We start from the raw sequence: 144179 nt of genomic DNA on the forward strand, positions 1-144179 counted from the left end.
TACGGTGTAGTGTAGCTGGGCTCGTGTCTGGGAAGTCGCAATAGATGGCATGTGAGGGTGCGTTCCGCTGTGTAGTATGCCCCATGGTCAAGAATTCTCTGCAATGTGCGAACCAAAACAGAAACGTAAATGGAAACAAAACCAAAAACAACAACATTGTCTGAGCAAATTTCCCAACAACCCCTGTCTCCCCGGGCCCTCCCCCCTTCCCACTCCCTCCCCTTCAACCCCCCTCCCTGCCCCCCTGCCCGCGGACTTGAAACTATCCACTCCCCAACTAGGCAGAGTGCCTGTCGCCCTCCCAAACATGAACGAGGTGCGTAGAGAGCCGTGGGTGCCCCCGTCGTCCATCGATAGGATAGTATCGGCTAGTGCGGTTAGAAACAACTTACGTCATTAATAGCATGCAGTGTGTGCATTGTTATTCATGGGTGAATTGCTTCCGTCACATATAGTTTGTTCACACCTGCCCAATATTCAGCTATTGTGTGGGTCAGGGGCCATGCTGTCTTCAGAAAGTTTGCTATCTTGTTCTGCGCTGCCTCGGTGGTAGAGGGGGGTCCTGAGGGTGGTGGTGGGTGTTGTGGCGTTCTTGGGTGTTGGAGCTGCTTGATCAGTAGGTCTATGACATGCGTTGGTCTTCAGATGGGGCTCTGGGCTGGGCTTCCTTTCATACTGTATGTAGTTGTTTAATATTTTAAAAACAAGAAGACATAGTTTAAATAATAAATGTAAAAAATTACAAAAACTATTTTTAGGATATTAAAGTTACAAAATATAATTTTTTTTCAAAATTACTGAGAAAAACATAGGTTTTTTAACTTTATAATTAGAAATTAGTATTTAAATAACCTTTGAAATTCACAGAAAAAAATAGGTCTCAGAAACATTAAAGTTAGAAATTTGTATTTTTAAAAAAAATCAAATTTACTGAAAAAACGATTGTCACATTTTCCAACATTAGTCTATTCTATGGCTGAGGGACCCTGCTGTTTTTGGAGCGTTTGCTGTCCTGTTCTGCACTGGTGGTAGTAGGGAGAGGGGTGGTACGATGGGGAGGTCCTGAGTGTTGTGGCAGTGGGTATTGTGTCCTTCTTGGTTATTGGAAAAAACTATATGTTGAATGAACATTAAAATTAGAAGTTAGCATTAAAAAAAACATTGAAATTCACCAAAAAACCATAGGTTTCAGGCACGTATAGATAGAAATTAGCATTTAAAAAACCTTTGAAATTCACTGAAAAATCCCTAGGTTTCAGGCACGTTATAGTTAGAAATTAGCATCTAGAAAATCTTTGAAATTCACTGAAAAAACCATAGGTTTCAGACATGTTATAGTTATACTAAACTACATTGTTTTAAAGTGTTTATTTTTAGATATGTTATTTTTTAAATTACCTTAAATTTTTTTAATATAAATTGAAAAAAAATGTTTTTAAAAATATTGAAATTGGAATATTTTTTTTATTTAATATTTTTTTATTTATATATATTTTATAAAGCAGGCAATGATATCCTATGGAAGGAAATTCAAGTTACTGGTAAGTACAGTTAAATTTACTTTTCAGGAATAGTAGTGTGCTGAAAGATGCAGCACTGTGGTATCTCCTGATACCAGGTGAGTAAATTGGAATTCGTAGTTCGACTGATTTTTGAGGAATTTTTGTTAGGTTCCAAAACTCCACACTTAGAAGAATTTCCAAGTGAAATCAGTCAATGTTAGCCTATAGAAGGAAATTCAAGTTACTGTAACTACAATTAGAATTACTTTTCAGGATCAGTAGTGGGCTGTAGGATGCAGCACTGATGTCTCTCCTGATAACAGGTGAGTAAATCGGAATTCGTAGTTCGGCTGATTTTTGAGGAATTTTTTAAAGTTCCAAAACTCCACACTTTGAAAAATTTCCAAGTGAAACCAGTCAATGTTAGCCTATAAAAGGAAATTCAAGTTACTGTAACTATGATTAGATTTACTTTTCAGGGTCCGTACTGGGCTCAAAGATGCAGCACTGGGGTCTCTTGTGATAACAGGTGAGTACATCGGAATTCGTAGTTCCGCTGATTTTAGAGGAATATTGTGCTCAATAGGGAAGGAAGGGGGTGGGGCCTGAGGTGACATGTGTGCAAACACGCCCTGTGGCGTGTTTTAGATTGGGGAGTTAATTCCTCTTCAATCCTGAGGTCCCCTGTGAGCCAACTAGCCCACCAGGTACGTCCAGTATGCGCAAGGGAGCTGTGTTGCAGAGAGGTGTTCAGAGGGCACGCCCCCTTTTTACAACACGCTGCAACGCAGCTCTGTGGCGCTTAATGGAGGTACCTGTTGGACTAGTTGGCCCCTAGGGAACCTCCGGATTGAAGAGAAATTAATTCCCCAACTTAAAACGCACCACAGGGCATGTTTGCACACATATCACCTCAAGCTCTGCCCCCTACCTTCACCACTGTGCAAACGCGCCCCGTAGTGTGTTCTAAGTTGGGGGATTAAGTCTCCTTGCATACTGGGGGTTCCTGGAGGCCAAGTAGCCCACCAAGAACCTCCAGTATGTGCCAGGGGGCTGCGTTGCAGAGAGGTGTAAAAAGGGGCATGGCCTCATTACACCTCTCTGCAACACAGCCCCCTGGCACGTTTGCAGAGGGAGAACTAATTCCCCTTGCATACTGGCGGTCCCTGGGGGCCAACTAGCCCACCAGGAACCTCCAGTATGCGCCAGGGGGCTGTGTTACACAAAGGTGTAATGAGGCCCGCCCCTTTTTACACCTCTCTGCAACGGAGCCCCCTGGCACGTTTACAGAGGGGGAACTAATTCTCCTTGCATATTGGGGGTCCCTGGGGGCCAACTACCCACCAGGAGCCTCCAGTATGCGCCAGGGTGCTGCGTTGCAGAAAGGTGTAAAGAGGGGCGTGGCCTCTTTACACGTCTCTGCAAGGCAGCCCCTTAGTGCATACTGGAGGTTCCTGGTGGGCTACTTGGCCCCCAGGGACCCCCACTATTGAAGGGGAATTATTTCCCCCTCTGCAAACGTGCCAGGGGGCGCATTTGCAGAGTGGTGCAGGGAGATGGCAGGGCTTGAGGTGACGGATTGCACCACTCTGCAAACGCGCCCCCTGGCGGGTGTGCAGAGGGGGAACTAATTCCGCTTGAATACTGGGGGTCCCTGGAGGCCAACTAGCCCACCAGGAACCTCCAGTATGCGCCAGGGGGCTGCGTTGCAGAGAGTGTAAAAAGGGGTGTGGCCTCTTTACACGTCTCTGCAAGGCAGCCCCCTAGCGCATACTGGAGGTTCCTGGTGGGCTACTTGGCCCCCAGGGAAACCCCAGTATTCAAGGGGAATCATTTTCCCTCTGCAAACGTGCCAGGGGGTGCATTTGCCGAGTGGTGCCTTTATGCTTTTTTGGGGATCGGCAGGGTACCCCGCGATTTAAAAAAAACAATGGGGGCCTTGGGGGTCCTTGTGGGACCCCCTGAGCCGGCCTAGGGGGTCAGGGTGTTTCTACCCTGCCCCCTTTTCTTTATTTTTACCTTTGTTTCCCTGTTTTCCTGTGACACGGTTCTACCGAGGCACAAGATGACTGCCAGCACTTCCTGGTTTCGAGTGTTGACAGACAGTTGACAGTCAATCAGCATGCAGCTCGTGCTCGGGAAGGTACGCGTACTGTACTCCGTCTCTAGATATCGCTATGATTTTACTTTTGATTTTCTCAGGAACTATTGAACGGATTTACACCATTCAACAAAAAGCACAATCTGCGAAACGAAATCTACCTCTCTGCCAAATTTGGTGTAATTCCGTTCAGCCGTTCGAGCTGTAGCCCTGGCTAAAGGTCCCTATGGAAAATTGCATGGGGAAAACACGTTTTGGGACCCCCTTTTTTCTCGGCCCCCACTTGACGAATCACCCCCAAACTTTCAGGGAAGGAGCAGAGCGGAGCAGGCCATTTTCTTGGAGAAATTTGTGAAGATTCGTCCACCGGCGCCAAAGTTATTCCAAATAGAATGTTGCAGATTTCCTATGGAAACTAGGTTTTAACTATATATATATATATATTTATATATATTTATGTATATATATATATATATATATATATATATATACATTGTAAGCGGGCCTATGGGTGCAAGGTTTTCCACACCCACCCCATTTTTCGATGGGAGCCTGTGTTGTCTCTTGGAACACAGGCTCCCGTTGAACTCAATGGGAGCCAGACCGAACGGTGTTCGGAATCATCGTAATAGATCGGTCGGACTCCCTGAACCCGAGTTGGTCGGAAAGCATTCCGAAACCGAGTCAGACGGAATGCTTTCCGACCAACATCGTAATGGGGCCCTAAGTACAAAAATACGAGTTTAAACATGTTTTTAAAGAAACATGTATATAGTCATATATGTAGCGCATTGTTTAGAATGGATTTTTTTTGTTAATATTTTTTGGATTTGCTGGTAGCCGTTGAATGTCTGATATTGTTTTGCGATTTCACGAGGTATTTGTGACCATTGTGACCTCATTGCGAATTCCTAAAAACTGAAAAAAAAGGTGCTTTGTAAAGATAGTTTTAATATTTAGTGTAGTACCCCAGATCACTGCACGACCACCCCTGCTACAAAGCCCCCAACCCACATTATCCCTCTAGGGCAGCTTGACCTCCCTGCTGACATTACTGTCCTCACAGCCTTGCTGGCCCCTAACATACTGTTTCCCAGACAACAAATAGCCCCCACCACCAGTTAGAGAACACAGGACCTCCGCCCGGCACCCGCATCCCCCCCCCAATAAATCCACACCCCCCCGACAGTTGGTCGATTTCCCTGATGGTCCAAACTAGCAGACCTCATTCAAGAAATTTGAATTCCACTGAACAGCACTCTCTGCCGGAGAGCCCTTGCCTATAACTACAACCCCCTGCATTGCAACTTTACACCCCCCCTCTCATTCGAGAGTCCCCCCTCTTCCCTCAACCATACCAAGATGCCTCCAGCCATACATTCCGACGATTACCCATGCTTAACCACGATCTACCTAATTCCCCACGGTCAAAACACTTTCGCCATTTCTTACCCACATAGACTATCCATCAAAGCAAAAAAACTCCTTAAACTGAAAATTATTAAACAATTCCCAGAAACACTTATCGTAGACACGTACCAATGCCCATCTAGAGGTCAGCTTAAAATGGACTTCATCTTCTACACGGTCAGACCGGACCACTGGATCAACAGCCTTAATGCCCACCTCCTAGTCGCCAAAACCACCATCACAGCACTTAATCGTAAACTCACCATCTCCCTGCAAAAACACCAGTCCCTCGTCGGCTTCATTTCCACAACCATTTTCGATAATGGCACCATCCTGATTCAGGCAAAAAATGAGAACCTCGAGTTCTTTGACTCCATGTTCCTCACGTTAAAGAAGAACTCCACTCCTACCCCGCCTCATGCTCGAAACGCTTGTCTGGCTAATATCCAACCCCCAGCAAGACACAGGACCCAGCTCAAATACCCCCTCCAGGCCACCCCCCCGCCTACGATTGCCAACCTGCACCAACTGTCCACCGTCATGAAAGTGCCAACCGCCGCCCTACTCTACCCACCCTCCACTCAGACTCAACACACAACAACAATGCCCCACTCCCTTCTCCTCCCACAAAGGCCCCAAAACCCGCCCACATTTACTCCGACAGCGCAACCTGCCACCCCCCTTGAGACAACCCCTAACACCGTCCAATCCCACCCCATCACTAATCATAATCATCACTCCAGAGTAGAGTCCTACTCACATCCACAACTTAAGAGTCCTCCCACTACCGCTACAACAGACACCCCCAACAATGATATCCAGATCACCAGAGAAGAGCCCCACTCACATTCCCACCCCCAGAGGCTCCCTGGCCCTCTCACCCAACCCCCCCATAGTGCAGCCTACCTCCAAACAAGAAAGAGCGCCTCCTCCCACCTCTATCCCCCCCTAGAATTATCTTCACCCGTGGCTCACCCTCCCATATCCCTCAAGTGGAGTCGACACCTATTCACCCACGCCCGCCGTTCCTCAACAGCAACACCGCTCCATGGGCACTCACACCCCCAATACAGAACACCATCCTCCTCCCCCTTCTACTCACACAAATAATATATCGCACCGTCTCACCCTTCTGGAAGCTCAGCTAGAAACGCTGGTTCGAGGCTTGAATGATACCCTCTCTTCCCTAGCCAAAATTGAAGTGCCCACCCATCAGCCCGACCACCCCCCCACCCCCGCCCTCCCTAGACTGCACAATTCACCTCCTCCCATCCCGACCCTCGCCTCCATCAGATCGCTCCCACATGTTACCATACCAGTGGTAGAGAAGCGAAGAGACGGACCGAATAGAATGAAACCCTCCCTCTCCCCTCAGGAAGTGACCACACTCACCTCTTCCTATGTCCATCCCGCGGCCCCTGACCAGAACACCTCTCAGCATTCACAGAGAGAGACCCCTCCTACCCTTACACTGGTCCCCAAGCTGATCTCCTCACCCAAGTCCTCTATTCAAGTGATTACAGGAGTGGGTAGGGAACATCCCCCCTTTAGACTCCCCAGACCCCGACACACCTAACCTCTCTAACTAGAGCCCAACTCAGCAAGTCATTGCAAGATGAAGAACCCCGCATCAGATGCATGCTCATCAACAGCAGATCTGCCTCCAAACACGCAACAGAACTGGCAGAAGCTATCCTCGCACATGATATTGATGTAGCCTTTATCACAGAAACCTGGCTCAACTCCCTGTCAGCCCCCATCCTGGACATGCTGGTTTTCAATCACTCACAAAGACCGCCATAAGCAGAGAGGTGGAGGTGTAGCTATCATTCATAAGACTAACCTCGCTATCACGGAAAGCTCACCATACCTTTACAGCTCCTTCGAATGCCTTTCTATCAACATCAAATCCTGCACAAAGAGTTCAATACTTTGCCATCTCCTCTACCACCCACCAGGCAATTCTAAGGAATTCGGAATGCAACTATCTGACCTAATCACCCAATGCGCGCTCAACAACGCCAATAACATAATACTGGGCGATCTCAACATTAGATGGAATGAAACAATTAACCCGCTCATCCAATCCCTCAACAACCTTCTGCTAGAAAACGATCTGAAACAACACTGCTCTGAAGAAACACACTACAGAGGAGCGATACTCGCCGCAATTATTGCGGACAATTTCACAATCACCATTGACTATATCATTCCAGTAGATTGGTCAGATCACCACTTAATTCTCTTCCACATCAACCAACCAACGCAAACCCGACACATAAAACAAGCCCCGTCCAAATGGATAAGGAATATTGCCCAAGTCCCACAGATCATCCTGGAAGAAGAATTAAACACTCTTCTTCCGAGCACGACGGAGCACCTCTCAACCACAGATCTCACCTCTCTCTACCACTCTAACATGACGGCCACCCTTGACCGCCTGGCGCCCTTGAAACTGAAAAAATCCAGATATATCCCATCGAGATCGTGGTTCACCACGGACATCTATGACGAAAGAAGACTTCTTAGATCCCTTGAAAGAATCTGGAGGAGCAATCCCTCCACCCATCACCGCGAACAACTCAAGACAGCACGCAGAAACTACTACAAACACATCAAAGAAAAAAAATCTTCTTTCTTCTGTTCCGCTCTAGATAATGCAAAAAATCGCCCCAAAGAGCTCTTCAGCATCATCAGAAGGCAAACCTCCAAACCCATCACATCCGATTCAGTGTCCTCCAAAAAACAATGCGACAATATTGCCAGCTTTTTTAACAAAAAACAACATCAAGATCGACCTCTCTCTTAGCACAAACCCATCTTTTCTCAGGGAGACCAAGACTCCACCACTGGCTGACCACACCTTATTGACCACACCCACTCAATGGTCCGTCTTCACACCGATTCAAGAAGCAGGGATCATCACCCTGATCGCCAATGCCAAACCAGCATCCCACTCCCTGGATCAGCTGCCTATAAACCTGGCCAAAGTCCTGAAAAAACACCCTAGCCCCAATCTGGTGCAAAATCATCAACAGTTTGCTGAGCTCGGGAATTATCCCAGACTGCCTCAAGGTCGGCCAAGTCACGCCGTTACTAAAAAAAAACAGGGCTGGACACGGAAGATATGAATAACTTTAGACCCGTGTCAAACCTTCCTCTCTTATCCAAAACACTGGAAAAATGTGTTCTCCCACAGTTAACCCAACACTTAGAGAACATCAAGCTCCTTGACCCCCACCAATCGGGTTTCAGAAAGGGATGCAGCACTGAAACTGCCATTCTTAACGTCATAGACGATCTACATAAATCACTTGACTCAGACCAATGCTGCCTTCTCATTCTCCTTGACCTATCGGCCGCATTTGATACTGTCGATCACACACATCTCCTAATAGTCCTTCAAGAAAGAGCAGGCCTTGAACTGACGGTACTGAACTGGTTCTCCTCCTTCCTACACAATCGCTCGCAAAGAGTAAAAATCAAAAACTTTGAATCTGACCCCCTCCCCGTCACCAGAGGAGTCCCACAAGGGTCAGTACTCTCCCCCCAACTCTTCAATATCTACATGGAACCCCTCACCACAATACTCAGGAATTCCAACATCCCTTCCACCTCTACGCTGATGACACGCAGCTCTATCTGGAAACCACCTCTATGGATGACATTCTGAAACTCAATGACATGCTCAAAGACGTTCAACATTGGCTCTCACAAAACCACTTGTAGCTTAATCTAGAAAAACCCGAAGTTCTACTCATCTCCAACAGAGACGAAAACCCCCAAATTGAAGAATGGCTCAAAGCCATCAACGCCCTCAATGGCACCCTCAAACCGAAAGATTCAGTCAAGTCCCTTGGTATCACCTTAGACCCCAAATTAGACATAAAAAGCACATGGCGAACTCCGCCAAAAGCGCTTTCCTCAATCTGAAACTTCTCTACAAAATAAAACCCTTCCTGCCTCCAAAGGACCTTCAACAGGCCACTCAAGCACTGGTGCTTTCCAGAATTGACTATGGAATTGCAGCCCTGACCGGCTCAGCCAAATCACACCTAGGCCCCTTGAAAACCACCCTCAATGCCGCGGCTAGAATGGTCACAGGAACCAAGAAATTCGACCACATTTCCCCCGCGCTCAAGGATCTGAAATGGCTCCCTATTGAATAACGAGCCAACATTCGAACAGCATGTCTTACACACAAAGCCCTCCACACAGGCAAACCAGAAAACCTGGCCGCGAAACTGAAAAGGGCTGGCCAATCCAGGAATCTCAGAAGCTCCAACACGCTTCTTCTCAATCCTTTGAAATCGCGGAAACGCAAAAATATAAGTAAATCCTTTGCGGGCAATGCACCCAAGATATGGAACGCCATCTCCCCTCACATCAGAATGACCTCCCATTTCCCGAAATTCAAGACTTTACTCAAAGCCCTCTTCCTTGAGGCTACCTGAACTCTATGGCGATGATCTTAATACCCTTCACCCTTGTAGACCTTATGATATGTATGACTATGCTATTTGCAATGCCCCCAAGTTCTCAAGTTATCAACCTTCCATCGCCGTTAAGGCACATTGTTGTACCTGCTGTGAAGCACTCTGATACACTTGGGTCCAGCTAGGGCTATACAAAACTTTTAATAACTAAATAAATAAATAAATAAATAAATGAATATTTTGGGTCCTAGGGTGGCTCTGACAAGAGCCTTTGTGTTGATTTTGTGTATATGACAGCTACACATAAGACCGGATGCAGAGTTTCAGGTTACTTAGAAACAGGTTACTGTAAAGTGCACTCCATCAATTTTAAAAATTCCATACTTGTCAAAATGCAGAATATTGTTATAGATACAGCCCATGCAATGGTCTAGGAGGAATGCACTTAGGTACTAGTCATGCGCTCATCCAATTGTGCAGGAAGCACCATTGCAGTGAACCTATCACCCATCCAGTATTTATGCTCTTATCCAATTACTGAGGTAATACCCGTACACTAATTTAATCACCACAGCAGCACACTTGCTTATATCCAATCACTCAAGCTTCAACAATGGACTTATACAATTACTCAGACATTTGTCATGCACTCATGTAATCAGCCAGGCACTACTGATGCAGTCATTCAATTATCCAGGCAATACACATGTCGTTTTACAATCTCCCAGGTACTACCTGTTCAATTAAACAAAAACACATGGCATCAGTCAGGTACTCATTCAATCACTGAAACACTACTCATGCAATCTGTCAGGTGCTATTTATGCACTTAAACAACGACGTATGTACTATGCATGCTCTGAATAAATCATGTATATACTTCGCATGTTGTCCTGGTATCACCCAGGAACTAGAGTAGCACTCATTCAATCATCTAACCACTATCTATGCATGTATTGAGTCACTGAGGCAGTAGCTATGCACGTATCTAATCATTTAGGCAGTACTCATGCACCCATCCAAACACCCAGATAGTAGCATTATTGTCATGTGAATACTCAGGCACTAACTATGCAGATATGGAACCACAGATGTAGTTCCTACATACTCAGGGAATCATTCAGGCACTACCTATATTCTGAGGGAATAACCTAGACAGTATCTATGCACTCATCCTATCATCCAGAGAGTATTATTGTACTCAACCAACAACACATGTATTTACAAGTTTTAGGGAGGGACATGTACTTTTTTAGAATCATCTGGTGAAGTATATATGTAACCTGTTACACACTGTTAGCATGAACTCTGAAGAATTAGTGAGCTATATGCTTGATACAGGTTAATGGGTAGATATTTATATGCAGCACAGTGGTAGAAAGACACAGAAATAGCTCTTATGTTGTGTTTTCAGATTTACAGTATTGAGACACTGTATCTACTTTTGCACTTTGGTTGATGTTTATTTTAAAACATACTACAAAAGGGATAGCATGGTCTTTTAGCATGTATACGTGAGAACTGAGCTATGGTGCAGCTGCATTGTAGGATAGAGTGCTATAATAAAAATAAAAGGTAACTAATAAATTAAGTTTTGTGGTTTGATTTGGGTTTGGTACATTGAAATAAGTGCTTATAGTTATGTTGCTAGGTTCATCTGTGGATTTAAAACTGCAACAGAACATAATAACTGTTTTTATATTACGTATAAGCCAGTAGTAAAGTAGTGGTTAGAATACCATTTCAAATATACTTTTTTTTTTACAGAACAATATCTGCTTAACTACAGATGGAATGCCTACAATGGCTTGGAGAAAAACAGAACAGAGCAACTACAGTATCTATACAGAACCGAGGCACAACAAGGGCAAAATGAAGAAAAAATGGTAAAAGAGAAAATAGCTACTGGTAAGAGGACAAAGTCATGTCTTGAAAATATATGTGGACATTTCCATAGATTACAAAATAATGAAAATAAAAAACAAACTATGGGAAAGTATAACAGTAGCCACAATCTATATAACAAGAACAGGAAGGAATGTATTAAATATGGACATAACTCAACCAGGAGACAGAAGCAGTTAAAGGAAACCAGAGCCAGGATGTTTTGTAGTAGAGTAGGTATAAATCTACTGAGAACTATATAAAAGTATAGAAGAAGGAGAGAGGCACTAAAACAGAAAGAAGGAGTTGAGAGAGTAGTTGATAAGCCTTTGCTTTGAAGAGGAAGTTTTTCATTTTGATTATAAATAGAATGAAGACTCTTTGCAAAATAGTGTTGTGCATGACAAGTCAAAGCAGAGAAAAAGATTAGTGAATAGAAGTAACTTTTGTACAGTTTTTAGTAGAGAATGGATACATACTTCTAGTACAGAGCATTTCTTCTTTAATAAAGAAAGCAATCTCCAGGATAATTAATTAGCTCATGCTATTGATTACAGAAGACGAGGTTATGAAATTAAGAATGGCACTCCTATAGTGAAAGAGGTGATGGTGCCTAGAAATGAAATGTAGAAGAAGTTATTTGAGAATAGGTACAAGGAAGGTGGAGTCAGGTGCCTGTGTACAAATGGAATTTTAGTGGGGTTTGTAGCATTCAACAGCAATCCATTGACATATTAAGGAAATGTCTACGTATCTTTCCAAGGCGAAGTTTAAAACACAAAATAAGTACTTTACAAGGATTGGATCCTTGCAAGATTAGAAATCATACACATTTTAAGGAACAGTCACTAGCTTCTTTATCAGAAAGTGTCAAAGCACCTTTCATCATTTTAGGATGTTAGCTATACATCACTAAACAATTCAAACTTTAATTAGGAGGCTGTATTGTGTGAAAACTCTCGTTTTATGTTTAAGAGAAATTATTAGAGCACTTTTGCCTGGTACTGTGGCAGACAGAAAAGGTTTGTGATTATGTGCATTTGTGTTTCTTTAGTACTGATCAGGATACTAGGGAAAATGAAGAGTTGTTAAGGGGAGGAGTTGCAGAACAGGGCACAGATATTAAAGTTTGTAGTTTTGAAGAAGAGATTACAAAATGTAATACAGTGTTGTCTGAAAAACCAGAGTATGTTTGTATATGTTGTTGACGCACTCACTGCAAAATTCAAACATGGACTGTTGACTTGTATTGAAAAGGTTAAATAGGAAATAAAGATAACTGGCAAAAGTTAGCTGTGTATTTATTTGTAGAGGAACGCTTTTACTGGTCCATATGACAAGTTATATGTAAGTACAGTTACAATAAATTAGAAGATAATAAAATGCCTGCTAATGTAAAAAAATATATAAAGGGCCAAAAATTAAAAAAACATAAACATTTATGATTCTTCGCAGCATTGCGAAGGGCTGTTATGGACTGCTCTCCAGTACTCACTACAACTCCACAATCCATGCAGTATGATGCCATCCAGAAAACCTCTGGAGACAAATCTTGAAGCAGTGTTGTCCGGGGACCAAGCTGGGAGCAGCACCTCTGCACCAGGGGCCAACCCATGAGTGTCACAGAGGTAGCCAGTCTACTAATGAGCAGCGATGTTGAAATGTCATTATCGCAAAGTAGTACGCAATCAATGCAGGCGGAGACTCCGCAGATAAGTGTGCAGCAGCAGGCGCAGCCGCAAGAACAGCAGCAGCCGCAGGAACAGCAGCAGCCACAAGAACAGCAGCAGCCACAAGAATAGCAGTAGCAGCCGCAAGAACAGCAGCAGCCACAAGAAAAGCAGCAGGCGCAAGAACATCATCAGCCAGAACAACAGCAGCAGCCACAACAACAGCCAACAATAGTAGTTGTTCCTCCTGAAGTAGGGGTATTTCAGGAAATCGAGCTTCCTGCAGACAAAGTGGAGCAAGCCACAGTTTCAGAAGACCCATTGTCTTCCAGACCCCCAGCAAGGAAAAGGAGGGTTAGTCAATCATCTTCTTCTTTAAGCCCAGCTTCTAATGATCGAGATGCCACTTGGAAGCCGCCTGCTCAGTCTGAGAGTAATGCACGCCACAAGACAAGGCTAGTGAAAAGGAAGGTTCCAGAAAGCCTTAGAGTTATGGAGGTAGATGTACTAGAGAGAGATGATGATGATGACGAGCCAGTCATCACGAACATAACTCCCGGCCCAAAGGAGATGGAGACCAACATTATTACCCTATCCAAAATGACTGCGAGGGATGTAGCACGGATACCACCAACACAGGTAACACCAACACGACCTCCAGCTTCCATATTTGCATTTGCAAAGGCTCGGCAGGGACCTCCATCCAGTTCAACCACTACCTCAGTAGGTAGTGGTAGAAGTCACAGTGTAGCTGCACAGAGTCACATTCCAAGCACACCCTCCAGCTCATCTGGTATTGAACGTGGCACATCCATCAGCGCTAGAAAGTTCTCCTCCCCAGTTTAGGACTTCTTTTCGGTTAGCAGTAAGGAGGAGAACATTGCTATATGCTCAATTTGTCGACATGCTGGCGGGGTAAGCTCGGTACAAACTATGGTACAAGAGGCCAAACAAGTAATCTCAAAATACACCACTCTATTGTGTGGGAGGCTCACCTACTCTGCTTAGAACAAAGTAAAACTCAACCAATTATTGTTGGGCATGAAGAATCAGGGGACAATATTATGGCGGTGGAAGGTGAACAAGAGGGAGCCATGTCTAGCCCTGTCCCAAGCAGTGTAGTGGTACCGCCCATATCCTCAGCAACATCTCAGTGGCACAGCGGTAAGAGCCATACTCATAGTCAGGCTGAGACACCAAGGTGACCGAGTACTGAAATGAAACAAAGTGCGTCGTTGAGCCTAACTAGGTTCAAGAAAACAACTGCACCACAAAGGAAAATAATCCAGCCTACCATTGAGAGCATGCATAGGTTGGAAGGGCATTACCAACGCAACCACCCAATGGCACAGTTGTACAATGCAAAGCTGGTTAAAATGTTAGCGCTGGCTCCCTTTTTCATTTGTGGAAGGGGTGGGTTTCCTTGAATATAAGTCAGCCATCTGCCCTAAATGGAAGGTTCCCAGCCGGTCCTATTTCTTCAGAGTTGCTGTTCCAGCACTACATCATGATGTGCTGGAATTGGTTGGACAAGATTTACAGCAGAGTTCCGTTCACAATATCCACCTGACAACAGACATGTGGACCAGTTGCCAGGCCACTGATTACATGTGCATCACTGCACACTGGGTCTCTTTTGTGGGGGTTAGATATAAGCTATCTGAAGTAGGTGCTGTTGATACAGCTGAGATTTTTAAAGCTACTCAGAAACATGCAACTGTAGCCATGTTCGCCATGGAGAAATCTCATACTGCTGTAAACATATTGGAAGAGTTTCACAGCAAGGTTTTTGAATGGCTGCGCCCAAGAGGGCTTAGGATTGGTTTTATTTCCACAGATAATGGCTGTAATGTACCTAAGGCCACGGCGCTTGGTTCCTATTTCAGGGTCCCGTGTTTGGTGCACTGCATTAACATTATAGTTCAAGACTTACTGAAAAAAGAAGCTATAGTCAGCAACTTACTGACCACCTGCCAGAGAATATGCACTCATTTCAGCCATTCTTTTAAAGCTCAGAAGCAGCTGAGGATCATTCAATGTGACTATAGAACGCCAGTCAAAGCACTCATCCAGGAGATGGCAACACGTTGGAATTCAACTTATTACAAGCTTGACCGTCTGTTTGAGCAGTACAAGCCAATCAATGAATTTGTCATCCGAAGAGGGGATGCTACTGTGAAAGGCATGACCCTTCAGATGGACCAATGGTGCCTAGTTAAATGCCTGACTAAGATGTTTCTTCCTTTCGAGGTCTTCACATGTGAAGTCAGCAAGGAGAACTGTACAATGGGCCAAGCTATCCCATTGTTGCAAATGCTAGAGCATCAGCTCAAGGAGGTGTCTGAAGCATACAAAGGTGTAGAGGAAAATAAAGAAGCATATGAGTGGAGAGCTTAGCCTGTCACTTAGCTGACAAAACAAGGGTGCAAAATATGTTTTTGTCTCAAGAACATTACATTTGTGCCACAATTCTGGATCCACGGGCAAAATGGGCACTGAAAAGTAAGACATTAATTCCTTTTGCAGAAATGGATGTTGCCCGGTACAAAACTTGAATAGCTGAGTCAGTCAGTAAGTTGGAAAATGAACGGCTGCTAATTAAAAGTCCGCTAGATAAACCCACATCAAGTACTGCAGCAGGGCATCCGGCATCAGGTTCAACTTCGGAGCCTGAGGGCAGTGTGTTTGGCTCAGAACACTCACTAACACTATCGACAACAGCAAGAACTGGATCATTAGGCCCAGTAAAATCGTTAAATGATTGGTATTTACAGCAAGGCATTGGCAGGTCCAGTGCTGATCCAAAGACAAAGGTGAAAAAAGTGTAGCAGCCTGAACATTGAGTGGATGGTCCAGGCCTATCTGGACGACCCAACAGAGGTGTACATTGATCAAAACCCATTGCGGTATTGGTATGGGAAAAGGGGCCAATGGCCACTGCTCAGCAGGCTGGCAATAAACTATATGGCTTGCCCTGTCGCAAGTGTCTCTTCTGAACGTATTTTCAATGCTGCTGGTTCCATTGTAACAGTGAGAAGGACCAGTCTCTCGTAAAATAACGTGGTGAGGTTATCCATGATCAAAATGAATCAGCACTTTATACCACCGAATTACATAATACGTGAGTAAAGGGAGCAAGGGAGGAAGATGAGGACAGCGGCTCAGGTGACAGAAGTAGTGTGTTAGATGATGATTACCTACTTCTGGTTGAACCCCCAGAGTTTGAGGATGAGCTATACTTCCCTGACAATTAGCTTTGTACTTCTTACTGTCTTCCTCACTTATTTTCTTTTATTTGCGTGTCTGTCTTTCTGGTTAGAAACTTTGAATCACAACAAATCCATCACCACCGTCTTCTAGTCTTTTTATAGCCATATGTGAGTTGATGCTTTCTGCATTTCACAGTCCACTCCTCCAAATCCTGCTCCTCCAACCTCCTGAATCTCACTAAATCCATTGCCCTCAAGCCAGATGATGATTGGATGATGCAATATAGAAGAAAAATGAAACATTTTCCTAGTCCTTCCAAAAGAAGTGGAACATGATGATGACTATAGCTATCCTCCTTTATGAGCCGAGAGAGACTGGCCATTAACTGAAGATGAGAAGGAACAGGTAATGAATGATGCCATGCATTGGACGCTGACTGAGTGATTTTGTTGTTGTTTGTTTGTTGTGTACTAGATGTAATCTTCTACACACTAAAAGTAACTCAAGGCAATTTGTCCCTTCTTGTATTTTTAATACCAAGAAATGTGTACTTCTACTGCAGGCTGAACATTGCATTTTGAATATAGGAAGGAGACTCAATCTGTACACTGCATATTGAGTAGGACAGCACCATGATGATGATGGCAAGAGAGATGGCCCCTTCACTTAAGATGACAAGAAACAGGTAATCAATGGCATGCATTGGATACAGACTCTTGAGTTATTGGTGTTTGTGTTGTTGTTGTTTGTTGTGCATGAAGTGAAGTCAAAGTGTACTAGTATTTACTCTACACACTAACAGTGACTCAAGTCAATATTTCCACTCTTGTTGTTTAATACCAAAGTTGTACTTCTACTGCAGGCCGCTCCATTGCATTTTTGAATATGGAATTTGGACTCACTTGGTACACTGCAGACTGAGTTGAACAACCCCATCTTGATGACCACAGTGACATAGTATCTTCACAGTCACTCAGTACAAAGATCAGAGATGATTGATGGAATAAGTCTTGGCGTTTCATGAGTGGCATAAAAGGTAAACAAGTCAACAACAACCACAGCAGACCTAAATGTCTGTGTAGCGGTGGGGTCGAGTGTAGCAGTGGTATGACTGCGGTGCATTGATTTAGTCACTGAAATTGTAAAATGCTATGTTGCTGGATATGTGCTTTGTCCGACTCTTTCAAAAAATGAACGCTAACTGGAGGATGTGCAAAGGATGCCGTCACCGTGGGCCTGCTCCGTCCTGTTGTTGTTGTAGGTTAATGCTGGAAACAGACTAGAGTAGACATGATGCATTCATGCCACCTCTGAAAGTGTTCTTGTTACACTACACCATAACTTGGGCATTTTTTTTGACTTGGTTTCTCAATATCCCTTTTGTTTTTCCATCTACAATTACAGGCCGGGCCTTAACTGTGCTATACTTGGGAAAACAATGCACACTTACCTTACCAATGAATCTACATCTGCCAGGCAGGCAGTGGCGTCACCCAAGATTGATGGACGGAGCATCCATGGAAGGGAGGACCAAGAGGAATGCTGAGATGCAACTCCCCATTTTGACCAGGATAACACGGTAACAGTATCAACTTTCATCACCTTTTAAATAATTTGATTAATTTTTTGACTTCAATCATCACAACAGTGTGTTCTTATTATTATAATTATGTTTGCTCTCTGTTTATAATTCATCCCTATAGATATATTAAAATTTTCTTTGCTATCTTTAAAAGTAAGCCCGGTACAACTGAACACAAACTGTATGTAATCCAGGTCTCCTCATCATCATCATGCATGTATTTCCTTTTTCTCCCTTAAGAGATTGATTAGGATATGGGAGACTACAAAGATTGTGTCATTTGTTGTTTGTCCATGCATACTTTTTTTTTTGTCATACCTTTCCCCCTTTCCAACCATTCAACAAACCCTAACCCTCTTTCCCTGGGCTGTGTGACTTATTTAGGTGTGACTAAATTAAATGTACACCGATAATTTATCACACGCTTGCTGGGGCGGATGTGGCAAAAGCAACAGTAATTCAATTTCAAGTTAGGGCGAGGATCTTCTTCTGCTTGCCCACCCATGAGCAGCACATTTGTGAGGTAATATTTTTACCAAAGAAACCTAATACATCAGCATTAATTGCCTGCATAGATTGGATTTGTTGTCATCCTCCTACACAGCACTAATGTTTACGCTTGTGTCCAGTGTACTCTAGACCTAGCCGAGTGACTCGACACAAGTAGAGTTTGTAACTCTGTGTACTAAGCTATCCCCAGCACCATTATGTGTTGTTGTATTTTTGCGCATTATTGTTTGGCAGTAAGTTCTGTACTGTACTTCATTCTACTACTCCTCGAAGAGTCTCTCTCAGGTGACTGACTGTCTCATTTTCTTTTTTTGCAAATGCTACTGCCAGTGTCTACTGCTGCTACTACCACCACAACCATGGCATGTTAGGAAAGAAAACCATCATCACCTTGCAGCCTTCTCTGTGCCTAAGTTAAACATCAAACAAAGGTAAGAGAAGTTTGGGGGAGGCATAATTAATAATGGACATGTTTTCATTAATTCAATTTCACACACCCCTTTGAGTCCAGTTGCAGAATGCATAGACTAGGAGAGACTGACAGGCAGCCGCGGTGCGTCCATTGGGGCATAGGGGCGTAGCCCCACTAGCCCACATGGACCCGCGCCGCGGCTGAATTGGAAGGCAATTGTTTTATTTAAAAAGAAATCTCCACCAGCAGAAATTTATTAATGTGCCGCCGAGCTGCCTGGAATCCGGGCAGCGCAGGGGGGCGGGCACACACAGGGGGCGGGCACAGCTTGAGTCAGTGACACCAGCAGAGAGACAGTACCCCCCTAGCGCGCATGAGGAGCATGGGGCTGAAACTAGCCCAAGCATGCGCAGTCAGCTCCCCTCCCATAGTGAGTGACCAGGGGGGTGAAGGTTTAGACGGGCAGCAGCCCCCAGCGTTAGGAAGGGCGAGAGGGCGAGCAGAGAGTGTGCCCCCCCTAGCCAATGCGCCAGGATTGGCCGGTCACCGCACAGCAATCCATTATTGGATGCCGCGCGTGGGTGGTGCACTGCTGCTCAGCAGCACTGCATAATGGCCGATCACTGTGTTTGACTTGAATATAGTCATGCAGTGATTGACCATTTCGCAGCGCTGCTCAGGTTGGTGACGTCGGAGGATCCGGTTCCAGTCGCCTCGTCGTGGTCGTGGTCTCATCTCTGTTTGCCCTGTGGTGTGCGACAGCCAGCCTGACTGCCTGTGTCTGTGTGCTCCCTGTGCTGTGTGGCACTGGTTACCGTTTAAAACCAACGTGGTTTCATCAGAGACAGTGTCGCAGTCGACCCGTCGTCGTTGATGATAGCTGCTGTGAGTACTGTGAGAGGGAAAAGTAGCAGCGTTGGTAGAGCGGATGGGGGGGAAAGAAGCAGCGTGGGCGGGTGGGAGGCAAGGAAGCAGCACGGACAGGGCGGGTGGAAGGGAAAGAAGCAGCATGGACGAGGCCGTTGGGAGGGAAAAGTAGCAGCATTTACGGTGCTGGTGGGAGAGACAAGAAGCAGCATGGACGGGCAGTGGGAGGGAAAAGAAGCAGCATGGACAGGGTAGGCGGGAGCGAAAAGGAGCAGCATGAACCGTAGTGGGTTGGATGGAAAGGAAGCAGTATGGGCAGAGGGGCGGTTGGGTGGGAAAAGAAAGATTTTTAAAAAAAATACCTCAATCACAACAACAGAAGCAGAAGGACCTTAATAAATTTGAAGGAATCAGGACTTGGTCTGTGCTAGAGCAGAAAGAAAAGGAAGTGAAGACAGCTCACACTCCCCAATTAGCAGTGCGATCTTCAGAACAGGACTAGTCTACCTGTGCAACCACACTAGGTGCTGAGTTCAGGTGGCGCTGTGTTTAGAAATAACTTATGAATTTTAAAGCACCTGTCGGAGAGTTCCTTGTGTGTCCAGCAGTTTTCAGGCAACAGTAAAAATGTCAAAATAGCTCATCATACAGTAGTCCAGAGGGTTAATATGCCTGCTACAAGGAACATGTACTATGCAGATCACAAAACTGTACTTTATGTGGATAGCTCAGTGGGTTACTGCTTTTCTCACTTAAATCTTTTTGTTACTTGCAGTTCATAAGTTACAATCCCATATAGCATAGTAGCATCTGCATTGTCATAAAAGAGCTGCACGGAAACTGCAAGACATGGCTTTCTTCACAGTTTGGGCTTTCCACAGACAAAAGCCACAGTAGTCAATTGTTTTTTGATGGGTCTATGGACCTATAGATTTGTTCTGTGTTGTCCTTAGTGACTGTACCTGTTGGATTAAAGGACCATTACAGAATTGCAGTTGAGTTTCCACCGACTCTTTGCAGTTTATATTTTGGGTGGTTGAGGGTGTGAGTGAGATATATAACTTTTACATTTATGTCATTCACTGAGGTTGAGCAAATGTCTACTGTTCAGTCAGTTGTGTGTGGGATGCTGAATTCAGCACCAGAGCATAATAGGAAGGAATGTATGAAGCTCTGTGGTTATACTGAATAAGCAGCTACCTATGTTATGCCATCTATTAATGTAATAACTGCACTTTCACAATTGCTTTATTAACCTTCCTGCTTTCTCAAATTTGATGAAAATGTACGATTTTTCTTCTTTTTTTTCAAAAATTTCTTGGGGGGGTAACCCCCCCACAACTCCCCTTTTGGGGTTCGGACTCGCACGCTGGGCTTGCTCGCTACGGTGCTGTATGCAAATCACTTTGCGCCCCACCACTTTCAAATGTCACCCACCGCCCCTGCTGACAGTATTAGTAGGACAAGTCACTCAGTGAGGGGTGCCGCATCTGTCTGTTTTTGTCTTACAAAGTCAGCCAATTATTTAAATCAAACACTCGCTGTGGCCCTGGCCTGCCCCAACAAGGAAGCATTGTGATGTAAAACAGTACCCCCACCCACAAAACATCAACATCATATGTAAAGTATAAATATATAATTGAATCCCCTAACAAAAATAATCTATGTAAAAAAAAATCGCACAACAACACTTGACCCACCCCTCTCCCTAACCCCAACCTATGTCCTTAACGAAAAAGTCCAACCTAATATCCAATTGTCCAAAGAAACCCCAACTCCCGATTCCCACCCAACAAAAGAATAAATAAAAAGGGTGCAATGAACAGGGTCTTATGCTCGGTGGGCTCGACTCTCCTGGAGGACACGTACTTGCTCCTCTAGCCGGACAAACCGGCGCTTCAATGCGCGGCAGGTGCATCCACAGGGGGGGGGAAGCAGTGATGTTAAAGGAGGGGCGGTGGCGGGCGGCTGCCAGACGGTGTCGCTGTAACACTGGAGGGGGTAGCTGGGGCCATTAGGGCGTACAAATGTGAAATAAACTTAGCTCAAACTAACTACTATAAAGAAAAAAGTATGGCAGCTCGATCTAAGCCAAAAGAAATATACCAAGTAGTCAAAAGTCTGTCTAAAACCTCCCCTCCCATGGCTCCAACCGACAAACCTATAGCCCGATGCAACGAGTTGGCTGAATTTTTCTTTCAAAAAATCAATAAAATATACTTATCCTTCGCAGCCCCCATCTCAGAGACCGTCACCGCCATACCACCACCCCCAAGCGATACAGAACATCCTTCGCAAGTTTTCCTGAATACATTTTCACCATTAGATCTGGAATCACTCAAATCCCTTGCACATCAAATAAAATCAGGCTCCCCCCTCGACCCAGTGCCCCCTCAGATGATGAACATGGCTAGCCAAGTCATTTTCCCCACCCTCATGGACCTACTTAACAGCTCCATGCAAACAGGAGTGGTTTCTCCCTCCTGGAAACAGGCAATGGTGAGAGCACTGCTTAAAAAACCCAACCTCAACCCTATGGACAACTTCCGTCCAATCTCCTTGTTGCCTTGGGCAAGTAAAATTCTAGAGAAGCACATTAATCTCCACCTTACCAACTTCCTCGAGGAGAATTCTCTACTGGACTCCACCCAAACAGGATTCCGTCCAAAACACGGCACAGAAACTGCTCTTCTGGCCGTGATGGAGGAATCCAGGAGGATCTTGGATCAAGGGGGGTCAGTGGCAGTGATCCTCCTTGATCTAAGCGCCGCGTTTGATACGGTGTGCCACGAAACCCTGCTGTCTCGTCTAGTCAATCTGGGGGTCTCAGGAAACGCTCTTGACTGGTTGGGTTCCTTTTTGAGCGGAAAGACCTTCCAGGTATTTGATGGCGACTCCTGCTCCACTAGCAGACCTCTAAACTGCGGGGTACCCCAAGGCTCCTCCCTAAGCCCTACGCTGTTCAATGTGTACATGAGGCAGCTGGCTGAGGTCGTCCGACAATACGGTATCAAGATCATCTCGTATGCGGACAACACTTAGCTGGTGGTTTCTCTGGCACAGAAGAACAGCAGGCTTCCCCAAATCAACCTAGCAGCATGCATGGAGGACGTCAGGAGATGGATGACAGCATCCTCATTAAAACTCAATGGTGATAAGACCGAGATAATGCTCCTTGGCCCCCCTATTCTCACTCCCATGGATCAGCTATGGCCACCCAGTTTGGGTCCTCCTCCATCCCCGAAGGAGGACATTAAAAGTCTGGGAGTCTGGCTGGACAAAACCCTCACCTTCAATACGCAGGCAACTAAAACAGCAGCAACTTGTTTCGGGATTATCCGAATGCTGCGAAAAATCCTGCTTATTCTGCCCCATGAAGCTAAACAGGTTGTTATTCAGGGTCTCATCCAATCTCGGCTCGACTTCAACAATGCCCTTTACTTGGGAGCCCATGACTACGTGCTGCAGAAACTTCAGCGCACACAGAACTGTGCAGCTCGCACACTACTTCAAATCCCACGCAGAGAATCAGCTAAGCCAGGGATCAGGTCACTGCACTGGCTCCCGGTCAGGGATAGAATAAAATTTAAGACGCTGTGCATATCGCACCAAGCCTTCCACAGAGCCAGACCTGAGATTAACCACACACTTCTCACTCCCTACTGTCCCGGTAAGTCACTTCGCTCAGAGAACGCATTCCTCGCTGCAGTTCCCAGAGTCAAAACGTCCAGAGCAGGAGGCAGGTCCTTCACGCTCAACGCTGCTAAATTATGAAACTCCCTTCCCCTCTCACTTAGGTCCAACCCTATCCTTTCATCCTTCCGTAAAGAGCTAAAAAGACATCTTTTCAGAAATTAGCTCCCCACCTGGATCTCTCCCCTCTTTCCTCAGAGCCCTGTTACCTCTACTTAGCGCTTGGACGCCCTTGGGCAGCAGCCGCGCTTTACAAAACTCCTTCATTTCATTTCATTTCATTAATGTAGTCTGGGTAGATGGTAATCTTACTGTTTCCAAAAGGGGAGGCAGCCTCTCATGGGCCACTAGGAGGATGCAGTCACGATCCTGATATGTATGGCTTTTGGCGACTATGACCCTCAGAGGGGCCTCCGGCAGCAGTAGTGGCACTAGCACTCTGTGTGCCCGTTCCACCATGATGAAGTGAGAGAGGCCCGGCGGGTTGAGTTTTTTGTGAACCTGTCCTCCAGGAACTTTTGAGCGGCACCCCTTCGTTCACTCTGGAAATCCTAGGACACAGATGTGACTACGCCGGGAGCGTCCCTCGACGTCCTCGGATTGTCATTCCAGTTACCATCTCACCCTGCAGGTTCTCTATGTTACCCTCTGCTGTTGTGACTTTATCCGCAACTTTCCGCAGATCAGCCCACCACCACTGATTGACATCATTCGATACAGTTTTGATTTTGTATATGGTCTGGAGCCTTGGATCGCAGACAGTAAGTCAGTCCAGGAGGGTTCTGCTTCCCCCACATCATGTTGGCCTGTTTGGCAACTTATTTTTTGGGTGGGGTGCAGCGGTGGGTGATAGTGTTTGCCATATTTGAGCAAGCTGGCCTATCTTTCCCAAGTTGCTCCAAGGGTGCAATACACCAATCTCCCATTCACTGACACAGCAGGCACTGCCGATCACCAATACCACCAGGAGTGCATGGCTAAGAGCAACCCCCTGCAGGGTCACCAGCTCTGAGCAGCTAACAAATCACAGCCGTTGGGGCAGTCATTGTGAGCCTACTCTCCTCCTCTAGGGAGGTCCACCACTTCACCGTCCACCTCTATGGCAGCTTCACTCCTCACTGTTCAGGTGCCCACAATAGTGCCACCACTGCAGTCCAGGCAGTGTCGCACTGGGCAGGACGAGCAGAAGTAAGTGCACAGCAAAGTGCACCCCCAGAGGCCCTGATGTGTGCTTAAGGAGAGGGGGACACCTACACAATGTCCTGCAGCCACCTCCGTCCCGGTACAGAACTGTTGGCAAACCACAGTGCCCGGGCACTCAAGGGTGCCCCTCTGGCAGGCAGTCTGATGGCGCAATCAGGGACCATGACAAGCTTGCTCATACCAGATCATTAAAGCATCAACAATAAATAGCCCCCTCCAGTGAGCCAGCATCTCAGCAGTCAATGGAGTGGCAGTGGATCAATGTACAGTGTGCTCTACCTAGTCCAACAAAGTGATGTGACTGGAGCCCAGACAGGAGTCTGCAGTCAGAAGGTGCCATCTGGGCAGACTCCCTGACACCATCCAACCAAGGGAATGCACAAATGCCGCTGAGGTATCTCTGCAGTTGTTATCAAGTACCCCCCACCTCCGCATTTCAGCCAACTGAACCACCAGTTCAGGCCCCCTGCATGATCCCACTGGCCAAGATGAGCACAGTCATTGCAGTACAATCCCAGGAGTTTCTCTGGTAAGTATAAGGGCAAGCTGTCCCAGGGCCGCAGGCTCAGCTGCAGCGGGGGCGCCACACACAGTATGCTGCACTAGCACCACCCACAGCGTTCCGATCTCCAGGCTCATTATGTAGGTTGGGGCGCTCAGGTTTTCCCCACAGGTCACAGTCCTCTTGTGGCCCCCCACTCAATCTGGCTTCAGGCCCACCACTCAGGCTCCACAGGCAACTACACTGGCCCTTGCTAGCCACCAGCCGGCAACAGCGACTGGATAAGGCGGCAGTTCCGTCAAGGTCGCTCATCTAATGGTCTCTTACAGAGCTTCACAACCACTGAGGCCCAGCACCTCCCGGTGACTTCTGTGGCTGGGGTGACAGGCTCACTGCCCCCTCGGGAGGACACCAACTCTCTCCTGCCCCAGAGTCCACTGGCTAGATGGGCGCTCATGACGCCATGCTGCCATTGGGGTGGAGACCGGGCCGCACCTCCAAAACCGGGGCCCCCACGCATCTCCAGATAGTAGCTCCACCACCGCTGGACCCCATCACCTCTCTGTTTGGCACCAGTGAAGCCCTAGTATAGCTCAGAGGCAAGTAGGTCATCCTCTGGGCTACACACCAACGGGCTGATTCGGCGTAGTGAGCAGGCGTCTATTACTATATGAGGCCATCGCTTCCACTCTACCGCATGACACAGGTCTCATATGTATTGCCGGCGCGGTCCGCTCAATTCATGTAGGAATCACACATTATACTTGTTATATGAAATTCCCGAGATTACGCCATTGTGCCACTTTGAGTAACTATGCCCCATTTGTGGTAAAACTTTACCAGGAATGCAGCACTCACTGTAAAAATGTAACACAAATGTATGGGGACAACAAAACAGTTTTGCACTATTTTTATTTATTTGTTTGTGGCAAATGCATCCTTGTGGCAAATATAGATGCTATGATGCATTTCGTGCTAAAATATGGTGCAAGAAGACCAATTTGCATGTCATGTAATTACATGTCATTTCGAATTTCGTACAGCCTTACTGATTATTTACTCATGATCTTCATTACTCTGATTACCCTTCCTCGCCTAAGTACTTTCAGCCCACCTTCCCTTCGCATAACACCCATCTTGATCCCTAGTGCTGTGGGAATACAGAAGGATCTTGAGGTCTCCATCTGCTTTATAACCTTAGTGATCAGAGATGTTTTAAGGCATGAGCAAAGTGGGCAAGTGCCCAGGACCCCCACCTTCCAAGGGCCCCCCTAGGAAAGTGAAATTCCTCTTTAGCTTACATATTTGCATTTGGTAACCTTTAAATGATACTTCAATATTGTTAGCAAACTTATGGCTTGAATATGCAAAAAATGGGTAATAAAATTCAAAGTTGTTGCAAATAGGTGCCCCCGAAATACTTCGTGCCCGGGGCCCACAAAATCCATAAAATGGCACTGATTGTAATTGGAGGAGCCTTAGGGGAGGCAAGGGAATGTGGGGAGACATGTTTCAGAGTTTTTTGCTGGCCATGCTGTGCATAAGCACACCACAGTCAGTAAGTACTGGGATGAAGAAGGATAATAAAGATTGTCAGTAACTTATCAGCTCTTTTTTGCATTTTCTGTTCAGCCTCGCACACTGTGGAAGTTATATCTGGGAAGTTGCCACTGCCAGTCAACGGGGAACAAGGAAGGATGAAAGCAGTTCCAACCCTGAGTATAACTGACATCTGCTAATGTGCTAACTTTCTTAAATGCACGTTCCTACCAGAAATAATAAAGCAAAGTTTAAAACAAAATATCATTTTCAAAAAGATGATCACTCTGCTGCCTTTCCTGTCATCTATGATGGGCGTGTCAGATAAACTATTTCCCTTTGGTAGTAACACGTCAGGAGTCCTGAGAAATGCACTCAAAGGAATTTACGGAGAGCTTAAAACCTGTCAACACGAGACGGATGCGCTTGATGCTGAAGGCAAACCTTTGGGCAGGGACTTTTAAAGCAGCTCATCAAATAGTGCAAACCGACTTGTGCTTTCCCAGAATAGAGAACCTGTTACACAACACTGAAACGAGCACGGTTTCTTATCTATTTACATACCTTATATAGTGAACACTGCAAACGGAATTGCTTTTAGGCGCTAAAGAGAGCGAGAAGTGAAATGAACCACGGTGGATCATTATCATCCCACCTATTGCAAACAGGCCTTTCGCTCAACCGGACTTCCACCCGGTGGGCTAGGGCCCTTGGAGGCTGGTTTTGAAAGCCCAGGGTGGCTCCTGGTGCCTCGGTCCGTTTCCCCAGCTCCCTGATGTTTATTGCACCAGACAGGGAGCAGGGGCGGCTCTATGGCGGCCCTGGGCAGGGAGCGCAGGTAGGGGGCCCCGGAAGAGGGGGTCCGGGCGGGGCGGAGCACGGAGGCCAATGAAGAGGGGGGTCAGGGTGTTTGGAAGTGGAACAGAGCCGGAGGCCACCAAATCCCTGCCAGGGGCAGCAACGCAAATATGTATCCATCCTCAGAGGATTATTATATTAAGGACATATATTGGCGTGGTGGCCCCTGGGGTTCGGTGGCCCTGTGCAGGTGCACAGCTTGCACATGCCTAAGGCCGCCCCTGCAGGGAGAGGAGAAGCTTCGAGAGAGAAAGAAAAGGAGGGAAATAGAACGTGGAGAGAAAGTGATCAGAGAGGAGAACAGCGAAAGGAGAGAAGACGAGAGAGAAGGGATGGACATAAAGAAATCGATTACTCGAAGAAGGTGGGGCTGGTTTGTGTGTTTTTTGCCAGGGCTAATTTTGGTGCCCCAGTCTATCTCTGATCGTATAGGTGCTGGTAAGATACAGGTGAGTACCGCAGTCGTTACTGGACATTCTGCTCTCTTTCCACCTGGTCTACAATTGTAATTTTTTTTGCTCCTCAGCTGAGTGAGAGACAAACTATTTCGACACACAGGTGTGACTTAGTTCAGATTCCTGTCACACCCATTCTGATTACTCCATTCAAGCTGAGCATTATTCTACTTTCGTTTACTCCAGATTTAATTGGAAAGTTTCGATGTCTAAGGGCAGGACTTTTCTGCCTTCTTTTGGTGGCTGAGTAGTCTGCTTTCTGTATTTGTCCTTGACTTTTCTGCCCACCTGATCAAGACCAAAACGAGAGGGCACCTTTTCTCTTTTAATGAAAGGCAGTGCTTAGTTTGTGCTGGTGGTTGCAGGTGGTGAGCCCCACCACTAATTTCCAGGGACCTGCTCTTATTTTTTTTCATCATCAGGCTTGATACAGAACAAGAGCGAGAAGGGGAAAAAATGGAGGAGAAGAAGCTAAATATAGGTAAACAATGAAAAAGGGTTAGCACCGTGATGAAAAAGAAACTACATGCATGAGATAATGAGATAAAAGGTATATGTGGTTGAAGAAAAATGTATGAGGTGGAATCATTACTGGCGGGAATTAGGGCCTCATTTGCAAGCGGGCTGCGCTCCCATCGTGTCATAATTTTTGAGGCGGCGCAGGCCGTACGCTATGTTTACACGATGATGCATCTGGGCTAAGCCCGGGCACACAACTCTGCTCCGCCAGCGGAGTGTGCGGAGATTTCCCTACTCCGCATTCCACGTAAAATGTGGAGTATAGGGTAAATTCATACTCCAAAGCAGAGCGGAGTTGGCCAGCCTCCACCCCGCCTATTAAAAAAGTTAATAATACTTTAATAAAACCCCCCAAGATGAACACTTAACTCTACTGCCGGTGTCCCCGGGCTGCCCTCCTCCTCTTCCTCCCCGTTTTCTACTTGTGTCAATCAGCTTGCGAACACTGCGCATGCGCGCGTGCACGCATGCGCAGTTCTAGCAGAACTTCCATTCCACTTCCATTACCAATGTGTGCTACATTCTGTAGTAAACATACAGAGATGCCCGGGCCTCCAAGGCTGGCAGGGGCACAAGCCTGCATGTAATGTAGCCCCCTGAGCATCTGTGGTGCTAGTGTGCTGGTATCTCTGCTAGGCAGCATATTGTGTGTGAGCGTGGGCGGAAAGTTTCAAATGTGCTGTATGGCCTAATTACGTGCACCACTGCCCTTACTCAGTGATGTGTGCAGTGCAGAAAGGTGCCTTGTTGCCCTGCACAGTGCCACTCTCCAAAATATTAATGTCCATATGTCATGTGTACATAGTGGGAACAAAGCCAATCAACTGGTAGCAACGATGTGCCACATTGCCATGCACATATCAATCTGGCTCTGGCAGCAGCGACACGTCACTGACTTGCAATGTGTCAGTTCAAGCTGTGTGGATGGATGGAATCACAACAACTGTACTGGCAAACAAATTGGAACTCACAAAATATGGCATGACAGACAAGTCAATTATGAGTACAAAGGCAATTGTAAGGAAAAGTCGTCGGTGAGAGTCTCCTAAAAGGTGTACCAACTCTTCCTATCAGTCACAGGTCACCAAGCTCAGTGGGGTGAAAGGAAGTATTATGGAAATAAGCAAGTGTGGCACACATGGCAGTATACTTGTATTGTATACTTGTATGTTGACCATAGTTTCAGGAGAAACACAGGAAGAACTATGTGGAAATTAAATGGGTGGCATGCCATGTCAGTGTCAGGCCCTGATAAGGCTACATCTCAATCCTAGATAAAAATGTGATACCAACAGTACAAGACACAAATATGTCCTTGCAACACTGATGATCTGCACAACTAGCAGCCTTAATGTGTTGTGCAGGATTAAAGTGTATAACAAATAGCACTCAGTAACATTTTGAACACAAACCACCAAATACCAGTACTGTGAATATCTTCAAAGATGTGTCACCATGCAGATTGAATGCATTTTTCAGGAACTCATCCTGTTGCAGATAACATTATAGATAATGAGTGACAGTTGTCATGGACAAAGACCTTGTGTCATTCTAATATGTAAAAGCTGTCCCTTTTAAAGACTGCACACATCCATGTGTGGCTTCACACATAATACAGGTCATGTGGAGTATTTAAAAGTAGCGTGCACAGAGGCATTCCAGGTTAGAGTGGCGTACTCTGTCAGTAAATACACATCTTGAGTTAAGGTAAGCCATCTCTGTTGGCGAATGATGTGATGCATGGCAATGGTAAACATATTTCTACTTGGAAGTCATCACACTTGTTTGGCTTACTCAAGCTGGCCATGTGATGATCTTAATATAGGCAAATATGTTTTCCAAACACTTTTCTGCACGTGTTATGTGCATGTGCCACACATGTAGTGCCCGACATCAAGCCCAAACAGCAGATGTGTGAGCCCTGTCCTAACGTTCAATGGCCAAGGCAATGAGTCGATTATCGACTATATCTTGGTGTCATGTCTTCTGAGGGATAAAATAGGTCCTTTTAGTGTTGAACAGAGAGGATTTAGTGACCATAACCCACTCATGTTGACTATTAATATTAGGGCCCTTGAAAGTGAAATTGTCTCATCTAACATTTTAAATTCTAATATAGCCTCTAAATGTCAAGGCCATAGACTAAGGTGGGAGGTGATTACACCTATCGATTTCCTGGAAAACCTGTACAGGAGTAAAACTGAGGATCTGACCATATGCTTAGGTGAAAACTCAGACCCAAGGGATATCTTGGATGCTTTCAATCGTATTACAGAACAGGTAGCAGTAAATCTGACTAGGAAAAGTGAAATAAGGCCTAAGAAATTGAAAAATTGGTTTAATCAAGCCTGTAGTGACACCCACGCGGCACTTTTAGAAGTGCTAAAAGAGTCTGGTAAGGACGTGCAGGAGATAGCGGAGGTAAGAAGAGCCTATAAAAAGGCTATTAAACGGAGGAAAATTGAGCTCAAGGACATGGCTTGGGAGAAACTGACCAAAGTGAGTGTTCTGAAAAGTAGCACTCAATTTTGGAATGTGATTAACAGTCTTCTGTTTAATGAGACAGAAAATACAAATCAGTACTGTCTCATCCCACCAGAAAAGTGGGTGGAGCACTATGGTGGTCTTTATGCGGAAATAAATAATTCATCTCTTGTGACCCAAGGTGATTTTGCACAGGCAGGAAAGATCAATTTTACCAGAGAAGAAGTCTTGGAGGCTATTGTGACCACAGCACATGGGAAAGCCCCAGGTCCGAACGGGGTTCCGGCAGATCTGTATAGAGCAGATCCCCATTATTGGGCAAAGATTTTAACGTCTGTTTTTAATGAAGTTACTATAGCGGGTCCCCCAGTGTCCTGGGGCAAAGCAGTCATCGTCCCAATATTTAAGAAGGGTTCGAGAGAGGATCCGGCGTGTTATCGTCCGATCTCTCTCCTGGACTCGTCTGCTAAGATAATGGGAAAAGCCGTCTTGGTGCGGCTGACGAATTGGCTGGAAGAGAATGCAGTTATTTCAGACCTGCAGTACGGATTTAGGAAGGGAAGAGGTACTGCTGGCCAATGCCTCAATTTACATCTTGTTATAGGGAAGTATACGGTCGCTAAGCTTGGGGATATCCATCTAGCTTTTATGGATCTGTCCACTGCTTTCGACCTTGTAAACCGACAGAAATTGTGGACTTCCCTGTTTGACATGGGCCTGGACCCTGTACTGATATCCTTTCTAGCCGTTATCCATAATGACACTAGTGCAGCAGTCCGCTATAGTGAAAATGGGAGCCTGACGGATTCTTGGCCTGTAAAGCGAGGGGTCAGGCAAGGGTGTATCCTTGCACCTTCACTGTTTACACTCTATATAAATAAATTAGGTGATGCCCTAATTTCATCATATAAGGACATCCCGAGAGTTGGCCAAAAAAAGATTCCTGCATTACTATATGCAGACGATACTGTGCTAGTTGCTAGGAGGGCAAGAGGATTACAATTACTTTTAGACTGCTTTACTAATTTTATGGACTCTTTAGATTTGAAAACTAATTTTAAAAAATCACATGTTATGTCGCTAGGTGGTGGACGGGCGCAAAGGGTATCTTTTTTCTGCAAAGGGCAGGCGCTTATTAAAGTACCTACTTTCCCATACTTGGGTATTGTATTCGATGATAGAAGATCGTGGGTAATGCCATGCGCACTGAAAAAAAACACATTAGCGAGGGCCACAGGGACCCTGCTGGGCTTTGCAAAACGTCTAGGCTGTAAGCCACGACCGACCATTATGAAAATCTATAACGCCAAATGTTTGCCCATGGTGTTATATGGGAGTGAGGTGTGGGGCTATATAGATTCAAGTGAGATCCAAATGGCAGAAAATGTTTTCTTCAGAAAAGTATTGTCACTACCACAATCAACAGCAACTTTTAATGTGCACGAAGACCTGGGGGCTGGTTATATTTCTGATCAGATTGCTGTAGCACCGATACTAGGGTGGTTAAGAATTTGGGCACAGCAAGCCCCGAATTTAAATCAATTAATTATCTGTCTGACCCTAGATAAGGCCTTGGCTATACCATGGATCCGTTATATTAAAACTCAAATGGACATAATGGGTAGCCCAGATTTATTTACAAATCCTAGGGCCTTAAGTAAAATCGTAATAAAGACAGTAAAATCCCAATTTTTAAACAGGTTGAAGGCCCAAAGGGAAGAAGAGGAACTGGCAAAACCATCGGTTAGAAACTTTGTCATGTTAAGCACGGGGAGAGAGATTCAGCCGTACTTAACATTTATAAGCAAGCCTTTCCATCTGTTTGTTTTGCTAAGGTTTAAACATAATATGCTACCATGGTTGTTATCTTTCCCCAGGGGGTTTGTTAAAAGTGGGATTTTGGGCCCGTGCCCATGTGATAATAATTCGGAGCAAAACGTTCTTCATATAATCTTTTTCTGCAAGTTTTATGAACTGCAGCGAAAGAAATGTATCCTGCCACTGCTGAGAGGTTGTAATTTTGAGTAGGTGAGACCAGCCCTGGCCTACTTACAAATGCTTGGGTCTGCTGTGGTATGTTTTGGGGTGGCAAGCTACATTATAGAAGCTGTGAGATGTCGTATGAAAATACTGCTACCTTAATCACCTTCCTTTGCCCTTCTGTGTTTTAGTCCGCAGTACAGTAGAAAGTTTCTATTAGTGACGATTACTAGATGAATTTGGGAATTTTATAAAATTAACAAACTGGATGACAAACCTTTTATCTTGTATATGTGTTTGATAATTGTAAAGCACTTTTTTATATTGTAATATAATTAGTTGTGTTAATTGTGATATGGAAATTTGATTAACTGTGAAATGAAATACTGTATGTGCTTTGATGGTTTTAAAATTTTTAACCTAATAAAGCAAAATTTTGAATTTTTTAGATTTTTTTTTTTTGTGTGTGCACCACAACATGAGAAGATTGGTTGTTGGTTGTTTTTGTCTGCTAAATTATGGCATTTACATATGAACTGGAGACCTATAATCCGAGCAACAGACCTTTCATATCATGACAATGAATCTGTGAGCTGGATGCCACATACACTGTAGACTGGCTTAAGCAGGGAGTGTATGTCATACCCTGAGTGTGCGTTGCGTCCGTAATAAATCCTTTGTCAGGAATGCAGACAGATAATACCATCTTCGAGTATGGCCATAATCATGTATGACAATGTGTATATCATTTGCATAGGAGTGCAATATCTGTGAACAATGAATGCCTACTACACTGATACCTGTCAATGTTAGCATAACACAAACTTCAATGCATATTGATAACGTCAAGATATGCACGTGACAATATGTCTGTGTATTTCACAGCAAATAAATACCTGTTCTAGTGTTCGCACTATGAATGCATGTAGGTACACAAATTGTGCATTGTTAACATACACATGTAACACATCCCAAGTCTATATGCATGTCAGCAAAGATATTTGGGGCAAGAAATGTGATCCTTGGGACTGTTTTCCTGCATTGCACCAATCAACACACTGTGCCACACATAAAAACCTAATTGCATCAATGAAAACATATGCATTGGCCTATTGAGGGACGGATTGCACCCGGAGACTTGGGCGGAAGCCACACATCAATGCCAAAACGTCAAAAACAATGCATAGTGCATGGTCATGTGTTGAGTGTAACTCATGCCTTGGCTATTTCTCTAGTGATGCATCAGAAAAAAATTATACTTTGGTAGGAAAAGTGATGCTTTAGTAGAACACTTGATGCATCCACCCAGGAAATGAAGCAATGGCTCAGCCATACTGCAAACCAGGAAGTTTGAAGTTCCTTTCACTTTAACTTACAATCTTTTTGTCTGTGCTGGCAGGTGGAGGTGTTTGGTGCATACACTTGTGAAATATACTGTTTTTTGGTGTTGTGTGTTTCTCTGCTGTCCTGTTGTGTACTTAAACTATTATTTATGTCTTTTAATTGTATTTTGTGTTGTTTTGTCCAGTGTATTGTTGGGTGAAAGTCCCTTTAGGGGTATGTAGTTTTAGGGGCAGGGGGAAGGTTAAGTTTTGGTTGTGTTAGACTTTAGGGCGGGTAGTTTGGAAAGGGAGATGGCAGGTAGGGGCAGAGCTAAAATATATCCTAGGAGGAGTTTGGTGCCTGCTGTGGCTGGTGGTCCATTACCTATTTAACATTATCAGGAGTTAAGGTAGGGTGAGCCAAGGCTAGCCAACATGAGACGGGTGGAGCGTTGGGAGAAGTTGTGGTACCACATGAACCATGCGTTCAATGTACAGCACATTGTCCATCAACAGAAGCACCGAAAAGGCAGATGTGGGGAGCCAGGAGGGCAGATCTCCTTGGATTCAAGCAAGCCGGGCCGAAGAAGGCTGTGATGCCAGAAACCGGTCCCCGGAAGCTTGTTTCCTTCCCAGTATAAGAATTGGCTTGGTAGTTTGGTTTGCCCTGTTCCCATCATGCACTGGGACAGGAACAGACTAATTTGCATATAGCCAGGTTCTGAGCTGGGATGGTGCAGTGAGCTAAAAAACGGTGATGGATTAAAACCATGATCTATTGACTTGGTAAGAGTATTCTGCATCATTCAGAAACTCTGTCCATCACCACCCCCCTTTTCCAAAATCGGTTTTATCCACACTATGTGTGGGAGGGTATACTCAGACGTGAGTCCCTTGCTCATTGCACCATCAGGATTGAAGCAAGCCGGGCCGAAGAAGGCTGTGATGCCAGAAACCGGTCCCCGGAAGCTTGTTTCCTTCCCAGTATAAGAATTGGCTTGGTAGTTTGGTTTGCCCTGTTCCCATCATGCACTGGGACAGGAACAGACTAATTTGCATATAGCCAGGTTCTGAGCTGGGATGGTGCAGTGAGCTAAAAACCGGTGATGGATTAAAACCATGATCTATTGACTTGGTAAGAGTATTCTGCATCATTCAGAAACTCTGTCCATCACCACCCCCCTTTTCCAAAATCGGTTTTATCCACACTATGTGTGGGAGGATATACTCAGACGTGAGTCCCTTGCTCATTGCACCATCAGGATTGAAGCAAGCCGGGCCGAAGAAGGCTGTGATGCCAGAAACCGGTCCCCGGAAGCTTGTTTCCTTCCCAGTATAAGAATTGGCTTGGTAGTTTGGTTTGCCCTGTTCCCATCATGCACTGGGACAGGAACAGACTAATTTGCATATAGCCAGGTTCTGAGCTGGGATGGTGCAGTGAGCTAAAAAACGGTGATGGATTAAAACCATGATCTATTGACTTGGTAAGAGTATTCTGCATCATTCAGAAACTCTGTCCATCACCGCCCCCCTTTTCCAAAATCAGATCTCCTTGATCACCTGGTAATTGAAGTTGGTGGGCCTATCGGTAGGCCCCTATATTCCATGGGCTTGTAGCTGTGTGGCTTTAGCAAACACCTTTAACTGCTATTTCAACAGGAAGGGTCAGATATATATTTGGGGTAGTATGGCATGATACAGGGTAACTCAGTTAAATAAACAGAACATGCCACAGGGCCCTTTTTACAGCGTCATTACATTAGCCAAAAAAGACAATGTAGTGCAGGTAAGGCCCATAGGCGCTGTGGGGCCCAACCAGCACTGTGCAGGAAGTATTGTCACCTGGCATGCTAGGTCATTGCTGACTCCTAACTGTGGGGGCTACCCAACATGTATGTTGGACAGAGTTTTTGGTTTCTCCCCAAATGTTACACATACATGTCTTTTCAGAAAAATGGTCACTATTCCTTAATGAGTTTTTACAGGACTTGTTTGATCATTGCTCATTTACAGTGCACTAGTAACATGTGAGGAGTGAAGTGGATAAGCATTGGAGCTGTCAGATGTGTGTAGCATGGTTCAGGACACGTATTCACTTGAGAAAGCCCCAGCAATATCATACTATGCAGTGTGGTCTGTCCAATTGGTCTGTTCACATTGCCATCAAAGCCAGGCACCCTTACACCATGTAGCAAGGTAGGCTGGTTTTGTACTGCCTATGAACTATGTGCCTCAAAAACATCATGTGCTTGGCATTTTTATCAGAAAACACTGTGACATGTCATATATAAGTCCATCATTAGGGCATTTCTATTTTAGCATATTCTACCTGTCCAACATACAGACTATACCAGACATTTGTAAAGTCAATGTATCGTGTTTCATATGTACACAGTGTAAATGTGGAGCCTTTACAGAGCAATGTACCATGATTTTGTCTTGTAGGTGAACTAGACCCATTGAGCTGTGGCGAGGTGGAGAGCTTCAGAGATCCCAATGCTACCAGTAAGTGTCACTTAAATGTTTCTGTGCTCTGTATGGATTGTGTGTGTTTTCACATATTGTTTGCTTTGAGATGTGTAAGAGGTATCAGTCAGCGAAAACAAGTATTACCATGCATATAGATTCACAACAGAAGAAGGACAAAGTTGTATGTGCAATTGCTAGGAGATAATGTCATTGTGAATGAATTGGCAATGTATGCAGGCCCACATGATGGATGATCAGAATCTGCTGTGCAAATATTGGGCCAGCTATGTTGTGGATGGTAATGGCACATGTACCATCACCTACCCCGAAACCAACAGATGGTCATACTTTCGAATGTCTCTCAACCATACTATGGACAAAAAGTGACAACATGTTACCCAAATAATGTGACAGAAATGTTGCATGGGATAGGCTGAGATTTTTCTGACACTGCATGTTTGCCCAAGTCCAAATTTGAGCGGGACACAGGTATGGTTGGGGTGTAATACATATTTCAGACAATACTACCAATTATCAACAGTAAATTTGTATGTGAAAATTTTGAAAGTGAACACCTTTTCCAATTTAATTGTCCTATTGTGTGTTCACTTCATATCATGCCCATGCATGCAGAATACATCCCTCGTCGCTGCCAAAATTGGTACAGTGTAAATGATTGAAGGCATGTCGGACATTCATGCCATTCAAATGGCAAAATGTTTTGTGATCCATACATGTACCAGTTGCTCGGTGTCTAGCCAAAGTTCGAACACCAATGGACTTGTGTGACCAATTGAGCGGGCTCAGCATACGAAAACATAATTCCTTCCTAGTATAAATGATGCAAATGGATTCGTGAGGTGGCATAGTTAAAATGTATCATTCATTATAGAAATGCCAGTAGTGAAGTTACATATTTGCAAAGATGGCCTCTTTCTTCTCTAATGGCAATTTGGAAGTGACAAAGAACTGGTGTTCGTGCTTTGTCACCTCCGTGATCAAGATGTCATTCTCCTCCTCACTAAAGTTACACTTCCTCTTTCTCTTCCCCTGGGAGTGTGTCTGGACATCATGGTTGGTGCTGGGATTGTTGGAGTTATTACCTTGGCTGCTGTTCTCTGCTCCCTGCTACATGGCTGCCTTGTGTGAGGTGGAAAATCCCCCCCCCCCCATGAGTCATTTTTTATATGATTTCTGACGCTTGGCACACTCAAAAGTGATGCACAGGTGGTTAAAGTCACTTTAAATGCCGCAAACCACCCTACCATCACTATCACTTTTGCAGCTCATGCGTCAGTTCAGGTTACAACATCCCGCCCAGGAAAGCATCTTTATTTTTTACGCGCACCATGGTGCGCCGTATCATAAATACGACGCCTCCATGGCATTTAAAACTGACATAGTGCGGCTCAAGTTTTGTTTTAGGCATTGCTGCCTTGACACGGAGATGCATCTGTTTTTGAAAATTAGGTTTTTAATATTCAGCAGCATCAGCATTCAGCAGCGCCTGGGGGGCTCTGAGAAAAATGTAGGGACCCTATAGTATTCTTTTTTTTATTAAGCGCGTTCACCATCCTTAAATTCCCACCAAAAGACACAAATGCAATATAGATTAAAATAGGATTATTGAGTCTATATCCACCTGTCCCATTATTCTCTATTGCTACTTGTAACCTTCCGTACCATAACTATGCGTAGGAGAACCCTTTCACTGTACACACTTACAAGCCCTTACAAGCACACAAAGGCACACCGAGAGCAGCTAAAATGAATTTTATCTTAATAGTTAAACATACATCAATTTTTACTTCAAATGCAATAATTCCTGACTTGTTGATTTTCTTTTTGCAGTTTATTTTCCTGCATACCTGACTATCAGTTACATGCTTTTTTGACCAGTAAATATTGTAGCCAAAATATGTACAGTACTATAAAGTCCTATATTCAGTTGTGAAAAAAGCAGGGTACATAGTGCCATTGATAAGAGAGGCTGAAGCTGAGTTACTTTTCAGTGCAATTGTGTTTGGTAAATAGGAAGAATTGTCTCATGGCCCTTTTGCAGGAAAGGAAATGGGCCTCCTGGTTGATTTTGAATGATAAAATACATCAATACCCAGGGTTCGGCTGTCCCTTCTGGCCTCCGGCGCCACTGCACCTCCTGCACAAATGGAAGCTACATTCTTGTTTTCTACTAGATGGGGGGTAAGATGGACATTCCTGCCACAAAGATCTCTGAGATGTTATTTCATTATGATACTTCTACACAGATAACCTAAGCATAGTATAACAAAGCAGTCCTTATCCTGACATATTAGAACCCATTCATGAAGGTATTTTCGGTGAAACTACTTATTTATGCCTGCCAGGAAATCAAGGCGAGATTCCTGGCATTATTATTCTTTTTATTATAATAATTATTAGATATGCTGCAGATCCATGGGAAGCACTTTCAGTACATGGAAACATGTTTTCCGTATGGAGAAAAAAATGTGTGTGCTTGCAGAGTGTTACCACAGTGGAGTCCATTGCCAATGAGAGGAGGTCAACATCATGCAGAACGCTGCACAGTGGAAACAGGAGCCAGCAGGAATAGTCACTTGACATTCCTAATAGTGACCCTGGCTCAGCTTTCTAGGCATACAACTATGAATGTTAATGAAGCTCAAAAAGATAAAAGTACATTTAGGCAGAAACGTAAAGTTTGACCCATACTTTAACATTTTTGGGTGAATTGAGCCCAATGTTTCCACAATCGTCTCTAAGCAGTTGCTCAAAGTCACAGTAAAGGCAACTTGGGGTAGTTTACAAGAACTGGTGCTCTGCTGTTTTGTCACAGCAGAGCATAAAATGTGTTATTGTTGTGGTACAACAGATCCTAACGCCATGTTAGTGCCATATTTACGATATGGCTCTACATGGCATTAGGAAATGGTAGTGGTAAGAAAAACGGGCAATAATTTGTGCATTCAGTCGTTAAAAAAAAATCACGCTACGGTAGAAAAAGTGACTTTTTGCCAATTATTGGCTAGAAAATACACGCTAGCCACTCTTCTGCGTCTAGCAGGAAAAAAAACACAAAACCACTGCTACTTGCAATAGAAAAAAAGCAGCAATAGAGCAGCCACAGGCGAGCAAAGCACAGGACAACAACCCCAGCAACCCCACTACCAACCAGGATGACCAGCCAGAGTCCCAGGCAAAGAGGAACAGGAAGTGCAAGCTCAGCCAGGAGGAGAATGAGATCTTTATCAGGGAGGTAACAAAGCACCAACATCAGCTCTTCCAAATTGTCACTGGGGAGGAAAAAGACCATATGGCACGCCATAGTGAACAAGCATTTGCAATGCAATAGGTCTCGCATTAGGAAAGTTTGAGCCATTGGTATTGTAAATGACATTTTTTTTATTTATGTGTTGGTTGTGAAAATAGCTAAAGTAATAGCTTTGTCATTGACAATGCCAATAGTTTTAACTTTCACAAATGTGACACCTATAGCATTTGTAATGCAATATGTGTTGTATTTTCACGAAAATCCAAGAACAGAAGTGAAATGTTAACCTTTTTTTGTGACATTTATAAGACAGACGTCATTGTTGTTCGAGTACTTTACGCTGGCACACCTCTTAAAATTATGCAGAGTACGCATGATCTGTATTAGCCGCAGTAAGATTGTTTTTAATGAAAAGTGAAATCGAACTATTGTAAATAGCAGCTTTTGAAACTGAATAAAATTGTTAAATACATAATGGTTGGACAAGACCCTCTGCAGCGTTTCAAATCATATTTACTAACATAGAACTGGAAGATGCTGCCAGAAAGAGCATTTGAAACCAACACCTACAAATTATAATGTAACCTGAATGTATTGCCTTAAATCATTCAAGTAATGTGACTTGGAAGAGTAAGTGCAGATTCTGTTGTTCACAATAGAAGTTGTGAGGGCAATCTGCAGCAGAAAGGATGCATGTGAAAGCAGCAAGGCCATAAAATAGTGCTTAAGGCGCAATCCCCAAAAAGTTCTCAGAGAATGTGATATCATTAAAGCTGTGTTTTTGAGCCGTGATAAGTATTATAATGGGATGGGGAAATGAGCTACTGTGAATAAAATACTTCCGGGCTGTGTATGTGTGTGAGCGTGCGTGTGTGCGTGTGTCTTGGAGTCTGTGTGTATGCGTGTGTGACTGTGGGGGAGGAGGAGGAGGGGGTTGCCTGTCTGGGTGCCTGCGTGTCTGTGTAAGTGTAAGTGCGAGTGCGCGCGTGTGTGTGTGTGTGTGTCTGTCTGTGTGCATGCATGCATGCGCGTTAGGCTGGGAGTATGGGAGGGCGGCGCAGGACGGAACGTGCGTGTTCGCGCACACGAATCCAGCCTGAAAAAGCTCGTGCACCCTTTTGTCCTCCTTCCCCCGTAACAGATAACTATTGGTCTCCAGCTGGACAAATGCATCCTTGCGGATGCATTGCCAGCGAGACCTAATAAAGGGCTGATTGGGTGTGTCCAACGAGGGGCTAGAATAATGGGAGAAGTTGAGTCAGAGGAAGAGTGACGATGTCGAGCAGTTGGGATGGGTCTGTGATGGAATGGGCTGCCGGTTAGGAGTCGAGGTACACCCGTGATTGGACCATGAGTAGCTGCTGCAAGGATGCATGGTATAGATCTGCCCACATCATCTTCTGGTATGACGTAGAGAACAAGCTGAATACACGCTAATGTGAAAATAAAGCGAGTGGTGAGATGTAAGTTACTGGTGCAATGCACAGGGCGTATGTGAGTGCATGTAAACTATCGGGACAATGCATGGGACAGACATGATCACGGAAGCTGCTTTAAAAACTGGGTGTGTATGAGCACGCTGAGCTGCGGAGAATAATGCGATATGCACGTCACCTGCTAATAGATTACATACCAGCTGCTGCACTTTTATAGGGGCATACCAGCTTCTGAAACAATCGCTTCTTTACAGGCCGGCAGAATGGTGGCGATCGATACCGGAATCCGCCACAGATATGCAATAGATGGCTGTAGAATGCGTATTAGCTGTCAGTGCAGAGGGTTCCTTGTTTGTCCATCAGTTTCTGAGGGTTTTCACACCATCTGTGAGGAAGTAAAGGTGACCTGTTCGTGGTCACCAGCAATCAGAATAATGTACGGACAGATGTGCCCATATAGTGTGAAAGATAGCGTCCGACAGATGTGCTTCAGCTGCTGATGTAATGCAATTGCGAAATATGCCGACATCAGCTGCTAAGCGGATGCATTTGATATATTTGTATACATCAACTCTTGTTGCGAGAAAGCAGCATGCGGATGTGAGCACTGACTGAGAAAGGGAAATGTTGGTACCAGCTGTTTGTAGAATGCATGCGAAGTATACACGAGTCAGTTGCTAAGTAAGGAAGTGGGCTAGCTGTCTACCAAGCGAGTGTACACACGGGCGCTCACCACCTGCCAAAATATTGCCGGTGACCGGTGTCTGCATCAGCTGCCAGGGGAAGTGGCGGGCAGATGAGTCTATGTTTCCTACTTTGCTGAACAAATTCAGAATCCTATGTTTTGCCGGCAGTGTTTTGGAAGATGAATGTGTGCATATCACTCACCGGAAGAGTGTATTCGACAAACGTGTACATGCGCTGGTACAGTAGACTGTGCAGACATAACTGAACACTGGGAACGGATGATTGCACATAAACTGCTGGGGAAATATGTTTGCGCATTAGCTACTGGGAGAATGCTGCAGATGTGCAAACAGCACCTGGAAGATGTGTACGTAAAACTTCTGATACAGTACACGTGTACAAGCTGAATACACGCTAATGTGAAAATAAAGCGAGTGGTGAGATGTAAGTTACTGGTGCAATGCACAGGGCGTATGTGAGTGCATGTAAACTATCGGGACAATGCATGGGACAGACATGAGCACGGAAGCTGCTTTAAAAACTGGGTGTGTATGAGCACGCTGAGCTGCGGAGAATCATGCGATATGCACGTCACCTGCTAATAGATTACATACCAGCTGCTGCGCTTTTATAGGGGCAATCCAGCTTCTGAAACAATCGCTTCCGATACCGGCCGACTGAAGAGACATGATTACTCCTTGAATAAAACGAAGTACGGTGACACGAGGTCGCAGGGAAAAAACACACGTCACCAGCCACACCATATCCCAAATACATGAATACATGAATAAATAAATACCGCCTTCGGGTAAAGTCCGCCCTATATAAAAATGCATAAATACATAAATAAATAAATACCGCCTTCGGGTAAAGTCAGCGCTATATAAAAATGCATAAATAACTAAATAAATAAATACCGCAAATCACCGCCGTCACTTTGCCGGCCTGCGACCAGGAAGTCAGGCAGGCCGGCGCGACAACCGGAAACAGGAAGTAGGAGGGCGGGAGCCTACCCCGCCTCCCACGGAAGAGCCGGAAGAGCCGCGATTGGTTGCAGCACCGGAGCAGGCAGGAGCCTACCCTGCGCCCCGGTGCCGAAGAATGGAGGAAGAGTCCTGCTGCCGGTGAGTGGGGCTTCGCTTTGTGGCTGGCCTGCGAGGGCGGGAGGGGGGCATGTGTGGGCGCGCGCACGGCGGCCGGCTGTGTATGTGTGTGAGCGTGCGTGTGTCTTAGAGTCTGTGTATGCGTGTGTGACTGTGGGGGAGGAGGAGGAGGGGGTTGCCTGTCTGGGTGCCTGCGTGTCTGTGTAAGTGCGAGTGCGCGCGTGTGTGGGTGTGTGTGTGTCTGTGTCTGTCTGTGTGCATGCATGCATGCGCGTTAGGCTGGGAGTATGGGAGGGCGGCGCAGGACGGAACGTGCGCGTTCGCGCACACGAATCCAGCCTGAAAAAACTCGTGCACCTTCTCGTCCGTCCTCCCCTCAAGCCAGATAACTATAAGTCTCCAACCTGGACGCTTCCTTTGGAAGCTATTCCAGGCGAGACCTAAAAAAGGTGAAGTGCATTGCAGAAGTCAAGAGGAGAATGACTGACTGTAAGAAGCGCTAGAAATCTAAGGAGAAACTGGCAACCAATCTCAAGACAGCATTGCCGACCAGAGGTAGTAGTCCAGTGCCCCAGGAGGAGCTGGATCCCTTGGAGGATCAGGCGCCGCAGTCATCAGTCAGTGGTTGGAGTTGCAAGATAGAACAGTGACACCTATGACGAACTACATCAGTAACAGGGTAAGTACCAAAAAGGGTCAATGTGGGTAACCACGTAATGTCGTGCAGTCCATGCAGCTATGTCCCCACGATTTGAGGCACTGTTGCAGACCAAAGGATAGGTACCTGGCTCATCTATGGTTAGACATGACATCAATGGAAGGCTCATGGCCATTATGATAATATGTTGGCATAGAGCAGCATCACAAGAGTGCAAGTTGTGCTATCCTACGTCAAAAGAAAAGGGCAGCAATGTGCCGCTTCTACAAGATATGGTACAAAAGGGGGTGGTGATGGACGGAGCATCTGAATCAATCAAACACTCACACCCAGTCAAAAGATCTGGGTTTAATCCATCACCGTTCTTTAGCCCACTCTGCCACCCCAGTTCAGACATGGCTATATGCAAATCAGTCTGACCCTGTGCCTCATGGGAACAGTCCAGCCCGAACTACCAAGCCACGTCTTCCCTGGACCGGAAACAAGCTTCCGAGGGCCGGTTTCTGGCATTCCAGCCGTCTTCAGCCCGGCTTTCTTGAATCCAGTGGCAAAGTGAGCAAGGGACTCACGTCTGAGCATACCCTGCCACACTTATGGCGGCCAAAAGCGGTACAAAAGGGGGTGGTGATGGACGGAGCATCTGAATCAATCAAACACTCACACCCAGTCAAAAGATCTGGGTTTAATCCATCACCGTTCTTTAGCCCACTCTGCCACCCCAGTTCAGACATGGCTATATGCAAATCAGTCTGACCCTGTGCCTCATGGGAACAGTCCAGCCCGAACTGCCAAGCCATGTCTTCCCTGGACCGGAAACAAGCTTCCGAGGACCGGTTTCTGGCATTCCAGCCGTCTTCAGCCCGGCTTGCTTGAATCCAGTGGCAAAGTGAGCAAGGCACTCACATCTGAGCATACCCTGCCAAACTTATGGCGGCCAAAAGCGGTACAAAAGGGGGTGGTGATGGACGGAGCATCTGAATCAATCAAACACTCACACCCAGTCAAAAGTTCTGGGTTTAATCCATCACCGTTCTTTAGCCCACTCTACCACCCCAGTTCAGACATGGCTATATGCAAATCAGTCTGACCCTGTGCCTCATGGGAACAGTCCAGCCCGAACTGCCAAGCCATGTCTTCCCTGGACCGGAAACAAGTTTCCGAGGACCGGTTTCTGGCATGCCAGGGTCAGACTGATTTGCATACAGCCATGTCTGAACTGGGGTGGCAGAGTGGGCTAAAGAACGGTGATGGGTCAAACCCAGATCTTTTGACTGGGTGTGAGTGTTTGATTGGTTCAGATTCTCCGTCCATGACCACCCCCTTTTGTACCGCTTTTGGCCGCCATAAGTGTGGCAGGGTATGCTCAGACGTGAGTCCCTTGCTCACTTTGACACTGGATTCAAGCAAGCCGGGCTGAAGACGGCTGTAATGCCAGAAACCGGTCCTCGGAAGCTTGTTTCCGGTCCAGGGAAGGCATGGCTTGGCAGTTCGGGCTGGACTGTTCCCATGAGGCACAGGGTCAGACTGATTTGCATATAGCCATGTCTGAACTGGGGTGGCAGAGTGGGCTAAAGAACGGTGATGGGTCAAACCCAGATCTTTTGACTGGGTGTGAGTGTTTGATTGGTTCAGATGCTCCGTCCATCACCACCCCCTTTTGTACCGCTTCTACAAGATATGGCGCATTTCTGTCCTTTCTACCAGCACCGGAGCACAAACAGCAGACATCCTCCAAAGCAAGCACCCTTGCCACATGGTTAAAGGATACTTGCATTGGTGCTAGCCAGCTGAATGTGCACCAGCATAAAGGAAAGCACAGTGATCAATGTTATTGTTGTAAACACAGTGCATACCTGCACTTTCCTATTCACACAGCTTGGTACAGCACTAGGGTTTATTGCGCTGCGCTGCACCACATGTCTATGAAAAATGCCCCTCTGTCTCACCTAGGCCCATGCACATTAACATAGCCTCCAAATCCCTAGCATAGAGTTGGTTTCTCACAGGAGAAACAACACACATGAGGGGTGGGGGATATGTGGGCCATGGTTAGTACCTACACACAGGGACATTTCAAGAGTCACGTATATACTCATCTAGATTAAACTACATGGCATGCAGCTGTTTTGGAATGCAGGCTTACACCACACATGTGTCAGCTACCATGGTAGGGACCACCTGAACTCCTCTCATCTATTAAATATAACCGGGTGTGGAGGTGAATGTAAGTGATGTACACCAGAGGACCACAGGACATATTTTCAGTGAAATGGCGCAGTGTGTTGATGCTAAAATATCTGCTGCGCCAAGATGCATCATTGTAAAAATACATTGATGCTCTGTATTTACAAGAATATGCGCCATCCCTGTGCCCACCCCCAGCGCAAGGAAAAACACATGGGGTGAGCCATGTCCTTGTGAATACGGTGCCTTCCTGTGTTTGTGGAATGATACGAGGTAGCACTGCTGAAGTGCTTTCACCGCCATGTTGAGCCATTTCCATGTGAATATGCCCCTCGGTAGGTACATGCCACCATTCCCAGCACTACTACCATCTGGGGTGCTACCTGACACATGTCACTCTATAACAGCCTACCATGTCTTTCCATTGGATATGGCTATGCATAATGTAGGTGACATAGACATATGAGTGTCAATGTACAGTCAGGGTGTTATCACTGTGTGGCAGTAAGTCAGCTGCCATGACAAAATTCAGAACTGCCAGAGGAGGCATGTACACATAAAAGTGCATGGGTCAATGAAAATGATGTGTGACAACCTGCAGATAACCAACTCTGATCCTGATGATATGGCTTTAATGTTAGTGGTCGTAATCTGATTAGTATTACAAGGGACATTCACTCAGAGTAGACACACAGTGGTAGTGAGAACAAATCTGAGATCCTGTCAAGTGAAAGGGAAATATAGGGCTCTTTGCAATCCATACCCTTGCATAACAGCTTTCCGACACATCATTGAGGAACTGAAAGTGTAACCTATTACACCTTGATTGTCAACTGCATGACTCATGTCAACATGTAAGAGAGATCAGCAATAATCTTTCCCCTGCCTATTACAGAGAAAGAACCCTCACCTCCTGTCCAGAACGCTGTCCTGAACTTCAGCAATGATGGAGATGATGACAACATGCAAACCGTCGACCAGGACACCCTCCAAGGAGGGTCAACAGCTTTGTGGCCTCTCCACATATCCAGCCTAACAGCCAACTGACAACACCTGCAACCCTTCCTAGAGCCCTAGGCTCCAAGGACCCACAGATTACCTTCCAATGTACAGTGGTAGGAGTCCAGCTGGAATTGGGAGAGCAAGTGCAGACGGGGATGATCCTGGCAAACATCATAGAAGGAGTCCAAGGGTACCTAAGTCCCAATAGGAACAACACTGCTGCCATTGGAGGCACCTACTCTACAGTCAGCAGTCCCAGGCTGACATCGCTGGTGTCATAAGGCAGAGGCAAAAACTGCCCAGTGAAAGTGTCACCAGCTAGATGGCCAACCAGCCGGGGGCAATTAGAATCATCCATGAAGATGAAGCGGGATGCCCAGTTTGCTGCCATGGCTGCCAACAACAGCGACGTTGCTGCTTTGTTCCAACACCAGCAGATCCTCCCTGCTGCTGTGATGCCTTATGTGCTGGCACAGATGAATGCTGCTGCAGGTCCGGGGTTCAACATCTTCCGCCCCTGATGTGTGTGTGCCTCCTTTGGCTGCCACACCTACAACACACCAGTGGATGGTCCCTCTTTCAAATGAAGAAGTCTCCAGTAACATTCACCTGTGCCACTTACCCAGTTTCTCCTTAGCCCTGTACTCTGATGAACAATCCAGGGAACATCTGCTGTCACTGTCCTCATTTTGACTTCACCCTGCTCACCTTGACCAATTGTGGATTGTCAATCTGGCCTATCCTCCCTAATGACATTGTGGTCATCCTCCTCACTGAAGCACTCCTCTCCTCTACATGTCTCATGACATGGTGTCCACATGGACTCTGGATATCCACTGGAAATAAACATACTCACATTTGTTGCCAAACACTGCTATCAAAGACATGTGTTTGTACATAACATTAGCTGAGCACACACTCTAACTCCCACACAGTAAATTATGATGTAGACCTGTATGTTGCAAACAATGGCATTTAATGTCAACAGAATTAGTAAAAAGTCGAACAACCAAACCGAAACTACAATAAGCAAGTACCCTAATCTACCAACAACTACATACTAACTACACCTAACCTTAGCTTAGCCTGCCTAACACTACATATTTAGCACAATATAATAAACATCAATCCTCCACCCCTCTTAAAAGATGTATTCACACAAGGACAACATAAACTACACTTAATCATCAACTACGGATATAGTCCTAAATAATCATATTTTTTTGTATTTTTGAAAAAGTGTTTTCTTTTTTTTATATATATTTTTTTATACAAACATATGAACACATCCATCCCATCACCCCCAAAATAACAATAAACTCACCCCTAAAAAAACACTAAGATATCCTAACACTAAACTATCCCCGCTAATCCATACAAATCTAAAATCACATCAATGAGAACAATCGTAAAACTAGGTTCTGGGGAAAGGGTAGGTAGGCTCCTTGTGACGGAGAAATAACTAAGGCTTGGCCTGTGCCTACTTGATCTCCTGTAGCAGTGTGAGGTCCCTGTCCATTTTGTGCTCTAGCCTCACCACTTGTAATTTATGGTCCTAATTATGGCAAGTACATTTCTTGTGTCAGAATAAGGCATAACGTGTATGCCAATGACCCATAGCATGACACATTGCTAACTATACTGAACACATGGCATTCGTCACATGTAAAAGTGGATGCTAGATATGTAACACACATCACACAGACACACATGATACCTCTCCTATCAGGCCTGTTGTAGGTCCATGGTGGACCAGTCCAGAGATTACTACAAGCTCCACATGTCATGACATGTGCAACTGTCATGCATTATAAAAGTCACAAATCCATAGACATGTGCAGATGTGAATCATCAATCACAGATAATCATAAATCTTGCCAGTGTGGTCATGCCACCCCTGTCAGGCCTCTGTCACATGTTCCATCACAGATTGGCAATGTATCCTTATAGACATTTGAGAGAGGCTTATTAACATGCAAATGCAAAGACCCACTGAATGTCATCTACCACCAAAGAAATAAATGTGTCTTAGTGTAAGGCATAAACATCGTTGCAGCAAATTTGCACTGCATCAGACATCACACACACTGATTCCGCAAGACAATTAGCATAGACGAAGGCACTCATTGGTTACACTGGGTTCTTGAAGGAATCCACCTCAGCACGTGTAAATGACATGTAAAACAGTTCAGTCATCGTAGGACACATTCATTTTTAACATGCCAAATTAGCATTGTACATCATGCATATGTAACCCCTCAGGTTGCATTTATTCAGATGACACAGTTGACAAGCATGACCACTACACATTGGTAAGGCAAGCTGAAGTGTACATACTAATGATGTGTCAGTAATTGCATCTCTTGAGGAATTATTGGATCCAGTCCTAAATCCTTATTACTGACATATATCACCTTGACATCTGAATCTCAGGAGTGGCATGACCCACATAACTCACAGAACATTCTCTTCAACCGTGCCCAGATAAAAGTTGACACTAGGAAATGAGTCCCTTATAAATGGCACACATCATGTCTACCTGAGTCCTTTGTAAAGTGAGTTCTGTATATGTCAATGCTGCACTGTACCAGATGCAGTTCAGGCATGTACCAAGTTCACCTAAGCTGCACATTTTGACACTTCAGAATGACATATTGGTACACTCATTAGATGTGTCAGATTCTGCCTGTCAAACGAATATACAGTACCATGAATGTGTGCTGCTCTCTGATATACATAGGGCCTCCTATACACTTGACATGTGCAACTGGAGTTAGATATGTTAGGACAGCTCCTGTGGGTCAGCACTTAAGAACACCTCCAAGAGGCCATGCAGAGCCAATATGTGTAATTTGTGTAACAAGCAGAGGCATATAGGCAGACAAATCAACGGTAAGCACAGTGTACCCATTGTGAACATCAAAGAGCCATACCAGTCTAATTGGACTTACATTCACTGGTTACCAGAGCAGAGTAAACCATGGCAGACCTCAATAAATACTAACTACCCAGGGGAGGCAGTGCAAGGAGGGTCATTGCACATCATCATGTGTAATTGTAAAACGCAAGTGTGCAAAAGTTCAATGCACACTTTCACATGTGTTCCACTGTCTTGGAGTTTTTGTGTGCTGAGAACTGCCCCTTCCAGTAGCATACCATTCATGTCAGCAATGCACACACATGTGCAGCATAGGTCAAGTGTGCATGTGTATGTCTAAACAACAAGATGCAGAAGGACAAGTAGCTTGCATCACTGAGACCACACCATATAACAAGTGGGCTTGAATAAGACACCTTAATTGGTAAGGGGATCCCCTAATACTCATCTGCCCGCCTCCTACTCAATGTCTCCTGCAGATAACTGTGTTAATTACACCCTGCTGCCAGCACAGTGCAAATCCAAGTAGGGGTGCGCAACAACATCACTTGTGAATTTCACTCCCGCGGTCTTTCGCAGACCAGTGCTTGGCTTGCTTACAGGACTCTTGTGCCATCTGGGCATAACTTTTCCATATGCTTGGGTAGCGCTACGCCCTGCCCAACAATACAAAGCTGCACAAAGCCAATTAGAGTGGCTTAATACTGTCTTGTATGTATGAGCCTTTTTCACACATCCGTTTGCATGTAAAATGCATGCAATGTGTGTTGATTTGGCAGTTTCCATGCAACACCCATTTCATTCATTTTGACGCTGCCCCAGATTTACATGTATCTGGAAGTCTTAGTCAGCGCCAATCACATACACCAAGGGATAGCAGGCCGGGTTGCAGCAAGGATGTATACCTTAATTAACCTTTGTTGTTTGCACTTCCTTTCAAGGACCAGACCCAATCACCTCCGCTGCATACTCCTCAACACCCGCTCCGCACGCAACCACGCCGTCGAACTCTGGGACCTACTTGACAACACCACCCCGGACGTAGCCTTCCTGACTGAGACATGGTGGAACGACTCCTCGGCTCCAGACATCTCCATTGCTATCCCAGACGGCTACAAGATCACCCGCAGGGACTGCCCCAACAGCATCGGAGGAGGAATTGCCATCGTCCACAAATCCACCCTCAAGGTCACCAACCACGCAGACGACACCCTCAACACTGCCGAACACCTGCACTTCCAGATCCACACCAACCCCAACACCACCCTCAGAGGGACAATCGTCTACAGACCCCCGGACCCCGGGCCCAGTTCAGCGACTCCATCGCCGACCTCGCCAGCACCCACGCTCTCGCCTCCACGGACTACATCCTCCTCGGGGATCTGAACTTCCACCTCGAGAACAACAACGACGCCAACTCCGCCACACTGATCGACAACCTCGCCAACCTAGGCCTCAGACAACTCGTCACCACACCCACCCACGCCGCCGGCCACACACGTCTTCACCACAAGCACCCACGTCTCCTTCAACCACACCACCGAACCCCACTGGACAGACCACCGCTGCATTCACTTCACCTTCAAAAAACCTGCCACGCACCACCGCTTCCAACAGCTGCCTCGCCGCTGCTGGAGCAAAATCACCGATGACCAGATGACCACCACCCTCTCCCTGAACCAACCCACCAAGCCCACCAACCCGGATGCCGCAACCCACAACCTCAGACAGTGGATCGAAGACTGTGCCAACACCCTCGCCCCACTCAAGAAACCCCCCAACAACCACGCCCGCAAGAGAGCCTCCTGGTTCACTGACGAGCTCCTGGCCTCCAAGCACGTATGCCGGAAACTGGAGAAGAGATGGCTCCACTCCCGCACACCGGACAACCACGCAGCCCACAAGGACGCCACCCGCAGACACCACCACCTCCTCAGATCAGCCAAGAGGTCCTCCTTCAAAGACCGACTGGACAACAACGCACACGACAGCAAAGAGCTCTTCCGCATCGTAAAAGAACTCTCTAACTCCAGTGCAATGCCAACGACATCCCGTCCTCACAGGAACTGTGCAACTCCCTCGCCAACTTCTTCCACCGAAAGATCGCTGACATCCACGACAGTTTCAATGCCACGACCGACCCGACCGCACCAGATCCCACCCCTCCTGCGAACACCATCAGCACCAACCTCCTGACCTCCTAGTCCAACGTCTGCGATGACGAGACACGCAAGATCATGAACTCCATCCACTCAGGATCTCCGACGGACCCGTGCCCGCACCACATATTCAACAAGGCAGGCGCAGCCCTCGCACCCCAACTACGGAAGGTCATCAACATCTCCTTCGAAACCGTGACTTTCCCGGAAAGCTGGAAGCACGCCGAAATAACCGCCCTCCTCAAGAAGCCCAAGGCGGACCCCAAGGACCTCAAAAACTTCAGACTGATCTCCCTGCTCCCGTTACCGGCGAAGGTCATCGAGAAAATCGTCAATATGCAACTGACCCGCCACCTAGAAGACAACAACATCCTGGACCCATCTCAATCCGGATTCAGACAAAACCACAGCACCGAGACAGCCTCATCGCTGCCACAGACGACATCAGGCCCCAATTAGACAACGGCGAAACCTCAGCCCTCATCCTCCTGGACCTATCTGCCGCCTTTGACACGGTCTGCCATCGCACACCAAAGACTCGCCTCCATGAAGCCGGTATCCAAGAGAAGGCCCTCGACTGGACCATGTCCTTCCTCTCTGGCAGATCCCAGAGTGTCCGCCTCCCGCCTTTCCGTTCTGAAGCCACCGACATCATCTGCGTCATTCCCCGGGGCTCCTCCCTCAGCCCGACGCTGTTCAACATCTACATGGCCCCCCACGCACAAGTGGCCCGCCACCACAACCTCAACATAATCTCCTACGCCGACGATACTCAGTTGATCATCTCCCTCACAAAGGACCCACGCATCGCCAAAACCAACATCCACGACGGAATGAAGGCCATCGCCGACTGGATGAGGAGCAGCCGTCTGAAACTGAACTCGGACAAGACGGAGGTCCTCATCCTCGGGCCCAACCCCTCAGCCTGGGACGACTCCTGGTGGCCTACCACTCTGGGGACAGCACCGACAGCCACCGACCACGCACGCAACCTGGGATTCATCCTCGACTCCACCCTCTCCATGTACAAACAGGTCAACGCAGTCTCCTCCTCCTGCTACAACACCCTCCGCACCCTTCGCTGGATCCCGGCCGAAACAAGAAGAACGGTGACACAGGCCCTCGTCAGCAGCAAGCTGGACTATGGCAATGCACTCTACGCCGGAATCCCAGCCAAACACCTACGACGACTTCAGCGCATCCAAAATGCCTCCGCCCGACTGATCATCAATGCACCCCGCCGCTGCCACATCACCCTCCACCTGAGGAACCTACACTGGCTCCCCGTCGACAAGAGGATCACCTTCAAACTCCTCACCCACGCACACAAAGCACTCCACAACGCCGGACCAGCCTACCTGAATAGCCGACTCAACTTCCACACCCCCACCCACCAGCTCCGCTCCGCCAGCCTCGCCCTCGCCACCGTCCCCCGCATCCAACGAACTACCTCCGGCGGCAGATCCTACTACTACCTCGCCGCCAAGACCTGGAACACCCTTCCTACCCACCTACGTCAGACCGAAGACCTACTCGCCTTCAGAAAACTCCTCAAGACCTGGCTCTTCGAACAGTAGCGTTCGCCCCCCCCCCCCCAGCGCCTTGAGACCCTCATGGGTAAGTAGCGCGCTTTACAAATCCCCTGATTGATTGATTGATTGATTGTTGCTATCTGCAGCACGCATGATAGGAGCTACATGCCAGCAATAAATATTATTGGGAAGGTAGGTCTCCCTTCCTGCCCATGAACATTAATCAATGTACCGCAATTTGGTACTTCTATGTGTACTCCGGAATAGAGCACACATAGGAATGGTAAATCACCATAATTGATTATTTATGTGTAGGAAGGGACTCCTTCCTGCTCACAAAGTAATCATCCCTGCTACACAAGCACACTTGCAAAATTACTTAAGGGTGTATGCGTTTGAGCTATGCAGCTACAGTCTGTGCCACTGCAAGGGTACACACAGTGGTGTATCATATTATTGTGACACATCCATTCATGTTTGAGATGACGCAACACAGCAATATTACTGTAGTGCAGCACTCCGCCATTTCATAGTAAGTATACCCCTCCATGTTAACACTTATCTTTGTTATGTCGATGTGACACACAGGAAAAATGATAGTATTGTCTACATACTAACTTGTCTACCAACTTGGATGCCTATGTAGTCCAGCAGGTCTGACTCCCTGCCAACCACATCCACCAGCGATGCTTGAGTTGACGTTAAATATGCGCAGCATCTGTTGCTACACCGTCTCCCAGCAGTGCTTCCTCAGAGCCACTGGATAGCACCGGAAGACACGATCCCCACTGGCCACCAGGTGTCAGAGATAAAGGTTTACGAGCCACAGGAAGTCCCCAGAAGCAACTTCAGACATGCAACGCACCGTACCCTTCCCAGACATCATCCCAGATGGAAAGTTTTCACCAAAAACAATACGCCCCCCCTCCCCCGAAAACCAACATCTCCCCTAATACAAAAATACCTCTGTAGACAAACACCCAACAGGACGGCAGATGAAAAACAAAAATATACGACAAAAAAAGGACTTTGCAAACATGTCAGGGATGGTGGACATGACACAACAGCTCAATACACACCAAAAACTCTCCTGAAAAATCCACACGCAAACACTTAACAAAACAGGCAGAAAAACTGTGACTTAAAGTGAAAATGAAAGTAACTCACCAGTTCCTGGTGGCAGCATGCAGGATCCATTACATCACGTCCTTTTATCTATTACTTCTCTTCCTAGGCGGCTGCGTCACATTTTCAGCCGAAACTTTTTTTTACGCTACCAGCCATGCATCAATTTCACACAACGCTTAACAAGGCGCAATTAGTTTCTTAGTATGCTTCGGCTGGTAAGCATTATATTTGGCTGACGTGGCTGGTGGAACAAAATCACGCTTTAAGCTCATGCGTCAGATTTTTTTGACACAATGGTTAAAATGTTCGTTTTTGGATGTATAGGGATGTGAAATATAATTGTAATTCTGAAGCTTATAAAGCGCATGGTTACACTTACCAGTGTGTCCCCGCACTGAATAAACCGCTGAGGAACCCATCCTGGCCTGTTCCTGTGAGGCGCCAAACTCCTGGGCACCCCCCTGGTGAAGCCAGGCATCCTTAGCGATTAGGGCCGGTGTGGAGACTAAGCAAGCTATTGCCCAGAGTTGCAGCGTGGGACCCCATGATTAGAGTAGGCACCGTGCCGAGAATTATTGGGTCCGCAGAAATTTGAGCTCAAGACCCTGCCGCGACGGGAATTGAACCCTGGTCCCGGGCCAGACCTCTGCATCAGGGTCTGCCGCTCTAATTAGTGAGCCACACTCCTCCACGAAATGCATGTAAAAATGTACAGGGATTGCAGTTCTGGGTGTGTATAGTGGAGAGGACCTGTAGACCTGCTTACAGTCTTTGCATGTGTTTACTATATGTGTTGACACTGAACATATGTGTGAGTTCATGCTGTTTAGGGATCATACTACACATAGTGCCCAAACACTGGGGCATATGTAGAAGGGGATTGTGCCACCAGATCCCCACTTTTGTAGTGCAATGCCCTGCACCATGTTGACAAAGCGGTGTTAAGGCACTTTGCATGGCTTTACACCACTTTGTCAATATGGTACCCTTTCACACAGATATCTGCATGAAAAGGCCATTCAATGGGTGTTGCTGTGGGGGTTCCACAGCAACACCCATTGCTTTTTTACGCTGCCCCAGATTTACATTGATGTGTAAATCTGAGGCAGAGCAAAATAACTAACGGCATGTAAAAGCAGGCGTTAAATTGGCACAACAAGGAGAAATACATTATATCTCCCCGTTTTTGCTATTTATATGTGTGCTGCATTCTGCAGCACACATAGAAAGAGCAAGATGCCATTAATAATTATTTTTGTGCAGGAAGGGACACCTTCCTTCATATGAAAAATCTTCCTGCAACACAGCCACCCTTGCACTATGGCACAAGGGTGTATGTATTGGCACTAGGCAGGGATGTTTTGTATCTGCGCTAGATAAAACACAGAGGTGCATCGTATTCTTTTATAGATGATATATTTTTCATTTGGCAAGGCAGTGAAGGAGACTTGATAGAATTCATAACTTGGCTTATCCTAGGGGATGAAAATTTGAAATTCACCTCCTCATATAGTAATGAGGAATGTGACTTCCTGGATATTAAAATGAAAAATGTAGAGGGTTTCCTGGCGGTGGAGTTATTTACTAAACCGTCAGATCGCAATACTATGCTCCACTTCAAAAGCCATCATCCGGCTGCCCAAAAAAACAACATACCATTTGGCCAATTTTTAAGAGTGCGGCGTAACTGCACCACAAGAAAAGAATATGACAAACATGCAAATATTTTAATGACATTTTTTTTAGATAGAGGGTACCCAAAAACTATGGTTAAAAAGGCTTATAAACGGGCCAAGTACTACAACAAGGAGAGCCTTTTCGAACCTAAAACAAGACAGGAAAACCAAGCAAAACCAATTGTATTCGTGACCAATTTTTCATGCATATCAAACAAATTGAAAAATTGTATCAATAGTAATTGGAAATTAATTAATGAACCAGGTGAAGTGCCTATTCCTAAACCCATATTCGCCTTTAGAAGGAACAGAACAGTGAGAAACTGTTTGGTACAAACTTATCCAAACAAAAACAAAAGAAACCTGATCAGAACTATAGACGGTTCAACACCAACGGGCAATGTTGCCTGTGGAAACTGTAGGAACTGTCCTCTAATAATATCAGGCCCTAATATAACCTATGGAAATATAACACACACACACAAAGCCCTGTTCAACTGCAGGACTCAAAATGTCATTTACATGATAAAATGCCAACGTGAAAAGGCATACATAGGGGAAACACAGCGAGAAATAAGAGTTCGGATAAATGAGCACAGGTCAGCTATCCGCACGAAGAAGGCAACAGCACCCCTGGTGACACACTGGATGGAAAAGGGCCATCAAGTGGAAGATCTCAGATGGTGCGTTTTAGAAGTTGTAAGTCTAAACAGAAGAGGAGGAGATTTAACTAGAAAACGTAAACAAAGGGAGCAGTTTTACATGTCCAGGTTCAAAACTTATAAAACAGGACTGAATAATAAAGAAGAATGGGAGAAAATCCTGTAAAGTAAACACTAAGCTATAATGAGTGGAAAAGAAAATAGGATACAACTTGAGTATTGGTGAGAACCAATCCTTAGCTTAATACAAATATGAAACATACAACTCAATAGCAAGAATAGGATGCAGGATATTTTAGCAATTAGAAAAATGTTTCCATGAAAAGTAGACATAAGCTATTGGACTACCCAAAATCTAAAGTACATAGAACACGATAAGGAAGGGACGCAATTCAAGATTATTAGGACATCCACTTCACAAAATTTGAAATGTCAAAATACGTTTAATAAGGGATTGTAAAATATTAAGGAGTACATAAATAGATAGGTGCATAAAATGATTCCGGCTAAAAAGGAACCACAAATGAATAAGGGTGGTAAACTAGGGGGAATGCACTAATGCGATATTTTCCCATTCCAAAATGGCGGCCACGAAACAACAAACGATCGGGTAAAAGAAGATCGAGGGTTCGTTTAAACTTAGCAACAACCAACAAGGAAGAGGACATAAAGATCACGGTAATACGTGATGAAACAGGTACAACGACAAGATTTTGATCCTAAATTTTGATCCAGAGTAAAAGGTTCTCTCTCCCGATCCAAAATGGCGGCCGCGGAGACAGTCCGGTCGTGATCGATCGGTACTAGAAAATGAATAATGCAACTGATTTCCAGGAAATAAACAGATTAATACCTGCACCAAACAAATGTTAATAATTCAAACTACTGTAAACTAATGGCGTTATAATTTAGCGGTAAGACCAACAGTAAATAATATCGGCAGTATAGACTGCACAAACGATCGCGATTATACAAAAGAACCTTACTGTAATACCAATATCGAAATAAAACAAAAACATTAGAGGATACATGCCCACCAGATGGGGTTAAGGTGAGTCTATAGTACAACAGTGGGAATATATAACACACTACAAAATGGCGACTTGTTCGCGTACATCAAACTATGAAAACTCACCACTTGACAATGACAAAAGCATGGGTGTGAGTAATTAAGCAATTAAGGATAGTATTTAAACCAGGCAGAGGAAGAGAGTAAATCACTTCCAAACAACTCGGTAAGGAGGAGGACGCCGTGCAGTTCAGCTACCACTAACAAGTAAGCAAGAGAGGGGGGCTGTTACTAGAATCTATCCCTTGTTAGATAGGAGGTACATATAATGTTTCCAAGAGAAGTAAATATAGACCTTATCCTTTTTTTTAGAGTTGACAGCTAATTGTAAAAAAGCTCCAACAAAGAGATCCTTGATTGTAAACTAAAAGAAGATAAAGAAGGAATCAAGTATAAAGCAACTCCCTTTATTACAAAGGTAAGATCCTTGAAAAAAACTAAGGTGTCTAGTAAGCAAACTAAGATCAATATAGTCTAAAAACATAAATTGTTCTTTAGATAAAGTGGTGAATGGAATAAACGACAGGTAGCTCCCAGAGGCGTCCCCCCCAACCACCAAAGATAACACGAAAATAGGACCGGTAAGCCTTCTCAAAATCTTATGATATTTTTTTAAATAGTGATGAAGGGTTGCGAAGAGAATGGAGAATAACCTAAGAAATGATTCAAAAAGATATTCTCTTAGTGTAATGTTCTCAGCATGATGTGATTATGGTTGGCAAGCATGCCAATTGATCCACCGGTTTCCAATTTGGGTAGAGCAGAAACAAAATAAATTAGAGATTAATGAGTAAAAAGGGAAACTACCTACACAACAAATATGTTTCCTCTCAATAGGATTGAAGTTGGTCCATTTTCTACCAAACCGAGTGAAGGATCAACAGAATTTACATATAAGGTAAAAATATGCATTATTGTACATGAAATCAGAACAAATGCACAATAAATAGGTAATCCAAAAACAAGGTATATTCCCTTTTAGAACAAAAGGAAGGAAAGAAACATGAGCAGATGTAAACGTGCTCACATAGACTGACTAAACAGAACCAGGGAATAACCTACCTGGGTAAGACAAGGAATCCTTATGGGTGGGACTCAATAGAAAAGAATTAACTAAAACCTGTTGGTCCCTTATGTTAATTTTATCAACAGCCCAGCCGTGTCTAGAAAATACAATAAAGACACTATATATCAGTGAAGAATAATTAAGCTATTCACATATTCCCCCTTAGTAATACTAAGATGTGGGAAATTAGTAAATATATTACTAGGAAGATATAGATCCTGGATTGCAAAGTGTTGGGGGTTACCAAATATTAGGATACAAGTTAAAATGTGTTTAGAGATCAAAGTGCAATTGTTGTAATAAAATGAAGGGACCTAACGAAATGTATTGTGATATGTTTTTGTAGATATGATTAAGCTGTGAACAAGTCCTGAAGAAGGTGCAGGATAAAAAGAGGCACCGAAACGCCGCGTCGACAATTTGTTCCTATAACAATCTATTGATTAGTAAATATAATGTTTGTATGTTTGTGCAAATAATGCTAGAATAGCATTCTTTAAAAATATTGTAAGTTTTTTATATTGCCGAATTTCAGTAATAACGATTGTGTATACGGTTTTAATTGCAAAAATATGTTATCATCAATTTTTAAATTGTACGAATAAATGAAAAATATTTTTTTTAAAAGAATTCTTGTGTATAGTATGTTGTTCATGATAATATTGGGCCTGACATATACTGAGTTGTAAATTTGGTAACCCGTTGCAACATTGCAATCCCTCCTATTTATGCAAACGTCCCCTTAGGTATTTTAACACCACCCATGATTTACCGAACTCAGGAGAAGGAGCTCTGTTTTTTATAATACAATGCATCCCTGCATTTTGTACATGATGCAGTGCAGCGCTGCAAAATTTGTCGCAGCACTGCACAATTTCCTTATACATATGCCCCACTGTGGAAGCACAAGAACACAACTCACCCTAGGTGTCCTGTGTGCTAAATATGTCTTAGCACCCATTGGCATTGCATTAGATTCCCTCAGGGATGGGACAGACCACCACTGTCATGGGGTCAGTGCACCCACATGTACGACAGCTCAGTCTACTGCCAAACAGCGCCGTGAAAGACAGTGGAGGCATCAGCCTGTGGGGAAATTCGGATGTTTTTCAGCGTTTGGCTTCACCCACATGGAAGGGAATGTATGGAGGGTTTGGTATGGAGGGGTTCGTTAGATTTTTTTTAAGTATTTGCCATTCATATCTAAGGGCCATACCCCACAGGAACATTACAGTGTCATCATTAGTGGCCACCATGATCCTCAGTCAAGTAGATTGTGCTTTGGCCAATCACCATACATTCCTTGACTTGACCTCCTGTTGATGATAAGACATCAGAACTGCACTCTGCATCAAGGCAGTGTTGGTTGTCCATAGCAGTGGGTGTTCACATGCATAGCATTTGTATGTGTGACATGCGATCACCTAATGTATTTGACATGTGGATACAGGTATTGATGTAGCACATGTAGACTGTAGTTTTGGTACTGTGTTCCCATGCACACACTATGTGGAGCACTTCAAAGTCATCATACTATGAGTGCCCTTCTACTATCGTCCACAAGTATGAAGCCGTACAGGTGGCTAGCAGCAGGAGAGACACACACACAATCATTGCACTCTATCTACTTTACCACACCATGTGCAATGTGGCTGGCAATGGAGTACTATCTGCTTCAGTTAGTTTACATGCACATTATTTTATTTGTACCAGATGGTGTTCAATGCTGTGTGTTAAACATATCTACATACATTATCTGTGTGACAATTAGTAGCAGGACAAATTTGAATGTTTAGGTGTTCACTTTGAGTATGGAATCAAAATGTATACACATTGGTAGTGCCCATACATTTATTTACACATAGATAAAGAATGTTTGATCTTTCATCATTGTGCAATATCATGTAAATCAATCATGGTTCAAAGAAAAAAGTATTTAGGATGTTGTTCCTCCACCGTCTTGCAGTAACTGATGGTCCGGGTTGAGGAGGCTCCTCATCTTAGTCTGGCATTTCCGGCTCCCCATTTTCATTAGCCCATGGCACCTTTGTCCTGACACATATGTCGAGCAATATGCAGCACACCAATATAAATTTACACACCAAAGGTGGCGCGTATAGCAATATTCCCCAGGATATGTCAAGGCTCCAGAAGTGAGATTTTGAAACTCCAAATGTCCGCTCAGTGATGGACCTGGTGCTGCATAGGGCATGTTTGTAGGTCTGCTGGGCTATTCTTTGTGGGTTTATCAGAGGAGCCCCGACCCACCGCAGTAGAGTGTACCCTTGCTCCACTGCAAGGAAAGGGGGTGTAGAATTAGTTAAGAGTCATGACAAGGGATGGCCCAAAATTAATTTCCTATATGTTATGTGTCCTGATTGACTCATACACCTTGCTTACTGTAGAAGACATGCAATGACATTGTGTGGCATACATGTAAGTAGGGACTGGAAATGACAGACACCGTGCTACACATACAGGTGTGCTGTCCTACGTAATGCACTTACTATTTGTCATACTGGTGAGTGCCAATGTCATCGAGGTGATGATTTGTCACCAGTACGGAGAGTCAATTATCCATTGAGTAGAAATGAGATTCACATTCATCTTTTGTGTCTATTATTGGCTACTTTTGCCATTCCTGAACTGATACCTATCTGATTCGACAATATGTAACAGGAGCAGGTGATGTGACATACTTTAGTCACACATATATAGCATTGAGAGTTGGAGTCAATGTTGTTCAATATGTGCCGCCATGGGAAGTATAGTGAGTGGATATCAATGTGGGATATGATAGTGTGCACATGGCAGTGTACAGTGTCCACTACGGTGACAACACTAGGGATTAGAGATGTGTTAATCTTGTGCTGTTCAGTGCAACTGGTAGACTAAGTACACTAAAGTGCCATACTGCTTCCGGACAATATAGGCTAATTCTTCCACATGATTCAATGGGTTCCGTGGCTGCGCTGGCAAAACCTCTGCAACATTGCTCCAAGAAAGTCACACTATTTCCATGAGAACTGTATTGTTGGCTGTCATGGGAGTTGTAGATTGTGCATGAGGCTGCACCTTGTTGCACAGTCTGGGGCCTTGGATGGATGATGTCGTTGTTTGTGCCTGAAAAATGGTGTGCACATAGGGTGTGATGTGTGTATATATGAGTCTGGGGCCTTGGATGGATGATGTTGTTGTTTGTGCCCAACAAAGCGATGTGCAAATTGGATGTGATGTGTCTATATAATGAGTGATGTAATGTAACATGGTAGAGATGATCTTGTAGGTGGTTCGTATATGACAATATTTCTCTGTTCACAGGTCTGGGATACATCTCATACTTCACGATCATGGGATGTACATGTGGACACACAGACTAGAGACAGGGATTGCCTTGCTTAAACAGGGTGTTTGGACCCATCTGTTTAAGAAGTGTAGCCTTTATGAGGGTCTTTGACACTACTGAATGCACATACGGGGGCTCATTAAGCACTTGGTGCACTAGGCCTGCAATGGATGTAATATGGCTGCACAGACCTGCATCCAAAGTAAAGTGAGGGAATGTGCCTTTCAGCTGACATACAGCACATCCACGGTTTGTCCACATATGCACCATCACATGGTATTGACTAGTGTCAACACCCCCCGTTGAACCATGGTGCGTGCGTGTCAGCTTAGTGTCCTCACATGACATCATGCTTTAAGGGACACATTCCAGCAACAAAAACACACAATCAATGCAATTTCCTCCTTCTATGTGTAGTGCAGAATGCAGGACACATAGTAATTGGACATGACAAACAGACATGTAATTATTTATCCTCAATAAACCTTCCCTCAGGAGGCACACTATTTGCACACTTTCTCAGGGTCCCTGTACATAGGTTGTCTGGAAATGTGTGAGCTCTTCATTGGTGTTGGATGGGAAAGGCCACAGCAAGGCCCATGATAGACATCCTTAATGTAGGGTGAATGAATGCTGCAATTTGGTGTGGCTTGCTTTACTACATACCAATGAGGCCATGTAATGTAATGCAGACAGATTTTCATTGCCATATTGATATGATTTCGGGAGATGCTCCACCAGAGCATCATGAATAGGTATACTCCATCAGCACAGTTCACTTGTAGATGTGGCCCACAGTGGCATAGGCAGTCTCAACATGTGTTACTTGTAGGATTGTATTGTGTATATGCCATGTAGTATGGTGCAAGTTTGTAGGCCCACATCAACTATGTATGCACTGTCTCATTCAACCCAAAACTGATATGTCAACATATTCCTACATAATTGACTGACAGTGGTTTGTTATGTGCTTGAGGTATACTTACCAACCAGCAGGTCATTCTCATAGGTTCCATTCTGGAAGCGCTCATTGATACCGGAATGCCGGAAGATGAATGAATCATGAGCACTCTCCGGGTACTTCGTAATTACATTTATGAAGAGGCCCAGATTGTCCATGATTGCCTGCACGTTCATCGAATAGGTGTGCTTCCTGTTGCGGTAGAGGTGTGAATTTGCTGCTGGAGGCACAAGTTGCACATGGGTACAGTCAATTGCCCCAACACATGTGGGAATCCTGCAATGAGATTAAAAGCCTTGCTTGTTCTTCTGTTGTTGCTGCACTGTGAAGGGGAAGTAGAGGTACTGGGGCATGAGGCTAATAATAGTGATGGAATAGGTTTTTGTGGAAAAGAGCCTTGCTCGGATGCAATCCACTCGTTTAATTTACTACTGAAGTTATTAACAAGAGTCATAAATAACTAATACGCAACACATGAAAACGCGGGTTATTAAAGCTTGCTTAGGTGTGTACTAATACGGATAACAATGAAGACGGACTAATACTGCTTTAAACGGGGAGCGGTTGTGCCCATGCGTCAACTACATCTACGTAGTATGACGTATTAATGCTTGGAGGGAAATTCTGGAGCATGAGCAGAAGACAGTAAAATGGAGTGTTGAAGACTCGCATGCATGGCATCTGCTTCCTTGAAATTGTAGTATCCTGTGAGACACGTTCTAGTGTCCCGCAGGAAGTTGTCATGCCAGCCACTCCCTCGAGGGTGGGCACACTTGCACGCCGACATGCATCCATCACAAGCGTCACGTGTTGAAAATTAGTACGTTTTGGTGAACATTATCTGCGCCATCTTGCCTCTTCCCCTGATGCCACACTTTTTTCGTGCGCGCCCGCCATTTTTTTAAGATGCCCCGATCAGAGCGAACCCTTTTGCATGCTGCTGGCCCCTGACATAGCCCTTCGCCTTCACTAAGCCTGCACGCTGACCACCCCCTGCTTGCACCTGCCTTGAGTCATAAACCCCTCTTCGGCGCTGCTCTGCCCCAGGCCCTCATCCTGTTCCCAGCGCGACACCTCCCTGCTTCCCTTTCATGATCTCCGGCCCTTAGATGCAAACCCCCTTTTTCCCTGTGTGCCCGTTTTGTCTTCCCCGTTCCCAGACCGACACCCAGCTCTGCCGATACCATTCCTTGCCCCTCCCCGTACAATAGAAAGCTTCCCCCATCAAAGGATCCCCGGGTTGATCAAAGCCCCCACCCCATGAGATCCGATCAAAACCCCCCCACATTCCGTGAATCGGCGGAATATCCAGCTGCGTGATACTCATCACCTGTTGTGACTAGGGTGGGGACTTCAACTGTAAATATGTGTGGGAACGGGCCCAAAGGGGATTTCCGGGAATGTCTTTTCCATACATCAAAGCTTTAACATGAATGTGTAATTTACAATAAAGTCATAAACCAGGGTATAAGAGGCCAGGCCTCAGAAATGTATCTAGAGCACCTCAGAACGATACCTTCTGTCCGTTTCGTTGTGTTCTCCTCCGGAGAGAATAAAAACCTTGTTTCCTGCTTTCCAGTCTCCAGCGCCTGCCTCTTCATTGATTAAATAACTAGAGGGTCACAGAGGCAATACCGCCGGGCAAATATCGATTGCCCCCGACCCGCCTCAGGTTTTTACAATTGGCGTCCCAAGCGTGGGGCCCATCAGCGACTCGTGGATCCAGTGGGAGAGGTCCCGACGACAGAGTGAACGACTGCAACGATCGGGAGAGCTCTTGCCCAATAGACCCTCGTCTGGCAGCCGATCATCCGAACTTCACTAGTTCCGAACAGACCTCTCTCGAGTGATCTACGGTCCTGACTGGGGACCATCAGGAGTGCCGTGAGAAATACGAGAAAAAGAGGACGATCGGGCGCTGGATTCGGAAGACAAGAAACTGTCCACATGGTCCGGGTAAGGTCGTGTAATCACGACAAGTTGCGAAATGATTGCTTGATTGCTTGATTGTTCAAAAATACTAGTATTGCTCTTTTTATTTATTTGGAGATTCACTGTCTACAAACGGAGAAACAACGGGCTCTCTCTTTGCAAACAGTGGAGGATAGGTAGGGCAGCAGCCGTGCTTATTTTTTCTCCCCCACTCAATAATTACTTGAAACTGAACTGTTGTTCGCAAAACTATTGTTTCCTGGAGATTCCCTGTCTGCAAACAGGGAAGAGACCACCCTTTTTGCAGATAGTGAAAAGGGTAGGTAACGCAGATCTTTGCGGACCTACTCATTCTCCCCATTGTTATTTATTGGTCTTTTTTATTATTTTCGATCCATGAGGTATTCACTGCCTGCAAACAACGTTGAATAGAAATATTCTGTCCGGTCTTTGCACCTAGTGATAAGATAGGCAGTGCTGACTTTTTAGTCCCTCGTTACGAGCCGTCATGTCTGTCTTCTCCCCACTGATTAATAGCCTGTTTAGCCCGGACCGAGTATTAGAGGTGGACCATATAGCTCCACTAGAAGGCACCCCTAATAAGGACATGTTCATAAACTATGGATTAGTCACCATAGCCTATAATAAATTGTGGCACAGGTATACCGAAGATAGTCAAGACAAACAGTGGCCACTGGCAGGATCCTTCGACCTTGATAAAATAGAAACGTTAGAAATAGCCCTTCGAAATAATAAGACAACGCCAATTATGCTCGACAGTCTCGGTATGTGGCGCAGAGAGGCTATGCAACGACAGAGAAAAGACGAGGACAAACCAAATAGAGAAATATACCGACAGGACAACCCCAGGACATCGCTACCCACAACTTATCCCCCGACACTATGCAAAAGACGACCAGACTTAGGGCCAGCCCAATGCGCTTTTTTTAGGTATGTCGGACACTGGAAAGCCCAATGCCCGACTCTACTGAGCGTGAGTAAAGGCAAAGGGCCGACAGGAACGACAGACCGGCAGTACAAGAAGAAGCGCGAGACAAAGAAGAACCCGACTTACATAGACAGACCAGACAGAACCACCACGTTTGATTATGCCCGATGGCACAGATTTCGCCAGGACAATTTCAGCGGCATGCTCAAGTTCTCCTAGGTCGGGCAACGTCAAGACGGGAACCCAGCCTCGTTTCAAATTCACAGACGGAAAGAGATAATTAGGACCAATAACTGTTTTATATTCGTCTTGGGTCTTTGTATGTCGTACTTGTACTGTCCCCCCCCCGTCTGAGTTTTTGTGTATGTAATGTACAAATCTGCGTCATCCCTCTACACGTGTTTCCGTGTTACTCAACCTCTGTTAGCAGAAACTTAGCATAAAAACAACCTGAAAGGAAAGAAATGGTAAAACAAAATCCGTAGACCATTAATGAACTTGAACTTTTAATTTAACACAACAAACAAGGAATAATAACGGTAAACTGTAGAAAATGAAAGTCAAACAGAACATTCGCCCCCCCCCCCCCTCATTCTGGAACCTTCCAAAGTAGGGCAGGGTTACGGCTACGCCCAACCAACGGCAACCCATATAAGGCGGGCCCGGCCGCCAACTCTTGGTCAGGAAATCTTAACGTATGGGGGAGCCGGAGGAGAGGCAGGAGCCAGCAGCCGGGGCAGTTGTAGGTAGTCCCGCCACATGTCTCCTCAGCCAGCCGCAACGGGCCTGGATAGACTTAAGTAGTCCCGCCACATGTCCAGAGGAGAACGAGGCACCTTTTTTTTCCTTTTCTCTTCCGTAACAGCCGCAGCAGCTCTGGACGGCGGGATGTCCTGCACGTACCTCCACAACAATTTGTCCAAGTTGGGCTGGGAGGGAGAGGCGACGCGGACGAGCCTCTCCCACCTCCACCGATAGGAGGTCTCCCAGCCCCCGGCCCGACGCCGAACACCCCCAGTCAGGCGATGGTGCCAATACTTCCACAGCACCGAACACACCATGGTGGCACCCCAGTACTTGCGCAGCACCGAACGTGCAATGGTGACCATATTTTCGGAACACCGAACCTGCAATGACTGCACTGATACTCGTGCCGCGCCGAATGCGCGCCACAGGTGGCCATGCTCCCACAGCACTGAGCACAGGACTTGGGGAACGCCGGATGTGGAGAGACCTTCATGCGGGGCGATGAAAAGGAGCGGCATGGAGTGCACCGGGAGAAGGAGACGGCGCGAACGAGTCTCCCTCGCCCCCCCCAGGTGGGGGCATCACAGCTGCACCCCAGCTGAACGTCCCGCTTTCACACAACAGGGACCTCTTCCGTTCACTCCGAAGGATCTCTCCCACTCTTGCAAACTCGACGAGAGTGGCCCCTGTAGGGCCTCAAAATGGCGTCTGGGTCCGCTGGAAGGCGGGCCCCGGCCACTAGAGTAACTTTGACCAGCAATATAACTCGAACATTTGCCCCTTGGAGCACGAGCCCCCATCTCCGACAGCATCTCCGCAGCCTTGAAGATCCTACAAAGGTCCCCGGCAGAACCTCCGGCCTTTGCAGGCTTCCGGTAAGGGACGGCTGCCCTGATCGCCAACGAAACAAACATGACATTGCCACTCCTTCTGTTAGCATGAATTCTAGAACTGCCGAAAAGGACTCTGGTCCAAACTGCCAGTAATGGGAAACATTTCCCCCTGATGCTGCTTCCGGACTGAGCCGGCCCCGCCCAAAATGGCGCTGGTATCAATCGGAACTTACGAACACCTCGTGGTGTTCCTTCGCACTAATATAAACTTGATGTTCTAAGATTTTATATGATCCTTTGTACACTTGGCTAGAAAAGACAAGGAGAACTCTCTCGACGAACAGTATGAAAGGATCCCCGTTACAAATGTTGATTACAAATGTACAATGTATTATATTTTTATAACTGATGTAAACCTCATTTACGACGCTCACGTACGGTATGCATATAGGAAATCTGATTACCACTATTATGATTATGCTTCTAAATTATGAAAATAAATGCCCCCGAACCCCCAGCCAATTAATAGACGTTTTAGTCTCTTACAAATGAATGAGTAAAACTTTCCGATGTTTTTATTGCTGCAAACGACACCCCCCACTGTACGCACTTTAGCCATTGCCACGACCGGCCAAATACGACCACACCCTCATAATCCTCATGCTGAAATGATTTTTGCAAAATAAAGTTTTTGAAACTATGGACGGGTATTGCATGCTTTATTTTAAAAATGTGGGGTCGGTGGGAAAGTTCTTTTCTGTGCACCCTACTCTGCTCTCTCTTTAAGGTTAAAAGAAGATGGTTGCCCAGCCCTGGAGGACGGATCGGATTGACAACACGACACTCCGCCTTCAAAGTACGCGACTGACTCATGAACTCTCGCGTAGAGGAAGACCTTGACTTCCAAGGATGGGTAAAACGAACGGTGTAAATGAGGGAATGTAAAAGGAGGGTGAAATGAAATAATGTAAATGTGATAAAGTACAACGTTCCAAAGTATCAGGGAACGGAGCTGACCCAAGAACCGAAGAACCTTAGAACGCCACAGCGTTGAAAGAGGTTTAAGGATCCCGATAGTGGGATACATCCTTTGACTAGATACCTCGCACTAAGCACCTCCGGTTACCTTTTTACGTTTCCCCGCACACGACCTATATGGACACACTACCCCCCCCGACTCCAGAAACCATATCCCCGGGGACCCTGCCCCGAGGAGGAAAGACGAGTAAGAGGTAAGTAAAGGTCTTATGAATCCATGTGTTTGAATATGCGCGAATGCTGTCTCCCCCACCCCTTTTTCCTCCCTCTGCAGGTTACATCAGAGATTACAGCCAAGGTGTGGCGAAGATCTGAAGCCTTGCCATGTCTAATACACGAAGCGGACTAGCACCGCAAGGTGGTGTCTAAGCGCGCCTGCAAACTACTCGCGTATCGAACAAACCCGAAAAATTAGCACAACCTGATAAAAAGTGATCACCCTTAAACCAGACCGGACGAATGAACCCATGTCACGTATGATGCGAAACTGTGAGGGAATGTGTGTGTGTGACTGAGGCGTCGACCCAACTGGTCGAAGGACCGAGAATGCGAGAAGTGCGACAAAATGGTACCTCCTTTCTTCTTTCCTTTTGCTCAAAGGCACGTCCCCTCTACCCTGTCTAATGCTCAAACTGCATGATTACAAGATCCTAACGCAGACCCGTGAATGCCCTTTTACTGTGTAATGCACTAAATAGCCTTTCTTGAATACACCGCCACCCTCTCTGTCGCACGTATACTATTTAGCCTGCCGTTGCACTCTCTCTCTCTCTCTCTCTCTCTCTCTCTCTCTCTCTCTCTCTCTCTCTCTCCCTCTCTCCCTCTATTTTTGCACTCCCACTCTTCCGAGTGATTAGCCCCGAAATTGGCAGATTGCCACCCCTAGCACACCACCTAATTGGCTTCAAATACCGTCAGTATTTGCACAAAAACTTGTCTTTAATACAATCACCCTGAGGCCGTGTCATTACCTCTCCTTTTCCGCTAGAAGTCAATGAACCGAGGTTGGGCAGTAAGGGAAAGGACAGGTAAGACGACAGAGGTTCCCTAATCTGGCCCGAAATAAGGGAACTACATGTCGACGGCTCCTATGGTATAAAACAAGGACCTCAGAATACGCGACCCTCCCCTCCCCGAATTATCGCAATACCCAAACCAGAAAAATGATCACCCCTGTTACCCCCCTGTATCAGCCGCCCAAAAAACTGGAATTATGAAACTACCCCTCATTTCCGGTTGTGAGAGATGGGTCGATTTATGCCCTTACCACAAGTTTCCTATGTCCCTGGTTGTTCCCCATAAAACCCCTGTCCCTCCTAATTAAGTAATCGGGCTGTAAAAGGTTACGTAGGATCCAGAGTGATGTTTTACAAGGTTAACAGACTAGTCCAAGGTAAAGAAATCATCGAAATGAACCCCGTAGTAGTTGAAAGGCAGGATGCATCGATAGAAAGGAAATGTTTAGCCATGTTCGTCTCTCAGCAAAATACCTGTGTAGTACTATGTTGACGACTCACAGTACCCTTTGTAAATGTAAAACTCTAGAGAACGGCATATCTTTGCCAGGTTCGTCTCACGAAGGTGGGTCACTATCAGATGAACTGTCGTGACTGTAATAAATAATTGTGAAGGAAAGTCATAGTAAATCCAACAGGCCCGTCACCGGTCATTCATATGCCAGTTGTGAAAACTAATATAACGGGCATTTTTTATTCTTTGCCTGGAGCTGGGAGAGAAATAGACTTTTTGATTATCTTCATCTGCAAATTCTCTAAAGACTGTCTTTTCAAACTTGTTTAAGGGTACTGCTGTTGGAGGAGAGAAGGACCGGATGTGGGAGCACGAGGCCTGACTACAGACTAAGGAACACCTGCGACATTAGCCAAGGCGAGACCACGACAGAAAAGAGCTGCAGGACGAGGCACTGTTTTCGACAACATGAAAAGAAAGGGTCGACCTGATGCCCCTGCTCGATGTCCAGTGTCTGTCGACAAGTCCCCGCTCTCTGAATTCGGTCACACGCCCGCCTATTTGAAGTCTCTCGTTTCCCTAGTTTTGTTCCTAATTTGGCCTTGCTCCATCCCCCTTTTCCTCTGACCTACCCTATGGACTGTTTTGTACGCTCTTCTTCCATCTGAACTTTCTGACAATCACCTCAAAGGACACAGGGTGAAAAGGACCTTTCCGACCAGAAACGCGAGGAAAGGGTCGTGCCCTGCAACGCAGAACTTAGAACAGAGCTGGACTTGTAGCTCCACCGCCGGTGCTCAACAGCGCCAACGAAAGGCAACAAAGAATGATGAGAACTCGTTAAACTTCGAACATTTGACATCCCCAATCGCCGTTTCTGCTAGACCTCATTTCTCTCCCAGCCGCCATCGTATTGATCATGCTCCAATCCGAACCTGATATATATGTAATAACCTGCCAGTATGAAATATGCTTGCTGCTCTCGCTACAGAATCGTTTTTGTATTGCATTCCTATGACTTTCCTGCTAAACAAATTGATCAAAGTTTATCAAATAGGCCCACCTCCTAAAAACTAGAAATGTTAAAATGTATTGTTTACAACTCTTTTCCTCTAGGGTTCCTACCGTTTTCTTTCTCATGCCCACCACAATAGAACCGAGTAGAAAATGAACCAGCAAGATGTCTTGAATATGTTAAAGGGAGGACTGTTGAAAATTAGTACGTTTTGGTGAACATTATCTGCGCCATCTTGCCTCTTCCCCTGATGCCACACTTTTTTCGTGCGCGCCCGCCATTTTTTTAAGATGCCCCGATCAGAGCGAACCCTTTTGCATGCTGCTGGCCCCTGACATAGCCCTTCGCCTTCACTAAGCCTGCACGCTGACCACCCCCTGCTTGCACCTGCCTTGAGTCATAAACCCCTCTTCGGCGCTGCTCTGCCCCAGGCCCTCATCCTGTTCCCAGCGCGACACCTCCCTGCTTCCCTTTCATGATCTCCGGCCCTTAGATGCAAACCCCCTTTTTCCCTGTGTGCCCGTTTTGTCTTCCCCGTTCCCAGACCGACACCCAGCTCTGCCGATACCATTCCTTGCCCCTCCCCGTACAATAGAAAGCTTCCCCCATCAAAGGATCCCCGGGTTGATCAAAGCCCCCACCCCATGAGATCCGATCAAAACCCCCCCACATTCCGTGAATCGGCGGAATATCCAGCTGCGTGATACTCATCACCTGTTGTGACTAGGGTGGGGACTTCAACTGTAAATATGTGTGGGAACGGGCCCAAAGGGATTTCCGGGAATGTCTTTTCCATACATCAAAGCTTTAACATGAATGTGTAATTTACAATAAAGTCATAAACCAGGGTATAAGAGGCCAGGCCTCAGAAATGTATCTAGAGCACCTCAGAACGATACCTTCTGTCCGTTTCGTTGTGTTCTCCTCCGGAGAGAATAAAAACCTTGTTTCCTGCTTTCCAGTCTCCAGCGCCTGCCTCTTCATTGATTAAATAACTAGAGGGTCACAGAGGCAATACCGCCGGGCAAATATCGATTGCCCCCGACCCGCCTCAGGTTTTTACACACGCATGACGTGAGCCTGCCAATAAAAGGGCCCGAGTGCACGTGCTCATGGCCAGTTACTATAGCATACTCCTGGTGTCTGTTTCATTTACTCCTCACCATGTGGGCTTGAGGCCCAACATTACAATGGCGACGAGGGGGTACTAGCCCCCGTGCACGACAGCTTCGTCTGCTTTGTGGTAGGAAAAGGGATATACACTGAGGCACCGGCACCTGTCTGACCGCACAGCGAGACCCTGCAGCTGCCGGGCCGCACACTGTGGCCTGAGAGTGAGGAAAGGGTGCCAGGCTGCCACACCGCTGTGCACACCCCCGGCCACTGCCCACAGCCCTTGATGATGGTGAACGGCTGTTTGCCTCGGGAGCGGACGCAGCGCCACGAGGCGAGAACTGCCCACATCATTTCACGGTGAGGCGCTACAGAAAACCAAAGCCCGAGAGCTCCCTGGGAACCTCTCCATGTTGCCAACACTACGACCCCTAAGCATGGAGGTCGCTGCCGCAAGGAAAGTGTGCCTTCGCCCACCGCAATAGGCAGTGTGACGACCGGAGTCCAAGCGGCGCCGAAAGGAGGGTGGTGAGTGTCTCCGTGCCTCCTCCGTCTACGAGGCACCAGTGTCCGTCCAAAAGCTGCCCAACCGCACTGGTGCGAAGCGGCGCCCTGCACATGCAGTGAGTGCGAAGAGTCCGTCATCCGCCAGCCTGGTGCGCACCCATGCAGCGAGAGAGGTAACCAAGGCTGTGTTACCTTGACGTGAAGCCTGCGCATTAGTGAGCTGTGACGCAGAGAAATACAGGCCACAATGTTCATGCTCAAAGCGCCTCCGCCACTGCCAGCAAGCTGTGAGCCGCCCAGCCCATGTGCGAAGGCCCTACTGTGCCCCCCACCTTTCGCAAGCGACCAGTACGGTCCAGAGGGAGGCGCGCGGCCTTAGACTTCAATTAACAGTCGGCGCCTAGATAGGGCGCGGGGTGCCGCCACTGATCAGCCCCAAGCGCCGATAGGAGAAAGAAGCAAGCACCACTTAACAGGGAAGTGTGGTGTACAGCAGCCCTAACTGCAAATAGAAGCGAGCGCAGACCTGGGCCGTACCGGCGCACCGGCGCTGCAAGGGCCGACACCTTCACACCAGCTTGGTTCACTGTACCCTGGTCAGCCGCATCCTACTGAGCACGTAAGATTGCCATAAGAACAACGAAGTGTCAAGCAGCAGTCGCGCTCCACATGCTGTACTCGGGACACCCAGAGAGAAAAAAAAAACGTGAACTGCAGCCCCACCCCATACCCCCAATCCCTCTCACCTTGACTAGAGGAAGCATCGGGCAGGTTCAAGAAAGTGCAGAGGTAACTGTCCCGCAGAGACAGTTAAGCTGATGTGGCACCTGGCAGGTGCAGCGCCACCTAGCTCCTGAGTTCCTACACCGAGTCAAAGCATCACAGGGCCCGGTACCGGCAACTCCTGTGTCACCAGAAGCCTGCAGATCACGGAGAAAACTGCTGGTCGGATATACGAAACGAGGCACTCCCACCTAGTGGACATAAGTGGAACTGCACTCAAACATTGAAAGCAGGGAGGCCCTGTCCTGATATATGCCGAGCACACATTCTAAAGTGGATTGCAGCCACAATCCCAAACACTAACTTAGTGACTCCCTACCTCAACTCTGCTTCCATGTCGGTGGGGAGACCAAGAAGGTGAAGTACAGGCAGAAGGGCGCAGGAAACACAAAACCTGTATCTCCATCGCCACTGCATCAAAGGGGAGTTGCCCTCAACCTGCAAGGTGTGACAGCTGCTGCTCAGCCTGGTGACCTAGGCCCTGCACCTGCCTCAAGGGGACTATGACACACAGCTCTCCAGCGCCACTGTGAAGGTCTCCCTGCCCCAACTCTCAGCACTTGAACAGAGAAAGACAGGGAGAACTCAGCACCCATGAAAGTGCGGTCTGCAGAACTGAGGATGCCAAGAGGCCCAAAGCACCACAGCCTGAGCACACAGCACCCAGGAAGTGGAAAGGAAGCAAAGGACACTGCCTGCCACCTCTGCAAACACTGGGGGAGACTGACAAATCTCGCAAGGAGCGTCAAGAACCTCTATGATATACAGGCAGCAAGCCCCCCAGAAGCGCATAAAGGAGTGGGCGCGGAGCATGCCACTAGTAGTGGTGCACCAATGCCATGGCCAGCAAGTGTCATGCTACACACCCCCAGTGACTGTCTGATGCCACCGCCAGCAAGGACACTGCATCACACGCCCCGAGTGGAGAACAGCCACCACTACAAACAAAGCCAAACACAAGCAGCAACGCCAATGACCGCTACCACCAGCACGGATAGAAGATCCACAGGACACCAACGTCTCAAAGTGACTATCCCTGCCAATGGAAAAAAAAAGAAAGACTGGTGCAGAGCTCCCATCGCACACGTGGCTGTCCAAAGCCACCGCCAGTGAAGAGGTCGCATCACCTGCCCCCACTGGTGAACCGGCACAACCGCCAATCACACCACAGGCACCCCAAGTGCCAGAAGAAAGCGTCCAAGACCGAGAACAAGACAGAAAACGCAAAGCCGATATCCCACACGGGAACACCAGCGAAAGTCACAGGAGCGGTGGCACAACCCTCCAGACATAGCAAAGCACATGGAAAGCACAGACAAAAGCGCGCCAACGCAGAATCACCGCAACGGAACCAAGTGACAATCCCAGGGGTCACGGACGGCATGAAGACGCAAGACCACGCAAAGCCAGAAGCACGCAGTAGGTCGTGCCTGTGAACCTGACAGCACAGTCAGCACCCAGGAAAACCCCTCCACACAGAAACACTGCTGAACGCAGGTTGGAGAGCACACACATCTCCACCTTCACAGCGAAGCCCTACAGTAGGCCGAAGACCACCAACAGTGTCCTCCCTCGCACTGCCTCCAGACGGAGTCGGCACTGACCCACGACAGGCAAGAGAGGAGTCGCACACCCCACGTGGCAGGCTGCCACAGCACCATGTTCTCCAACGAACAGCGACACAAGACCGGACGTCACGTCGCCCAACAAGCAAGAAACACGTCACCAAGTGACTAGTCCCGACAAGCACGCCAGAGCAAAGGCAGAAGCCGGCGCCACGACAGTGCCGCCTCGAGATCCAAACGCAACGCCCTCGAAGAAAAGAAGAAGAGTGACAGCTCTGTCACCCCGAAGACCGGATGAGCACAGGTGGGCTGAACAAGCCAACAAAGGGAGAAGACCGAGGACTCACAGCCAGCCAAGAAGCACACCCTGACACGCCAGACAGCCACCAAGACGGACCGACGTCCCAGGATACAGCCCCACGGATAAACCAAACGTAAGCCGCAGCAAGCGCAGTCCACGTCTCATCCCAACGCTTCCCCAGGCGACGGACCAACGTCCCAGGACACAGCCTCACGGATGAACCAAACATAAGCCGCAGCAAGCGCAGTCCACGTCTCATCCCAAAGCTTCCCCAGGCGACGGGCCAACGTCCCAGGACACAGCCTCACGGATGAACCAAACATAAGCCGCAGCAAGCGCAGTCCACGTCTCATCCCAACGCTTCCCCAGGCGACGGACCAACGTCCCAGGACACAGCCTCACGGATGAACCAAACATAAGCCGCAGCAAGCGCAGTCCACGTCTCATCCCAATGCTTCACCAGGCGACCGTCCGTCCCCGAGCGTCGGCAGTCTGAGTCAGTCGGCACCCCTGCTCCTGTCCGCAGATGCCATGGGCGAAGACCGGCACTGAGCGCCCGCCCTCTCATCGCCTCAAGATGGAGTCGGCAGTGGCCCCACCAAGGCAAGAGAGGAACCGAACACTCTACGTGTCAAGCCGCCAACTAAGGTCAACATCAGCAAAGCGGAGGCACATGGCTGCCAAGTTCCCCCCCGGACATCCCAACACTCCCACCCAGCCACCACCTGTCATCCCAAGTCACCACATGGCTGGCAACCGCCATCAGGACAGCCATCATCACCTGCGTCAAACATCGCCACTCCCAGAAGATCGGCGGACTGGAGTCCTGCACCGTCGCCACACCAGCAGACAAAAGAAACCAGAGGCCACCTGTGAACTTGGCATACACCGAAACCGAAGCAGCAAAGGCAAGTCTTGTCCACGACTCATCCACCCGTGGGAGTTGGGCGTTGACTAAGTAACGGCTCCGCAGTGGTCCTGCAGCTGCCACCAGATGGCACACTAGCACCCCTCAGCGCAGCCCTCCTACAGTCCCGCAGCAACCCCGACAACGGGCCTCCCCAGGCGGGAGAGAGAGTAGAGACTTTCACCGACAGGTTTCCGGTCACAGCCAAGCCGTTCAACAATGACAGTCAGCCCAGCCACACCTCTGCGAACTCCCCTGTAGGACTCCATCCATTTTTATGACGCAGCTCACTACAATGAACTGTTAGAACCCACCACGGACCATCACGGACGTCAGCAAAGTGGAAACCAGGCAAGGCAGCAAGACATATCACCGTTAACGAACTGTCGGCATGCAGACGACGTCTCCCAGCCAGCGGTCGTGTCCTGAAGCCCTCAGGTTAAACTACGGGTGCCTGCCGAGAAGGTTCTGCTGCAAGCCAAGTCACCAATCCAGGTCTGCTGCCGTCCTGCCACCTGACTCTAGAGACTGATGGACCCGGTGGTAACTAGTTAACTGTTTTGTTTTATCCCCACAGGTTGGACTAATGTTTTTGTTTGTTCCTCAATAAAGTTGGGGAGGAATGTAGTATCCTGTGAGACACGTTCTAGTGTCCCGCAGGAAGTTGTCATGCCAGCCACTCCCTCGAGGGTGGGCACACTTGCACGCCGACATGCATCCATCACAAGCGTCACGCATGACGTGAGCCTGCCAATAAAAGGGCCCGAGTGCACGTGCTCATGGCCAGTTACTATAGCATACTCCTGGTGTCTGTTTCATTTACTCCTCACCATGTGGGCTTGAGGCCCAACATTACAGAAATGAAAACAATTTTACTAATGCAAATGCAGGAAAAGTATTAATAAGTAAAGGGGAATAGAGTAGAGGTGGGTGGTATACAGTGCGACCACTTTATTTGTGAAATTAATATTTGTCTTTCTGACTTTATCATTAGTGCGTATTAGGGCCTCCCTCGTATAACTGGATTAAGCCGAGTGATGCGAACTCCGCGCATGCCCACTGAGGGAAGCCATGAAGGTCATGACTGAGCAGTTGAACTGGAGCCAAAAGAAGAGTGTTATACCAGGAGAAGGGATGGTGAAGAGTTCAACGATGAAGACTCGTATTCAGAATGTTATCAAAATGTTGCAAAGTAAACTAAAAGACGTGTGAGAACTAAATGTATGAATAAAAATTAAGGGGATGGGTTTACAAACAATAGTTTAACTGATTATAATGATATGTAAGCATGGTGTGATGGAGCTTCCTCTCTTGCCAGACCAATCTGATTTCGTACTTTTACGATATTGAAACATTAATGGGTGGAACATGCAGAACGAAAGGTATAACTAAGATAGCATTAGTTAGTTAGAGGAGAGCTCAGAACGGAACGCTGTGGATGAAGAATTGCAGAGATTGCGGGAGATGGTGTTGCTAGGAGAGATGCTGTGAGATGCTGAACCGAATGCAGAACCTGAACTGGAACCTTCTATCCTGATTTAATTGGGTTAGATCAGAGGATCCCAGAAGAATCTCGAGGAGGAAGAGAGTGTCAGAGAGAGGTGCAGCGCAATCGTCAGTATTGTAGAGAGGTCATCCTGTCCTGAATCCTGTCCTGGAGTCTTTGTCTCCGGTCCTATCCTGGGGGACCCTCACCAGCCCTTTGGCCAAGGGGTTGGTCTTTCACACCATCCTTGGTAACTATATTTTCCTGTTGTTTGTTGATGTCCTTTTCTCTTTCTCCTCTCCCTTTCTGAGCATTGATTATTGTATGAGTCCGAAGTATATACTTGGTGTTTATAAATTGAATTTTTCTCCTATAAATGAAGGTGACTGCACTGTATTTTGGAATGGTTCACATGCATTCATTTAGATAAAGATTTAAAACTTTCCTGAGTCTGTGGTTATTTACATTGAATAAAAGTATAGTTAGTTTTAATTTAATTTTCACCATCGACTAGTTCAACTAATGGTCCATTGACCAGAGGGAAGAACTGTTTGATCAGTGAAAGGTTAGTTAGGAATATTAAATAACTAATCTTGAACACTGTGGAATTACAAACTTGACCGACCAGCGGTTTTACGCACTGTGAGTTTATGGGTCCAGGTGAGTAGATGGTAGTGGAGTATCTGTTGTTGTTGAACTGCTGGATCAATGGCATCTAGGACGGTGGGGAGGAACCGTAAGAAGGATGCCTGGGATACTCCTGACACTCTGGCTGTGGTGGGTTGAAAAGTTCCAGATGCTAGCATGTGCAGGACAGCCAGTAGCTTGGCCTGCGGAGGTATGTTGATGCAGCACTGTGATGTTAGCTGCAGCCTTGGTGCAATCTGGTGCAGGAGATGGACAATGGACTCCCCACTCAGCTTGCAATGGGCAATGACCTCCTCCTCCCTGAGGTCAATGAGCGGTATCCTCAGGCTGTATGTCTGCTCCCTTCTCCTGTCCTGCCTCTGTGGTGGTGGTGGTGGTCTCCTTGGTGCTCCAAGCTGCAATAGTAGTAGTTCCATGACGTAGTTGACCTTGCCAAAGTGATTTTGGTATGTTCTACTTTTAAACCAGTGTATATGAGTAATTTTTAAGGTCTGCTTTTCCTTGGCGGTAAGAAACAGCCGCTAACGGAACTCAGCACCTGTTTTTCCAAAATAGCGCCATTTCCAAAGATCCTTGTACATATGGCAACTTCAGTTTTGCAATGGTTTTTCTGAGTGAATGCCTTCCTCGCATATCATTACCAAAAAGTGACGCTACCAGATCTGGCATTAAAATAATAGGCGCTAGCAGTGAAAAAGTGACGCTAAAGGGCTCTAGCGTCACTTTTTAAATATTGCGCTAAAAACACTACATTGATGCTGCGGCAGCGTTATCTCTTTCTAAATTTGTCGCCATATTTGTATTTAGTTGTGAATAAGAAAAAGTGTTCGAAATAGTAATTGAGTGCAACCTGTAAGGAAGGAATTACCAATTAGGAGTCTTTTTCAATAAAGATTACGATATATGAAGTAGAAAAGTGAGTAATTAACTTGGAAGTTGGTGTTAGCATGAGGGTCTGCGAAATTCGAGTAGTGCGCTTTCGTTTAATTACGAGAATTTTTGGTAAAATTATGCAAAATGCCACCTGATTAAGTGAAAAAAAATTGTCATCTAACAATATATTTTACCATGAAATGCATCCTCACATAAACATTGCATAAGATAAGAACGCATTTTGCGCTTAACAATTGTGCTAGCAGTGAACAACAGCGACCTATGTTCTAGTTGTTCATGTTGTTCCCATACTTCGTGCTATAATTTTGCCATAAACTGTGGTACTAATGCAACATAGAATAATGACTTAATTTCAGGAATTTTGCATCAGAAGCATAGCGTGAAATTCCAGAAATTATGCAAATTACCCTGGCATAATTGACATTTTTCTCTGTAGTTAGCACATTCATTTCTACAGGTTTTTGTCTTACTCCAGAAACACTTTTTCACTCACTTGGAGGTTTTCACAGGAGAAATAATTTCGGGGGAAAAGCACATCTCATAATCCTGTGCAGAAACTCCAATTTCAGAATTAGGATTTATGTAATATTATCACAGAGGGTTTACGAATTTTAAGCATGCAATTTCAGGAATTTTGCATCACAAGCATAACGTGAAATTCCAGAAATTATGCAAATTACCCTGACATAATTCACATTTTTCTCTGTAGCTAGCACATTAATTTCTACAGGTTTTTGTCTTACTCCAGAAACACTTTTTCACTCACTTGGAGGTTTTCACAGGAGAAATAATTTCGGGGGAAAAGCACATCTCATAATCCTGTGCAGAAACTCCAATTTCAGAATTAGGATTTATGCAATATTATCACAGAGGGTTTACGAATTTTAAGCATGCAATTTCAGGAATTTTGCATCACAAGCATAACGTGAAATTCCAGAAATTATGCAAATTACCCTGACATAATTCACATTTTTCTCTGTAGCTAGCACATTAATTTCTACAGGTTTTTGTCTTACTCCAGACACACTTCTCCACTCACTTCGAGATTTACACAGGGGATATAATTTCGGGGGAAAAGCACATCTGATAATCCTGTGCAGAAACTCCAATTTCAGAATTGGGATTTATGTAATATTATCACGAAGGGTTTACGAATTTTAAGCATTCAAAAGTTGTTGAGGCCATGACTTTAGTCCACTGCTTAAAAAAAAGTATGTGATATTAGTGAGTTGACTCCTAGGAGAGTGTTTAAAATGAAATGGCTTTAATCTTTTTCCCATGACAAAATGTTTAAGAAAATGTTTTTGAAATTGACTTGATAACTAAAAGTTATCAATTAAGATGTTTAAAATCAAACATTAGACGGTGTTTCGCGTTTAAACTGTGTTGCCTGCTATTTTGCCAGTATAACACTTGTAGTGGCTTAACTGCGGGTTGGGCAGCTGACTCTGGATTTTTGAAAGCACAGGTTTTAACAGGTTTTAACACTTCACAATGCTCTAGGTTTTGTCTGGGTGGCAGTACAAACACTGAAAGAAAAGCTGTGAAGTAGTTTTCAGTCTAAACATGAATAAATGTAAGGAAGACATTAATCTTATTAAATGCAATGATGGTTGATTGTGTTCTATGCACTGTATTTACATTTGTTTTTGGTTTGCTCTTTTGGTATTCAGCTTTAAGACAGCAGGTTTTGAGCTGCGAAACAAGTGTTGGCTGAATTCGCTTTATAATAACATATGTTATATATTACCAAATATTTTGGTGAGTATTTTTAGCTAAACAATGATGTAGATTTCACCTTATAAAGGATCTTTGTAATCAATGTTAAATAGTAAAGAGAAAATATATTTCTATATGAATAAATACGATTGTTGTCATAATACTAGATTGATCAAGGTTAATTTTTGTATGGTGCCTCACAATTATCTTTAATGTATTTTGGTAACCCCAGGAAGCTAACTGGTGGTTTAGAGTGCACAGGGCACTGGACACCTATGTACTATTTCATAACAGAGTTTTTGTGTGAAAAGGAAGGTTTCTTCAAAAGGGGTTTGATAGTGGTAGATTGCCATTGCTCTATTATCACTTCTTGTGTGATAAATTGGTTAAATAGGGCAATCATATTAGAAACCAAGGGGCATATTATCAAGGGGGTTTATCTCCGCTTTTTTGGCTTTAAAAGCCAAGAAAGCGGAGATAAAATTATCTCCCTATTACCTAGCTGTTGCTAACACCAGTTAGCGACAGCTAGTAGGAGATAGCGACCATCTTGGGCCCCACTTTGCATGTCAGTGATATTTATCACTAATGACATGCAAAGTGGGCGTGCCAAGATGTTAGCGACTGGAAACAGTCGCTAACATCGCTATCTCCTATTACCAACTTTTGGAGGCGAATATCTCCAAAAGCTAACACCTGCCCTGAGCAGTTCTTAGCCATGTTATCCAATGGGAGGTGGATAACATGGCTAAGAGCATTAGCTCGGTAATGCATGAATATCGCTGACTTTTCAGCTATATTCATGCATTGCGGCCGTTTTTTATCGCATTTGCGATAAACCTTGGTAATACCAAGGTTTATCTGCGATAAAAATCGCCGCAGCGCTGCGGTAAATTTTTGTCTCTAACCAAGCAATAGCGATAATTATCGCTATTGCTTGGTAATATGCCCCCAAAAACGGAGAGAGTTGTTCCGTCATTCTGGCAGGGGAAATGTCAGAGGGTGAGCCGAAAGGCCTAGAGGTAGAAGTTCTGCTGTAAAACTACAAAGTTTAGCTCGAACAAGTTCTAGACTTTGGCATATTTGAAAATAGTATTTTTTTTTAATGTAATTATTTTTCAACAATTTTCGTACATTGTATAAAAGATTAATTAGGTTTGTTTTTTTCCATTTCTGGTTCTATAAGAAGTCTATCACACGTAGTTTGTTATGGATGTACCTTGAAAAGGATTACATATATGCACGGCTGCGTTAAATGACAAAAAAAAATGAAAATTATTTTTGTATAGTGCACTATGAAGGTGAACTCCTTCCTTGAAATAAGCCAGACTCCTCTGAAGCTGTGATAGATGCCCGTTTATTAGGTACCACAGTAACAGAGACCCCATCCACCAGTAAGCCAGGTCCAACTGACACTTTCTCAGAAATTCATATTTCAACATAGCAACGACCCACATTCTGATCCCTTACATCATCACTTGGATACCAACACTACTACATTAAAGATAAGTACAGAACACCACATCACTTCCCTCCTATTAACCCAACAATTTGGATACATACAAAAGGGATACAAAAACGGCAAGATAAGCAGAAAATGCTGACATTTTTTTACTACACTTTGTCTTATGATCGAAGTGGAATCCTTCTTGGATAAAGAGGCCTACTGCCCTCTGGCACAACAGATGTATTTGTTCCACAATCCCCACTTGATTGACACTTGGCAACTCTATTAAGGTTCCAAATTTTATGATTCCCATCTCTCCTTGGTGACTTGATCCTGACCCAATCACCCACACTCGCTATAGTCTTGTTCACTGCCTTTCTTTCTGCCTGGAACACTTTCCTTTTTTCCATCTTCGCCCTCTCTCTCTCTCCACCCTTCTGTGCTACCCATAGCATCATCCACAACACTTTTTGCAGTGATCCACAAGTGATTCACTTCAGTATTCTCCACCCTGCCTTTGAAGAAACGAAAAAGAGCCACACCAGTAGAGGAATGTGGCGTAGAATCTGTATTCTCATACCTTGTTCCTTACAGCTACTTCCCAATATCCTCCAGATACAACAGCAAATTGTAATGTCTCTTTAAGTACCTTTACAAATCTTCCCACTACACCATTACTCTCTGGGTTGTACAACACCGCTTTATTATGTTTGATATCTCTCTCTCTCTCTGAGAAACTCTTCTACTGCCCTAGAGGTGAACTGGAACCCATTATCTGATGAAATGGACAACGGAAAATCCTCCAGTTCAAAGAGTTCATCCAAGAATTCAATAACCACCACTGGCTCAACAAAATTAACAACCTTGATTTCAGGTTATCTGAAACAAATATCAAGACACACCACTATGTACCGGTCCTGAGATTTTAACCTGACTAGACCTAAAATGTCAACTGTAATGTCTGACTGTGGACCTCTGGCTTGCTCCCGTATTAACATAGGTTTCATCCTGCACCTCAAATTCTTATCACTGCACAACTATTGCGCACAATCTTGAACCATTCTCTCAATATGTATATCCATGGCCAGCCACCAATAGGCTACTCTGATTCTTTATTTCGTTTTGGAAATACCCATGTGACTAGCATGAGCATTACTCACCAATTTGTCCCTCAGACGTCAAGGGGAATCCAATTTGCTACCCCGCATAAGAAGACCATCAACAACAGCCTACTCCTCCCTGACTGGCCAATATCCTTTCATTTCACCCTCACAATCCTTCTTACCAAGCTACTTAGAACCTTCATATCACCTGTTGCAACTCATGATCATTAGTTAAACATTCTACATTCACTCTCAGAAATCAAACCCTCACTGATCAAGCAGACACTGACCTCCTCCTCAAACTCTTCACTACCAAACCAGTGACCTTCCTCAGGTACATCAGTTTCAGTACTATCCAGTCAGGAAAGGCAATCAGCCAAAACATCATTAGAACCGGGTAAGCAAAAAAACCGTAAAATTAAACTCCTGCAATGCCCCCACCCATTTTCTTATCCGATACAACACAAAAAAAGTCAATGCCTTACTTGGTCAAAACTTCTTTTAACATCTTATCTGCAGTCAACACCTCAAATCTACTGCCCCACAAAAATGTCCTTGCGCACAGTCCATTAACCCCTTCCATGCTGGTGACGGAACCGCTCCGTCACCAGTCTCGGTCGCGCTGTGCTGGTGACGGAGCGGTGCGTCACGGCCCACTCGGCGCGCCTGCGCGGAGCTGATTTTGCGCCTGCGCGGCCCATTCTACTGAGCGGGCGGGGCCGCGACGGAACCGCTCTGTCGCACTGTGGTGGAATTGCCGCCACAGCAAAGGTGTTAAACACCTAAGGTTTCCTCTCCACAACCAAATAATTACATTCAGCCACTCTCAATGGTCTAGAGATAAATAAATGGTCTTCTCCATAACATCTACTTTTCGCACAAATACAGCTCCTAACCCTTTCGAGCTGGAATCTGTCATCACAAAAGACAATTTTGTAGGATTAAAGCTTCCCAGATTTGGAGCTTGGCACCCTCAAGAGCGCACAGCCTTTCACTTATGTTGGGAAGCGGATAGTGTTCAACCACCACCGCTTTGTTGAGCTCTCTGAAATCAATGCATAGTCTGGCCTCTCCATTGGCCTTCCGAACCATAACAACCTTCCACTTCCGGATTAATCCCATTCACCAAAAGTTTATCCAGCTCCACTCTCATGCTTTTCTTTACCAACAAAGGCCCATTTCTAACTTTTGCGACCTTGGGAGTGATACCCAAGTTGAGCTTTATCTGGTTCATTTAGTTTTTGAGACAGCCCAATTTCTAACAAACACTTCAGGAAGCTCTCTGATCCAAACTTCCCTTCCTCCCCCACCAACCTGACAGGTGGTATTTCCTTCAACCACACAGAAGGATATTCATTGGGATCCAAATATAAATGTAAATTATGTTGGTGGAACCAGCTAATCAGAGAGTCTTCCTTCATTGACACATATATTTTCCCAGGAGTAGTTGTTTCTTTGAATTTTAATCGTACTCTCCAAAAAAAAAACATAAGATCAATGGTGTCACCCCTATAGACTTTTGTCTATATATCGGATTTTAACAACACAACCTTAATCCACATGTGCTGCTCATAAAATATTTTATGGATGAGAGTATTCTTAGCACCAGAATCAAAAAGCATGTCCACAGGCGCATCATTGATCATTACAGTTTTAAGTGGTCCTTCGCGAGCATGTTCTGTGATCTGGAGAATGTTAACTTCCTCAACCACCTCCTCATATATATCCACCTCTCTGACTTTCTTCAGTTCTTTGCCTGATTTACAGCATATTCAAAAATGACATTTTTTTCTGCAGACACTGCAAATGGCCTTCCACCTTGGACACTCTTTAAAATTTGCAAAATGCCCCAAGCTGCCATACCTAAAATATTTACCTGAAACCTTCTAAGATAGCAGGACTTAGGCACTGTGGTGGTATTACACTACACTTAGCGAATTTTTCACTTATGTCTGTGAAAGCATCCCAAACATTTTTTCCCAAAGACCCATCTTTGTATATCGCATCAACACAAGCTTTCGAGTGTTCATGCATTTTAAGTATTGTGAGAACCTCCTGCAATGAAGGATTATCCTTTTGCTATAAACTATCTTTAGGTTTCTCAAGAATTTAATCTGACTTCATTTGATCTCAAAAACGTTCCTCTAAAGACACCCCAAAATTGCATGTGGATGCCAACTAACAAAATACAGGGATATATCGCTATACTGCCTTTGCATTCTCCTCCCGAAATGATACTGTTTAAGAACAGTACTAACCTTGAGAAGGTAGTACAAATCAATGTTTCTGATACAAACTTCATAATAATTCAAAGTGCAAAAACCGTTGCCTGAAAGGTCAGGGAGATGTTCAACACCTCTTGACCTTCTGAACCCAAGCAATGAATGAACAAAGAAGTTTTTCTCTCTGCACTGAGAAGTGCCACATTCATGAGAGTAAAGTGCAAAAACTTTCTTCCATTTTAGCCAACGAAGGGGTGGTTCACCAGGAGAATAAAAGAAAGAACGGAGGTGCAGTAACATTCTGCATTATACACAGAAAATGCTTCTACTACACTGAGTTCTTTGTGGGACTTCAGATCACAACTGTTCAAAGTTCAAACACCACTCATTTCTATACAGGAGTTGCACACATAACAATAGAAGTGTGACATGAATTACAAATAAAGAACCAAAATCTGTACATAAATATGCAGAATTGAGAGATGTTGTATTCTCAGACATGACTGACCAGTTGGAAGGTGTCCCGTATATGCACAAGATCACGAGATAGAAGATACATCAGTACATGGAGAATGACTGTAAACGTAGAAGATTAGAAGAGCTCTTTGTACAAATCTCGACGTGACAATAAATTAAGCACAGTTTTTTGTTGGTACCAGCGGGCATAAAACTACCTCCACAGTACCTTGTCTAATCCATTGAATTTTTAACTGGGAGGACGTAAAGAGAAGACTTTGAAATTTCCCCATTACGTACTCATCTTCAGTGAGCTTTATTTATGAGAGACCGCGGGAACCACGGATCCCACATTATCCGTGTAGCAAAGTCAGTTCATCTGGACTCTATTTCAGTAACAGCTATTGCGAAAAAAATACAGAATTCCTGAGGAAGGCACACGCCAAAACGCGTTGAATGGGATTTTGGTTCTGTATTCGAAGAATTGTTTAATGTAATGAATTTGTGTATTTTGTATGCACTTATATTTTATTCATTTACACAATCATACTTGTATGAAAAGTCACTTATTCTATGTTTGTAAAAAGAAAAAAAGATAAAAAGATGAAAAAATATTCGAATACAACAGTGTCAAAAAAATAAAATAGAAGAATATATCATGAAAATATATGGTGGTAATTAGTCTACTTGTAGAACGTCTCATTTTCTTGTTGTGAAGTATGCACAAAACCCGGTGCCACATGTCAGATTTTCCTAAAGTATTCTCAGACTCTCCCAGAAATGGTCTCCACTAGTAATGGTTGTGTGCATCAGCTTGAGAGACTGATACATCCCCGGAATCCAATGATGTCAGCTGCGAACACAAGTGACTTTCCAACTGTGCGCATCAGCGTGAGAGCCTAAAGCACTCCCAGAATCAAATGGTGTTATCTGTGAGCACAAGTGACTTTTATACACACAATATCCCTTTCAGGTGGGGACAAGAGACTATCTTCCTTTCCCTTCTGTCTCCCTACTCATCCTATACACACACAAAGGAAAATCGAAAGGGCAATTTTTATGAGACAAATCTGTCCCTGGGTGCTGCTTTTTTCCGTGTTTTGGAAAAACAGATGGTTTTTAATACTGCCCTCACACACTAGATAGTGTCAGGCTTCATCATAGGGCCACATCTACATCAAGATGCAAACCAACGTCAGTTGATGGAGCGAAAAAACTATAGTTTAAAAAAAAATTGTGGGGATTAAATTACACCCTCAATCCCCATTTGGATGGGGATCCTCTCAACACAAAAACGATGATTAAAACTACCTAGAAGAATGTTCAAAAAAACGTTATCTTGGGGTGTATTGGCTATTTAGTATCCATACCCCTTACATATGGGGGCCGATTCCGATTTGGTAAAATCCGCTACGAATAGCCGTATGGAGCATATTTCTTGTACGAATCGTACCCTGAAACGTCACCGTACGTACGATGAAGTACAATTTGGATCCAACGCAGATCTCCGTACGATGCGTACTAAAAACAATACGTCTGAAATATACGTACGATTTGTATCCGGAAGAGGCATTACGCGACGCCCGTTCGTAACGAAGCAGCAGTATCCGGCCCAGCAAGTACGATTCGTCTCTGCGACACTCCGTAAGACCCTTTTCCTATGAGAGCTCAAAATGTCTGTAAAAGCAGAGTCCGACCTGAACCGCATCCCCGGTACGCGACATACACGCCATGAACCCCATCGTCCGTGTCATCCCAGTCCTGTACGCCTACGACCTGGTGCACAGAAACCGACGATGGCGCATATGGTGAGAACAAGGTACTGCAACAACGGAAGTGTACTTGTACGGTGCATCTTACACGCTTGCGTATAGCACCATTGCAATAGTGACATGATACGCACACACGCCATGAATGTTGGGGTATGGTGCGTTTCACACGCTCGCGTATGGCACCATGACAATAGTGATATGATGCGCACACACGCCATGAATGTTGGGGTACGGTGCGATTCACGCGCTCGCGTATGGCACCATGGCAATAGTGATACAATGCGCACACACACCAGGAATGTTGGGGTACGGTGCGTCTCACGCGCTCGCGTACAGCACCATCACAATAGTGATAGGAGGCACACACACACCATCAACCCAATGTGGCAAGCAGTATGGGGGTGGGTGGATCTGACTCCCAGCAGTGCCCAGACATATGGGGGGTGGGTGGATATGACTCCCAGCGGTGCCCAGACATATGAGGGGTGGGTGGATATGACTCCCAGCAGTGCCCAACAGTATGGGGGTAGGTGCAGAGGTCTTCCAGCAGTGCCCAGACATATGAGGGGTGAGTGGATATGACTCCCAGCAGTGCCCAGACATATGAGGGGTGGGTGGATATGACTCCCAGCAGTGCCCAGACATATGAGTGGTGGGTGCAGAGGACTCCCAGCAGTGCCAAGACATTTGTGTGGTGGGTGCAGAGGACTCCCAGCAGTGCCCAGACATATGAGGGGTGGGTGGATATGACTCCCAGCAGTGCCCAGCAGTATGGGGTGGGTGCGGAGGACTCCCAGCAGTACCCAGACATATGAGGGGTGGGTGGATATGACTCCCAGCAGTGCCCAGACATATGAGGGGTGGGTGGATATGACTCCCAGCAGTGCCCAGACATATGAGGGGTGGGGGATATGACTCCCAGCAGTGCCCAACAGTATGGGGGTGGGCGCAGAGGACTCCCAGCAGTGCCCAGACATATGAGTGGTGGGTGCAGAGGAGTCCCAGCAGTGCCCAGACATATGAGGGGTGGGTGGATATGACTCCCAGCAGTGCCCAACAGTATGGGGATGGGTGCAGAGGACTCCCGGCAGTGCCCAGACGTATGAGTGGTGGGTGCAGAGGATTCCCAGCAGTGCCCAGACATATGAGTGGTGGGTGCAGAGGACTCCCAGCAGTGCCCAGACATATGAGTGGTGGGTGCTTAGGACTCCCAGCAGTACCCAACAGTATGGGGTGGGTGCAGAGGACTCCCAGCAGTGCCCAGACATATGAGCGGTGGGTGCAGGGGACTCACAGCAGTGCCCAGATATATGAGAGGTGGGTGGATATGACTCCCAGCAGTGCCCAGACATATGAGGGGTGGGTGGACATGACTCCCAGCAGTGCCCAACAGTATGGGGGTGGGTGCACAGGACTCCCAGCAGTGCCCAGACATATGAGGGGTGGGTGGATTTGACTCCCAGCAGTGCCCAGACATATGAGGGGTGGGTGCAGAGGACTCCCAGCAGTGCCCAGACATATGAGTGGTGGGTTGATATGACCCCCAGCAGTGCCCATCAGTATGGGGGTGGGTGCAGAGGGCTCCCAGCAGTGTCCAGACATATGAGGGGTGGGTGCAGATGACTCCCAGCAGTGCCCAGGCATATGGGTGGGGGTGCAGAGGACTCCCAGAAGTGCCCAGACATATGAGGGGTGGGTGGATATGACTCCCAGCAGTGCCCAACAGTATGGGGGTGGGTGCAGAGGACTCCCGGCAGTGTCCAGACATATGAGTGGTGGGTGCAGAGGACTCCCAGCAATGCCCAGACATATGTGTGGTGGGTGCAGAGGACTCCAGCAGTGCCCAGACATATGAGTGGTGGGTGCAGAGGACTCACAGCAGTGCCCAGACATATGAGGGGTGGGTGGATATGACTCCCAGCAGTGCCCAGACATATGAGGGGTGGGTGGATATGACTCCCAGCAGTGCCCAAAAGTAGGGGGTGGGTGCAGAGGACTCCCAGCAGTGCCCAGACATATGAGTGGTGGGTGCATAGGACTCCCAGCAGTGCCCAGACATATGAGAGGTGGGTGGATATGACTCCCAGCAGTGCCCAACAGTATGGGGGTGGGTGCAGAGGACTCCCAGCAGTGCCCAGACATAAGAGGGGTGGGTGGATATGACTCCCAGCAGTGCCCAGACATATGAGTGGTGGGTGCAGAGGACTCACAGCAGTGCCCAGACATATGAGGGCTGGGTGCAGAGGACTCCCAGCAGTGCCCAGACATATGAGGGGTGGGTGGATATGACTCCCAGCAGTGCCCAGACATATGAGTGGTGGGTGCAGAGGACTCCCAGCAGTGCCCAGACATATGAGGGGTAGGTGGATATGACTCCCAGCAGTGCCCAACAGTATGGGGGCACATCATCATCAGCATACCACAACTACATTGGGGTATGTGCACATCCCTAACTTGTGACCATAATGATAGTGCCATAGCAACACATCACTAATAGCAGTGTCCCACTCCCTGGAGGATGGATTACTTTCACACACTGCGTGACACATCACATGTGGGTGATGATGTCAAATTACACATGCATACCCACCCATGGAGGCTGTAGGCGAAATAAACACCCTACCATCATGACACAATAGTGTACACTCATGTAACAGCCTACCAAACAAAGAGAGCAAAAAGGAACACACACTGTCACGCACATCCCAGGACTGATATGAATGTCCAGGTGCTGGTCAGACCACCAAGATGTAGTCTCTCATGGAAGGAATAGGGTTGAAAATCACAGATACAAGAAACAAAATTGTGAGTCATGTGCCCAGATACCCTGCATAACAATTCCCAACATAGAGTAGGCTGTGATTACACACATGCATAGTGGTGAAAAGGGTGAATGTGTCCATGAAGGCATTTGTACATACTCAAAACGCAAGCACAGTGAGTTGCAAGCATGGCACAGACGAATGAGCATTAGACATCTGTGAGCAGGCATGGCCATTGTTGAAGGGAACCCTCCTCAAGCAACATGAGCACATGAGCAACATGTGCTAAAATCTCTGTCAAGCTTCCTGGAGTCTAACCATCTACTCCATGAGAGGCAGGCAGGGTTCCGCGCACATCACAGCACCGAGCTTGTCATGCTCTCGGTGCTGGACGAGCTCAGAAGGATGGCTGACAGTAAGAGACCGAGCGCCCTGATTTTGTTAGACCTATCAGCGGCGTTCGATACTGTCAGCCATACCCTTCTACTGGACAGGCTGGCTGGGATTGGGATTCAGGGCTCAGCTCTTCGGTGGCTGGAGTCATTTTTATCTGGGAGAACCCAGAGAATCCAGATGGGAGACAGCATATCAGGAGTGGGAGGTCTGACCTGTGGTGTCCCCCAGGGTTCAGTACTATCCCCACTCCTGTTTAATCTATATCTGCAGCCTCTGATTAACACACTAGCGGGGATGGGCTGTTGGGTGTTCAACTATGCCGACGACACACAGCTGCTGTTGGGCATAGATGACACCGTACAAGCCCAGTCACACGCCCAGGACATACTGAGATACACAGTTCACTGGATGGCTACTAACCAGCTAAAAATTAACCCGGAAAAAACAGAGGTGCTGATAGTACCATCCAAGTGCTCCTCTTGGAGTGACATGTTCTGGCCTCAGGAGCTGGGCCCAACTCCACAGCCAGCTACGACAGTCAAAAGTCTTGGCATTAAGTTAGACAGTGCTCTTTTAATGACCAACCAGGTTTCTACCGTGGTTGGTACCTGCACTGGCCTTTTAAGACAGTTGCGCAAACTAGTTCCTCTCCTCTCCGAGCCGATGCTTCGCACAGTGGTTTCCGCCACCATAGTGTCAAGACTCGACTATGGAAATGCGCTCTACTTAGGCCTGCCAAAGACGCTAATTAACAGACTTCAAGTAGTCCTAAACGATGCCGCCAGGCTCATCTTTAATCTCCCGAGGAGAGCGCATGCCTCCCCATTACTAAAGAGTCTACATTGGCTGCCAATCGGGCAGAGGTCCACCTTTAAAAGCCTCTGTATAGCCCATAAAGCTATCTATGGGCAAGCCCCGGCCTACATTAAGGAACGGATTGAGATATATAGACCGGAAAGAAACCTTAGGTCTTCAGACGCCCAACTCCTTGTTTGCCCACGTTTCAAACTGGCTACAATGGGAGGGAGATCTTTCTCGGTCGTACTACCGAACCTATGGAATGCCCTGCCTGAGGCACTCCGTAAGGAGGGTAACCTGCTCCGTTTCAGGAAAGCCCTGAAAACCAACCTTTTCAGAACAGCACACAGCCTAGCGTAAATCCTGCCCCTCCCTCTACCCTCTCTCAGTACCTCGGTTGTTATGTCTTGTGGTCAAAAGCGCCCTGAGACCTGCAGGTGATTTGGCGCTATATAAACCCGCAATAACAAATAACAAAAATAACAAAAAAATGGAAATGTGCACACATGTCAGCACAACAATTGTGCAACTGTCTGCAGTAAAGATGTCAGGTGGCACAGAGGAAGGAACACTCCGTGGGTCAATGTCTGTAGACAAACTGAACACACACAACCAATGATTAATTGCGGAGACATTGTGATGGCACACAGATACCATGGTCCAACTCACCATGGACCATCAACAAAAAACATCTTTCAGAACCCCAAAACATTACCATGACACCAACTGCAGGTCCCTCATCACCAACATCAAGTACCTGAAATGCAATAGTGTTGAACGTAAAATAAAAGGCTTGATTCAGCGCAAACAAAAAAGATGTCCAGAAACGAGTCTCTGCTCAAATAAGGCCAATGGCCAGTCCAGAAATTAGTCCTTGTTAAGGGACGCTGGGTAGGCCGTCTACCCCAACTTGCTTGCACATGGAGTACTCAATGTGATGTGGACCCTTGGGGGGGGCACCATCGGGGGCAGGACTAGGCACCACAGGGACAGGAGTGGTAAGGGTAGGTGTGGTGGATGCAGGGGTGGATGTATCTGACTCAATGCAGTGTGCAGCACTGAAGGTGGATTCATACTCAGCGCTGCACACTGCAGCCAGTTCGGCCAGCCCAACCCAACACCAAAGGACACAATTGGAGTGGAGGGAGAGGGCTGTGAGGGTTGCGCACTGTGACTCTGGCCGGGTGTCTGCGGTCTAACCCCAGTCCCTGTGGGTGTGTCTGCAGTACCCTGAGTGTGCATGCCAGGAGGTGTGCGCTTCGACTTTTGTGGGGGTGTGCTGCCTGTGTCCGTTGGTGTGCGTGATCGTGTCTTTCTGCGTGGGCCTTGGACAGGTATGGGAGAGGGGGGGTGTGGATGGGTCCGAAGGAGGGGGGACGGACCACTGCAGGAGGGAAACTGCTGCCGTCAGTGATGAGTCCATGGACTGCATAATCCGATGTTGGTCAGACATCGTAGCTGACATGCCCTCCATGAACGACAACAACTGTGTCAGGATTCGAGTGTGGCCATGGAGGACATTCAGCATTGATGTCTGACCAACCTGAATCTGGCGGAGTAAGTCCAGAGACTCCGCACTGAGGGCAGCAGGGGAGACAGGGGCAGGAGCTGTGGTGTCAGTGCCGAAGGAGACATGGGGGGCTGCACGGACAGAAGGGACCGGAGCAACTGGGCAGGTGGAGATGGTTCTGGAGGAGGTGGGGACAGACACCGTGATGCTGCCAGGTGTTGCGGCATATTCCCCCTCCTCCTGGGAGTCAGAATCGGATCCATCGGCGTGGTAGGATGTGTCGCCTTCAAACAGGTCCGCAGACTGACTCCCCTCACCCTCCATGCCACTGGCTCCCTCTGACTCCTCAGCGCTGGTGGCACTGTGGCTGGGTCCCTCCTCCAGGTCTAATCAGCTGTCTTCTCCTGTTTCGGGTGATGATGCTGTAGGCAAGGAGAAGAAACAGAAATGCACCAGTCACCTGTATACATCTGACACATGGGCACAAAATCAATAGGTCACAGTGCAAATCATGCCATGCATCATGAGTAACAGCCAGATAATTATGCACATCTTTGTGCTTTGTACTGCCCAGTTGGTATAGACACAATGCTACTTGGACACAAGGATACAAAGAACACACCAGGCCACAACTTGAATAAGAAATACCCAGAGAAGCTAGTGTTTGTTTACAGGAGAGCAGATCAATACAATGAAGTGATGCCACCTCTTTTTCACCAAGAAAGAAACAGTAGTGGTGCCCCTCAGGGCAAACTAACCCACCTCACTCACCAAGGTGTCACCACACTCAGAGCCCTGTAAGTACATTGGTCAAAATGTAATTCAAATAAATGTTGGTACCTTGCGACTCACAAAACGTTAGACAATCGACATGTATTGAATGTGGTAATTTGCCTTTTTGTGATACAAACACTTATGTGCCTGCATGAAAGATGTCTCACAAAAAAATTAACACTAAAAAACATTTCAACATTCATTGAAAAAGCTGGCACACTTCTAAATAAAACTCTGTTAAAAACAAATGGCGTTGCAGATTGTCCAAATACATGGTCCAACGGAGGTCCTGATGTCTTGACACTCCTTAGTTTGTGTAATCGACTACAAAGGACTTTCAAGACCCCAAGACCACTGTGGGTACATGTATATGGAGATCAGGGCACACCAGTTATCGCTAACACTGACCTCTTTGAAAAGGTGCCAGCGTCTTACATTAAAGTGGAAATGTCATTTTGTGTGCACTACCTTGTGAGGCATCTATCATGCAGGCACATAAGTGTCACTTACACAATTTGTCATATTAACACATTCTAAACATGATCAACTCTTAACAAGTGTTGTGAGTGCCAAGGTAGAATCATTTATGTGACACAACTTGAATTATGTCAGTCCTCACATGGGCATCCATTCCCTGATGACACAGTTGCTTGCACATAAAACATACTGGCTGTCATGTGGAGTGGCACACATGTCCCAACTCAGGACAATGCTTAAGCTAATGGGCCTGCAATTGTGATGAAGAAAATCATTGCTGCATTGTGGACACACCCTTATCCCTAGGCAAAATGTCGACACAGATGTATGCACACAAACACAATACAGCATTGCATCTGAATTACATACATGTGGCTAAAATGTATGTGTCTGAATCATGTCTGGAACAAAACAACATAGGCTGCAAAGCTCCAAATGAAATCACTGGCCACCATCACAGGGGCAGTGCATGGTGAATCACTGTTCAGCCAATTCTCACCCACAGGTCAGACCTGGCAAGGCTAAATCAGGCGGGCCCATGTAGACGTCTCCCTCACAACACCCCCATACCTCAGTCAATGTGATTGATACAGCTCAAGAAGTGAGACCTCTGAATCGGGGTAACAAAAACTGTGCAGCAACAATTCCAAAAGTAACCCAACATCAACTCATGGGGCTGGCAAAACATATTTGTGACAAACAACCATCAACAGATTGCTGTGAATAGGCACACAGGCACTGCCCAGTGTGAGTACGCACAAGCCAAATATTGTACCCCTGTCCAGTGGACACATGTAGCAGACACAGGAAAAATACAAACTATGTCAGGGACCAATGCCACAAAGACAGACCTATGCTGAACCCACATAGAATGGGCACACTGTTGGATGACACACATGATAAGGAGACCAGGGTGTCTCAGCGGACTGTAGTCGGCACACTGATCCGTGGGTCTGGAATGAGCTGACCGTACCATGAGCAACCGTCATGGCACCATGCATATCTTCCACTGATGTACATCATTTCATGTCTGAGGACACTACATACATCATGCATGCTGCAAGGGTGTGCAGTTGAAACTTACACTCCTATTTTGAGAGTCATCATCAGTGCCAACAAATATGGAGCCCCAACTCCGTGCACAGGTCATGGTATAGGCAAGGTCCCAACACATGTCACAGACCACCCTCCCACATGATGTGGAAATCAATGTGCAGTTTGATTTTCTTGCACCCTAGATGAACATGTGCAAATGTGATTACACACAGACCAGGGGACACATGTTAAGGAGGGGAAGGGATGAAAATGAGCACCAGGTGACTAAGGGGAGCTGAAAAGGCACTGCACATATAACCTGGCTGAGCTGACACCACAACTGTGGGAGTGTAGCCAGGCTTCAAAGCACTTCAAAAAGCAGGTGACACACAACACAACAAACAGCCAGGTACCTACCTCCTCCTCGCTGCTGTCTCTCCTCCAACTGCCCATGGAGGTCTGGAAGCACCACCGCCAGGACACGGAGCATGTGGGGGGTCAGGCGATGGTGTCCACCATGCCGGCATGGTGGTGACAGCTTCAGCTGGACCCGGGCGATACGCCGGGTCCAGCAGCGGATGTCCTGCCACCTCTTCTGCACGTTCTTCAGACGCCCGCGAGGGCCCCCTGCAGACCTGGTGGCCCTGGCGATGTCCCGCCAGATTTCTTCCTTCTCCTGGGCAGTTACCTGTCAGGAAGACACAGTGAAACAACATCAGTACACCTGCTCCATGTCCCAGAGACACACACTTGCATATCTTTGATAATGTGAACAGAGCATAGGATGCTGACAGGACTTGCATCACTGTCCATGTGAATTTGGCCTGTGTGAAAGCACCAATGCACTACATGGCATTGAAAGCCAACTGATGGCGTGATGGGTGCAACACACTCACTGATCATGGCACACACTGGGCAACACATGCAACTGCAGGGTGTGGGACAGCACGTACCAAGCAGTCACATATCCCACTCCACTGTAGAACCTTTAGCAGACCAGACAGACACACCCTGGCACCGAGCACTCGCCTGTCACTGACAACAGCGGATACAACCCTCACTTTGCACATGTGCCACTTGCCACTGGGGTGTCACAGGTGTCGTGCTAGCTTTGCAAGTCAGGCCCACAGCACTGCTTACTTGTCACATCAGATGGGGAGAGCTGCTGCATACGCCATGCAGTAATGTGCAATATATCACATACACACTCACCCACATGACAAGGCACATTCACACACATAAATATCCATGAGGGTGTACACATCCTTTGGACAATTTCACCACAGGTCCCCTCAAGTCATAAACATCTGTGAGTAGTCAGCTGTCGCTCTGGGGGGACCACTGTTCCACCTCAGGACATTTGGAAATAAAGCCACCAAGGTCTGGCATGGCTGAATGTGTTATTTACTATGCAGTGAATGTCACAGTAAGCACAATGCAAGAGAGGAGTGAACACACATGAACTACATCATGCTCTGCAAGAGAGACACCAACATGTACACCCCCTGGGACTCACTCCAAACCACATTGCATGTCTGTCCCACCAATACACAATGCCTGTTGTGACACTCACACAACAGGTGCACAGTCAAAGGTTGTGGAGTCAGCACTCAACTGCTCCCTTAGTCTCCCATACAGCTTGCTGTCCTGTGGTAGGAGGCTGCCCAGCAGGGCCTGGTTTTCCGCATCAGTGAAGGCTGGGGCCCTCCCTTTCCATAGTATCAGCCATGAAATGCCAGGGGATGAAGAGACAGCAGCAGTGTGGTCCACTCCAATGTTGTGCAGGCAAGTGCCCTCTCAGGGCTTCATGCTGCCTTAAAACAGTACTGCTGAGGGGCTTTCACTTCGAGGATTACAGAGTGATAGGTCAGATTTGTTTGCATCGTACATTTCCTCCAATCCCTTCAAACATACGGCTCTGACACGCATTTGCATCGTTCAAAATTTGAGCTTCAGCTCGACAATCATTTTGCAACATTGTATTTTTTGGGCCAACTGACTTTTGCAGGGCACCTATAGCACACACTCAAATCTCAGTATCCATGACACCTAGGATGCATTCAGGGCCTACTACTCGTCCCCTATGTATCCCCTAAGTAATTTTGAGATCCACACACTTGTACGGTGCGTTTCACGCGCTCGCGAATGGCACCATTGCAATAGTGATACGATGCGCACACACGCCCGGAATGTAGGGGTGCGGTGTGCTTGCGTATGGCACAATTACAATAGTGATACGATGCGCAAACACGCCTGGAATGTAGGGGTACAGTGCTAGTCCCACGGTGTGTTTCACACGCTGATGCCAATGCAGGGGTTCGGTGCATTTCCCACAGTGCATTTCACATGCTGGTGCCAATGCAGGGGTTCGATGTGTTTTCCACTGTGCGTTTCACCCGCTGATGCCAATGCAGGGGTACGGTACGCACAAGGATGTCTATCAAGTACTTGTCAGTGCATATTTTCATGTGCAGGCCCTAGGTGTGGCAGCCAGTGACATAGCACAAGGCATCAAATCTTGTTGCACAATCGATGTGTGATTACCTGTGGATACATGTCATGTGTGATGGGGTAGTATGTGGCACACATCACCTTGATACTTGTCACATGTGTATCATTTGTCCGATTTTGTCATGCACAGCAACACTGGGATGGCACAGTCATCACTACCGGCACCTGTCTCCTGATGCCAGGGTATGGGGCACTTTGTCAACTGACATGTCACGCTCAGCATGACCCTATGTGACTATGTCTGGTGTGTGTCATGTGTGACATTGAGCTTGCTGTTTGTGTTCCGTAAACTGCATCTGCTGTTGGTACATATTACATGGGTCTGTGTTGAGATGGCAATGGTTTCACATCTATGCACACCATGCCACATGTGTATTCCCACGGCTGTTGGGTCTGATGGCAACAGACATCATATTTCCCCAGGCATACATGTCTGCATTGTGACAATGGCTGTGTTGTTTTGTTGTCACGTGTACACCTTAATCCCAATGTGTTTGATATGTACATTTGGCATTCCATGTGACCTGTGCATGTGCCTTGCAGTCAGCTGTCTGGATGGGATGACAACCTTCCACTGCAGGTATTGTGACGTGTGTCACTCCCGTGATATCTCGAGCTGTTCACTCAGACCGGCCCAGCAGCTCATTTCAGGGCATGTCATGTTGATTTGTCAATCAACAGGTGTATCTGGTTTTTCGTAGGAGTGCCAGCAAGCTGGCTTATGTGTCCTGGATGTATTGCACACGCCAGACTCCATATTGACTTGATGTCTAGTAGCAGTTTTGCATGTGCTATGTACATTGTCATTGATGTTGGCTGACTGTTAATCTACATTTTTCCCAAATATGTCCTGCAGGGCACCGCCTCTACCAAGGCCATTCCCAGACTTGGCTACCATGAGGGAACGTGCCCGCATCCGACATTACAGATTCACTCAACAGTTGATTCAGGAGTTGACAAACAAGCTGGCACCACATCTCCAACCGCAACACAGGTATCCTACTGCGCTGACCCCCAAGATAAAGGTGATGCAGACCTCCATTTTTTTGCTACCGGTACGTTTCAATTAACCAAAGCTGATGTAGGTGGAATGTCACAGATGATGTTCAGCCGTGTCCTGCGTGATGTTTTGGCAGCCATGTTGGAGCACATTGATGAATTAATCAAATTTCCGACTCCTGAAGACTTGAGAGATGTCAAGGGTGATTTCTATGCCTTGGGAGGGATGCCAAATGTCATTAGGTGCATTGATGGGACACATGTGGCTTTGGTGCCACCACAGCCACAGGTGCAGGCATACCACAACCATAAAATTTATCATTCAATAAATGCCTTTGTGGTGTGTCTTGCTAACATGCTGATTTCCCACGTTTGTGCACGTTTTCCAGGATCGGCACACGATGCATTCATCATGAGGCGTAGCAGGGTGCCACAAATGATGCTGCAGCTGCGCAACGAGCGGGCATGTCTTGTTGGTGGGTTGACTCTGTTTGTCCTGTGTGTTTCAGTATCTTTTGCTCTGACGGCATCTCCTGACCCACCTATTTACATGATTTCTCTATGTAGGGGACTCGGGATATCCCAATATGCCATGGCTAATGACACCTCTCCGCAAACCAAGAACAGCTGCAGATCAGGGGTACAATAATGCACACGGGCAGACCAGGCAAGTGATTGAGAGGACGTTTGGCCTCCTGAAGAGCCGATTCCGGTGCCTCGATAAGACCTGCGGATCCCTCCCATATGCACCGGACAAGGTCTGTAAGATCTTCATCGTGTGCTGCATGCTGCACAACATGGCAGTTGAGAAGGCAGTGCCACTCATCCTCGATCCTGAGGAGCAGGAACATCCACCCATTGAGGATCAAGGGCTTGGTCACAATGCAAGTGATGAGGAGAAGGATGATATCCGGAGTCAGCTCATACGCAACTTCTTCTCATACTTGTGAGTCACTGGGAATGAGTGGGCAAGCTTGGAGCATTGAGTGGCATGTGTTTCAATGTGTGTGTCCAGCTGACTGTATGGAAAGTGACTTTGATGTGTGTTCTGATGTGTCACGCAAGTGCTGATGTTATGCCACACAGTAATGCGCAATTACTTTCCTTGAAATTTGCATGTGTCCTACATTGTTCCTGTTTCGTAACTGCCCATGTCTTTTGCAAAGAATTTTACCGGTGAACTCTTGTGTGTCTGTCATTCCCAGGTTGCTGTGCCTGTTGTCTGTTCGTGTCATCTTAGTCCTCCTGCTATTCCTCATGATGATTGCTACGTGGGCTGAATCAGCGTTCCATGCACGGACATGTGTAAATGTCAGTTTGGGTAAGAGATCCAAACAGGCTGTTTATTGTTGGTACAGTTTGGGAATGTGTGGGAACTGTTTCTGAGCATGTTGTAATACCATGCATACATGTCTCATCACCATGGATCAACTTACATGTTGCACCACTCCCATGACATGCCAGTCACCCTTCTTGACAGTCATCTGTAGTGGAGTGTGGACTCTGGTGAAGGCATCAATGTGTGTAAACCTTGCCCCTGACACATTGCGTATACCACGGCTTGACATTGTGTGTGACATCAAAACAACAGGCTCTATGGGGAATTGCAGCCTTGCTGTGTGCAGCAGGATGTGTTTGGCTCATCCACTTAATCTTGTGTGCCAGTGCATTTTGATTTCCAATAACCATGTTGTGAAGGTGTGGGCCAGCGTATGTCCCACATGTTCTGTCAACCTTCCTGTGAGTCTGTTCGTATGGATGCAGTGCCCTTTGTGCCAGTATGTCATGTCACTGTTACGTCGCTGACTCTGGGCCGGTGGAGAACACTGCTTTGCAAGGGTAACTAGTCATAATATCGATTCCAAAATATCGAATGTACAAAATATCGTGTAAAAAATATCGAGTATATGTAAATATCGACAGTAAGAATATCGAGGTAGAAAATATCGTTATATTTAATGGTAAAAAAATATCGAGTACAAAAATATCGTGTCAAAAATATCGAGTAGTATTAATATCAATTTTTAGTAATAGGAAAAAATATCGGAAATGTAGAGATAAAATGTAAATAATACGTTAAAAAAATAATAAAAATTGTTAAAAATGTAAAAAAAAGATTAATGTTAACCAAATTATATTAATAATAATTAAAAATATTTAAATATTAATTATATAAATATTGAAATTTATGTCAATGTTTAGGAGCAGGATGTTGGGTTAATAGGGGATAAGGGTGGGGAGTAATTAAAAAATATGATAGAAAATTTTAAAATATTATTTTAATATTTAGCAATTTCCAAAGAAAAATTAATATAAAAATAATAATAATAATAATAATTTAGGTATTTTAATTTTGGAAATAAATTTATTAAAAATTAACACACATTTAGAAATTAATTAATAAAAAATAATGGGATTTTTTTAAATATAACAATTAAATAATTTATAACAGTCTTTAAAAAAAATACATATTTTTTAATTTTAAAAAATTTAAAAAAATAAAAAGTTTATAAAAATGTTTTAAAATTTTGTTTTAATCATAAATTTTACAAAATAAAAAAATCGTAAAATAATAAATACATGAATATACAAAAAACTCAAAATTTAATTTTGTTTCTCAAAATTAGAAAAATATACAAATAAATAAAAAAAGATTACAAAAAATAATAATTTGTAATAAAAATGTTAAATGTTTTTAAAAATCCCCCCAAAAAATAATTATAACATCAAATAAAAAAGTAAAATTTTAATTTCATAATTAATTAATTTTTTTAAATGTTTAAATTAATTTAAACAAATTTAGAATTTTGATAAAGAATTTAATTTCATAATTTAATTAAGTTTTTAAAAAATTTCAAATAATTTAAACAAATGTAGAATTTTGATTAAAAATGTATATTTTAGTTATAATATAAACATTAAATTTTTAAATGTGAATTAAAAATGTTTATATAAATGTAATAATACATTTACAAAAATTTTAAAAATGGTAAGAAAAATCAATATGTGGTAACATTTATATTGGATCATTGTCCATCACCTAAATTGATATATGCCTGACTGGAGTAGGAATAGTAAATTATAATTGGTCAGTGTCCAGCACCTTCCCTGATATTTGCTTGACTGGAGTTAGAATAGTAAATTATAATTGGTTTGTGTCCAGCACCTTCCCTGATATATGCCTGACTGGAGTAGGAATAGTAAATTATAATTGGTCAGTGTCCAGCACCTTCCCTGATATTTGCCTGACTGGAGTGGGAATAGTAAATTATAATTGGTCAGTGTCCAGCACCTTCACTAATATTTGCTTGACTGGAGTTAGAATAGTAAATTATAATTGGTCAGTGTCCAGCACCTTCCCTGATATTTGCTTGACTGGAGTTGGAATAGTAAATTATAATTGGTCAGTGTCCAGCACCTTCACTGATATTTGCCTGATTGGAGTTGGAATAGTAAATTATAATTGTTCAGTGTCCAGCACCTTCCCTGATATATGCCTGACTGGAGTTGGAATAGTAAATTATAATTGTTCAGTGTCCAGCACCTTCCCTGATATATGCTTGACTGGAGTTGGAATACTAAATTATAATTGGTCAGTGTCCAGCACTTTCCGTGATATTTGGTTGATTGGAGTTGTAATAGTAACTAATGATTGGTCAGTGTGCAGCACCTTCACTGATATATGCCTGACTGGAGTTGGAATAGTAAATTATAATTGGTCAGTTTCCAGCACCTTCCCTGATATATGCTAACTGGAGTTGTAATAGTAAATTATAATTGGTCAGAGTCCAGCACCTTCCCTGATATTTGCCTGACTGGAGTTGGAATAGTAAATTATAATTGGTCAGTGTCCAGCACTTTCCGTGATATTTGGTTGATTGGAGTTGTAATAGTGACTAATAATTGGTCAGTGCGCAGCACCTTCACTGATATATGCCTGACTGGAGTTGGAATAGTAAATTATAATTTGTCAGTTTCCAGCACCTTCCCTGATATATGCTTGACTGGAGTTGTAATAGTAAATTATAATTGGTCAGTGTCCAGCACCTTCCCTGATATTTGCCTGACTGGAGTTGGAATAGTAAATTATAATTGGTCAGTGTCCAGCACCTTCACTGATATTTGCCTGATTGGAGTTGGAATAGTAAATTATAATTGTTCAGTGTCCAGCACCTTCCCTGATATATGCTTGACTGGAGTTAGAATAGTAAATTATAATTGGTCAGTGTCCAGCACTTTCCGTGATATTTGGTTGATTGGAGTTGTAATAGTAACTAATAATTGGTCAGTGTGCAGCACCTTCACTGATATATGCCTGACTGGAGTTGGAATAGTAAATTATAATTGGTCAGTTTCCAGCACCTTCCCTGATATATGCTTGACTGGAGTTGTAATAGTAAATTATAATTGGTCAGTGTCCAGCACCTTCCCTGATATTTGCCTGACTGGAGTTGGAATAGTAAATTATAATTGGTCAGTTTCCAGCACCTTCCCTGATATATGCTTGACTGGAGTTGTAATAGTAAATTATAATTGGTCAGTGTCCAGCATCTTCCCTGATATTTGCCTGACTGGAGTTGGAATAGTAAATTATAATTGGTCAGTGTCCAGCAACTTCCCTGATATTTGCCTGACTGGAGTTGGAATAGTAAATTATAATTGGTCAGTGTCCAGCACCTTCCCTGATATTTGCCTGACTGGAGTTGAAATAGTAAATTAAAATTGGTCACTGTCCAGCACCTTCCCTGATATTTGCTTGATTGGAGTTGGAATAGTAAATTATAATTGGTCAGTGTCCAGCACCTTCCCTGATATTTGCCTGACTGCAGTTGGAATAGTAAATTTAAATTGGTCAGTGTCCAGCACCTTCCCTGATATATGTCTGACTGGAGTTGGAATAGTAAATTATAATTGGTCAGTGTCCAGCACCTTCCCTGATATATGCTTGACTGGAGTTGTAATAGTAAATTATAATTGGTCAGTGTCCAGCACCTTCCCTGATATATGTCTGACTGGAGTTGGAATAGTAAATTATAATTGGTCAGTGTCCAGCACCTTCCCTGATATTCGCCTAACTGGAGTTGGAATAGTAAATTATAATTGGTCAGTGTCCAGCACCTTCCCTGATATTTGCCTGACCGGAGTTGAAATAGTAAATTATAATTGGTCAGTGTCCAGCACTTTCCATGATATTTGGTTGATTGGAGTTGTAATAGTAACTTATAATTGGTCAGTGTGCAGGACCTTCACTGATATATGCCTGACTGGAGTTGAAATAGTAAATTATAATTGTTCAGTGTCCAGCACCTTCCCTGATATATGCTTGACTGGAGTTGGAATAGTAAATTATAATTGGTCAGTGTCCAGCACTTTCCGTGATATTTGGTTGATTGGAGTTGTAATAGTAACTAATAATTGGTCAGTGTGCAGCACCTTCACTGATATATGCCTGACTGGAGTTGGAATAGTAAATTATAATTGGTCAGTGTGCAGGACCTTCACTGATATATGCCTGACTGGAGTTGGAATAGTAAATTATAATTGGTCAGTGTCCAGCACCTTCCCTGATATTTGCTTGTCTGGAGTTGGAATAGTAAATTATAACTGGTCAGTGTCCAGCACCTTCACTGATATTTGCCTGATTGGAGTTGGAATAGTAAATTATGATTGTTCAGTGTCCAGCACACTCCCTGATATATGCCTGACTGGAGTTGGAATAGAAAATTATAATTGTTCAGTGTCCAGCACCTTCCCTGATATATGCTTGACTGGAGTTAGAATAGTAAATTATAATTGGTCAGTGTCCAGCACTTTCCGTGATATTTAGTTGATTGGAGTTGTAATAGTAACTAATTATTGGTCAGTGTGCAGCACCTTCCCTGATATATGTCTGACTGGAGTTGGAATAGTAAATTATAATGGGTCAGTGTCCAGTACCTTCCCTGATATATGCTTGACTGGAGTTGTAATAGTAAATTATAATTGGTCAGTGTCCAGCACCTTCCCTGATAAATGTCTGACTGGAGTTGGAATAGTAAATTATAATTGGTCAGTGTCCAGCACCTTCCCTGATATTTGCCTGACTGGAGTTGGAATAGTAAATTATAATTGGTCAGTGTCCAGCACCTTCCCTGATATTTGCCGGACTGGAGTTGTAATAGTAAATTATAATTGGTCAGTGTCCAGCACCTTCCCTGATATATGCCTGACTGGAGTTGGAATAGTAAATTATAATTGGTCAGTGTAAAGTAAAGTAAAGTCCACATTTGTAAAGCGCACAATCACCCGTAAGGGTCTCTAGGCGCTGGGGGCCGTCGGGAAGATTAAGCGAGCTATTGCCCAGAGTCACATGGTGCTGGGCTAACCTGCCGCCGGAGCCGGGGATCGAACCGTGGTCCCCAGATTCCAGCGTCAGTCGCCCTGGCCGCGGCGCCACACCTCTCCCCCAGCACCTTCCCTGATATTTGCCTGACTGGAGTTGGAATAGTAAATTATAATTGGTCAGTGTCCAGCACCTTCCCTGATATTTGTCTGACTGGAGTTTGAATAGTAAATTATAATTGGTCAGTGTCCAGCACCTTCCCTGATATTTGTTTGACTGGAGTTGGAATAGTAAATTATAATTGGTCAGTGTCCAGCACCTTCCCTGATATTTGCTTGACTGGAGTTGGAATAGTAAATTATAATTGGTCAGTGTCCAGCACCCTCCCAGAAATTTTAACATAACTGTGTCATAATCTTAGAAAAATAAGTACACATGGATGTTTTTAAAATGTTTATTTTCAACTTGTATTTATAACATGTACAGTACAATATTCGAAGTAGTTAGCAAAATAGGATGTATTGAATTACATTTTTTTTATTTATAAATGTTGTATATTTTCAAAAAATATATTTTTCACTGTATTTATACAAAAATTATGAAAACTTTTCATAATTATATTTGGGTAACAATTACTAATATTTATAAAAAATTATAATCAAAATTTTTAACAGCCTGTTAAATATTTATTTGATAATGTTAATATATTATATATTAATATTATTAAATATACATGTTTGATATATAAATTATTATAAACTAATAAGAAAGTAAATATATGTTTTAAAGATTTAATACAAAAACACTGACAAATAGTTTGATGATATTAAATACAATGTTCTTAATAAACAATAAATAAACATTAATTATTGTGATATGTATAACATTATTTTGGGAAAAAACATTATTCCTAATACTATATAAAATAGGAAAACAATGACTTAGTTGGATATCATTTTTGTGATTAAATTTTTATTATTTACGTACATGGTTAGAATAATTAATAATAATAATTAATATTTTATATTAATTATTAAATTTAATTTACAATTGTTAACTAATTATAACATTTTTTCAAATTCGAAAAAAAAACTGCAAATAGTAACTCAATGTTATAGTTGTAATAGTATTTATTTCCTATTGACATATTTAAATTATATTAATAATAAAAATAAATAATATTTATTATTTATTTTTATTATTAATTTACAAATGCAATAAAAATCTACATTCACTTAAATAAAGGAAAATTATTTATAATAAATATAAATTAACATTAAATATTTAATATATATTTATTGCAATGTTTATATATTTTTTGTAATATTAATATTAAATAAAATTCTAAAAATAATATTTAATATTAATTAAGGATATCTAAGCTAATTAAATTGTAATTTGTGTTACTAAATTTAGTTAGAAATTATAAGTGTGGGTATGTATTTTATGTCTTATTAGAACATTGTATTTAGTATGTTTACGTTTCTAATATGGTTTAAGGGGACTACTTTTTTACTGCGCAAGGTTATTTTGCTTCATTCAGGACTGGAGAAGCTTGCGGTTGGGAGGTGCTTCGCGTTGAGAAAGGTAAGGTGAATTTTAACTATTATTTCTTAGAGAGTAGTAGTGCTTGAGGGTATATTAGAAGTTTGTAGTGTTATTGTGTGTATGTAGTCGTGGTTTTGGTATGTTTTAGGTGAAACTTCGTTGTTACGGAGGCGTCGTGTATGTTTGAGACCTAGTGTTATTTTATGCTTAGGATATGTGTTTTTAAATGTTTTACATTAATTTTAATGTGTATTTTGAAATGTTTGGGGGTTTGTGTGGGTGGGTTACTTTATATATTCTTTTTCACAGGTTCCGGAACATCGCAGTATAATTCCATGGAAGGATGCGTTTATTTTTTGGGAGAAAAGAGTGTATTACTCATAAATGTAATATTTTAACATCTCTCTCCTTTTTTCGTGATTTCCTAGAGCGATTTTTTTTCTTTTTCACTATTTTTCGGGTTTTTATGGTTGTTCGTTTGGAATGGATTAGGAGAACATAGTGCGTTTTTTTTTAAACTAATATGTTCATATTTTAAATGAATTCAACACACTTGGTTTAGTCCGCGTTTCCTGGAGCGGATTTTGTAATATTTTACTATTTTTCGTTTTTTTTAGGGTGTCGCATTGGATTGGGAGAAGAATATGCGTTAGAGTTTTTTACAAGGTGTGTGTATATCACTTTACATTAAAAAGTGTCCACACTTGTTTTATCGGGATTTCCTGGAGCGTTTTTTACAAATTTTAATTATCTTCGGGTTTTTGAGGGTTTCGAAAATTGGATTTGTACTGGATTGTATGGATTATACGTGGCTGGATTACGTCTTCTTCTGCTAAATAAATTGTAAGTGTTTATAATTTATTTTATTTGGGTGGGAAATGTCGATTTAAATGTCATTGGCATGTTTGATGTGATTATAAATATTACATATTTGTCAACAAAATGTTTTTAAAAATTTTATAAATATGTTAAACAAGTATGTATTATTTATTATCAAATCAAAATGGTAATTTTTGTTACCTTTTAAGTAATTATCAGAAGCTATTGTTAATTTTGTTCTGATACTTTATAGTAGACTTTTAGCTATTAGTGATAGGTACTCTAGACCTCTGGTTGAAGGATATAGTGGCACTTGGCTTTGCAGGAGTCTGAACATTTGTTTGGTTTGTTTTGTTAGTTTAGGTCCAATTTGTGTAACAGATTGTTCTATCCTTAGCTCTTGGTAGCTTTGTTCTTTCTGTAAAGCTTCTATTAGATTTTGGAAGGTGGGTTTGGCTCTGCTAGTGGTAGCTTGGAATGCATTGTGCCATCCTTCAACACTGTATTAGTTTTTGCCTCTTGGTTTAATGTACTTAGATATACATTCCACCAAGGTATGTGGAATTTTGGTTGGCGTCGGTGCCCAGATCTATGTAACCTTCCCACCCAAGTATCCTCTAAAGAATCTAGTAGTGGGGCCAGTTTTTCTTCATACTTTTTATAGTATGCGCTGTCAATTAGTAAGCTATAGTGTTCCGCTACATCAGTAACTGGAACATAGGCTAGTGCTATTAGTTTTTTTATTTGGTATGCAAAGTTGCTATCAGTTGAGTATTGAATGCTTAAGGTGGATTTCTGGAGATGTCTCCATATACTTTGATTGAAGTGATAGTAGCAACCTTGGATTGCTGTGTGGGGAAATGTTTTCAAAATGCTATCGATCATAGCTAGCTCGAAATCAATAATTATTTTCTGGGGAAAATAATTATTGATTTCATTTTTGATTACATTTAATATTTCAGTATATGTATTTTGTTGTTTGTTAGGTAACACACAGTAAATCAAAGGGATATTGTAGTGATAGTATAATCCATGTATGGTATATAGCTGATAAAATGGTTTGGGACATGGTTTAAAAGTCCCATCCATCATCCATTGTTCGCATTGTTGTATTTTCCTTAAGTTTGTTGCAGTTGCAAACATTAATATTCTGTTGGTGGGGCTTTCATTGTCAAAAAGTACACATTTTTCATTACTGTGTGTTACGCTCATTTCTGGGGAAATTACAATTTCTTCAAAGGTTGTAGGGTTAGGTTGTGTTGTGGTAGTTAGTCTTTTTGTGCGTGCTATTGTGCGTTTAAGGGAGTCAATTGAGGGTAGCTGCCCTGAAGCATGGGCTGGAATTTTTAACAGTTCTTCTTTTAGGATTTGTGTGGTAGGTTTGTCACTCCCTGTGCTAGCTGTTTTTATAGTTTCCAAAGCATCCCTTATCTCTATCTCTGTGACATTGGGGGGGTGATTGTGTTCCCTGGTAAATAATACATTTGTCACTTCAGTAGTAGTCCTACCATAGCATTTGTTTGAATAGTATTTGGTACATTTCCAGAATACTTTTCTTACTGTTTGTCTTTCTTGATTATAAACATACCCCATATAACATAACAATTTATTTTTCTGTGACATTACAAATTCTGCACCTTCAGTCATTTTGTATTACTTGTTCTAGGAAAGATTAGAAAGAAACATGTTGAAATGTAAAATAATTTTGTTTGTGTTTTACACATTTATATTTCACTGTTTATACTTACAGTTGGTAAATCTTGTTTTGAGAAATGCAGAAACTGTATTTTCAATTTATTTCTTGTATGTTCTTCTTGTTTTCCTGTTGGTAGGAAAAGTAAAAAATTATAAGCGATTTTTGAAAAATGTTTCGCATTTTTTCTAGGAGAAAGCTGTATTATATTTAGATTTTTAGGGTATTTTAGGAAATTATTAGATATACTTACTTGTTTAAATTGTTGCGTGTTTGCCTTTGGTGGAGTAGATGAAGGATGTAATGTGAATATCTGTAGAGAAGATAGAATAAACAAGAAATGCTTATTAGTAAATAGATTTATAATTTTAGGGACATAGAGGAAATAAATACATATACTTACTTGTTTAAATTGTGTAGTGTTTGCTTTAGGTAGAGTAGATGTAGGATGTATTCTGAATATCTGTAGAGAAGATAGAATAAATATTAAATGGTGTTTAGAAGATAGCTTTAGCATTTTAGGGTCTTTTAGGAATTCTACAAATATACTTACTTTTTTAAATTGTGTAGTCTTTGCCTTTGGTATAGTAGATGTAGAATGTCTTTAGAATATCTGTAAGGAAGATAGAATAAACAAGAAATGCTGTTTAGAAAATTGCTTTAGTATTTTAGGGCCTTTTAGGAAATGTACACATATACATACTTGTTTAATTTGTGTAGTCTTTAACTTTAGTTGAGTAGAATTAGGATGCTTTCTGATAATCTGTTAAGAAGATAGAGTAAATAATGAATGGCTATTAGAAAATAGAGTTTCACAACAGCAGTTGGTGTATTAGAGAACATTTATATATACTTACAATCAGTAATTATTGGTAAAGAAATAGGAGCAGGATTTTTGATGTGTTTAGGAGATGTCTATATAAGAAATGTTGAATGAGAGAAATAAATGTTATTTAAACAGTTAGGAGATATATTTAAATTTTGAGCCTACTACTTGGGTATTATAAAAACTAAAGTTTAACTTACTTGATTAATTTGGTAGCAATCTTGATTTGTAATGTAGATTCATCAGGAACAAGTTCGCCAAAGTGTTGCCTTCTTCTTTCTATAGAGTTAGCAGCAACAAATGGTAGTAGGCATGTACTCCTTTTATAGTGTGTATTTTTCGAGTTCTCTCATTTAATTGGATGTTTTAAGAAAGGGAGCATTTTATTGGCTAGTTTGAATTTTTTTACAATTAATTGGTTTGTTTGTTGATGTGGGAATGGTGATCTGTGAAGAGTTCTGCATTAAAGCTGGTTATTTATTTTATTTATTTTAAATATATGTAATAATAATGTGATAATATATGTAGAATGATTTAGAAATATTTATATATTAATTGCAATGTTTTCATGATATGTTGGAAAAATGTTAACACATTTAAATGTCTTAAAAGAATGTTATTTAACATGTTATATTTATTTTGGATTGTGTTATGTATTTTAGACGAAGATTTATATTGTATTTTATATATTTAATGTTTATAATCCTAAGTCGATAATCATCAAAAGACGATATATTTCCTGTCGATATTTTTGTAGTGTTACGTTTATTTAGCTTAAAAACGATATATTTGTAGTCGATATATTGGTTGTCTATATTAGTGATGTCGATATTTTTTAGACTCGATATTTTTTACTCGATATTTTTGTAGTTTGTTAAATAAGTATAGAAACTCGATATTATTGCTGTCGATAATTTTGCTACGATATTTTGGCAACTCGATATATTGTCCTTCGATAATATTTCAGTGATCCCTTTGCAAGCCTTCTCGGTAAGTGGCAGAAACATTTCTATTCCCATGAAGCCAAGAACGTTGCGCTGATGATGTCACAACGTTGCGCTGTAGCAAATGTAAACGCTTCCGTGTCACCACTCGGGTCCCGTTAATTCCAGGATTCTCCTGTGGCCTGCTGCATATCCTGGTCATGGTAGGGGTGCTTTTGTGCCATCGCTCATCATTAATCTCTGTTGAGTTCAGTCTCAGCAGCTTGTTCTGTTTGGCATTTCAAAGCCCAGTTGGACGATCCGATGACTGGCTCTTGCGGGGCTTCCTTGTGTTTCCCAAATTCCCTCCCTCTTTGGACGAGCTTCTTGAGGCTCTTGCGGGGGATGTGTCATTTTCCTTCTTGAGCCTCACTGATTCCCTGGGGTAACTACGGATTGTTGGCTTTGTGTGAGTGGCGCTGCAGTGCATTTGGATTTCGGTTTATTGGACCTTATTCATACACTGTGATTTTCAGGATTAACGCATGTCTTTAATTGCCTTGAGCACCCTGCAGAGCGTTATCCCCCCTTCATATCGCTGCAATACTCTGCTACCTTTTATGTGTCTTCTGTGATCCCTGTGCTAGTTGCACAATCCTTGAAACAGGATCATAATTTGGGCCATTTCTTTTGCAACTAGTACAACATATTCTTTGGTGTGTTATGGTGTTTCCTCACCTTTCCATGTGCTATGAATTCATGGGGATTGTTCATCTCTGTTTTCACAGCAGGGGCTTGTAGTGCTCGTCCTGAAGTAAGCTCAAATTTCCCAGTTACGTGGCTGTTAAGACTTTTTTGCGCATGTTGAAAACTGCTGGATAAATACATGTAAACGTATGGAACAGGCTTCTTACTAAGTGTGTAGTAATGTCCTTGTTCGATCCTCAGATCTAGTAGCACTTTCATTACTGTTATCACAACTAGGATACAGTGGCTGTTGTTTTCGTTTACAGGTGTAACTGTTACAGTATTGGACCTGTGGTATTCAGTGATTCAGTGACAAGAAGTGTTGAATCTGTATGCTTGTTTACCTTTGTTTCAGATCTCCCTCCCTGCTGTTCCCTTCCTTTCCTTCCCTCGCCTGATCACCCTTTTGAGTCTGTCATTTCTACTCAGACCAAGGGGCTATTGGGAGATGGATCACTTTGAGCATGACACGTTTCAGAGGATTCAAGGCCCTGACAGTCACAGGCAGTCCTGTGCACATTGGTTCACCAGCAGTACAGGTAGACTCATTACATGACTGTTCATTACTTCTGAGCAATGGCACTGGCCATGGACATTGGCTCATGCAGCATGGCCTCAACACATACTTGATCCATTTGTGTAGTAAATGTGTTCACAATACTACAATGTGCCTCATCCCTGTCACCGCAGATCTCTTGCCATTTGCATGCGTCATCTATGGCATAATTGACGAAGATTGTGCATATGGGAGTATGTGTACTTTGCCAACATGCATGCAGTTATTCATGGCTAATGATCCCTATTGTGCATGCAGTACTTGGTTGTGTATGTATTTTTACAGGTTGCTACCCACAACGGGCAGGCAACACCTGCTGACGCTGTGTTTCCTGGGCGCAGCTTGGCCTTTTAGTGCTTGATCCAGTGCCCGTCAGTTTTGGTGATTGTTCATCCATTTTCTTTGAGTGATCCATGAGTATCCATACACTTCTTCCTTTCCATACACCTGTTACACTGTGCCTTTCTATCCTCCTTGTCTTTGTGTGCTACTTTTTGCCTGGTGTCTCACCCCTTCCGCCGTCAGGTGTTCACTCATTCCTGCTGCTGCCTCCCCTGCGGCACCGCGGCACACGCCTCCCAGAAGCTCCTCCCTCCCTCCACCCATTCTTAATGCTGGCAGCAGCTTGTCTGTGCCACTGTAGCGCCACCTCCGTGCCAAAGGCAGGACGTCAGCGCACGTCAGCGCCTGCAACGTGCACAGTGCAAGACCCTCTGGTCTTTGCATTACCCACGTAACACAACAGACTAATGCTCCAGCTACCCTCCAAACAATGAACAACAGACAATCAACTACCTGCTATCAGGCAACCCCTAAGCGTACACACAACAGCTACACATGCTGTGTTTGCAACTCCTACTGCCTACACCGCGCTTCACCGCCTCACAGACCACGCCCGTACAACCAGCTCATGTGCCTCCTACTGCACACCCGCACCATCCACCAGCACGCCATTGGACTATGTTACCTCCTCAACACAACAGTCCCACACATTGCCTTCATTACAGTAATCTGGTTGAACGCATCCTCAGCACACAACTTCAACATTGCCATCACAGACTGATACAAGATCACCCGCAGAGACCGCTTCAACAATCCAGGAGGATGAATTGCAATTCATTCTGAAGTACACCCTCAGAGTCACATACAACAACAGGGACACACTCAGCATTGTGAAGCACCTGCACTTCATGTTTCAAACCAACACCCTGACCATCCTCAGTCTAACACTCATCTACAGATCTCCAGGCCTATACCCACAATTCCGCTAAGCCATCAACAACTACATCAGCACGCAGGCCCTCACCTACACAGACTACATGTGGCAGGAGGACAGCAACTTCTGGCAGGAGGACAACCACACCACCATCCTTCATTGGTACATCAACATTTGCATCCAGTTCTCCGACAAGCAACACACTGCCCCACACTCCGCTACAGATGCCCCAGAGATGCTTGACCTAAGTCACCTCAGACGAGCTGTGTGGCACCCTCGCCCAGGACACTACAATCCATGCCACCGCCACAACCTCACACACTGGATCAGCGACTGATCCAACACTCTTGCCACATTGGCAGACTTTCCTGTGAAGTACATCAACAGTTCAGCCACCTGGGACAACGCAGACCTACTGGACTCATACAGGTCTAGCCGGACTCTTGTGCAAATCTTGCGAAACAAACAACCATAAGTTACCTTTTAGCCCTGAAACCCGCCACACACAGACATCACCATATCATCAGCACGGACAAGAGGACATCATTCAGGTAGGGCATAGGCACCAACACACACAACATCAAGGAGCTCATAAGCATTGTGTGTGAACTATCTAACCCCAGCTCTCCATCCAAAAGACATCCCACCCTTGCAAGGCCAAGGTGATCCCTCGCAACATTCTACCACTGCAAGCTCATGGACGTACACGACAGCCTCGCCACACAGAGGAAGACAGCGCTATTATCCAAGGGGCATACCCCCCCCTCAGTTCCTGGACTCCCATCAGCAGCAAAGACACCACCCAGCTTATGCACACAATCCACTCCGGCTCTCCTTCAGGACCCTTCCCACACAACATCTCAATCACAGCATACCCCATCCTTGGAGCCCACCTCCGGCACGTTATGAATGTCTCCTTTGAGTACGCCACATTCCATGGGAGCTGGAGGCATGCAGACACCCAGGCTCTTCTTTAACAATGGACGGCAGTACCGCAGGATCGCCAGGAACATCCCTACCCGGCATATGTCATCAAGAAGACAGTCAACGAGCAACTGACCATCTCCCTCCAAGCAAACACCTCCAGGCAAGCCGCCCCAGTCCATCTTCCACAGTCATCAGCCCACTGCAACAGCCCTCATTGCCACCACCAACGACATCTTGAACCCTGCTCAACAATGGTGAGACACCACCCTCACCCCCTCGACCTTTCAACTGCATTCTACACCATGTGCTACCACACTGTCAGATCACACATCTCCAACACTGGGATCCAGAGGAGGGCCCAGGATGAAATAGCCAAGTACCTCACCAGCAAGGCCCAGGGAGTTTGCCTCCCCCCTTCAGCACATAGTACACTGGGGTCATCGGGCCATGTCCCAGGGCTCATCTCTCAGCGTCACAATCTGCAATCTCTCCATAACCCCCCTCTCGACTATCACATGCGCACACGACCTCATCATCATGTCCTATGCCATTTATACCCAGTTGCTCCTCACTCTCACCAGAGACTCAGCCGCTCCCAGATCCAACCTTCAAGAGGGCATGAGGTGCCTTGACGAATGGATGAACATCAGCCACCTGGGGCTGGGCTTGCACAAGACTGGGGTCATCATCTGAGGATTGTCCCCTTACAGCTGGGACAACTCCTTGTGTCACACCGGCCTGGGCAGCGGACCAGCACACAGTGCCCACGCACGAAATAAGGTGTTCATCATACACTCCTCGCTCACAATAACCATGCAACTCAACACAATCTCTACCTCATGCTGCAACTCCCTCCACATGCTTCAAATGATCTTCAGATAGATCCACTCCTAGGCAAAATAGACATTAACCCAAGTCCACGACACTAGCCGACTCAACTACGGCAACGCCCTCTACGCAGGAACAACAGCAAGACTCCAGGAGGACTTGTGCACATCCAGGGTGCATCCGCACACCTCATCCTCAACATCCCCTGCCACAGCCACATGGCTGTCCACCTGAGATACCTACAATAGGCTCACTGTCAACTGCAGGATCACCTTCAGACTCCTCAGCCACACTCAGGAGGCACTCCACAACCCCAGCCCCAAAGACGAACATGGATGTCTCCCATCCAACACCCCATTGCGCAACTCCGTCCAGCCAACCTTGCCCTGGGCACTATTCATCCAATCCATCCACAGTACAACTGCATGCGGGAGATAGTTCTCCCACCTCACCAAACAGACCTGGTACTCCCTTCCTGGGTACCTCCACTTGACCCATGACCTCTACGCCTTCATAAAACTCTTCCAAAACTGTCTCTCCGAGCAGTATGGCAAGCCCACCCCCCTCAGCAGCTTGAAACCATCACGGGTGAGTATTGCGCTCCATGTATGAATTTGATGATACATTGTGACCTATGTGTGTCCTTGACCTGACTCAAGTCCCAGTGTAGGGATGGCTTGAGTTTGTTCCACACTCTGGCATACTTAGACATATCCCCACATGTATGTTGTTGACTCATGCTAAATGACTGCAACACCAATTTTGCTTGTGATTGTGTTGTTTATTTGTCTGTCTTGTGCGTGAAATGTGAGTGAGTGATAGGTGCTGTACAAAAATGGAGGGAATCCAAAGTTCACAGAGGGAGATGTGATGCCTTGCAGTTTGAGACAACAGAGTCCAGACCACAGTGCTTGGCATCATTGTTCAGACTGCAACCAGCAAGTCCATGTGGGACAGTAGGACAGTCAATGAGGTGATGCTGATGCACACAAGGTCAAGGTGCCAGACCAGGTGACCTGGGAGATGCGCCTGGCTCGCTGCCTCTCACTGTCTTTTCCGTGGATGACCCACCTTCCTTGGGGGACCTTCATATGCAGGCCTTGACGATGCATGGGAAGCTCCGTCGGACGATTCCTCCTCCTCCTCCCTCCCTGTGTATGGTGGCGGTCTTCGCCTAGATGTTTCTTGCCTGGTGACACAGGGAGGGTGCTCCATGTTGTCTGCGATCCGACAGAGTGAATGGCTTATGTCCCTTTGCACTGCCAGGAGCTCAGCCAGTCTTGCCTCCATCCGTCCTTGGTGTTGTTGTTGACTGGCGTGTTGCTCAGCCTGCAGGTTTTTCATGTCTGTGAGGGTCCCCACTACCTGGCTGATCTCCCTGGTGTCGCGCCGGTATGCCTCCATGATGTTGCGGAGTTGAGGCATACCGGGCCCTCCAGCTGGCTGGTCAGGTTCTCGCCTCCGCCTGGTACCACTCCCACCACCCCTGCCCACACGAGCCTGGTCTGCCCTTGTGGGCACATCGGGTAGACGGGACCCCTGAGGGATGGTAGTAGTGGTGTTGTCTGTCATCTCCTGGGTGCCCGGCGAACCTTGTCCCTCATTGTCAGACTGGCTCAGTTGTTGACTGTAGGCAGGGCTCCGAGATGTCTGTTGGGATGTGGCAGGAATGGTGGTGGTGGTTGGCGCAGATGTTCCTGATCCAGCTGCTACAGGGATTTGGGCACCAGAGGTGCCAGGTTGGTTGGGGTCATCTGTTGAGTGGTGAGAGGTGTCGCTGTTGGTGAGATGAGGGTCCTGCGGATCTTGGGACTGTAGATTCCGCTTGTTGCCCTGTGGGTGTGAGAGACAGACAATGTTAATGTCATTTAATGCAAAATCCATTTTTCATACACATTGTAGTTGGCACTGTTCCACCTGGTAGTTGTCTATGCTTTGGATTGACATGTGGGGGCATATTTACAATAACTGGCAGAGCCCTGCATATCAGCAGGGATTGGCCAGTCATTGTGCACCACAGCTATGCCAGCATGGATGCAACACATTTACAATGCGGAGCACCATGGGGGAAAAACGGAACAGCTGTGTCACGCATCTGTGCCATAGAAGTGGCGCATTGCTGGAGTTGCGTCACCGGCCCAACACACGTCCAGCAATGCTCTGTGGGGCCCTATATGCACAATGCTGCATCAATCCTTACGCCTGCTTCAAGCATGCACTGGGTTTTGATGCAGCATGTGCTTAAAAGTGACTGAGTGAAATGTTGTAAGTTTCACTCAACCACTTTTGTGAGGCGTTGCTGCGCAGGAACGCCCACCCACCCCCTTCCACGCGCAAGTACACTTACTTCTGGCAGAGGGCTTTAGAACGTGACACATCTCCCAGATGTGTCACCTTGTAAATACACAGCACCATGGTGCCACTTTTGTGCGGCCGCTGCGTCAGAAAGGTGACGCTAGGGCGGCATGGAAGAAGCACAAGGGGCTTGTGAATCTGCACCTTGCATTTTTTTGTTTGGATGCTTCTGCAAATCTGTATTAGTTTTGTTGTGTTACATGACCATTGTGACAGTGGGGCACTCCATTGCCTGTCCCAGGAGTGTATGTTTGTGTAAGGGGTGTGTGACAGGCCGTGCTGGTAGTTGCAGCCTTATTTGGAACTGGGCCTCCCTCGTGGTGTGGCTGTCCCACCATGGAGCATGCTGCCATGACAGTGGTTGTGAGTTCCTTTCAAATATATATGACCTTGTTGTCCTGGTGTTTGTGTTTGCACTGGTTCCAGGGGGCCTTCTACTGCCTACACTAGGGCCCAGTGTCAGCTATCTTGTCAGTACTTTCCCACTCTCTGTGCATTGAGCATGGTGCATGGGTGTGTACCTGGGCCACATGGGATGAGGGCAATTGGGCATGGCGTCCACAGAAATGTTTCTAGTGGTGGGCAATTATTTAACTTCATCACCATCCCCCTTGCACCCTTCTCACCACTGCCTTGCACCCTTCTCCCATCCCCCTTGTACCCTTCTTGCCCTCCCCTTGCACCCTTCTCCCCCTTGTACCCTGCTCCACTTCCGTCTTGAACCCTTTTCTACCTTGCACCCTTCTCCCCTCTGCCTTGCACCCTTCTCGCCCTCCCCTTTGTACCCATCTCACCCTCCCCTTGCACCCTTCTCGCCCTCCCCCTTGCACCCTTCTCCCCCTCCCCCTTGCACCACTCTCCCCCTTCCCTTTGCACCCTTCTCCCCCTCCCCCTTTACCCTGCTCTACCTCCGCCTTGTACCCTTTGCTACCGTGCACCATTCTCCCCTCCACCTTGCACACTTCTCCCCTCCCCCTTGCACCCTTCTCCCCCCCCCCTTGCACCCTTTTCCCCCTCCACCCTTGCACCCTTCTCCCTCTTGTACCCTGCTCCGCCTTGCACCCTTTTCTACCTTGCACCATTCTCCCCTCCCCATTGCACCCTTCTCGCCCTCCCCCTTGCACCCTTCTCCCCCTCCCCCTTGCACCCTTCTCACCACTACCTTGCACCCTTCTCCCCCTCCCCCTTGCACCCTTATCGCCCTCCCCCTTGCACCCTTCTCTCCCTTGCACCCTTCTCCCCCTCCCCCTTGTACCCTGCTCCACCTCTGTCTTGAACCCTTTTATACCTTGCACCCTTCTCCCCTCTGCCTTGCACCCTTCTCGCCCTCCCCCTTGCACGCTTCTCACCCTCCCCCTTGTACTCTTCTCCCCCTCCCCCTTGCACCCTTCTCCCCCTTCCCCTTGCACCCTTCTACCCCTCCCCCTTGTACCCTGCTCCACCTCCGCCTTGTACCCTTTTCTACCTTACACCATTCTTCCCTCCACCTTGCACACTTCTCCCCTCCCCCTTGCACCCTTCTCCCCCTCCTCCTTGCACCCTTCTCCCCTCCCCCTTGCACCCTTCTGCCCCTTGTACCCTGCTCCACCTCCGCCTTGCACCCTTTTCTACCTTGCACCATTCTCCCCTCCGCCTTGCACACTTCTCCCCCCTAGCACCCTTCTCACCCTCCCCCTTGTACCCTTCCCGCCCTTCCCGCCCTCCCTCTTGCACCCTTCTCGCCCTCCCCCTTGCACCCTTCTCCCCCTCCCCCTTGCACCCTTCTCCCCTCCCCCTTGCACCCTTCTCCCCCTCCCCCTGTCACACTTCTTCCCCTCCCCCTTGTACCCTGCTCCACCCCCGCCTTGCACCCTTTTCTACCTTGCACCATTCTCCCCTCTGCCTTGCACACTTCTCCCCTCCCCTTGCAAACTTATCCCCTCCCCTTGAACCCTTATCCCCCTCCCCCTTGCACCCTTCTCACCCACCCCCTTGCACCCTTCTCCCCCTCCCCCTTGTACCCTGCTCCACCTCCGCCTTACACATTTTCAACCTTGCACCATTCTCCCCTCTGCCTTGCACACTTCTCCCCTCGCACCCTTCTCCCCCTCCTCCTTGTACCCTTCTCCCCCCTCCCTCTTGCACCCTTCTCCCCCTCCCCCTTGTACCCTGCTCCACCTCCGCCTTGCACCCTTTTCTACCTTGCACCCTTCTCCCCTCTGCCTTGCACCCTTCTCGCCCTCCCCCTTCTCCCCTCCTCCTTGCACTCTGCTCCCCCTCCCCCTTGTACCCTGCTCCACCTCCGCCTTACACATTTTCAACCTTGCACCATTCTCCCCTCTGCCTTTCACACTTCTCCCCTCCCCCTTGCACCCTTCTCCCCCTCCTCCTTGTACCCTTCTCCCACCTCCCTCTTGCACCCTTTTCGCCCTCCCCCTTGTACCCTGCTCCACCTCCGCCTTGCACCCTTTTCTACCTTGCACCATTCTCCCCTCTGCCTTGCACACTTCTCCCCTCCCCTTGCACCCTTCTCGGCCACCCCCTTCCACCGTTCCCACCCAATGGAGGGGGCTGCCACCTGGAACAATGTCACCATTTCAAAAGCATGATGTACTAGGTCCGGCCCTGACTGGGCCCGCACTGGTGATCCGGGGGGGGCAAGAGCCCCCCTCTTGCCCCCCCCCTGTGGAGGGTCTGATTTGGAATCCCACAATGCATTTTGTGACACACACCCTCCCAGCATACCGGACGTCCATTTTTGGGTGTGTGCTTCCTGTAGCATGGGACATGGCATGGCCTTGCTTTCTCAATGGGGCATACACATGTTTGTGGCATTAGCATTGTTTTTGGATGTAGTTGTGGGTCGGTGGGCGCTTGGGGGTTGGTGCAGGCATTTTTTGTACTTGGGGTGTGGATGCCATTACCCCCATGTTACATGAGTTGTTTGTGTACTCACCAGGCTCTACGACTCCTTCAATTCCATGTACTCCCACCGGCTGTAGCAGGGCAATCACCTTCTCCTCCCGGGGCTGGTACTGTACTGGTCTGCGGGGACCACCACCTCCAGTGTGCTGGCTCTGTTGGTACTCCTCGTCCATCTTCCTCTTGATCATCCTCCGCAGATCATACCACCTGGCCTGGCAATCCTTCCTTGTGCGTCTGATGGGTGCAACAGCATTCACCCTATTGACTATCCTGTCCCACAGCTTTGTTTTCTCCGCTATGCTGGTCCGTCTAACCAATGCGCCAAACAGCTGTGGCTCGACTCTGATGACTTCATGTACAAGGATCTCCATCTCTTCCTTTGTGAACTTTGGATTCTTCTGTGCGGACATGTTGTGATGTGTTGGTGTGTACGGATGTGGGTGTGTGGGTCTGAATGTGAAGGGGGGTGTGGGTCAGAATGTGATGGGGGTATGTGTGAAGGGGATGTGTGCAGTTTGTGGTGTGTTGTCAGTGTGTCTTGCTAATTGTGTCTGTTGCAAAGGTTCATGGTTTGTGTGGGCCCTTTATATTGGTCCATTTGTGGGTGGGGCTTAGTTTGAATTTTTGGTGGGTGACTTCTAAAGGGTGTTTCTGAGTTAGCCCCTCTGTTTGCCAGTTTGGATCTGGCCAGGACATTCATTTCCATGGTTTGTACACTGGAGACATGTTTTGGGGTGTTGTGCGAGTCATTTTCACCCTCCTTGTGCTGTTTTACAGTGTCCGCGTGGTTCAGTACGGCTCGTTTACTTGTATTCGCTTCTGTTTATTTGTGTGTGCAATGCGATGTTGTCACGGTACAAGTCATTTTCTACATTCTTGTGCTGTTTCACGGGGTTCGCGTGCGCTTCGTTCAGGGGGGGTTCGTATCGTGTTGGATTTTGTGGGTCACTCATACGCGATGTTTTTACAGGGTTCGCGTGGGCTTTGTTCAGGAGGGGTTCGTATCGTATTGGATTTTGTGGGTCGCTCATACGCGATGTTTTTACAGGGTTCGCGTGCGCTTCTTTCAGGGGGTTCATATCGTATTGGATTTTGTGGGTCACTCATACGTGACGTTTTTACAGGGTTCGCGTGCGGTTCGTTCAGGGTGTTCGTCTCGTATTTGATTTTGTGGCTCGCTCATACGTGAAGTTTTCCGTACAAATCGCAGCTCATAAGCTACGTTATTTGTACAAATCGCATTCTGTTTCCCGGGTCTGGATCGTACTTTTCGGGTCGTACAGCATGTTTACGATTTGTACAGTTCTCTTTCAGGGTCCGTTTCTTATGGTTTTTCCCTTGTTTTTTGTACGGTGCGCAAAGATTCAGATGTATTTTTTACCTACGGATCGTACTACACGATTCGGACGGATTAGTACAATTTGTATGGAAACGACTACGAGTAGGATTTGTCGTACGGATTTGTTTCCCGAATCAGAATCGACCCATAGAGCTTTAGTCTATCAACATGTTTTGGACTTCCTTGTGCCCCTCTCGAGTATCACAGCCTTCTTCCGGATTAGGATCCCTTAGTCTTCTTTGGGCTCCTTGTCATCCTCCCCTATATACAGTACCTTAATTTTCAGGTATTGGAATGGGGATATATTCTTCTTTTGGTCTTCCCTCTTATCTTGGGAACATCCTGCAATGAAAATACGTTGGTTTAAGTTTTTACTTCTCCCTTGTTTAAAGCAGCTCCCGACTTTCTATCACAAGAGATACATTTTTCTCTATCTTAAAAAGGTTAACAGTATACTTCTTCTGATACTCTGTGAAATCATTGTTTTTACACACAGTCTCATAGGAAAATATAATTCTAGAAATCAATATTAATCACAGGTAACCAAGGCAGAACTCATCCAGCCTGTTCTAGTTAATACTCACTAGTTTTAATAGAGTTCTCTTACCCGAATTTCATTGCATCAGTCTGAAACCGGGGTAGTGGTGGGAACATCTCCCTTAGTCACACTCTGTGGTTAAATATGGTATAGGATTAGTTATTCATTAGTACTTCCACTCCCATCATTGAAATTCTGGTCTGATCTCTCAATACAGTATACTTTTTGTACTGTGTCCTGTCCTAGGGGGAACTATGTCCTCTTACTAGCTGTGCGCATCAGCTCAAGGGCCTGAAGCGCACCTAAAACTATTGAAATCGGCCATCTGAAATCACCACTGGCCCATTCTAAAATGGCTAAAATTACGAACACACTCAAAGTACTGGTTGTGCCAAGTGCAAGCTTGGTTGCCGGTCAAATCTATCTCACTGAGTGCGTGGCACCTCCAACAGCCGGGGCTCGAGACAGCCGCTTGCATGACCTGCAAGCCTAGTTGCCATTGAAGTCAAACTCACTGAGCGAGTGGCACCTCCACCAGTCAAAGCTCAAGCCACCCATGTGCACGACTCACCAAAACTCCCAAAACATCCTTGGAGCAGCCGCAGAAACTCACCACCAAAACCACAAGAGCCGAGAAATGCTCCGACTTGAAGGGCTGAGAGGTAAGAATAAATATAGCTTCCTGTAGTCCTCTGATGGAGAATAGTTTCTTCCATAGTCTAGTAAGGGATGAATAATGTAGAGGTTTCTGCTCTCCTAGGGTGGATTGTCTCTTTCCTCGCTCGTCGCCAAAATGTAAAGGTGAGCTCCTTCCTTGAAATAAGACAGACTCCTCTGAAGCAGTGGTAGATGCTGGTTTATTAGGTACCACAGTAACAGAGACCCCATTTACCAGCAAGCCAGGTCCATCTGACACTTTCTCAGAAATCCACATTCCAACATAGCAACCACCCACATTCTGATCCCTTACATCATCACTTGGATACCAACACTACAATATTAAAGATAAGTACAGAACACCACATGCACCACTGCCTGCAGACGTCTAGGTACTTCCTTCAGTGGAAAGAAAGGAAATGGGAAAATGTGGAAATTAGTGGAGGAGATCCAACAGGGGAAAGAATAAAAACAACTAGTAGTTAAAATGTCATTTTTTCAGGGCTTTCCTAAAAGCACAAAGGCCTGTGCATTTCCTCAGGGAAAGAGGAAGGGAGTTCCATCTTCTGACTGTACAGTGAATGAAGCTCCTGACTCTCCAGTGAGCTCTCTTAACTTTGGGAGCCCTGACATTGTGAGCTGAAGAGGACTGCAAGATTCTGGATGGACGGTACCAAATGAATTTCTGTTTCAGATATTCTGTGCCAAGGCCATTCAAAACTTTAAAAGTAAAACAGTGCTTTGAAATCAATGCAGTGGTGAATAGGTAGTTAGGAGAGCTGAGACGAGGTTTGAGACAGAGAATGCTGCTTGGAGATACTACTAGGGTGGTGAAGTGAGCTAAAGATGATGGATTCAACCCAAATCTGTGACTGGGGGTGAGTGTCTGAAAAGTTTCAGTGCTCAGTCCATCATCTCCTTGTGTTTGCTTTGTTCAGCCTAAGTTGGCAGAGTATGCCCAGACATGGGTCCCTTGCTCACTTTGCCACTGGAATCAAGCTAGCCTGGATGATGAGGGGTGATGACCTGAAACCGGTCAAGGGATGCTTGTTTCTGGTCCTGGGAGGACCTGGCTTGGCAGTTCAGGCTTGACTGTTCCCATGAAGAACAGGCTCAAAATTGATTTTCATATGTTTGGGTCCAAACTGGGGTGGCGTGGTGAGCAAAAGAATGATGAAATAAACCCAGATACTGGTGACTGGGGGGGAATGTTTGCTTTTTTCAGCATTCCGTCCATCAATTGTTCCTTTTGCTTTTGTCGCCCTAAGTGGGAAGGGTATGCCCAGACATGGGTCCATTGCTCACTTTGCCACTGGATTTAAGCTGGCCTGGCTGAGGTGGAGTGTTACACCGAAATCAGTCTCCAAATGCTTGTTTCCGGTCCAGGAAAGACCAGGTTTGACAGTTTGGGTGAAATGTTCCCACGAGGAACAGGTTCAAGACTGATTTGCATATTGCTGGGTCTGAACTGGGGTGGTAAAGTGAGCTAAAGCACGATGATGGATTCAACCAAGATCTGTGACTGGGGGTGAGTGTCTGAAAGGTTTCAGTGCGCTTTCCATCATCTCCTTGTGTTTGCTCTGCTGTAAATTAACACAAAGTGCATTGCAATAATCAAGTGTTGAAAGCACAAGTGTGGTGATCACCAGTTTCTGCATTTTTGGTGGAATGAATGGAAATATCTTCCTCAGAATTCTGAGATTGAAAAAAGACGAGGAGGTCATGCATTGATCTTTTTGTCAAATGACAGTTTGTCATTAAAAATGATACCTAGGGTTTTACCTTGAGAAACCAGTGTAGGTAGGGCTCCTAGTTCCTTTGGTCACCAAATAGGGAACCAGAAAGATGTATTTTTGCCTAGCAAGAGTACCTCAGTTTTGCCGGAGTTTGGTCTTAGGTAATTATTGGATATTCAATTAGTAATCTCAGCATGCAGTAATGTAATCTGTTCCCTCTATCTTCCGGGTACTTTTTGATTAGCGTTGCCAGGGGGGTACCATAAATATTAAAAAACATCAGGCTTAACAATGAGCCATTCAGGATCCCCCATGGAAGTGAGAAGGTGTTGGAGGAGAAATCATCCAGGCTACAAACTGTTATCTCTCAGAGAGAAAGCATTTTAAACTGGCCAGTGCAGAACCCCTGATCCCAAGAGAACAAAGCCAGTCAATCAATATAATATGGTTTTCTCAATCAAATGAAGCCAAAAGATCAAAATCACAAATCACAATGTAAGAGAGGAGCCTTGTGAGCCACAAATGGCAAAGTGACTGCCAATGCCTGGATTGTGAGTCCTTGTGAGTCAAAGGAATTAGAGGGCAATATACATGCATAATTGACTAGACCGCTCCTTGAATCTCAAACCATTGAAAGATTGCCAATATTGGAAGTAATCAGTCTTCATTAGCCTGCCCGTGAGATTCCACTATGTGAATATAAGTCTGGGCATTGGAGGGAGTGGGCAGCAGTTCATGGGAGGGCTGCATGCTCTCTGATGTCCCTTTGTATTGGGCTCAAATGACTTTATTGCTGCTCATTAAGCAGCATTTTTTATTGTGAATATCAGGATGCAGGTCTCCATTATGCTTTCAAAAGTATTCAAAAGGGTTTTTATTAAGAAATCCCCCCTCTTTGAGGCTAGGTTGCTACAAATCCGTTTCAATTGCTTTTTTGTTTTGTGGTGGATTATTATATCTAATGTGATGCAATTAAGATTTGAGCACATTGTACACCTTATGCAAAAAAAGCATCAGACATGCGACCTGAACCTTCCCACATCTGCTGGCAGTTTTTGAAGTGCCAGTAAGTACTCTTCAAGCCACACTGCACTCTCAAAGTTAAGTAGTGTGTATCAAGGGTGCAGAGCCAGAATATTGAGTTCTAAATATTGTGGGTCAGGAATATCGACCGACAAATTCCGGTGGTCAAGAATATCATTTTTAGGTAAATAATATCAATGTTAAAAATATCATTTGCAAAAATATAGTCGTTAAAAATATCAACTTTTATTAAGATTATGTTTTTTAGTATGTATTTTATATGTATGTGATGTATTTTTTTGTAAAAGAATTGCTTGCATTTTTATTTTTATTTCAGTTTTACTTTTTTGGTTCCGTAGCAGGTTGTGCGTTTATTGGGGAATAGGGTGGAAAGTAATTTAAATAGATAAAATGTATTGATTATTTTTAGTAGTTATTAAATATGTTTATTTGATTTTTGCATTTTTAGTTCCGTAGTGTGTTGTGGGTTTATAGGGGAATAGGGTGGGAAGTAATTTAATTATATAACATTCATAGATTATTTTTAGTTGTTAATATTTTTTTTTAATTTTGCATTTTTAGTTCCTTAGCAGGTTGAGGGTTTATAGGGGAGTAGGGTGGGTTTAAATATATTATATGTATTGAATATTTATTTATTTATAAATATTTGTTTAATTGACATGTTATAGTGTTTAATGTGCAAATTAATTTATTATGAATGTATTAATAAATGTCTGTTAATTAATTGTAATTAATTAATTGGCAATTAATTATGGTAATTGTGTAATTAATTTTAGGTGTGTACTGGGGTGTTTATAGGTTTAAATGGTGGGAAGGATGGGAAGTAGATGATGAATTAATAATAAGTTGTTAATTAATTTAAAATAATTAATTATGGTAATTGTGTAATTAACTTTAGGTGTGTGTTATGGATATTATAGTGTTAAAGCATGTGTACTCAATGAATATTTTTTATTATTGTTTTTATTAATAATATTTTTCAATTGATTATTAATTATGTTAATTATGGAAATACATTTAAATAAACGTGTATAAGTGTTCTTTTTATTGGTGTGTTGTTATAGGGTAGGAAATAAAATAAATGCATTTAATATTTACATTTTGTTGTTAGTTAATATTTGCTCCTTTAAAATAATTATTGTTTATAAATGTATTTATTAATTTACTTTATATAACATTTGTAGCTTTTTTTATACGCAATTAATATTATAATATATGTTCTTTTTATATGTTTAATATATTTAATTGTGTATATTTTGAATATTGTTTCTTTTTATGTTTTTTCAATTGTTTACAATTGTTTAAATGTTATTAGTAATTTTTGTTTCTCTGCTATCCAACACTTTCCCCAATGTTGCACTCACTGGAGTGGAAATAGTAATTTTTATCCCTCCGCTATCCAATACTTTCCCTACTGTTGCACTCACTAGAGTGGGAAAAGTAAATTTTGCCCCTCCGCTATCCAACACTTTTCCTACTGTTGCACTCCTGGAGTGGGAATAGTAATTGTTATCCCTCCACTATCCAATACTTTCCCTACTGTTTGCACTCACTGGAGTCGGAATAGTAATTTTTGCCCCTCTGCTATCCAGCATTTTCCCTACTGTTGCAGTCACTGGAGGGGGAATAGTAATTTTCACCCCTCCGCTACCCAACAGTTTCCCTACTTTTGCACTCACTGCAGTTGGAATATTAAATGTAATTCCTCTGCCATCCAACACTTACCCAACTTTTGCACTAACTGGAGTGGGAATAGTAATTTTCACCCCTATGCTATTCAACACTTTTCCTACTGTTGCACTCCTTGGAGTGGGATTAGTATTTTTTGCCCCTCCGCTATCCAACACTTTCCCTACTGTTGCACTCACTGGAGAGGGAATAGTAATTTTTACCCCTCCGTTATCCAACATTTTCCGTTTTGTTGCACTCACTGGAGTTGCAATAATAAGTTTAATTCCTCCGCTGTCAAACACTTACCCCATTTTTGCACTCACTGGAGTTGGAATAGTAAATGTAATTATTCCCCTATCCAACATTTTCCCTACTGCATTTTTTGTAAGTTTTCATTTTTTTAAATAATTTAATGTTTTAATTTATTATAGAATTTTCATTTTTATTTTAAACTAGCTTACCCGTCGCGCGTTGCTGCGATCTCTGAAGAAAGGAAATTCAAGGAAACTCGTCATGATAACTTTCAATTTACATTGTGTCATTTTTATTGAAACGTACTCATTTTAATATGGAAAACATTTCAAAGTGTCGTTTTAATTCTATTTATTTATTCGAGTGCTTGTGGATACACAATTTTTTGTTTTTCCGTCTGGTGCGTACATCAGTATTTGAAATATTTTGAGGGCCCTGGGGGGCCGATATTTTAAAAAAATTATGCCAGAAACCTTCGCGGGAGTGTACTCAACAACTTTCCAAAGTTTCCTGGCGATCGGATGAATGGTGTTTTAATTCTATTTATTTATTGGAGTGCTTGTGGATACACGATTTTTTGTTTTTCCGTCTGTGGATACACGATTTTTTGTTTTTCCGTCTTGTGTGTACATCAAATTTTTATGCCAGAAACCTTCGCGGGAGTGTACTCAACAACTTCCCAAAGTTTCCTGGCGATCAGATGAATGGTGTTTTCATTCTATTTATTTATTCGAGTGCTTGTGGATACATTTTTTTTTGTTTTTCCGTCTTGTGGGTACATCAGTATTCGAAAGATTTTGAGGGCTCTGGTGGGCCGATATTTAAAAATATGTTATGCCAGAAACCTTCGCGGGAGTGTACTTAACAACTTCCTAAAGTTTCATGGCGATCGGGTGAATGGTGTAGTAATGCATAAAGGACAAACAGACAGACAGACAGACATACATTTGTTTTTATATATATAGATTATTGATATATATATATATATTTATATAATTTTAAAGTTTAAAAATTAAATAAAGATAATAGTTAAGAAATTATTTTAGTACATATATGTATATGTATAAATAATCATGTTTGTGTGTTCATATTTGTTTAAATCAAGTTAGTTTTTATATTTAGTTAGAATGTATATTAAGTTTAATTTATTTTGTTAAAAATAGTATTAATATTTAATGTATTTATTATATATTATTTATTTTATATATATTTTTTAATCGATATTTTTTACATCTATATTTTTTGCTTTGATATTTTTGATTCAATATTTTTATACTTACCTGTTAAGGTACGGGAGTCGATGTTTTTGTAGTAGATATTTTTTTCGATATTTAGAACATTGATGTTTTTAGCATCAATATTCTATCAGTGAACCTGTATCGAGAACATGCCTTCCACTGGTAGGGAAATAATCTGATAGATTCCTCTAGTGTAGGGTGGTAAAGATGTGTATTTTTTTTTTAAATCCCTCCAAATGTTTGCAAACATCAGAAAGAATTTTAATGGTGTAAAATGTCTTTCTCCAAAACAAACAGCAATTCAATACAATAAAAGGCACGTGGCTGACTTTAAAATTTATCTGAGTTTTCAGGTCATCCTGCTTCAATTTTTTAGTTAGCTGTGTTTTTTTTGTTTGCAAACATCAACAATTTTGAGCAAATCTAAGGGATAATTCCATATTTTTAAATTGTACAAATCTTTAAAAGTGACAAATAACTAAGCATGGGCGGATTTTGCGAATTGGCAATCCGCTAAATTGCGTATTTACGGATTCGCAATCCGCAAAATCCGTGAACTCTCGCGAATTTTGCGGATTCTTTTTTTTTGTGTTTGCAAGTGTTTCTGCCATTTCGCAAGGGTTTTTTACCAGTTCGCAAACGCGAACTTACTTGTCGGGTAACAACTGTCGCGACCATGTTGTTTCTACGTCTGGTTCATCACAGCACCCTCTGTTTCACCACTGCCACCCTCTGTTTCACCACTGCCACCCTCTGGCTCACCCATGCCACCCTCTGGTTCATCACTGTAGATTATGGGTGGAAAAGCACACCTGCCCTGCCTCAACTGACATGAATTAATTTGGGGCTGATTAATGTGTCACTGAATTTGAACTTCCAGTCTGGTACCTGCTTCCTTATCTGTAATTGCTTTCTGTTGTAGTGTAATTTTTTTTAACAGGACCTTTGTGGCATACTTGTAGCTATTCTCTGAGCCTGCTGTGAGGGTCAGAGCAGGGTCATAGAATAGTTGCAAGTAGGCAACTGAACTCTGGAGGGGCCCCTTGGGAAGCACTACAGGGAATACTAATGATAAGATTGAACTTTTGCACCTGAGTGCTTTCAGTTTTGCAAAAATCGTTTTTCTGCACAATATATTTTATTTAATGTTCTGAAAAAGTTCCAAAATTGTAGTTGCAGCAACTGTAATGCCCCAAACAAACTTACTTGTGAAATTTCTAATCCAAAAGTGATCCAAAGAAAGTCAAAAAGGCCTAAAATCCAAATATCCAGCAGCATCCACAAAAAGTAATCCTTCCAGGTCAAGATCCAAAGCAAAGTGACCAGGACATGAACAAAGCACCGGGAGGAGCCTGCTGGACAGGAACAGGAAGTTGGAGACTGTGGGGCACGTCCTTCCTCCCACCCCCCCAAAATAGACTCCTTGCAAAAAAAGTGCAGGCAAATGTCAACCTGAGGAGTTATTCTGATAAAAAATCATTTTCAGAAGGTTTATGCTGACTGCTGGTGGATTTCTTGTGCAAACGCAATTGCGAGATAGTCGCTGCCCACCGCATCTACGTGTTCGCAAGTGTTTACTCCCGCGATGCGTGATCACGGGCCTTTTTGACGTACTCGCGTTGCCTAACTCTCGCTGTGCAAGGTGGCAAGCCGCGATGACGTAATAGCGGTCGACAAACTCCCGCGGGATCCCGCAGCAAGATCCAAAATGGCGCAGCACACGCAAACATGGAGAAAAACAACTCTTCAAACGCTGAATGACAGTAAGTGAACGCTGCGCGCCGCAAAATTGTATAGTATTCTATTTGGCAAGTGCGACCAAGCAAAAAATCCGCTTCGCGCGGATTTGCGAATTTTCGGCAAATTCGCGAGAGTTCGCGGATTGCGAATTTGACGAAAATCCGCAAAATCCGTGAGCGGAACGGATTTTACGCCCATGCTTACAAATAACAGATATATCTATGACTAATACATTCTTACTAGATAGTTACATCTTATATTTTTTCTCCTAATGACTAAACAAAATCTTACCAAGTCAGGAAGAGGCATCTATAGGACTGAAGTAATTATATGACTTGGTTCAGGTTTGTTTAGTCATTCTGTTTTCATAGAAAAAGGGCAATATCTAGCATTTGAAGGGAAGGGAAAAATCTCCAATTTCAGGAGTACACTCAAAATATGGTATAGAACCCACCAGCTGAATTTTCTTCACCACAGAGTTAATATTATAGAGACATATGTGGGAGAATCTGAATACTATCTACATATGGTATATTATGGTATGTAGAGATTTTCCTCCAGATGCTGGTTCTCCAAACTTTAAATGAGGTTCAAAGTTCACCAGAAGGGTTTCAGTATGAGATGGCACTACACCTCCCACCCCATGTGTTAGCTCCTTCGACCATTGAACAGCAACTTTAGCAGATTCCAAGTCAGTTTACCAGATTTTTGTTTTTAAAAGCTTGGTGCAGATTCATAAAGAGAGGGCTAAGAAATAAATGTATCAAAAAGTAGCCTTTTCCATGAAATTCACATTTCAGCTGAAAAGACAGGTGCAAATGCTGCATCGAAACACACACACATGCAAACACACCCACATACACAGACACACACGGGCAGACACATCCACACCCACACACACGAGAGACCACCCACAGACACATTTTGCATTACAATAATGAGTTGTTATGAGATAATTTTCCATGAATAACATCAAATGGCAGCACATCGATGATGAGGGATTATGCTGCATATTTTAAACATCGTTTCATTCAATTTGGTCCCAGACACTTAGCATGCTCATCTAACATTGGTTGCAAAACTGAATCTGGGTTGCTGCTTTTTGTAAGTATTACGACTGCAAAAGTGGGAGTTCAGTAACGCAGCTCTTAATATGTCTTTATCATTTTATTCAGTAGGAGTAAAAATACTTGGAATTATGAAATCAGTAACGTTAACCTGATTATTTCGTCCTCGTTTAATGTGTTTTTTTGACGTATTGACATATTACTTTTACAAAATATTGCATTTGGGGTGTTCTTTCATTCTTCCTTACAGTTTTACCATTGGAATGTGTTTGTAATTTTAGAGCTCTGGGCTTCCTTTTGGACAAACAGAGAACCCTCACAGTATGAGCTGCAAAAACACTGGTTCCGATTTAACAGCTCTAGAGAATATGATTTGGCTTCTCTTCCCACTATTTATTTCTGCATGGAATTGGTTCCATTTTCCACCGCTGAAAATCAATATAGCACGTGTGTATGTGTGTGTGTGTGTGCGCGTGTGTGTGTGCGTGTGTGCGTGTGCATATGTGTGTGTGTGCTTGTATGTGTGTTTCCGTGTGTGTGTTTGTGGGGTGTGTGTGATACCTTATTCATATTGTGATTTTGTGGCCACCTCACAGCAACGCATAGACATTGTAATGATACAAGCTTCCAGTGATGAAAATGAAACCTCCAACTCCCCTCAGGCCACTCTCTCCTTAAAGTCATCCCTTCACAAAATGTCTGGGGTAGTGGAAATTGTACCACGCACTATTTGCCCACGGATGACACAGACGATAGTGCCTAGTCCGGCTCCATTAAGATAAAGACCTTAAGATATGAAACCAATCTATTATTTTAGGATAATCGATATAGAAAGATTGTGATTGTATATCCTAGAGAAAAATGTATGTCACTATTGAAAACAAGTGATTTTAACTTTCGTGCTTGATATTGACCCCTGGAGTGAAAATTGGAAAATTGTGTCTTTAAGCCATGAGGAAAGATGTGTTTCCTTTTGCTGCATTTAAATGATTTGCTCTCTCTAGATAGGAGGGAGATGCATTATGTTTGCATGTATATTAATATATATAAATAAAATAAATAAATATTTATGTTGTCGTAGAACCAATTTAGGTATTTTCCATTTTCTGTTCACCATTGACATAAATAAGATATCTGTTCGCCTTTTGTGTCGAATTATCTTTGCTTATTCGTTGACTTACGGTACACTCCAAATATCAGCAAATTACATGAAACAGCAAAATAATGCTACTTTCTTAAGTGTATGAGGACACCTGGAGCATCAACATCCTTGAAATATTCCAGGCAAAGTGACCGATCTGAGTATTATAGCGGTAGACTGATGTAATTGGGCTATTCAGAATGGTTGGAATCAGATGTCCCGGTTCTTGTTAATGATGCTTGACAATTTATTAAAGCTGTTGTCTCTCAGTACCATTACAGGCTATGATAATATATAAATTGCTTTTCCACGTTGAAGCTATCAATGGCTGCTGGTGATCTTTGAAATTGGTTGGGTGTATTACTGCTCTGAATTCCAATTCCCAGATAATTGTATTGTATTTATGTAGCGCTTATTACCCCAGCGATGGAACCCAAGTCTTTTTTCGTTAGTCCAGAGTTACATTCCAGTAAAAAATGGAGTTAAATAGTTCTGTTTAAGACAAATTATTCACATAAATGTGCTCACAAACCATTGGTGTTCAAGGCAATTAAACTTCATCCCAGTGGCATAACAAAGGCCCCCGCAGTACCCGAGCTCCAGGGTGCCCCCTCAGAGCAGTACCCTGCCCTGAGAGCTCCCAATTAAGTCTGGAAGCAGGCGCCTCCATGCGCTTTGCTGGGGGGGGGGGGCAGGGGCGGGGGGTTCAGATTTCGCTACGCCACTGCCTGATTCCTCCCACTAGGAGTTGACCCCATTTTTTCAAAATGTCAGATGGACCATTTTTACATGGGATTCCTTTTATTAAAAATGTGCAGTGAGTGACCCTGTAGGCCAATGATTAACTCTAGAGTTGTGAGGCCAACATATTATCACATTTTCCCCCATATACAATTGGTGCCTCTTTATGTCATGAACCATGGGTAACCCATATGTCAAAACTAATCTCTAGCATGTTAGGGCCAGCATTTTGTTATAGTTGACTGCCCCCATTCCCTGCCAGTGTATCATTGTTATTCTCCCTAAAGACAATACTTACCTCAAGTACACCATGGTTGTCCTATATTCCAAGAATTATTTCTAGTGCATCAGAACCATAATTTTGCCACAGGTGCCGCTCCAATAAGACTTAGCTCCAATAAGTCAGCACCAACATTTTGGAGCAGGGTCGCCAAACACCAATAATCACTTCCAATATACCAGCTCCTTATGCCAAGAATTACATCCGGTATACCAGTGGCAGCAATTTGCTATGGGGCCCCATACGTGAGGTATTAGTGCCAATATACCATTACCAGCAATTTTCCATAGGTTCCGCATAAGCCAAGAATTACCTACAGTATGCCAGGACTATTGGCAGAATCACAAGTGTAACACACTCACACACACACACATGCACACTCTCACTCACTTACACCCACTCAGTCTCAGTCACCCTCATTCTCACTCATTCATTCTCTCATTCATTCTCACTGTCATATTTACTTGCACCCACTCTTAGGGCCCCATTAGGATGTTGGGCGGATCGCCACCACCATGCGAGCAGTGGCGATCTGCCCGACATCCTTGCCCGCCCGCCACCCATTTCCCCCGCCATATTACTATGGCGGGGGGACCGCGGCGGACGGAAAGACCATCTGCTACTTTTCCGCCCGGTCAAGGAGTTGACCGGGTGGAAAAGGCTTTCATATGTTGGCGGTGTCTGTTAGACACCGCCATCCATATTAGGGTGAAGGTGGGGGCATGCTTTGCCACAGAGAGGCATGCAGGAATGTCTTGTGGGGGACCGTTGCGGGCCCCCAGGCACTCCAGGGGCGGGGGGTGCACATGGGGGGTACCTATGGTACCCCCCTGCACTTCACTGTTCAACGTGACAGGCACCGCACGGTGCCTGTCACGTTGTGCATTGAAGTGCACAATGTGCATTTTTAGCATTGGGGCGGGCGGTGCTTTCAGCACCGCCCCCCACAATGTTAAAAATGCGGGATGAGCACACCAGTGTGGCGGGCGCATCCTAATGGCCCCCACGGGACCGCCGCCCTTATGGCGGGCGGTCCCGTTTTATGTCGGGATGGTGGGCGGACTAAGTCCACCCACCATCCTAATGGGCCCCATAGTGTCTCTTTCAGTCTCAGTCTCATTCTCATGTAATCAAATGTATACCCACTCTCCCTGAATCACTCTCTACACTACACTAACTGCCGCTTATTTCTGGCACCCTCTCTTGTCACTACTCACTTGCACCCACAATTAAACACACATGCTCACATTTACAACCCACACACATACACACAAGCTATTGCTCACTCGCACATACACATTTGACAGATTTTTTTATTTCATTTACCTTCAGATGTCTGTGGTTGTCTGCGTCATCTCCACGTAGCTAGGTCCAGGGCCCTTGCACAAGCACATAGCTCCTTTTTGCCTCAGGCTCAGATCGAGGAAACCAAATGCTGAAGCCTGTGCTGTGAATACACTGTTCATTGTGCAGGCTTCAGCCTCTTGCTTTTTCTCCCAAACTTCTCCTAACTTGTCTCAGTTTAGGATGTGGTCAGGGATATTCCAGACCCCACCCTGTGATGAGATGGGGTGAATAAGGTGACAAGATTTACAGATTGTTAATGGCAGTCCAAGGCTTAAGCTAAAGCTCCTGGACCTGTCTCTCTTGGCTATCCTGCAACATATCACTAATGGGGTGGCACTGAGGGATGCCAGTCTCAGAGGCCAGGGCTGAGACTTTGCAACCCTTGAACAAACTATCTCATAGATGAGCTCCTGTGCCAGCCACACACAGATTAATTACCCCAGGCTGCAGCTTGACCTGTGTTGCACCAAGGGTTGGCATTTATTAAGTTAATATCAATGGAGATAATAAAATAATATTCACTATTGGTATAGTTAAACCAGGACAAACAAGCATTGGAAATGCAATCGGACTCGCATTCATTTGAGTAAGAGTTATTGGCATTATTATAAATGGCAATGTATTTTTCTTATGTGTTATGGAGTGTATGTATGTGGTGTGTAGTGGAACTATATAGGTTGGACTGGATTAGTTAGTTGTGGAATTGTGTGGTGTAGAATTGTGTGATGTGGAGTTGATTTGTGTGGTGGCATTATATGGGATAATGTGCTGTGGAATTATATGGTTAGCAATTATGTGGTATTCGTTGTAGTGGCATTATGTGGAGTGGGACTCTGCGTTGTGGAGTGGTAAGTAGTGCCGTTTAATTATGTTTGTTCTGTTGAATTTTGCGGCATGATGTGGGATTGTGAGGTGTGGTTTGGATATATGTGGTGTATACAAACATAACACCACTATGGTTACAACTTTACAACTGTACAACAAAGATTACAGATGCATTGAGAGTGTCACTTCATAGATGATTTCAGCCAACACATGCTTAGTCCTTACATTGGGACTTTTTAAAGGCTGATTACATATTAGAAAAATAAAACATAGATCTAAAAACAGAATAGTTTATTAAAATAATTTTATTCAATGAATAAGATTTAAAGTCCCGATCATCACCATAAAAACGATATTTTGTGAGTATAACACTCATAGAGGTAAAAATAAACAAAAATTCACAATACCCACGTGTGAGACATATAGAACTGCCACCTAGACAAAGAAATGCAGTGTGAATGAACAGTGAAGTTGTGAAGAGAATAGTAGATTAGTGATTCCAGAGACTTAAAAGATAAAAAAGATAGTGGGCATACACAGATGAATTCAAACTCATGCTGACAAAAGATCCAAAAAGCAGATCCATGAACCAGTGAATGGTGCCACAATGCCCACGTGTGAGACATATAGAACTGCCACCTAGACAAAGAAATGCAGTGTGAATGAACAGTGAAGTTGTGAAGAGAATAGTAGATTAGTGATTCCAGAGACTTAAAAGATAAAAAAGATAGTGGGCATACACAGATGAATTCAAACTCATGCTGACAAAAGATCCAAAAAGCAGATCCATGAACCAGTGAATGGTGCCACAATGCAGCTGTCAAAGTGAAAAGAACAAAGAATCCGATCCTTTACATATACCCAAATAAATCTAAATTCAATGGAATATGTGCAAACAGTACATACAAATCTATGAATTTTCTTTTTTTTGTATTCATTTTTTTTATTGAAAATGTTTATATTTCCAGTCAAACAAAACGTTTTTTACATATAGCACAGTCACTTTATCATTTTGTCCCTTTATCTGAGATGCACATAAAAAAAAAGAAAAGAGAAAGAAACATATAAACAGTCCTTAATTACGACCAAAAGCAAAAAAGAAACACTAAGAATAAAAAAGGGGAAAAGAAAAACAACCACAGAGAGAAAGCCCACATCGCTTTTTCCCCTAGATATTTTCCTTCCATCTCATAACGGGTTCCCATATACGTTTCACAAGAATTTTGCCTTTTTTCCCTTTCCTATTGTATATCCCCTTTTCTAAATTATATCCTGCCAGTAACTTAGCTAGCCATAGATGAAAATTTGGGGCTTCCTTATCCAACCATGCAGTTGCCACACAGAGTCTTAAAACTGACATAGCCATGAACAAAAAGTATTGGGAAGTGCACTGTTCCTCGCCCCCCCCAAGCATGATCCGTACTGGCGTGAGTGTGATTTCAATTCCTAGAGTTTGATCCAAAAAGGATTTGATTGCTTTATGCAGCAGGCCAACCTCTGGACAAGTTGCAAACAAATGCATAATATCAGCCTCTGGGCTATCGCACCGGGGGGCAGCAGATTCCGGTAGTCCCACCCCACTGCACAATTCTAGCAGGTGTATGGTACAAAACATATATTGCTTTGTAGTGTTGGGCCTGTAGTGGTGCTGAACAAAGTAGGGTTTGCCCCATCTCGAGGGAGCTCTGGAAACATTCTTGGTCCACCTGAAGCTTATCTGCCCATTTCTTTCCATATTTTTCCAAATCATCCGTCTTAGATGCAGCCAGCTCTGCATAGAATCTCCTAATAGAGCATTCTGCCCCCCTCAATTATATAAAAAATCCTATTTTTACAGAACCCAGCAGAGCCCCCCTGCTTGTTTGTAAGATAACTCCGAACTTGTAGAAAATTATTGCTGGGAATGCCATACTTCTCCTGAATATCAGAAAACTGCAAAACACCATTAAGCCCAATCAAATCCCCCAGTTTCCTAACCCCTCGCCGCCCCCAATGTACCATAACCGAATCTGCAAAAAATTCTCTAGGAAGAGAAATATTTCCGTCGACTTGAGTATAGGCACTAAACCTGCCAATCCCTTCACGAGAACCACACTACATAAACTACACAGAGCGGAACACCCGTATTGTCTTAGGGGCTGTGGAGAGGAAGGCACATTCTTGCATACACTCTGGGAGTGCTCAATTATCGCAAACTATTGGCGGCAAGTGTTGCGCACCATCTCTCAAACACTAGAAGCGACATTAGTGCCAGACCCCCGTGTAAGCTTGCTAAATGTATGGGGCTCTAATGACCTGACACGTCAGGGTCAATTGTGGGCCATTGTGGGTTTCATGGTCGCCAAACGAGATATAGCACAGAAGTGGGGGGCGGTGGAAACGCCGCCTCTGGCCTAGTGGTGTAGGAATATGGACACGCTTATGGTGACGGAAAGGGCGGTATATGAAAGGAGAGCTAACCCGCACAAATGGAATAAGGTGTGGCTACCCTGGAATAGTTACCGGGGAGACCTATGTGACCCTCTGTCAGAAGACGACATAGAAAGCTCAGACGATGAGGAGGAAGAGGGGTGAAGAGCACTAATCATTACTCAATACCGGTGTAAAGCCGGGAAGTTAGCAGCAGACACAACGGCCAGACAGGTACAAGGGGGGACACTCAGAATAGGATGAGTGATATGTGCGCGCAGACTGGCCACAAGTCGAAAAGATCGCGCAACTGGGTGCGCTATTGTATGATGTCTATAATACTATTGAGTCAAAAGTTGAGTTATGTTTGGAAAAATTTAAAAGTAAGAGAAAATATGATTTTTGTGGTAACAGATGATGTGGTTCTTTATTGCCATCCTGGTTAAACTTGCTGCCGGACCGAAGGTTGTCGGCTGAATAGCTGTGTATCACGTATCCACTGACAGTACTCACGAATAGCAGCCGGCCTCAGGGTTGTAGGCATAATGCTGTGTTTTATTGGCAATCATAAATAAAACTCTTACGAACAAAAGAAAACAAAAAAAACCTGCCAATCCCCAATTTTTTACAAAGTGATGCCCAGATTTTATAAGCTGCCATGAGTGTCTTAAACCTGGGTCTTTTAAAATAACTTGGATCTGAAAATTTCAAAAAACAGTTCTCCGCATTCTCCCCCATAAGTATTGCATATATATCGATTGATTTTGTCTTTATCTCTGGATCTGAGGGATCTCCCCCCATCAGGCCACACATATACTGAATGGCCGCAGCCCAATAATACAACTTAAAATCGGGGACTACCCATCCTCCTCTATCTCTAGGGAGGGTCAAAAATCGGAGGGCCCTCCAAGTCTTCCCTTGTGCCCAGATAAATGTGTTGATAAGGTGTTCAATTGCAGCAAACCATTTAGCTTAAAAAATCAGTGGGATTGTCCTAAATAGATAAAGGAATTTGGGCAGAATAATCATCTTCACAACATTAGTGCGCCCTACCAAAGTGAGGTGTAAATTGTGTATACGATCAAGATCAGTCTTAGTTTTAGCCATTATAGGTCCAATATTTTGTTCTACGATCTTGTCTAGGTCTGCCGAAATATTGATCCCTAGATACACAGCTGAGCGAACTACCCGACTATCCAAGCGCTGGGACGCCTAAGGGTAGCCACCGCGCTATATAAATGGTCTTTTCACTTCATTTCCTCCTCACAAACCACCTGCCTGGTCTTGATAATCTGTGTCTTAGGGCCATTTAGCTCATACCATGAGATCCGGCCGAAAAGATCCGCTTTTCTTTCTACTTCCTGAATGGCACTAACCGGGAAGGGAGTCACAATTGCCACGTCATCCGCATACGCCAAGGTTTTAAACACTTGGCCCTGGATCCTAATCGGACGAATCTTGTTGTTTAATTCTACCTCAAATAACAGCAGGGAGCACAGACACCCTTGGCGAGTGCACCGGTTGATAGACACTGCAGAGGTATAGCTCCATTGATTCTAAGCCTGATAGAGCGCCTCAATTGCCGTAATAAACCCTTCGCCAATGCCATACTGGATTAAAGCTGTACACAAGAAGTCCCAGGAGACCCGGTCAAATGCTTTTTCTGCATCCAAAAACATAGGGACCCCTGAAATTTCTGTGGCATCAAATAGAGTTATAACCTTGTGGACATGCTGAGCAGTTCCCCTCCCTGGGATAAAGCCATGTTGTGTAGAACTAACTAAATGCTCTATTCTCGTACTCAACCTTGAAGCCAGTGCCTTCTAGTAGATCTTAGCGTCTGCATTCATTAAGGTAATAGTTCTGTATGACCCTGGTTTCAAGGGTGCTTTTCCTTTATTGGGAATCACAACAATATCGGCGCCTGCCCATGACCCTGGCATAGATTTTCCTGCCTGGGCCTGCAAAATTGTATCAAGCAAGTCCGACTGTATTGCAGTTTGAAAGGTTTTGTAAAATTCCAAAGGAATTTGATCTGGCCCCACAGCTTTACCTGAAGGGAGACTACTAAGAGCCACCAGGATTTCTTCAAGAGTCAAAGGAGCATCAAGTGCCTCCCTATCTTCCTCAAAGAGCAGGGGCACAGTAAAATCCCCCAGGTACCGTTGAATATCTGAAGAATCTCCCGGTTGGTCCTCACTGTACAGCTTGGTATAAAACTGCCTAAAGACTTCCCTTACCTCTTCAACATCAGCAGTTGTACCCCCCTGAACATCTGAAATTTCCTTAATTTGCCCCGAAGCAAGTCTCTGTCTTGTGCAAACTGCGAGGGTGTGCCCGACCCGCTCGCTCAACTGGTGACATTGCACCTTATTCGTCAAATATACCGCAGCCGCCTTGGTTGCCAAACCCTCATTTATCTCTGCTTTAATACCCGTTATTTTTAATAGTACTTTATCCAAGGGAGCACCAGTCCGGGCTGCGAAACACAATTCCCCCTCTTCCTCTGATACTGCTTTAACCAGGTTGCTAACTCTGTCTCTTTCCTGCTTTTGTTTGTACATACTATAGGCTTAATGTCTCACCTCGGATCCCAGCTTTAAAGGCGTCCCAGGTAAATCCTGTAGCCGTGCTCCCCCAATTAATTTGCCAAAAAGTACCTATCCAATTAATCATATATGTAATATAGTCCTCATCCTTAAGCAGCTTCCTTTCGAACGTCTATATGCATGTCTTTCTATTCCCTCCTGTCAATTCAAGTGTTAAAACGAACGGGTTACGGTCAGAAGTCAAGCGGGGAAACTTCTCTATCTGGCTTTTAGACAGGAGAGAGTTAGATATAAAAAAATAATCAAGTCTTACACAGACCTTATGTGGGGCAGAATAAAAGGTGATTCCATTATCTGAAGGGTTCAATAGTGCCCATACATTAGCAAGGGCATTATGCTGTGCCAGATTGCAAATTGCCCGACATACTTTCTTCTTCCGTCCTCCATATTGCTGTCCTTGCTCTGTGCCCAAGCCCCCCCCCACCCAATTTATGTTAAAATCCCCAGAAAGGATACTTGGCTCTGGCCAAGAAGCCAGATCTCCGTCTAAAAATTCAAAGACGTCTGGATCATCCTCAGTGGATCCATATATTGAACCCACAGTGACTACCAGATTATTTATTCCATATTCCAACAATACCCATCTACTCCATTGATCCTCCTTTTTTTTAATAACATTTACGTCCCTCCTTTTAGACAGAATGGCCACACCTCTAGTCTTGGTCCCCTGCCTCAAGTATGCCAATAAAGAAAAACCTAACTGCTCCATTAAGTAAGCCCTTTACCCTTCTAGATGTGTCTCCTGGAGACAAAGAAAGTCCAATCGCATTAACCTGAGGGCAGCCGCCACACGCTGTCTTTTCATGTAGTTGTTCACTCCACATACATTGAAAGAGGCAATTCTAATACTCATTAGAACACGTCATATACCTGTCCCATCCAAGCAACCATTACATTATTGTGTGTCTTCCTGATTTTCAGTGAAAACTGCTCCCTTCCTTTCGTAACGCATCTCATATATATACTTAACTGTTTCAGAGCTGCTACTGTGCCATACTGTGCAAACCAACTTAGGGCTGTGCTATACCATGCAAACCCCCGTCCCAACCCCACCCCCAGTCCCAACCCCTCTCCTGACCCCCAATAAAACTACCCCGACCCCCTCCCCCCTGTAGCCAAATAGAACCTCAGTCGCAACTCACCCTCCTCGCACATTTACCTCCCTATGAAATCCAAATAACCCCCTGTTTCCTCCTGGGGAAAAAAGGGGAAAAAGGAAGAAAGAGGAGAGCAGAATCCTAGGAATCAAAGGACTCCTTAACTCCACCTACTCTCCTTTCTGCTCTCTTAATTCTGTAAGATACTGCTGAGCCTTAATCTCTGATAAAAAGATCCTGACATGCCCCTTAACAATGATCTTAAGCCTTGCTGGGTACAGTAAATGTGTTGGATTTGTAAAGCGCACGGCTGCCCGTAAGCGTCCCGGCGCTGGAGACCGCTGGGGAACCCGTCCTGGCTTTCCCTGTGAGATGGTCCCTTCTGGGTATCTCCAAGGTGAAACCAGGCATCCCCGGCATCTGTGGGGGGCCGTTGTAGAGATGAGGCAAGCTTAATGCCCAGAGTTGCCGAGTGTGATCCCTGGTTAGAGTAGGCGCCGAGGCGAGAATTGTCGAGTCCGCTGACCCTGGTCCACCACCCTGCCGCGTCGGGAATTGAACCCTGGTCCCGGGCCGTTCTCTGCTTCCGGGTCTGCCGCCTCTAACCAGTGAGCCACACCACTCCACTAGAGATGCCTCATGACATAGGTTCTGGAGGGGTGCAATCGATTGCCTAAGCCTCCACCTTCTCTCTACCGTAGTATGGCAAAAATCTGGGCGGGCAAAAAAAGTGATCCCCTCAAACGTATGTCTAACCTCTGGCTTTGCCTTATCCATAATATCCTGTCTTGCAAGGAAGTTACCAACATAGACAAGGATTGCTTGAGGTTTGACAGCCTGTCTATCCCCATATGCCTTTTTTTGAGTGAGCCCCAGAATGTCAATTCAGGGAACGTCCCCTTATACAAATTAATTACAAATGCCCTGACATCCTGTCCTTCAACACCCTCCGCGACCCCTAAAAGTCTTATGTTATTTCACATTTGGCTGTTTTCGAAATCCTCCAATTTCCATTGTATGTCCTCAGTGATCTTCTCCGGTGCTTCCTTAAACGTTTTCCACCTGCTGACATCATCTTCTAGCTTCCCGGTTCACTCCTCAACATGGGCAACCCTATCTGCCATCTCCTCCTACAATTTGTTCATCTTTCTCATGGAGCTCTGAATTTTTTTTGCTGCCAGTTTAGCTC

This window comes from Lissotriton helveticus, chromosome 6, assembly GCF_964261635.1.
Source record: "Lissotriton helveticus chromosome 6, aLisHel1.1, whole genome shotgun sequence".
In the NCBI taxonomy this organism is placed as follows: Eukaryota; Metazoa; Chordata; class Amphibia; order Caudata; family Salamandridae; genus Lissotriton; species Lissotriton helveticus.